This window comes from Equus quagga, chromosome 14, assembly GCF_021613505.1.
Source record: "Equus quagga isolate Etosha38 chromosome 14, UCLA_HA_Equagga_1.0, whole genome shotgun sequence".
Classification (NCBI taxonomy): domain Eukaryota; kingdom Metazoa; phylum Chordata; class Mammalia; order Perissodactyla; family Equidae; genus Equus; species Equus quagga.
Genome location: NC_060280.1, coordinates 18,256,237 through 18,400,415, shown reverse-complemented (window position 1 = coordinate 18,400,415; position 144,179 = coordinate 18,256,237). Strand labels below are relative to the sequence as shown.

The following is a 144,179-nucleotide window of genomic DNA, read 5'->3' as shown; positions in this document are numbered from 1 at the left end:
TGGCTTCTAGGGAAAAAAACGTATTTCAAATAACTGAGCACATCTTACCATCACCTTAATCTTTATTTAGGTTTAAATTTTCATCTTATTTAACAAGAACTTTAGAGCTCCTTCTAGTTCAACCCCTTTCATTTAATAAGTGAAGAAAACTAAGGCCTAGAGAATGAACTTATCCAAGGCAGTTAATTAGCTGCAGAACACAAGTCTCTTGATACCTGCTTCAGAATTCTTTCCATTGTACTAATTAACAGTGCAGTTACAACAACTTTAAAAAGTGAAAGTAAATAAACATGCCTAAGTTCCAGAGGCACCTAAATTTACATAGCTGATGGATTCTTTCAAGAGCTGCAGGTGAATTATACCTTGGGGAGTAAAACTGCAATTTTTTTTTTTTTGGCTAAGCAAGATTCACCCTGAGCTAACATCTGTTGCCAAGTTTTCCTCTTTTTGCTTGAGGAAGATTTGCCCTGAGCTAACATCTGTGCCAATCTTCTTCTATTTTGTATGTGGATTGCTGCCATAGCATGGCCACTGATGAGTGGTGTTATGTCCGCACCCAGGCTGCCGAAGCTGAGCACACCAAACTTAACCACTAGGCCATGGGGCCATGCCCTAAAATTGCATTTTTAAGGCAACAGGGGAGCTTATTAAAGAATTGCTGCTCTTGAAGTCTTTGAATGGCAAATAAAAGTTACTGCCTTATTAAAGTCTGGCTAAGGATTTTAAAGCTAATTTTCATGTTATATGAGTTGTATTTCACCTTAATACTTTACCTATTAAGCACCAATTCACTGCATACTTTTTGTATGATTAGAAAGTGGCTAAGTTCTACGAGTTCTTCCTAAAGAAGTCTTAGCTACAAGAGATTACAATACATGTATTTATGTATGTGTGGTACTAGGGCAAGATTGACACAGGAAACAATCCTAAGAAATCAAGGCAATTTCAACTACTTGAAACATAGGGATGAAAAGTGGGAAAAGTCCTTTTGGGCTGGATTTATCGGGAACTTTACTATTTTGTGCACAGGCAGGAAGGGTAGCTGTCATTTCAGGATGCTCTAAGAATTTCAGTCCTCAAATATTTCTTCCATTATGAAGTAGAATGCCACTCATTTCTTCTTTGAAGAGTTATTTTCTTTTGTGTGAAAGGGTTTGTCGATGGCTTCCCTCTAGTTCCAGTCAGACCCTCTAGTATTTGGAGTCTTAGGGAGTGCTGGCAGAAGGGCAACCGAAGGGCTTTGGAAGTCCAAAAGATAGGGAGTCTGATAGTGCTCAAGACTTACTTTGTTTGCTTTTGTTTTATTTAAGGAAGGCTGACTCTGAAGGGTAAGTAGGGTTTAATCATACAGGAAAAGAATCTTCTCTTTTGGGATTCAGTCATGGTAACTAGAGTAGGTTAGGGTAATACAGAAGTTGCTGTCTGGAACTAGACTTGCCTATCATCCAGCAGGCATCAGGTCCACTTAGTTCATTCTTACTAGCCAGGCAGTATCCGTAATTAGTCCTGATAGGTTGTAAAACAAGTGAGCAGTCAGCATCAAGAACTAAGTGGGATAGTGTTGGCTTTAAAGAGGTCTAGTAGCAGATAGCAGGGTCCCAGTCAACAGACCTGGGTTTAAATGCAGGAATCTAGACTCTCAGAGGAGGTGGTTAGGGGTAAAGGATTGGAAAGCAAGAGGTCTTACTTTCAAGAGGCTGACATCCCGGACAAATGACCTAATCATGGGCTCAGATTCAGTAACCACATAAGGCATCTAGTTAGCCGACTTGGGGGATCAGTCAGGCTTTGACATTACGACATTGTACGTTTTCATCAAACTAGATAGATTTTTCTGGGATGTGACGACAAAAAGTATTGCATGTATGAGCAATCATGATGAATCTTTTTGGAGAGTTAATTTTACTTGACAGTAATTTAATACCTATTTTTACACCAAAATAAGAAGTCATACTTTGAAGTACATGGCTAATTTTCGATGAATCTAGAGAAGTAAACAGAGGATTTCAAAGAAATGTCAATTTTAGCAGGGGGTTTTAGCTATACTCCGAAGTAACTGATGCTCTTAGAAAAGTCTGAAAGGCAATGAGTGCAAAAAGTACCGTCTTTGGAAAAGATCCATTTAACCTAAGTTCTGCTACTTATTATGTGACCTTGGGCAAATTCAAAAATTACCTAATCACATAAGATTGTCGTAAAGATTACTAACAACATATCAGCATTTAGTAAGGTACCTGACAGATAAATATGTACATAATAATGTGACAAAGGGGAAAAAATTTGGGCAAGAAACTCTATCTTGCTACCTCAGATTAGGTCAGGTCCTATGGCCTGGAGAGCTATTAAGCCTCTACAGAGAATAAAACTCAAGACTACAAGTGTGAGTGTGGAGTGAAGTTTAATTGGGATGTGGCTGGATGGGGCAGGGAACTAATATGTCACACATCTATTCTTATCATCCACATTAGAGGAGTTTTATATAGATACTCATTTAATCTCAGTAACAGCCCTTCAAAGAAGGCATAATTATAATCTTACAGATGAGATAACTGAGGTGCAGGACGGCTCAAATTGCCCAACGTTAAATAGCTAGTTAAGTAGTGAAGCAGGTACCGGAACCTAGTCATTCTACCACATTCTGCCTTAGTGTGGGGAGGCACTCCTATCCCCCAAAATGGGAGATAGGTTTGAATAAGGGAGATTAAATAAGTAATGGCTATCTACAGTAGCTCCTCACTACAGGAGCAACACAAAATGTTTAATACTGAGTTGGTCCTCTGTGTTGTGTGATGTGCCATGAAAAGAGAAGCCCAGACAGGAAAGTCAGCATTCTAATATTCATAATATTCTAAGAATAAATTGACAGCGGTTTCAAGTCTAATCATCTTCAAGTACAGTAAGGCTTCATTAATTTAGACAACAGTATATGAAATTTGCAACAATGTATTTAAGCAGTAAGAAACAAAAGAAAATATCTGAATCTTCTTCATACTTCCTCCCCTCACCTCCAGTAATTCAGCTCGAATCAAAGCTGTGACTTCTGCCTAACGGCCACACTGAATTCTAGTTACTAGAATAACTGAGCCCAAAACAGAAAGCGTAGCCTCCTACACACATGCAGAATATACAAATATACGCCACCAAGCCCTATTCCATTGTTGGTTCACCTTCACCAAAATTTTTTCCCTTATTGAGCATTAACTTTAGAAGGCCTTTTGCCAGATAAAAGAGAAACAGAGCTGGATAAGACCCTATGAGAGCTCATTTTAGTTAACACTGGGAATCACGAGACCAGCAAGCAGTTCACAGTTGAGACAGATACAAAAAATAGGGCCAAAATAGAAAGATAAAGAGAATGAAAGCACCAAAGATAAATTAAGTCAAAGTGTTGAAAAGCAAATAGGAGTTTGTCAGGAAGCAACGGAAAAGAATAGCCTTCTGAGGCGGAAAGCATGAAACAGTGTGATATGTTTAGGAAATAGCAAGAAGTTCCATGGGATTCGGGGGCTACAGAGTAGGCGTGGCTAGAAAGATCAGTAGTGATTAGATCCTGAAGAGATATGTTATGCTAAGGGACTGGGGCTTTATCTTGTGGATCAACATTTCCTGGTTATGACACGACCACAGAGCCCTTTGAAATTACAATGTGAAGAAGAAATACCAATAATAATGTCTACATTTCTGATACTTTAGCTTTCTTAAAATCTAAGAAGTATAAAAAATTTGAATCATTTTATTTCAAACCTCAGTACACCAGAGATGGAGTAAATCATTGTTTATTTTCGTCTTATATTTGGTTATTGAGACATGCAAAACCCTCCAGTTTTAATGAGAACAGTGTTTTTGTGTCTTTTTATCACATATCCGCTTAATATTAGGTGTAATGTTGCTAAGTCGGATCCGCATATGAGGTGCAGCATCAAGTCTTTTCCTATATTTCGTTTTTGTTGCAGCATAATATGAAAACCCTGTTTCACATAGGTGCATTGTAGCAAAAGGAAGAAGTACACGAACTGCACGCCTTGCAATGCTTGGGTACTCTTGAATTAGGCTACTCCAAAAATCATTTAGTGAAAGTTCACTGAAATTTTGTTTCACTTGAGAATCAGACGTTAAATCAATCAGGCTCTCATAGTCCCGTGCTACTAATGAGGCTGGCTTAACAGTTACTGTAAATGGATTTCTAACCCAAGCATTATTGTCATTTGTTACAGGAAAATATTTTAAGAGAGTAGAGCGCAAACCCCTTAGGTGCTGCACAATGGCACTGCAAATATCTTTATCAACTGTAGAATTAATTTCAGTCAAAAAGTCACTGAGGGTAGGAAAACAATCAAAATTTTCTTCTTCTACAGACGAAGCCCAAAATTCCAATTTTCTTAATAATGATGACATTTTATCAAATACTGTAAAAACTGTCACATTTTTTCCTTGCATTGACAGATTAACCTCATTTAATTTAGTAAAAATATCTGCAAGATATGCAAGTCTTAGCAGCCACGATGAATTTGTTAAACAATCAGATAGTCGAAAAGCAGAATCCATGAAAACCAATAGTTCACGACGAAGCTCAAAGAGTCTTACAAGAACTTTACCTCGGGAAAGCCACCTCACCTCTGTATTCAGAAGAAGTGCTGTGTGCTGGGCACCCATTTCTTCACATAAAATTTTTAGTAGTCTGGACTGATGTGGCCGAGCTTTAATATAATTGATGATTTGTACTGCCTGATCTAGCACATTTTTCAGAGTTGTAGGCATTATTTTAACTGCTAGTGCATGTCTATACAATAGGCAGTGACTACTGGTGCTTTCGGGAGCCACATATTTTATGAAGGTGACAGCCTCAGCAATTTTCCCATCCATTGCCCTAGAAGCATCACTACAAACATCAACACATTTTTCCCATTCAATTTCATGTCTCTGCATAAAACCATTGATGCAGTTGAAAATTTCTTCCCCAGTAGCATTACTTTGCAAAGATTCACATAAGAGTAGGTCTTCCTCAATAGACTTATTAAACCTGTAACGAACAAACACAAGCAGCACAGCAAGTCCTGAAACATCAGCTGATTCATCTAGTTGCAGTGAAAAACCATCACAAATTTTCAGTCTACAAACAAGCTCTTCTTCAATGTCAGCAGCTAGATCCTTAATACGGCGTGCAACGGTACTGTTCGATAGTTGTACTGCATCTATTTTTTTACTGTATTGTTCATCAAACATCCGCATCACGACATCCTTTGCACAAGGCTTGATAAGCAATTCTCCAATAGTATGAGCCTCTCCACTCAGGGCTATATGGTAACTTACATTGTACGATGCCTCTGTAGCACTTTCATTATCTGTATTGACAATTTTAGGTGTTGGGGGTTTATTATTTTCAGGTGAATCAAGATGTTGCTTAAAAAAGCTGATGTCTTTGTCTTTATATGCAGCATGTTTAGTTTCCAAATGTCTTCGAAGCTTACTAGGGGCCAAAGAGCTATTTGATAAAATTTTCTTACATAACACACACTGAGCGTGAGGTGCATCTCTATTTCCAAAGTAAGTAAATCCAAAAGACAAATAACTTTCATCATATTTTCTTCTTTTTGGTTTCTTACTAAATGTTATTTTGTTGGAACTGGACATAAATTTGACCCTGGAAAGCTCACCTTCTGATTTTTTAGAAACTGAAGGCTGCAATTGTTCATCTTCATCTTGTAATATTCCAACCTTTTGATCATTTGATTCAGACACAATTTGATAACAAAAAGATTCTACTTCTTGTTTAAGACTTCCTTGCTTCAGCAACAGATCCATAGGCAATGTATTTGTAGTACAAAACATGGTTAATTTAGAATAAACATTGAGTATCACAAATGTATTGAAATTTTAAGACAGGATACATAGAAGATGAGCAATCATCAAAGAGATGATACATAGCAACACATCAGTTAATTTGTAAATGCTGCCTAAGCATCAATGCGCAGATGGAACATCACACGTTCGTCTATCAGGTGATCTCTCATGCGACTTCCTGGTGTTCTCAGGTATGGCACACCTTTTCTTAAAGGTAGATTATCACATAAAAATAAAAGCTATAGAAATGAGTTTAGTAGTCTTAAACTTATATTTTAAAATAAACTATAAAGAAAAATTGTTAGCATTGATCTTTTTCTCAGAACACATTAACTTAAGAGAATATTAATATTCTATAAAACACAATTTGGGAACCATTAGGCTAAGAAATAATGAAGAACTGGTAAGTTGTATTTTCAAGAAAGGGACCTTGAGGAGTACGTCCTATGGCAGGGGTTGGCAAACTTTTTCTGTAAAGGGCCACACAGTCTATTGCAACTGCTCAACTCTGTAGTTGTAGTGTGGCAGCAGCCATAGATAATACGTAAAAGAATGGACACAGCTGTGTTCCAATAAACCTCTATCTACAAAAACAATACGGGCCATAATTACCAACCCCTACTCATGGTATATAGTATCTTGGAAATCTCTTAGCTTTCTAACGCCTACTGCCATTAGATACATTCATTGTTGATACTATTACACATGTCAAGGCTCCTTTCAGAGCTAGCAACTATTTTGATGAGCCATACTAAAAACAAACACAGCTCAAAGTTTTGCAAGACACGGAATTCGGTTGTATCTTAAATACTACATATTATCATTGAAAATAAACTGTAGATCAAAAGTTTGCTACTATTTCTCTGGAGTTAAAAGTACATAAATATTCATATTATCCAAATTAAGACTCATTCAAAGTAATATATATTTTACTGTTTATTCTGCATCCCATTACAGTATAGGCGAAGGCTTAACTAGAACCTAAAGAGAACATACATTCTCATTTTAATAGGTTTATTCCTCATACAAAAACAAAAAAGTCTAATTAAAAGGAAAGGTAATGCAAATTTTAGGACCTCTAAAGGCTACTAATAGGTTTATAAGTTAAGGCATACACATTTAGTGTCTGTCCATACATATCTACTTTCAATTTAAACTTTGATTTGGCTACAGAGTAAGGTTTGTATTTTCATGTTAGATCTTGAATCAAAACGGTTTTCCCATCAACAGCTGGTGGGTAAGATACCTGAAACGAGGAGTGCTCCCTTCTGCAATCACATTCTCCACCTTAGCAGCTTGAGATGCAGACTCTTCAAAAGAATAAAATTAAGGGATGGGGTGGAAGGGGAGTAACCAAAAGCCTAGAATGAGAAAAAGTAAAATTAGACACTGCAAAAGCAGAACTACAAACCTCTAAGATGACCTTTCATGACAATTTATTTTAGATCCAGGCAGTGCACATGATTCTTCACAGTAATGCACATCTTGGACTGAAATAGAAGATGCGTAGCATAGTAAAAATGCTACAATTTCCCCTTGTCTAATACACTGGTAATTTCATTGATTTGAGACGCTCCCTCCCCCACTGACTTCATAGAAATACTAAACCTAACTGTTCAAAGTACAGTCACATCTTAGTATCGCTAAAACTAAGCAGTGAAAGTATTCTAAAATGGAATTATACATGCCAGCGTTACACGAAACATGTCTTTTTGCTAGAACTATTTCCATCTCCTCAGGTTACTAATGTTTACGGAGTGAGCATGGTTTACTATGTGCCAGTGACTGCTGAATTCTTCATAGATTATCTCATTTAATCCTCAAAACAAACCTGAGAGTCCGGGACTATCAATAACCCCACTTTAGAGACCAACAGATAGACACAAAGAGGTTATGTCACCTGCTAAGTTACATCTTCTAAGGGAAGAACTAAGAACAGAACCCCAAATGTTCGACTGCATAGCCCACGTGCCAAGCTATCACTGGTGTGTTCCTTAACACTCTTAATTTCCCAAGCACTAAATATCCGGGAGGAGTTGGGCGGTGCAGAGAGAAATGGATTACGGTGGGTTACCACTGGCATCAGCAGACAGCCCTACTTCACCATTATTGGGAGCAAAAGAGCAGTAGATTCTCCTTCCACAATCTCGATTTGGATTGAGCCACAGAGAACTTCCTGGAGCTGCCGGTTGACCTAAGAGATTAGGACCCCTCTCCTTTGCTGCCAGAGGAGGACACAACGGAGTAGGAAGCAGGGCCTCGTCCCCACCTCTTTTAGAGGGGCGTCCTCGGATCTCTCGAGGACAAAGAGTCTGGAGTCCCTAGAGAGTAAAGTTTCCGTTCCACTCCCCGAAAACGGCTGGGGGAAGTGGGACCCTCATCTCGTCTCTGCTTCCACTTAAATTGACAGGTGACACAAGGCATCCACCCCCGCCCTCGGGTGGTTCCAGCTTTGAACAATACCCTCGAGGGCAGGAGGGCTGGGTGGCAGTGCAGTCCGGTCAGACAGCCCAGGCAGGAGGTGGGCACGGGCATCGCTGCCAACACGGCTATGCTTTCTCCAACGGTCCCCTCGATGTGCGGCCCGGGCCCGCTGTCCCTCAGCTCCTGGGCACAGGGGCGCGCTGCCCCCAAAGCGCCGCAGTCGGGGCTCACTCCCGTCGGCGGCCACCCTCGCCTCCACAACGCTTCTCTCGCGTCCCCGGGCCGTCGCCTCACCTCACTACCCCATGAACTCGTCTCGGCACCCAATCCTATCTTTCTCCTCCATCTCCATCGGTGACGGGGAGAGCGGGCTCCGCAGCGGCCCGGCTGCAGGGCAGGGCCGCGCTCCCGGCCGAGCCTGCGGCCGCCATTTTAAACAGCTCCGGCAGCGGCCATTTCAGAGCGCGCCACTCAGCCGCCGGGGCGACTCTGGTCCTCACCTTCACCGAGGCCTGAACGGGGTCAAGAGCCAGTCGTCGCGGACTGGAGGGGGGTGGGGGAAGGGGGAATGAAAAACAAAACAGAGGAAAGAAGGATTTGGGGACAGGGTGATGCTCTCGGCTCAGGGATCTCGCCTATGCCACCTCCATAAAGATCCGATTCGCAGCTGGCGCGGTCGCTCCTCTGAAGATAAATTTAGCACTCTGGGGCACCCGAACTTACTGTCTCCGCGAGCGACTCTGCCGCCGCCCAGTCAGCGCCAGAGTTGCTCCCCGCCACCAATCCGCGCTGAGCAGCAGGGCGGGACCAAAGGAAAGGACCAAGCTCGGTTGAGGTGCGGCCGAGCCTGGCCGCCGCGCTGGATTCGTGGGAGCAGGGAGGCTGGGTGGTGCCAACGTGAAGCGATTGTTTTCAAACTTTCCTCGGCCCGTGTCTGCCCGGGTGCTTGTGTAGAATGCAGATTCCTGGGTGCCACCAGATAGCGTCTGTGATCTTGTAGGGCTGCATTGGACTCCAGCATCTGCATGCGCTTAAGCACGGGCGCTTGCGCAGGCGGCGGCGGTTTGAGCGCGTTCGCTGCGCCTCGGCGGCTGGTGCTTTCGCGACCTCTTTGTTCCTCCAGCCGCACCCCAGGCCCAAGCCCCAGCCTCCTCCTTTCCTCGTTTTCCCACTGGAATCGGGGCAGAAAACGCCCACTCCCTTCTCCGTCCTGCTGGCGTGTCCGGGCTCCTTGCGGGCGGGGCGTGAGAGCGCTGCCCCCGCCGGGGCTATGGGTGACCCCGGACCCAGGAGGAGCCCGGGAGCGCCGCGTGGGAGGATGAGGGGTCGCGGCGTCTCCGCAGGGTCCGGGGGAAGGATGGGAGCCTCTGCCCCGAAGGAGCGCCCGGCCGCCTGCACAGTTTGCTATCTGCTGCACTCCAGTGTTTTAAGCCTGGTTCCCCCTCCCTTACTTTTGTTGATGAAAATAATCCATAACCAATCTATAAATGAAAATTTGGGTGAGTTTATTCTGAGCTTAAATTTTAGGATTATAACCCGGGAGAGTCTTTCCACAAAGGAACAGAGCACGCCAAATAAGTGGGGGTGCACAGAGTGGTTATATACGCTCAAAGAGGGTGTTTCACATGTGATTGAAATGTCCCTCCCACAATAGTCACAAGATTGCCCTGTCTGCACAGCGCTTGATGGACACAGCAGGTAGTGGGTCTGCTATCTTGGTGGGCGTAGCAGGAGGCAAGTCTATTGTCTTAAGCTGGGCGGTCACAGGTGAGCGCAGCAATCAGTTTCTAGCCTAAGGAAAGATACTTAATCCTAAAGGAGACACCAAGTTGGGAGGGGGAGGGAAGTTGTACCTTTATCTCAAGGGCCTTTTGCTCTTGCCGTGGGGAATCTCTAAAGCAGATATACAATGCATGTTCAGTGGCCTCGGTCAGGCCCTTTTGGAGAGACAAGGTCAGGCCAAATTAGGTTTACACAAAATGGCTTCCTCATATACTCCAATATATCCTATTACTTGCCATTTTTATTTGTCACTTTTAAAAACAACGCCGCAGAAGGAACGCTGCAGGCTGTGTATTTCCCAAATGTGAATTGCGTCCTGGAGACCTGGAGTCGGTTTTTCCGAACTGGCACCTTGAAATATATACACTTCTTGGGGGTAATTTGTTAAAGTACTAATAGCATTAAACAGTAGGTCCCATTGTTTGCAATATTTTGGCGTTTTTGAGGCCCCATGGAAATAGCTCAAAATGGAATCATTTTTTCAGGTACTGCACCAATGACAGGATTTGTAGTCAAAAGCAAGGGCAGCTTTTGTTTTTCTTAAGTATGCTTCTTTGATGTGTGAACAAATCTCTTAGGCGCTGAAAGAAACCTAACTCAACACAATTTTCAGGACTGCATAGACGATTTCTTAGGACTGATAATAGAAACCAACATTTGGTCTTGTTTTAAAGTCATTTCAACATCTTCAGATCTTTGCCGTGTAGTAGCCTATCCATGTGTCTTCGTTATTATTTTTACGTTATTCCTGTTGAATCAGGTTCATCTGAACTTCAACCGCAAAGGTGGAAATCATTTTTGGGGAAGGGGATGCAGTTTTGCTTGAAGAGCAAAGAATTTCATTTTGTAATTGCAAGGGTTGTCTAGCTTCATTGGAATCATAGCCCATATTTTCATATGTTTTGTATTTCAGAAAAAACTTTTACATTTGTGCTCCCAGTTGAATCTACACACATCTGGTCTACATCTTCATGAATTGGGAAAACCCACAACATTCAACTGATGGGAAGAATAGTGTTGAAACAAGTTCAACTAAAGTCAAGTCTAGGACTTAACTTAGGTCCTAAAAATCTGAAGGGTCTGGTAATTAAGGGGCATGAGACATAAGAACTTTTTCTGTAATCGCTTAGTCAATAAATTGTTACAGAATGTTGGTTGATGAGACAGATAAGAAAGTATATAGACAATGTAGAACTCAGACCATGAATGATAATAGCTAGCTAGCGTTTATTGAATATATAGTATGGGCCAGGGGCTGTTCTACACACTTTTTAATGTATTAGCTCATTTACTCTTCACAACAACCCTATCGGATGATAGTTCCTGTTTTACAGAGAAGGAAATTGAACACAGGTTGGTAAATAACTTACTCAAGTTCCCAAAGCTAGTTGGTGGCGGAGCCTAGATTAGGTACGATGCTGACTGGGGGAACTACAAGGCATGTGTGTCTGGGTGGGGTGTGTGTGTGTATGTGTGTGCGCATGTATGCGTGCAAACTTATATTAGGCAGAAAACTATTGTGAATAAGATTGCAATAATCTATTGGGTAAGCAGGTAGAGCCTCATCATTAGAAAGGAACTCGGTTTGTTAGCTGGGGCTCAAGTAAAATCATCAGGGGAAGCAGTGACAAGAATTTTGACTTGATAGCCTGAATCTGCAGCCTCAGTTGCTGTAAGAGGTCTGAGATGGCAATTCTGTTCACACTGGTTGCATGAGTTAGTTTGAGTTGCAGTTAGGTTTGCCAGAACAGAAGACAGGGAGCTCTGGAGCCAATACTGTAGGTCAGAGTGTCCCACCTTGCCCTTTATACTTCTCCGTCTCTCAATATACCTTGGCTGCCCTGGGAAGGGCGGGACTGCAGACGAAGCAGACCTTGAATAAGCTGACAGCTGAGGCCATCTGCTGATCATGCTACTGGTCCCTGAGCAGGGTGGCAAGTCCTTTCTTGAAGGATCTGAGTGGCACATCTCCATGTCTGCCATAATGTGTAACCTTTAGGTATATGATAATTGTGGTATGGTGTGATTTGTCAACTTTTAATATGTATGAAACATTTAAGAGAATTTCATGACCACATGCATGAGATTGATTTATTGCTATTAGGTTTACAAGAGTTACGTAAGTGCGTATAAAGATTTTACTGGCTAGATGTTAGATATATTACATTTGTAATAGTAGTTTAAAATATCTCAGAAAATTTGATTAGTTGAGTATGCAAACGATGTTAGATATTTAAGAAGTATTTAGTCTGTTAAGCTTGTGAATTAATTAAATTGTAGTCAGAGAATAAGTGAAAATGATCATCCATATTTTTATGCAAAGATTATGAGATTTATAAATAGACTAACAAGATTTATAGATTGAGCTTAAAGGCTTAAGAAATACAAGTTTAGGGGCCGGCCCCATTGCCGAGTGGTTAAGCATGCGAGCTCTGCTTCAGTGGCCCAGGACTTTGCTGGTTCGGATCCTGGGTGCGGACATGGCACTGCTCATCAGGCCATGTGGAGGTGGCGTCCCACATAGCACAACCAGAAGGACTTGCAACTAGAATATACAACTATGTACTGGGGGGCTTTGGGGAGGAGGAGGAGGAGGAGGAGGAGGAGGAGGAGGAGGAGGAGAAGAAGAAGAAGAAGAAGAAGAAGAAGGAGAAGAAGGAGAAGAAGGAGAAGAAAGAAGAAGAAAGAAGAAGAAAGAAGAAGAAAGAAGAAGAAAGAAGAAGAAGAAGAAAGAAGAAGAAGAAGAAGAAGAAGAAGAAGAAGAAGAAGAAAAAAGATTGGCAACAGATGTTAGCTGAGGTGCCAATCTTTAAAAAAAAAAAAAGAAATACAAGTTTACAACTTTAACATATTTTGCCTATTAATAAACAAACTAATCATGTCAATTATTAATGTTTTTTGTAGCTTTTATTCACTTCTAGGACTTTCACTATTCCCACTACATTCAATGATTCTCAAAAATATAACATGAGCCCTGACTTCCCACTTGAACATCAGTTCCACATTTTCAAGGCCGTAGACTATTTCAATATATACTAACAGCTTAGATTCAGCATGTTTAAAACTTTACTAATACTTTCCCAATACTTGTCCTTTCCCAACGACCTTATTTTTGTTAAAGATTTTATTATTCTTTTAATATCCCAAACTAGCAAACTTGAAGTCAATGGTTACTCTTGCCTCACCTTCATATTCCATATATACAGGCATAAGATTGTTACTTTCTTCTAATGTCTCTTAGGTTCATCCCGTTCCCTCCATCACACTTGCATGTTCTCTGGACCAGGCTCAAGAAATGTTCCCTCTAAATTATTGCCACAGTCTTGCTAGCTTCCAGTCTCTTTCCATTTAGTTGGTTTTGCGTACTAATCTTTCATATTTTGGAACCTTCAGTGACTCACTGCTTCTTCTACGTCATGGCTTAGAATCATAAAACTTTAGAGCTGAAGAAAATCTTTAGAAAATAAACAATGTAATCTCCCCTTTCCTCAGTTCTCTAGAAGAGAAGAACCAACTCCAGAGGTATTGCATGACTTTGATGTCACATTGATAATCGGTGACAAAACTGGAATAGATCACAAGGTGTATGGAGTGTGTCTGAGAATTCCTTTTTACCTACCACTGTACTGGAGATTAAACTGTTCATTTGGCAGATACAATGTAAATATTTGCTGATATGTAAATTAAGCCATCTTTGACTCTCTGTTAATAAATCCTCTTTCTGTTGCAAATGATAGAAATCCAATCCATGAGCAAAAAAGTTAATTTCTTGGCTTGCATTACTAAAAACTCCTTTGGTACAGGTGTAGATGGGTCCAGTGGCTCAAATGATGTTGTCAGGGCCCTGTTTGACTCTTTATGGCTTAATAGGCCCTCTCTGAATGGCAGTATGATGGCCTCTGGCATCCCAAAACTTACAGTGAAACAGAGCTCCCCCAAGAGCTTTGGGAGAAAGGTTCCCAGAAAGGTCTTTCCTTCAGTTTGGGTTATGCCTGTGAACCAAGCACACTGTCCAAGGAAAGAGTCCTCTCAGTGGTCAACTTGGGACACGTCCCTCCTGTAGTTTTGAGGACATGAATTTGTTCTGATTCACCCCCAGAATCTCATGGAATGGGTGAGGGGCAATCCTAGAAAGGAAGAGATTCTGGAAAAGGGGAAGATACCCACTAAATTTACTCTCCTTGCCCCTCATCTGATCAGCTACCAAAGAGTCCTTTATTGTTTTCTCTCTTTGTCCAACCTTTTCTCTCTAATTCCACTGCCGTCAATTTAGTTCAGGATCCTATTATTAATCTCCTGACGAATCTCCTGGCTACCTTCAATCTCTATCAAATTTATTCTGCACACAGATAAGCACTCTACACACATTGGAGTCATTCCCTTACTCAAAACTTATCCCTCTTACTGAGGTGATCACCTCCTTGGCTTGGCATTCAAGGTTCTCACTAAACTGGTTTTTATTTTTATTTATTTCAGCTTTACAGCGGTGGAGGTTCTCACTGGGAAGTGGGGCAAGTGAGGACTGGATTGTCTGGAGCTCCCTCTCTCCAGCTAGTGGTCATGTGACATGTAGGTTAGTTGTTCTGGCTCAAAGGCCTGAGTTTAGGGTATTCATTTTGTTGTTTTGTTTTTAATTTTAACTTTTATCTCAGCAATGCAAGCATAAAGTTTAAAAATTCAAGTAGCACTAAAAGGATTACAAGCAACAACAAAAGAAATTCCTTGGTCCTTTCTTCAGATGCAACCACTTGGAACATTTTATGCCATATTTTTTGGTATTTACCTTCATATTTCTTATTGAATATGTGTATAAAGCTATTTGCTCACACATGACATCATTGTTTCAACTCCAAATCTACTTAACCTAAAATATATAAAGCCCCCAGTTTATTGGCTCAATCCTTCAGTGTCCTGATCCCAAAATCCCGAGAGAAGAATATGGTCCCAAGTTATGTTTTTTCATCAGGTCACTTACCACTGACCGACCTTTGGGTGGGCTGTCCTTAAATGGAGTCCCTACTCTGAACTCTTGCCAGAGGTAGAACAAGATGGGTGGGTGCTCTACAGGGGTTCTAATAATGTGGTGTCTGATTGTAGCTGACATCACAGATTGATGCACTCAACTCAATTACAACTCCCATCTAGCAAATTTTATTGCTTGAGGCTGGAAACCTAGAGACTACATTTCCCAGAAGTCCTTACAGCTCAGATTCATAAAAACTAAGTTTTGTAAAACAGATATACCCTAGTGATATGGAAGTTAAAAGTGAACATTCTGAGGTGGAGGATGTATTTCTGCCACTTCTGTATTTTCCACTGGCAGATGCTGGTTTGTCTGAAACAGCTATAGCAGAGGTCCCAGTGTTCGCTCCCTAAATTTCACGGGTTATGAGAGACAGGGAGCAGGGCATCCATTTTGCGGATTCAGATTGTGACAGAGTCAGTGCTATGGAGATGGCTTCCTGATTCCCCAGTTCCATAAGTGTGGCAGAAGCATGGTGCCCATGATGGGCCAGTTCTGTAATAGTGTTCTGGAAGTTCCTGAAAGCGCAGCCTCAACTCTGTTCCACTATTCCTTCTAGTGGTTTTATAAATCCCTAATTCCTCCTAGTAAATCCCTTTCTGTTTAAATTAGCTGGAGTGAAATCTGTTATTTACAATTGAATGTGAACTCATGCACCTTTCAAAAGTATTCTTTAAATATTTGTTCAACATTTATTTGATGGGGGCACTGAGAAACTTAGTTTTCAGTCAATTAAAATTATAGACAGGTCCCTAAGCGGTGTCAGTATTTTGAAGCAATTTGGTGATATGTTTCATTTTTAAAAATAGTTTCTATTCTCTTTTCACTTTTCTTTTGCAATTTTTTGAAACCAGACATGTTCTTTGAAGACCTATTAAAAGGTGTGAAATTTGTATTCTAAACTTGATCACTGGTTCCTGGCCAACAGCAGTATCCACGAATTACCTGGTTTCAGATTTAGTCTGCTTGATGAATTTCATCTAATTGTTCCTGCATAAATACAACAGAGTTAGCTAGACTTGGGGAGGGCTATGAGGCACAGTGAGTACAGGACCGGGAGGAAGATTGGTTTCAAACTGTACCTCCACCATCTGCTACTTGCGCAGTCTTGGACACATCTCAATTTCCTCATCTGAAAAATAGGTTTAAAAACAATATACACTTATTGTTGAGTTTAAATGAAATCATACATGTAAAGCACTTGGTATAGGGCCTGGTATGCCATAAGCATCCAAAAATGTTAGATTGATACCATTGTTTTTTGTTTCCACTTCCCTGTACTGTATTTCAAACTGGCAAGTTTGTATTTCGCCACCCATGTAAGAATTTGCCTGTGGAAGCCTTCTTTGTTTCTATAGTTACTAATTATTCCAGTGATATTTCAGCATCCCTTATAGAATAATGGTTTGGGCAACTGCCCAGCTGCCCACCTTTTAATCCAGCTCTGGCTGTAGTTAAGGAAGGATCGTGGGAGCAGCATAAGCTGAAGGAGGGGGCAGTTCACTCAGAAAAGGACTATGGGATATTGCACTGGGTAACATCTCTAGTATAATCCTCTTTAATTTATAAAAGGCTTAAGTCACTTTGTCGCTTTAAATCGTGTCATAGCTTACAAATAAATGCCACATACTTCTTTTCTAGACACTGCAGTTGAGACCTGTTGGTCTAGAAAGAATGGATTATTCGGGCCCAAATTGAGAGGCTTGAACACGGCAAGTCAGATATGTTCTCACATTCTGGAGAGGCAGGAAGTATACTTATATGGAGAACTCAGGCTTCATGCATAAATAATAATTTACCTGGAACTTCGTGCTTTACAGAGCAGCGTCACAATCTCTCTTATTTAAACCTCGAGACAACCCACTTAGTTAAGCAGGGAGGTATTCTTATTACCGTTTTACAAATGAGGAATCTGAGGTTCAGAGAAGTTGGTGGAGTTACGCATGGTCACACGTACGGTCATTGGGAGAGGCAGTGCTTGTTTTCCTGATTCAGATCAGTGTCTTTTATGCATCCTTTTCTTTAGAAAGTTTTCAGAATTAGGAGAATGCACTTATAGAGTACTCCTGCTAGGTTATTGATCTTAGGCTAAATAAAATGATCTGAGCTGTCATTTGGAAAAGCACTATGTTCTTCCAGGGTTGTCCTCTTATAGAAGGTGAAAACTAATCTTCCTCTCTTACTTTCCTTGGAAGGTTCATGCTAAACTTTTAAAAGCCTTTCCTTTAAAAAGAATGCCAGACATAGGCAATTTTTAAAGCCAAAGTGAAGGTTTGCAAGTCATTTAAACACTCAGTTACTTCGGGAGAGACTGAAATGCCAGGGGATGGGGTTATTTATGGTGCTGTGGGGAGCGCCAGTATATATATTTATTCGTACCGGAGTGGAGTCCTGGCTCTGGATCATTTCCTGCCTTGTTTGAAAATGTGGACAAGTCATTTATTATGTCTGTACTTTGGAGTTATAGCCTTGCTTCAAAGGTGTGCTCTGTGAATAAATGAGCCTCTATTTGTAAATCCTGTTTGAATTTCTCTGATGAAAAGCCTATCAGTGTTGATAGTTGCGAAGGGTAAGGACACTGCTAATAAGAACAATGGTAACATCAGTGTCTTGAATTTATACCCAGTACCATTGCTCTGAGAAGCTTTGAGCTCTTCCCATGTGGCATGTATTCTTTAAAAACCCATAATTACAAACATTTCACAAGAAATTATTCTTATTATAATTTTTTAAGTGCAGAATTGAGCAAAAAAAAAGAATTATGATCTCATTTTATCTCTTCCCATCCCTCCCATTCTCCTCACTCACCAAAGGTAATCACAGTTAATAGTTTTTTATACGTACAGATACATATGTATGCATACAGATGTGTGTAATTTTTTGATATGCATATTTTATAAATTATTCTGCAGCATGTTTTGGCCTTATCAATATGCCTTGAAGATATTTTCACGTTGGCATGTTAAACTCTACCTTTCTTTTTAACAGTTGCAGAGTATTCTACTTGGTTTATTAAATCGTTCCTTTATGGAAAGATACTTAGATGCTAATATCTTTAATGCTTCAGCATTAGAAACAGTGCTACAATAATGTCCTTGTGTATACATCTTTGTGTGTCTATTTCTGTACTTCTGTAGGTTAGATTCCTGAGGAGGAATAACTGGCTTAAATTTCAAACCTTAAAGGGTCTGTGTTAAATTGTGCACCCAAAGGCCATACCAATTTTCACTTCCATAAATAGTGCATGAGCATTCTTATCTCCCGTATCTGTGCCAATATTGTTTTGTATATTATCAATCTTTCTAAATTTTGCAATTTTATAGATTAAAAACTGTCATTTTAATTTGCATTTTCTTATTATTAATGAGGTTAAGCATCTTTTTATAAGTTTATCAACCATTCATATTTACTCTTCCGTGAATTACATGTTCAGAGGCTTTTTCATTTTCCCTATTGGCTGGTTTTCTGTTTCTTAGGGTTTTGTAAAATTTCTTAAAATATTGTGATTATGAATGCTGTGTTAGGCATGTTTCTCCCAACTTACTGTTAATTTTTTTCCCCTAAGGAGAAATTTTTAATATTTATGAAATCAATCTTTTCGTTTATGGCTGCTGGGACTTGTGTCTTGCTTAAGAAGGAAATTCTTCCAGCATTTCTGCCCAAAGATTAGAAAAAAGTATTCTCTACTTTTTTTCTATTATTTTTGAAAGCACCAAGTGCTCTTTAATCCTTGTAGAGTGTGTTATTCTGAATAGCTGTGAAAAAGGAACCTACTTCAGTATTTTTCCAAATGTTTCAAATCATATGCTAGCTAGTTCATTTTCATCTCAATGGTTTCAGATGCCATCTTTCAAAAATATCAAACATTCATGTCTTGATTCTCTTTCTAGACAGAGCTATTTTCCTATTTCTGGTTTAATATTGCATTACTTTACTTTTACTATTTACACAACTTTATAATCTATCTTAATATCTGGTATAGAAAGTTCCCCCTCATTTTTTCCCCCATAAATTGCAGGGCTATATCTTGTGCATTTTTTCTTGTACAATAAACATTAGAATAAACTTTCAAATTCTATGAATAATAATGTTGGGATTTTGGTTGGGATTGGACTTAATTTATAGATTAAATGTAGGAGAGTTGGCATTTTTATAATATTGATTCTTTTCGTTCTCTAGCGTTGTGTGTTTTTCATTTGTTTAGGCCCATTATTTAGGTCTTCTTTTAGCATTTTCATTTTATTTACATAGTTTTATTTATCTAAATCTTAACATTTCTTACACAGTTAATTCCCTGATATTTTATAGTTATGGTTGTTATGAATGGGATTTTTTCATTCTAGTTTCTAATTGTTTGTTACTGATGAGAGAAGAGTTCTTTATTTATTTACTTGGGTGACTTATTTATTAAGTCTCTTCTCTCAGTGTCTCTTTTATTTTCCTTTTATTATGCAAAATTTCAAACATATAGAAAGTGAACAGAATGGTTATGAACTTCCAACTACCCATTTCCAAGCTTCAACAATTACACCAGTCTCTCATTTTCGTTTCTTCTATACACCCATCCACTTACCACTTTCCACTCCCAAACTTGATTGCTATTACTTTTTACAGTTATTTTTTAAGATAAAAAAAATAAAGTTTTTTATAATAATTACAAATTTGCATGAAGTTGTAAGAAAGAATACAGAGAGATCCCATGTATCCTTTGCTCACTTTTCCCCATTGGTAACATCTTGTAAAACTATAGGACAATATCCTAAGCAGGATATTGACATGGATGTAGTCAAGATAAAGAGCATTTCCATCACCACAAGGATCCCTCACGTTGCCCTTTGTGAGCCATATTCACTTCTTTCCTGATCCCACCCCTAGTTAACCCCTGGCAACCGCTTAATCTGTTCTCCATTTTTATAATTTTGTCATTTCGAGAATGTCATATAAATACAATCATACAAATGGAATCATACAGTAGGTAACTTTTTTGAGCTTGGATATTTTCATTTGGCATAATTCTCTGGAGATTCACCCAGATTGTGTATTGATCATTTGTTCTTTTTTATTGCTGAGCAGTATTCCCTGGTATGGATGTACCACAATTTGTTTAACCATTCACTCATTGAAGGACATCTGGGTAATTTCGGTTTTTTGCTGTTATGAATAAAGCTGTTACAAACATTTGTGTACAGGTTTTCATGTGAACATGGGTTTTCATTTCTGCAGGATAAGTGCCTAAATGTGCAACTGTATGTATGGTAGTTGCACATCTAGTTTTCAAAGAAACTGCCAAACTGTTTTCCGGTGTAGCTGTACCATTTTATATTCGCACCACCAATGTGTGAGTGATCCAGTTTTTTTGCATTCTCGTTAGCTTTTGGTGTTGTCTCAATTTGACATTTTAGCCATTCTGATAAATGCATAGTGATACCTCGTTGTGGTTTTAATTTGCATTTCCCCAGTTGTTAATGAAGTTGGACATCTTTGCATGTGCTTATTTGCCATCTGTATAGCCTCATTGATGAAATATCTTTTCATGTGTTTGTTCATTTTTTAATTCCTTTCTTTTTTTTTTTTTTTTTGAGGAAGATTAGCCCTGAGCTAACTGCTGCCAATCCTCCTCATTTTGCTGAGGAAGACTGGCCCTGAGCTAATATCCGTGCCCATCTTCCTCTGCTTTATATGTGGGATGCCTACCACAGCATGGCTTTGCCAAGCAGTGCCATGTCCGCACCCAGGATCTGAACCTGTGAACCCCAGGCTGCCGAAGCACAACGTGCGAACTTAACCACTGTGCCACTGGGCCGGCTCCAAATTTCCTTTTTTACAGTTGAGTTTTGAGAGTTTTTTTTTTTTTTTTTTTTTTATTAATGTTATGATGGATTACAAGCTTGTGAAATTTCAGTTGTACATTTTTGTTAGTCATGTTGTGGGTACACCACTTCCCCCTCCGTACCCTCCCCCCACCCCCCCTTTTCCCTGGTAACCACCGATCAGATCTCCTTCTCAATATACTAATTTCCACCTATGAGTGGAGTCATATAGAGTTCGTCTTTCTCTGACTGACTTATTTCGCTTAACATAATGCCCTCGAGGTCCATCCACATTGTTGTGAATGGGCCAATTTCGTCTTTTTTTATGGCTGAGTAGTATTCCATTGTGTATATATACCACATCTTCTTTATCCAATCATCAGTTTCTGGGCATGTAGGCTGGTTCCACGTCTTGGCTATTGTAAATAATGCTGCGATGAACATAGGGGTGCAACGGACTCTTGAGATATCTGATATCAGGTTCTTAGGATAGATACCCAGTAATGGGATGGCTGGGTCATAGGGTATTTCTATTTTTAACTTTTTGAGAAATCTCCATACTGTTTTCCATAGTGGCTGTACCAGTTTGCATTCCCACCAACAGTGTATGAGGGTTCCTCTTTCTCCACAACCTCTCCAACATTTGTTGTTCTTGGTTTTGGATGTTTTTGCCAATCTAACGGGGGTAAGGTGATATCTTAGTGTAGTTTTGATTTGCATTTCCCTGATGATTAGCGATGATGAACATCTTTTCATGTGTCTATTGGCCATATTCATATCTTCTTTTGAGAAATGTCTGTTCATGTCCTCTGCCCATTTTTTGATCGGGTTGTTTGTTTTTTTGTTGTTAAGCAGTGTGAGTTCTTTGTATATTATGGAGATTAACCCTTTGTCGGATAAGTGGCTTGTAAATATTTTTTCCCAATTAGTGAGCTGTTTTTTTGTTTCAATTCTGTTTTCCCTTGCCTTGAAGAAGCTCTTTAGTCTGATGAAGTCCCATTTGTTTATTCTTTCTATTGTTTCCCTCAACTGAGGAGTTACAGTGTCCGAAAAGATTCTTTTGAAACTGATGTCAAAGAGTGTACTGCCTATATTCTCTTCCAAAAGACTTATTGTCTCAGGCCTAATCTTTAGGTCTTTGATCCATTTTGAGTTTATTTTGGTGTGTGGTGAAAAAGAATGGTCGATTTTCAGTCTTTTGCATGTGGCTGTCCAGTTTTCCCAGCACCATTTGTTGAAGAGACTTTCTTTTCTCCATTGTAGGCCCTCTGCTCCTTTGTCGAAGATTAGCTGTCCATAGATGTGTGGTTTTATCTCTGGGCTTTCAATTCTGTTCCATTGATCTGTGGACCTGTTTTTGTACCGAGAGTTCTTTATATATTATGGATACTAGTACTTTGTCAAATAAGTGGTTTGCAAATATTTTCTCCCAGTTTGTAGCTTGTCTTTTCATCCTCTTCACATGGGCTTTCACAGAGCAAAATTTTTAATTTTGATGAAGTCCAATTTAACAAGTTTTCCTTTTACGGATCATGCCGTTGTGTTGCTAGGAACTGCTTACCCAGCCCCAGATCCTAAAGATTTTCTCCTACTTTTCCTAGAATTTTTATAGTTTTACATTTTATATTTAAGTCTATGATTCACTTTGAGTTAATTTTTTCATAAAATTGTGAGACTTCACTTCAGTTTCTTCTTTTGTCCCCCCATGTATGTCCAATTGCTCCAGTACCATTTGTTGAAAAGGATATCTTTCCTCCACTGAATTGCTTTTGATCCTTTGTCAAAAATCATTTGGGCAGGGGCTGGCTCCGTGGCCGAGTGGTTAAGTTCGCGCACTCCGCTGTGGCAGCCCAGGGTTGGGATCCTGGGCGCGGACATGGCACCGCTCGTCAGGCCACGTTGAGGCGGCGTCCCACATGCCACAACTAGAAAGACCTGCAACTAAGATATACAACTATGTATGGGGGGTTTGGGAAGATAAAGCAGAAAAAAAAAAAACAAGAAGAAGAAGATGGGCAGCAGTTGTTAGCTCAGGTGCCAATCTTGAAAAAAAAAATCATTTGGGCATATTTGCTGTGGGTCTTTTTCATTGATTGTGTCTATTCCTCCACCAATACCCTATAGTCTTGATTGCTGAAATTGGGCAGAAGGATTTCCTTCCGAATATCTTTCTTTTTCAAAATGGTTTTAGCTATTTGCCTTTTCATATAAATTTTACAATAATCTTGTCTATACCTGCAAAGATCTTGCTGGAATTTTGATAGGAATAGTCTTAAAACTGCGTATCAATTTGGGGAGAATTGCCATCTTTACTGTGATGAGTCTTCCAATTGATGACCGAGGCATGGCTCTCCGTTCACTTAGATCCTTTTGACTTCTTTCATCAGCATTTTGTAGTTTTCACCACAGAAGTCCTGTGAATGTTTTGTTAGATTTGCACCTAAATATTTCATTTATTTTTTTTCTTTGAGCGATTGTAAATAGTATTGTATTTTTAATTTTGATGTCCGTATAGTTATTGCTAGTAAAAAAGAGATAAAATTTATGGACCCCAAAGTGCAGTACTCTTTTTTATTGTTTAAACAAGAAAGGCTTTTTATTTAAATGCAAAACAAATAACATAAACACACATGCAGACCACAGTGAAAGACTTCACTAAGCTTTATGGATGGAAACTTCTAGTATCCAGGACACACTAGACAAAGCAGTGCGACTTATGACAAAGCAGTAATAAATGACTAGGGTTACTATTATGGTATTTCCAATAACTGAAATATTGAATGACCTTTTCAAGGAGATAGTACATAGGTTAAAATTTAGTATTTTTGTTTTCATAACTACCCAAACTATTAAGTCTTACACTTGAAATTCAAAGAATTGTTAGCTTAATAATTTATGAAACGCTGTGCTCTACTTGATTTTTAAATGTTAAACTAATCTTGTATTCCTGGGATAAATCTCACTTAGTCGTAAAGAAACACTGAATATAAACACCATCTGTGCGGATCATTTACCTATTGTGTCTCAGCTCCAAATCCACCTTCTGTTCTCTGGGATGCTGGGGCTAGTTCTCCACAAACTCTGTTTCCCAGACTCCTTTGTCAGCTTGCTTCCTGCTCGGTTCTGCCAATAAAGGTACTAGAGGGAGACCGGGAGGTGGGAGGAGGGGAGAGCCAACTTTCAGGTCCTGCTGTTCTTCTTAATGTTGCTCCCAGGGCCAGCACCACTTCACCCCCGCTGTGGCAGTTGGTTCCAGCCTCCAGCTTCTTTAAGCACTACTGGAACCAGGCCCACTGCACCCCTCAGAGATTACCAGCGGCAGTCAGGTCTTCTCAGAGGTTTGAGCCCTGGCTCTGTGGGGTCTCTATTCTGGGCTTCTTGGCACTGGCTACCTCATTCTCCTCTTTTTGTTTCTCCAACCCTAGAGGTGGTAGCTGCTTCCTGAGTTATTATTTCTAGGTGACCTCAGCATTTACTTTTTGCTTTTTCTGCCCTCTAACATTGGGATAACCAATTTCCCTATAATAAATTCCCTCTGCTGAAATACCTACTGTGGTTTCTTTTTCTGACTGGACTCTGACGTAATGAGGGTCAGCTGTAGGGCCAGCTCAGTACTACTCAGCTATGAACACGCTATAGTTATTCCTTCCGTTCCTCAAAGATAGAATTCTGGAATTGGTTTGTAGATGTCCTTAGCCTTGAATGAAGTGCTTGGTTCCTTGTCAATGGAAAATGAGATTATGGTAATCCATAGCATACAGTAGGATCACGATTAATTAAAGTATCATCTGTGATTGCTTGGAAAGAAGTACCTGTTGAAGTTTGCCTTTGAGACCAAGTGGATGTTGCACTTAACCATTATGATAGTAATGGTGACAAGGACTGTGGGTGGGACAATACCTTATGACTGCACTAGAAAAATGACAAAATGACAAACTCAAGGTGTTAAAGTCAATGCTCAAGTCACATTCAGACAATTGGAGGACTTTTATGGCAACCCTAAAACAGTTTCTTATTTCTTATAGCTGTAAGACCAACTTTATTAAAAATGCGACTGGGTGGGTTGCGGAATTACAATGGAAATTGAATTCACAGACTCACCAAATTATCTATGTGACAATCGGGGCACTGGGGACAAATGGCATTCTGAGACTTAGATTGGACTTGGATGAAGCTAAATGCCCAGGGGTCTCTCTGAGCAAGCAGAAGCAGCCCCTCTTTTTATGACTGAGAAGACTTGACCTTTCCTTCTTGAAGACTCTATAATCACCTAGTTTGAGGCAGTTTCTTTGCAAAGGGATGCTTATTCTCCTCAAAATCCATCCTCGCTGCCATTATTTCCTCTTCTAGACCTAACCAGAGTCAGATCTCAGCATGCTCAAGCAGGACACATGAAGATTCTCACCTGGGAAGAAATTGCTTATACTTCAAAATAAACGCAGGAATTGGATAATTTGTATTAGTAGAACCCTGGGAAATATGTGTGAGTGTGGATTCTAAGGATATTAGACCAAAAAGAAGAGAATATAGTTTTGTGTTATGATTAATATTTTGATATGGGTACATTTACCAGGTATTCTGGATCTAATGTTTTGGCTAAAGCTAGAAATGGCTCTATTAGCTTGCTTGGATGACTAAATTTTGGACTCAGTGATGACTTACATTCAATGAAGTTTGGTGTCTGAACTTCCCTAGCATAATATATGGAAAGATTCCAAGGGCTAAGTGGGTGAGGATTTTAGAATAGATTTTCGTATGTGACCTGCTGTGATACTTGACTTATAATAAGAAATATGTATTTGGTCGTCATCCTTGTTTCCGGTGCAGAGCTCCTAAAACCCTTGGAATTTCCTAAGTGATAAGAGCAATAAAGATGTTTCAGTATTTATAATAAACCCCTTTCAACCACACCTGAGTTTATGTTAATGAAGTGGTTTTTGGAAAGCATCTGAGGATGGGGCCTGGTTGCCAGGGGAATCAACCATGTGATTAGACCTTTGGAACTTTCAGTCCCACCCCAGACCTCTGGGGAGGGGAGATTGGGTTCAGTCACCCATGGCCAATGATTTCATCAATCCTGCCTATGTAATGAAACCTCCATAAAAAACCAAAAGGATGGGGTTCAGGAAGCTTCCAGGTGGGTGAATACATCCATGTACTGGGAAGGTGACAACTCCAATTCCCTGAGGACAGAAGCTCCTGTGCTTGGGACACTCTCAGGCCCGGTCCTATATATCACTTCATCTGACTGTTTGTCTGTATCCTTTATCAAATCCTTTATTATATAATAAACTGGTAAATGTGTTTCCCTGAGTTCTGTGAGCCTCTCTAGCAAATAATTGAATCCGAGGGGGAGGAGGCCATGGGAACCTCTGATTTGTAGCCAAGTTGGACAGAAGTTGTGGGTAACCTGGGGACCTACTACTTGTGATTGACATCTGAAGTGGGGGCAGTCTTGTGGGACTGAGCCCTTAACCTGTCGGAGCTGACGGTGTTTCCAGGTAGACAGTGTCAGAATTGAGTTAAGTTGTAGGACACCCAGCTAGTGTCGCAGAATTGCTTGGTGTGGGAAATGTCCCCCACCCCACGTTTGGTGTCAGAAGTCTTACCCTCTTACATCTCCCAAGAAGTCCCAGAGGAGACTTCCTTCCCTAAAGTATTAAGAAATACATTCGTGAGGAAGATACTAGAATCTGTGACAAGCTCTATGGTGTCTGTCCTCTGAGGCCCAAGACTGATAGTGGAAGATATTGGCATTGGGATGGACATAATACCACCTTTTATTCACCTTTTAATAATCTTCCTCTGGCTTTTTTTCTCTCACAAACACATATGTAGTCTTGCTTTCCTGGAACACACAGCTCATCTTACTTTCCTGAAATTGCTAAAGGAATTGAGAAGTGTTTGCATTCCAGATCGCTAATGTTTTCCCCACTGAGTGCTGTATGGCTCTGATGAGTCACTTTAGGGAGAGGTGGGCATTTCAAGATTGCTGAGGATATCAACAGATGAGGGCTTATGTGTTCTCAAACCCTAACTCCTAGTTACCAAAAATAAAAATGAGAAATGGGGGCAATTAGGTAAGAAACTAAGATAGTGTGTTATCGGGTAGGACTGTTAGCCATTTTTCCCGTTCTCCCAGGACTTATAACTGCATGAATGATGTGCTTTTTAAAATTTCAAATTAAGTCACCAGAATTGAGACAGAGAAAGCAGTTAAGAAACTACAATGTAGTTTACAATGCAGTTAAGAAACTATGTTGGATATTTTTGGAAAGTGAAGTCATTTCACTGATAATTTTATTAGAATGATTTTTGTGTTCTCAGAATTGGTGAAACAGTATCAATTCACTGAAATGCCTTACTTCTCCCCTGATTTAGTAATAATTTGTTTACTAGACTGAGAAGAAGTCACTTCTAAAACGAAAAGAAAATTTTTGATAGTCTGAAGGCGATTGTATCTTGTAGCAGATCCATTTATATCTAAATTTTTTTATCCAATACCAAGCTTTTCCTGGTCATAAATGCACCAAGCTTTGGTTAATACACTTAGTTCCTGCTGATTAAATAGATGACTAAATGCTTAACCATAATCGTCTGTGAGAATCTGAATGCTGGTCCTGAGGCTTTGCCTGTGCCTTGAAACCCTGACTCTCACTCCTTCCTCTTCTTTATAGCAGGGCAGGGCCCTGGCCTGGCCTCAGGATTCCTGGAGGAAGAAAGGGCCTGCCACAGTGTGCAGACTCATCTATGTTTGCCTACGGGGGGCAGTCAAACTGAAATCAGATGATTTTCCTTTCCTTTCATTAAAAGTTGTTTATTTGATCCACCCACTTTTGTTATGTTTGTATGGGGCCAGGCCAGCCAGCTCCATGTATGAATGGGTTGTATGGGAACCCTTTCATTTGCTTCCCCGAACCTGCTCTCAAATTGTCACTTTTCCAGAGTCTACTGATAGATCTTAGGGTGTGCCTGTTCTCTCAGGACTTTAGCCTCATGAAAGCTAGGAGGTGATTTACCCACACAGCAGATACAGTGAAGGGACTTCCCTGCTGTGATGGTCATCCTCCATTCCACTTTGGTTGCAGGACGCGATCAGAGTTCACTTTCCCACCCCTCTGTCTTCTTTTTACCCTAAAGGGTAGCAACCAACCACAGCAAACGTGAGAGTGAATACAGCACTGATTCTCCAAAATTCTGGTGTCAGGACCATTTTACACTTTTAAAAATTATTGAGGACCCCAAAGAGGTTTTGTTTGTGAGGGTTATATCTATTGATACCTCTTGTATTAGAAATTGAAATTAGAGAAGTTAAAAATATTTATTTATTTTAAAACAGCAATAATAAAACCATTACATGTTAATATAAGAAACACATTTTATGAAAAGTTACGTTTTTCAAAACAAAAAAATTAGAAGCATAGAATTGTTTTACACTTTTACAAATTTCTTTAATAGCTACTTAATGGAAGACAGTTGGATTTCCACATCTGCTACTACAGTCAATCTGTTACAATCTATTGTTTTGGCTGAAGTGTATGAAGAAAATCCAGCATCACACAGATATGTAATTGGAAAAGGGAGGAATATTTTAATAAGTTTTTCAGATAGATGTGGATAATCTTCTTTGATATTACACCAAAACTTGTCAAGTGCAAGTTTCTTAAAGAATAGTTCAAATGCGGGAATCTGAAACTGTAACAGTGAATGTTTTGTATTCTTTTACATAAAATCCAGTGGTCTGTTTTGGATCATGAACTTTTCAATTACCCATGCGTGATTTTGTAACATCATACTTTGTCATTTGGAAAATACTGGCTCACAGAATTATGCGGATCTTTGAAATGTTGATATCTTACATTATACAACCACAAAACATGACATTTATTAATGTTACCACTGATCTCATCAAGAAAATCTTAAGTTTTATTGAGACTATGTCAAGCTTATGGTGGCATATACAAGTTTTCCAAAATTCTCTTTCTCTTATTAAAAGCTAGAATGTTATCATTGCAACAAATCACACCAGCTATCTTCCTTGCAGTGACAGGCTCACTTCATTTATTTTTGAGAAAATATATGCTAGATGTCCAAGTCTGAATTACTATAGTTTGCCTATTGTTCTTTCAAGAAATAATGATGTTCCATGAAAAAAGCAGCTAATTCAGCTTGTAACTCAAACAATGTACAAATGTTTTTTCTCAAGACAACCATCATATTTTGATATTCAATATAAGTGCTTTACAATACTTCCAATTTTGTCACACAGAATATTAGAAAGACCCAAAGGTTGATATTTTAATAACATTAATAATTTTTACTGTGTTCTCAAGGGCATTCTTACATGAAACTGGCTCTTTTCCCCACTGTGAGTGCCTGGTGATGAAATACAATGACTACTAGTACCAGTTAGGTGCCTAAGGCATTGGCAGTTTTACCCATAGTTATTTTCGTTTCGTCAGTGCAAATGTCAACACAGTGAAAAAGGCAAATAACATCTTAGTAGAGTTTTTTTTATCGCATAGGCCTCACACAATGAGAACTGCTGGACCAGCACATGAGACAGTGACATGATCCTAAAATTTAAGTCTTTTAGTAGAATTACCTTGAGCATCCCCCAGCCTACTCTTCTTTATGTGCCTGCTGTGCTGAACTTGATTTTTTTCCTGCAATTCTTTTGGGGAAACCAGTCCAGTTACTTCCCTATCCTTTTCTGCCTGTGCTGGGTGCTCAACTCTGGCACTCATTGTCTTTTCAATCAGCTCGATCAGTAAGTCAAATATTTATATTTAGATATAAATTTTTAAGTATACATCGAGTTATATTTGTCTTGTCTGCTTCATACCTTCCAGAAATTCATCAACATTTCTTTGGTGGTGATAGCATTCTGCTCGATTTTTCTAGTACTGCTATTTGTTTGTTCTTTTTATATCTTTGTTATTTCAATGGCATTTTTGGAAGGTGAAGTGGAAAAAACTTTGATTCCATTTGTCAGTTTCTTAAATCCAGAGGTATTTGTTATATTCGGAAATAATAGAAATTTGGACTTCCCACTAATTTAGATGGATTTTTTTCCCCCAACTAGGTTGGTTTGAGGTTTTGGGTACTCAGGACTTGGGGATGTACTCTTCACCTTATGGTCAACTTTAGCCATGCTGCCTCCTCCAGAGTTCCTTTCAAGGGCAGACAGGTTACGCAAGCCAGAGATGTCATAGTGTATCAGCCTTTCTGGTTGGCTGAATCCCAGAGCAATGTTCTGTTTTTCCTCCAAACAATTTTTCATTGAATTTGGCAACAGGCCTTAGGCCTGGCTCTTAAGTTCCCATTTAAAAAATGTCTGTCCTTTTCGGTATGTTTTTATGACTTCATTTTTTTTATGGCCTGAAATTAAGATAAAAATATCTTTCTTTTGACCAAGTTCTAAATTAAACAAAGAAGATGGAAATCTTTGTGGGAGAGAGATTTTTTGGAAGGGGCGGGGGGTCATAGCATAAGAGGAGGCTATATATCATCCATTGCATAATGAAGAAGTCAAAATAATGTTATCATTCTGAATCTGTCACAATCAACTTTTTTTGCCTGTGACAATATTAGCAAGCTCTCAAGGTCTTCAAGACCAGGGAAGATTAGACTCTATATTATATTTATATTGGATGTTTTTTACATCAGCAGAGATAAAGTTCCCTGAGATTCCTTCCAAGGGTTGAATTTTATACAATAAGACAAAAATTCAGATGTCAGAGGGATTTTTCTTCTAGGAAGATTTTCAGAAAAGATATATTAATTTGGTTCCTGTTGATGGTGTCAGATTCACTTTCAGCACTTTGATACATCACACAGACATTTTTAAAAGTTCCCCTTTGGTACTAGAAAAGAAATTGTGTTGAAGTAAAAGTTCTTCTTGAGGTGATGCTGCTCAGCTAAGAATAAATTAGTAAGTCAAGACTTTTTGGTTGAATCTGGGTAAAACGTTTTTGCAGAACCTGACATTTCCATGAGACTTTTAATAGTTACAAATACATCAAGAATACGAGTGTTAATCATTCATTCATAATACAACCAACATGGTTAATAAGATGACGTCTTATTAACTAAAGACATCATCTTTAGTAATAACGACAGCACCATTTTCAAAGCTCTTCTCCAGGAGGCTGTGGAAGAGTAGATTATTGTTCAGTGAGTAGACCGGAGGGGCGATAGTAGAGATGGAGAGAATTATAGACTTTTGAGATATATTTTGCATATAGAGTGGATAGGACTTGCTGATGGATTTATGTAGGCAATGAGAGGGAGGACTCAAGGATAACTCTTAGATTTCTTTTTCCAGCTTGACTACCTGATAGTCTTTCCCAAGACAAGGGGGGGAAGTAACAGGTCTTTTTGTTTGTTTGTCTGCTTGTTTGGTTGCTTGGGGTGAAGAATAAATCAAGAGTTCTGTTTGGTCTTGTTAGTTTGAGGTGCCTATTTTAGACAACTTTTCAAGAAGGGAGGAGTGGTCAGACGGATCTAATGCTGTGTGACATCGACTAAGATGAGGGAACCAAGAAGTGACCACTGGATTGGCAATGCAAGGGTCATTGATAAATCTGAAAAGAGTGTATCTGGAAAGTGGTGGGGGCAGAAACATGATTGGAGTGGTTGGAGGAGAGATTCTGAGAGGAAGGAGTGGAAACAGTGTATATAAGTAACTCTATCAAGATATTTTCCTGTGGAAGGTTGAGAAGTAGTTGGTAATAGTTGGCGGAGGTTGTAAGAGAGAAGACAATTAGCATCCCTGGCCCCCACTAAATGCCAGTAGGGCTTCCTGGTCACTGTGACAACCAAAATGCACTCTCATTGATTTCTAAATTCTTCTTGGAAGGGAAAACCCCACCTTCTCCCCTTTCCAACCACAACATGTTTGTGTAAAAATGCAAATGATCCAGTAGGGAGGGAGACTGCAAGAGAGAAAAGGGGTAATTGCAGGAGTGAAGACTGAATGAATGCAAGAGGGGATGGGATCTAGATGAGGCAGGGCCTGTTGCCCTTTGGAACAGAAAGGAAACAAAGAGAATGTGTACTGAGTGGGTAGGTTGGTATTTTATTGGTGGAAAGATGAGCGAGACCTCTTAGTTGTGTTTTTTTTTTAAATGAGGTGTGAGGGAAGGTTATCTGCTGGGTGTAGGGCCAGAAGTATTGGGGTTATGGATCTGAAGAGGAAAAGAAGATGAGAAATAGTTGTTTTGGATGGTAGAAAGTGAACACGCTAGGGAAGTGTGGTCAGATTGAAAGAAGATTGAGTGTCCATTTGAGAGTCGATTGTTGTCTGTTTCTACACTTCAACTCTGAGCTCTGTGGATGCAGAAACTGTCTCTTTCGTTGTGCACCAGTGTACCTGCAGCACCTGGCATGGTACCCAGTGCCTAAGAGGTACTCAGTAAATATTCAATGATTTAACAATGCTTGACTCCCTGTTGAAAGTGTTATCCTAGAATATACCTGTTTACCAACTTTACCAGTATTCCATAGTCTTTGCCTTCCAGACATCCTTAACATTCATTCATCATTTCCTGTTCTGACACCTCTGGACCTTCTGGAGGTCTTGAGCTGATCTACTCATCCAAGTGGCATATCCTGGGTACCACCCCACCTATTCACCAACTTGCTGTCGATGCTTTTCTATGGCTTCCTTTGCAGACCTACTTGTAACCTACTTAGTTCCTTGTCATCTCCTCCTTTAAACTCACATATTCTCTGAAGAGCTCCCAGCTTTTTTGCATTCTTCTTCTCTCCCTATTTCCATCAGCGTACCTGCCCTCCTCTTGCCGGATATCAGCTTGTCCCTCTTCAGGGATTCCCGATATCCACAAATTATACTAGCACTTTACAACTTTTCATTTTTTATTACACATATCTTAGTGTATTGTAGAAAGAAATAAGAAAAAACAGATATAGCACCTTAATACTGAAGGTATCTTTCACAAACACCATCTGGTAGATTGCATTAATTGCAGCTTTTCACTCCCTCTTTCCCAGTAAGAAGATTATACGTCCCCTCCCCATTGACTTGGGGCTTGGCCATATGGCTTGCTTTGGCTAGTGTAGTGTGAGTGATATGACTTTTGCTATGTCTGAGCAGAAGTTTTACACGTGATTGTCTGATTTGGCTTGGCCATTTGAGTTTTTGCTCTTGGCCACGAGCATAGAAATCCCAAATGAGGGCTATTCCTCCTGCTTGGGTCCTGGAATGAGAAAAAATGTAGAGCAGACCCGATCCAACCCATAGCCTGACTCTCTGTGTGGTGAGAAAGAAGTGTTTATGTTTATAAGCCACTGAAATTGTATTTTTTGCTGTTTGTTACTGAAGCAAGAGCTAATACACATTCCTTCCTCCAAGAATTGACTTTCAGGCTCAATGCTCTCAGTCTCTACAACAGAGATGTCATGCATGGTGCCAGATCCTCCTCTTGTACGCATTGATTAGGGCATTCTTTCCCACTGAGCCCAGAAATGAGCTTAGATTTGACCTCAGAATCCTTTTGAATATAGATTTTGAATATGGTGTTTGCATATGGTGTTGAATATGGTGACTATGGTGTTCCAGGGCACTACTACGAATCAAGAAGAGAGGGCTGGGGAGATGAAATGTTTTGGGCCTGCTTCCACTACTCTATCCTGTCTCCTAAGTTTATTGACAACTTTTGCTTAGATGGGTCCTTCAAAGCAGGAATGTCCTTGGAAATACCAATCAGAGCTGCCTGGGCTCAGAGAACTCATTTTTCATTTTTAATGCTTATCCTATCATTAGCGTCTTGGAAACAATAATCCTAGATGAGAAGGAAACTCATACTCACAAAGGTGTGACTTGCTCAAGGTGACACACTAGAGCTACAACCTGGTCTGTCGTCTCTGATGCCCATAATCTTTCCATTACACGCAAGGAGTCCATTGCCTAGAGCCCTTGGCTTTCTTCTCTCTCTGGGCCCCACACTCTCCATTCCCTAGACTCCAGAGGGACTGAAACAAATGGATCCTTCAGATCCACGTTTCCCCCAAAGAGCCAAAATCCAAGTGTCTTCATGGATGGAGAAAAACATGATTTAAGTGTATCACAAAAGCGTTATTAGTGGGACTAGGAGAGCCACACAACTGGCTCAGGAGGCCTGTCCTCTGGCAAATGTATATACCTGGACTCCAACCACAGCAGCACCTGATGATTTATTGAGAAAACTGATGAGGAAAGCCAAATATCCTTAGCATGTCACTGAATGTCAACTTGTCCATTAAAAAAGCAGAGTGGAGGCTCCATCTAAACCTTGGGGGACAAGGTAACTAACATTTGCACTACTAGTTTTCCGGGTAATGGTAAAGGACTAAGTTTCACTGGGGTAGTGGTTTATGGTTTTACCTGTAAGGTGACTCATCCATGGCAGAGCCAGTCACCATAGTGGGGGTTAACCACATACAAAGAGAATTCCCTGCTAAGATATAGGGGTTTCACAAGGTGTCAGGCTAAATGTTCTTCTAAGCATTTACGGCTCTGTGATGAGGTTGCTATTGTCCCATTTTAAGTTTATCCTTCAACCGATGTCATTTTTTTAAAGCGGTTGTGATTTTGGTCTTGTCATTTCTGCCACTAGGCGGCTTCCAAATTGTCCATTCTTGGCAATGTTTAATGCCTTGTCTCCTGTCCTGCCGTCAGGGGCAGCTCATTTGAGCTGCCAGGAGGGCCTGCTTTATTGCTCAGCCAGCCAAGGCCTAAGCTGCTTTATGACATTTCAAAGTGAATCAATGATAGAAATTTCAATTTGTTTCAGAAGAGAGCTGTCAACAGCCCCAGAGCTCAGAAAATGAGTGGCCAGTTCTTTTGGAGGCACTGGTTTGAGAGTATATGGATGAAAGGCACCCTTATTGCTGTTTCAGCATGCATTTACTCTCTGAAACTCATCCTTATTCATATGTAGCTGCTGCTCCTGAAGAATGCTTGGGTAGGCTAACACTGACAACTAGAGTCCCTTCTTATCTACTTTGCTAAATGTAGTGATCATGGGTTGTTTTTGTCTGTCTCTTTGGGAGACTATCCCTCCTCCACTCTCAGTACCTATAGTTTGGATGGAGCTGATTTCAGACCTGTCTTTCAGGGCTGGGCATGTGACTCAGGCCTGCCCACTGAGAAACTTGGATTTGGTTTAGGGATGGGCATGTTAGCTGTATCAGCCAGGATCCTGGATAAGATGATGCTCTCAAAGGGGCCTATTAAATAACCTTTCCACAGATGTGTGGGCACAGTATAAGAAAACCATAAGAGATACTGTAGTCCCTGGGGCTACTCACTGTGGGGCATGGGTACTGCCCATATGTTGTAGAAGCAAGACTGAGGAGCCATTACTGGAACTCAAAAGAGAAAGATGTGTGGAGAGAGCTGAGGCAGGACCTGTGACTACTGGCCAAGAGACACAGCTAACCAGTGCAGACTCTTGCAAAGTGAACTGGAGGAAATGAACATCCTGACCTCATTCTTCTCTCTTCCTCCAGGCTCCTGCTGGTCTTTCCACTGACAATATCCAAAGGAAGGCGCAGGGGAAAGGAGGCACTGATGCACCCACACAGACCAACCTCTCAGCTACAGAGCCAATTCAGGCCAATTGAGAGTCAGTACTGGGACTTTTGATGGAGCAATGGGGTACTCTCTTCCCACTGGGATTACTGTGGAAAATAAGCCTGGAGCTACTGGTGGTCATCTTGTCATCACTCTGGAGAGAGGAAAGCAGAGCAAGGAGGAGGGGACAAATTCCTGATGATGCCATTTGAGCACTTGGATCCAGTTACACTTGAAGACTCTCCTTAGAATTTTCAGCTAGGGGCCAATAATTCCCCCTCTGTTTCAGCCAGTCAGGTTTCCCTCGCTTGCATCTGAAAGAGGCCTGACTAAGGCATGGTTTGCGCCGTTTGGCGCACTGCAGTACTCAGCTCACAGAGCCATTGAGATGATCACCTGCTAAACCCAGCAGTGGCTCCCACCCTATTTAGTTCACTAAATCTGGTCTCCTCAGTCTGTGCAGGTGCCAGACCCTCTCTTTCCATAACCCTGTCCAGCTGCAGCCTGTTCCTCAGCAGTCCTAATGAAGATGGCCAGGAAATCAGTGGCCCAGATGCACCATGGAGCAACATCTGGAATTTTATGAATTCAATGTTTTTGGGAGAGACAATATTTCAATATATGAGAGGAAAAATAACACAGGTCCCCTCTGGTAAGGGAAAAAAGGGCTGGAATGAATAAGACTGAAGTTAGATGATTTACTTGAGATATTAAATTGTGTGCAAAGTTGGTAAATGTTGGGCCACATCAAATAATTCCATGGGAGACTATTTTAACATAAGGATGGACCCAGTCCACCTACTCAGGCTTAGTAGTAACTGTTCTGAGAGGTACTTAGCCTCAAAGGACATTTGATAAGTCCTTGGTCAGCATCTTTGTTAAGTAGTGGGTCCTCCATTTACAGGGAGCCCTTTCCTCAGAATGTGTGTGTGTGATTGTGTGTGTGTGTGTGTAAAACAAAGTCGCCCTTGATATTCTACTTTTCACCAGCAGGAAAGAAAAGGGAAACAGTTTGTGGGCAGAGGGCGAGGAGGGTGAGGCCCCTTCAGAGCAGTCTTCTAGGGTGGTCCTCCCCTGACCCCCATCTCCTGCGTTCCCTCCATCCATACACAGCAGAGGGTGAAAATCCCATCTGTACACACAGAGCTGGGGGGCTGGGGCACAGTGTGGCAGAGTAGACAGAGCATAAATTTGGACCCAGGTTCTTCCATTCATTAGCTGTGCAACCTTAGCTTAGTCTGAGTTCCTGTTTCCTCCTTCATAAAATGAGGATAATAAATATCTTCCTTAGAGCACAGTTGTAAGGATTAAATGAGATCGAATAAACAAAGCTTCTAATGTACTGCTTGGCAAATGTCTTCATAAAAGGCCAAAGCAACATCAATGAGACAAATGTGAGCACGTCAGATGGCAGCACATCAAAGATTTAGTTTGAAGCCAGCACGATGCCTGGCACTCAACAGCAAATGCTTGCTCCTTTCTCCTTCCTGCTTTCCCTAGGAGTGTTTCGTCCCTCAAATAGAATCGTCTGCCAGCTGAGCAGGGATGCATGAAATGGTAGAAGCAATTACAGCTTTAGATTAGCCTCAGTTTGTCCCTTTGACCCAGGAACTCTATCTCTGAGAATTAGCCTAGGAAATAATCTAAAAGAAAGAAAAAGTCACTTGTGCTAAGATGTTTGCTACAGAATTATTTATAATTGTAAAAATCCATGAATATCCAATAATGAGGTCAGTTCAATTCTAATAATTAACTAAAGAGGTTATTCTACAGTCATTGAAATGATAATTTCAAAACTATACAGCAACATGGAAACTGTTTATGATTTAATGTTAAGCCAAAGATACATACAGAATTGTGTCAACACTATGACACAGCTTGTGTCCATATCCTGGGAACCCCTGGGAATCTCCATCCTCTAGATGCTTCATTTTTGACATCTTCCCACACTAGGTTTGTGTTTGGATGGGGAAACCTTTTATAACTAACCTTTTAGAATTTAGTTTATTTTTTGCCCAAGTGTGAATATTTATTATACATGAACCTTACCAAGACCAATAGAGAGAACACTAAAAGATAAAAACAACTTGATTTTTTGGAGTAATGGGAACTGTGATGAATTTTGATAGTGCATTTCAACTTCTGTTGATGGGCGCAATAAACATTAATGATAATTTAAATTAGAATTATGGAATGATCTTTCTGTCTCCACTTACAATAAACATTAACAAGAATTTAAATTAGAATTATAGAATAATCCTTCTCTCCCTGTTTTACTTTGCTTAGGAAAAGTGAATTATTGGATGTAAAGTGTTTAGAATAAGGCCTGACATAGAGTGAGTAATCAATAAATGAGATCTTGTAGCATCACCATTATTGCATGCGACGCACCATTCTTCCATGAATGAACTCCTATAATCCTCAGACAATGCAGTGAGGGAGGGGCTGTGATTATGCTAATTCTAGAGATGGGAGACAGGCATAGAGAAGTTAAATCCCTTGTCTAGGGTCCCATCACTAGTAAGTGGCGAAGCTGGAATCACCCTGGAGGCCAGGCCTAGAGTCTTGCTCTCACCATTCCACCATAGTGCACACTCATTAAGCAAAGCTGGTACCCGTAGGGCTTACGGAAATGAAAAACGAGTGGCCGGCTGAGCTTTTAGGGGAAGATCGTCTTCAGGTCCCCCGACCTCCAGGGAAGGGGATGATGAGGGCTGGAGAAGAGAAAGAGGGGCTGGCTCTGGCCCTTGTTTCTGGAGTGGAGAGAACGGAGAGATTGGGAGCTGGGGAACCCTGGGGGGACTCATTTGTTCACTGCTGGAGGCGCTAGAGGGAGAATGTCCATGACAGACATGTTGCTAAAGTCAGATGCGGAGTCTGGCGGACAAGGAAAAGGGTCTGGACCATATGGGGCCACTGTTAACTTCCGTAGTCTTAGAACTGAAAGGTTGTCTGAGATATCGTCTGGAACAACATACCTTCCCGCTACTCCACACACGCAGTTTAAAGGAATAGGGAACGAGGGCCTGAGATGGCAAGTGCCTTGCCTCCTGATGCCCCAATGGGTCTCTCCTCATAAGTAATCCCCAAATCCATAGACAGAAATGTTCCCAGACAGATGAGACTCTCTCCCCAGCGTCTGCGCCCTGTCAGGGCTCCGCCTGAGGCAGTGTTGCCTTCTCTCAGATTCCCTCACCCTCAGAGGCCTGGGAGCCTCCCCAACTCTGATCTCAGTGAGATAGATGGGGGATGGGCCTGGTGTAACCCCAGCAACGCCAGCATGAAATCAGAAGCTGAGCCCAGACCAGAGCTGTCCCAGGTGACAGGGGGACTCCAGAGATCAGGACCCAAGTTGGGGCCCCGATCAGGACCTGGAGGGCAAAGCAAGGCTGAGGGTCAGAAGCGGACAGGCACGATGGGAACAAATCCTCACCCTCTGCCTTTCCTGGGGGTGATCCTAGCTGAGGGGGTACCCCGGGGGCTGGGGCTGAATCATGGGTCCTCACCTGAGACCAAGTGGGAAGCCGGCAGTGCAGAAGCAAGTTGAGTCAGAAACATGTGAGAAGCTGAGGTCTAAAAAGGGAAGTGCAAAGGGTCACCAAAGCGAAGGGGCCAGAAGCAGCTACGGCAGCTGGGATATGGAGCCAGGAATCTGAGAACCAGGGAGGTGAGAGCAAAAATAGTATGTCCGGGGTAAACAGGATTGGCCTGGAACAGGTGCTGCTGTGGCTCACTCTGGTGGGCCAGTGGGCATGGTGGGATGCAGGCCTGCTAAATTTAAAGGGCCAGAACGGACACCAGTGTCTGGGAGACCTGGAATCTGTCACAGCCTAGGGGGCTGAGACGGTCTAGGCTGTTTGCCCTTGGCCTGGAGCTGGTGGGCCGGCATGAGTCTATGGGGCCGGGGAAGGCACTGTTGGAGATAAGGCCAAATCCTCACGGGTGATTTGAGTGCTGGGGCCTCGGCACTGTGGGGCCTGCATGCTCAGGCCTGTAGGAGAATGTAGGGCTGAGAGAGAGGCTGATGAGTCAGAAGTCCCAGTCCCAGATGTGGAGCAGATGCTACAGGCAGCTTTGGATTTCTTGTTAACAGATTTGACCACGCCTGGACTAGCTGTCAGGCTCAGGCCACTGGCCCCGTTCCGAGCTCACAGGAAGCCTAAGAACTTTCTCCTCTGTGAGTATTCCCTCTTTGAAATGTTTCCTAGCCCCACAGAACCACATTTGGGTGAGCGAATGTATTCTCAGAGCCAGGCTTTACAAGTTGATTTTATGACGCATCTAGGCAGGAGGTGAAACGCCCTGGTCATTAACTCGTTTCCCCTTGTGGGTGAATTCCGCCGTGAATCGTTCATCTGAGCCGTGGAACAGGCTTCTCCAGCACACACAGGCCTGTCTGTCAGTGTACGTTTGGCTGCTCAGATAAATCCTTGGCACCTCAGAGGATGTCCCTGGTTCACCTCTGAAGCCACGTGCTTTCTCTTGCAGGCAACTTCACTGACTGCTTCCTGGAACAGGCCAGGACACAGAGATGATGCTCTGCGGATAAGGCTGTGCTGTGTCAGGAGAGTCTTAGAACACACATCTGGTTGCTTAACCCCCTGCATACCGTGGGAGCCAGATGGCTTAATCTGCCCTTTGCGTGTGTCTGTCCTTTTAAATTCTAGCTTAATGGCCACATGCTTTAGGTCACTTCTGTCGTCCTAAAATAGGGCTCTGACCGTATCTCCGAAGGAGGGCCCCTGAAGCAATTGCAGTGGGGTGGCTGCCAAGGCTGGCCGAGTGAGACACAGGACTTGAAATAAATGCACAGTGTTTGCTTACGGATTCTTCTCCACCACATCATGGATGAGTCACATGACTTCTCACCCCAGATTCTGTTTTTACCCACCTTCCTACTCAGGGGTGGGGGTGGGAGGATTTTCTAAAGCTTAAAATATATCCCCAAATTATATTCTTTTGTCTTTTGAGTGTTAATGTCGAATAGGGATTCTTTCATTCTTTGACGCAATAGGGAATTATTTTTGACTTTTTCAGTTTCATTCTGCTTTAATTCATACTTGGTTGTGGAAGTGAGTCAGGAGGCTGGGGGTCAAGTCTCTGCTTTGCTCGTTAGTAACTAGGATTTCGGGCAAGCCAGTTCACCTATGGGAGCTTCAGTTTCCTTGTTGGCAAATGGGATGTGGGTCCCGGCGGGAGCGGCTTCCCCCTCTCTGTAGCCCTGGAGTCTGAACCCTGAGTCACCCTTCGCCTCCCAGGCTTGTTATGACAGCAAGTTACAAAACTCCTGGAAGAGCTTTGAAAACTAAAATGCTACATTCCCGAGGGTGGTAATTACTACTATACACCATGTGAAAAAAAAAAAAGTCAGTTTTTCCTCTCTTCAGCCTTCCTCACACTCCACCTCGCCGTGTCTGTGGGTAGGGCTTCTTCAGTATCCCAGGCAAACGCTTCACTCTGGCTTCCTGAGGCTGGACCCACTCCTTTGCTCCGTTCACAACACCTTTGGATCTGCGTTTTTTTTTAAGTGTGGTCTATAAGTTCACTTATTTTTTATTGTGGTAAAATATACATAACATAACAAAATTTATCATTTCCACCATTTTTAGGTGTACAGTTCAGCGTCACAAGTCTATTCACATTGTTGTGCTGCGATCATCATCGTCATCCATCTCCCGAACTCTTTTCATTTTCCCAAACTGAAACTTTGTTCTCACCAAACAATGGCTCCCCATTCCCGTTCCTCCAGCCCCTGGCGACCCCTTTTCTACTTTCCGACTCTGAGAGTGACTACTCCAGGTGCCCCATGTAAGTGGAATCTTCAATACTTGTCCTTTTGCGTCTGACTTTTTGTACGCAGCATAATGTCCTCAAGGTTCGTCATGTCTGCTGCTTTCCAGAGAGATAAAATTCCCAGAAATTTTAAGCAATAGATTAAAAAAAAAGACCCAAGATTTTTCTCCCAGAAACTATTGTAAATTAGGAAGAAAAGGCTGAATGGACATATCCACTTTTCAGTTTGTGCTGTTTGTAGCTGTAAAGTGACAGCTGTATACTTGCGGTTAACGTTCGCAGGTGCCGTTTGTTGGGCAATAGCCTTCCTCCCAAGTGTTTGTCTCTGATGATTTACCTGGGGATCGAAGAACTCCTGAGAAAGAACATTTAAACGTCATCCGCTAATGGGCTTCAGGCACATAATATCACAGCTGATAGTTTGGGGGGTTCTGACCGAAGCCAGGTTTCAGGAGGGCAGTCGGGTCCCTTAAGGAGAATTCCCTGAAAGGGAAAATGTAGGCTGGCATGGTGAGTCAGACCCAGCAGTGGGGCCTGAGCACCTGTGGGGAGCAGCGTCGAGACCCCTGAGCACCTGGGAGGAAGGGCCAGGTGTAAAAAGTAGACCTGTTTGACTAAACTCTGTAATGCTTTGGGACTCAAAGCAAACCTGCCTCGGGAAGTTACAGCGGGATGAAGGAGGCCATTGTCCTCTTCCCCGTGGCAGTGACTGTTGAGCGGAGCGGCACCATCGTGGGCATCAGGGTCTCAGCAATCTGGCGTCAGAGAGAGGGTCTCCATCCTGCTCAGCTAAGTCAGCGCAGTGACAGTGGCGGGTTAAGTCACTGTGATGATGAGAAGCAGGCAGGAATTCCAGATTTCAGGCCTGATGGACAGCACATTAGCAGCTCTGGTTTGCAGGGACAGAGGTCAGCAGCATGGGGAGGTCTGAGCGGATTCATACCTATGCGTAAGTCCCCCCCATCTCCCCCACTCTGCCCACCTCCCGCCCCCAAGACTCCTGGAAAGTCCTGGGGAAGAACATCGTAAGAGACTAGTTGTTGGCTGACCGGATCGGCGGCTGGGCCAATGGGATTCAGATCATAATGCGAATGCAACCCTACTTGTACCTGTTGGCTGGTGTGGGTCAGGAACCTTCATGTTACATATGTTTTGATTTGTTAATAACACAATTATGATGTGGTTTACTCTGGTGATTACCAATTTATTAATTTGATTTAATTTAAAATGTTTTAAGCAGAGCTACAAATTGTGAATATGTAGGGGCCATACACCTCTTATTTTGGGCTCGTTGATAAAACTCAGGGACTTTGAGAATAGATGAAATCGCCCTTATTGTAGTCTGTTTTTTGGATTTAGTCACGTTTTCAGAAAACAAAAAGACATTGACAAAACAGGAGGCAAGAGAGCCTTGAAACCTATGGGATACAACTTTTCGGTGTATAAGTTTGTCAAATTCGCCTCCACTTCTGAGCGGTTGCACTGTCAGCAGTTTCTACTTTTTCCATTGCTTTATCTATCAGCGTCCTAGACCGCTGGGCACAGAAAAGGATTTGGCTCAGAAGTGACGAATTTTTTTTTGAGCCATTCTGTGTTAGTTTCCTTCAGAAGAGTGGTTGTTTATTTCTCCATGTCCTGTGGGTTGGTTTTAACTACTCTTGATCCCAGAAGAAATCTTGAAATGGTTCCATTCAGTCCTACCCAAGTGTAGGTTCTGGAGAGTAGGACCTATTCAGATCCCCATCCTCCCTTTGGTGAGGCTTATGAAAGTCCTGAGCCATTGAAAATAGGATTTTTCTCGTAAGGTCGGTCTCTTGGACTAAGAAAATATCAAGGCATGGGTGGGTATTGTTCCTGTTGGACCGTGGGCGGCTACAGAGGCAACTTCTGGTGGGATGCCCTCACTTGAGGACAAGGAGTGCAGCAAAAGGGGCTCACCAGTACAGGCAACAAGTGTTGGCCAAGTTCTGGGCATGTGGCACCTTGGCACTGCCCAGCGACATGCTCGCTTGGGCCAGGTGGGGCAGTCTCCTGATGCTGACTCATCCTCAGTCCTGGAGGCCCACCTGACTTCCCTTCTCATGCCCTGTCCTCTCACCCATGGCACCTCGATCTTCCCCCTTGGGGTTGGGGAGTCTAGATCTTCATTTGTTTTCTTTTCACACTGTTTTTTCAACTGTTTATTACAGAAATCTTCAAGCATACAGAAAAGTTGAAAGAACAGAACCGTGACTTTTGCGTGCCCTTTATCTTAATTAAACTTGTTAACATTTTGCCATATTTACTTTAATAGAAAGTTTTATATATGAAACACTTCAAAGTAAATTGTAGACTTCATTCCTAAACACTTCAGTATCCTGTATGCATCTCCTAAGAATAAGATCCTTCTTCTACATAATAATACCATTCTCACACCTAAGAAAATTAATAATTTGCTGTCATCTCATTTAAATTACATATTTAAATTTTTCCAATTGTCCCCAACATGAATTTTTTAATTAACACTTTAGAACAAAGATCCAGAGTTCATGCATTGCATTTATGTTATGGTTTTTAATCTTTCTTATTCTAAAACAATCCCCCCACTATATGTATTTTTTAATATATTTACACTGGCATCTGAGGAGCCAGGCTAGTTGTCATGTGCAATGTCTCATTTTCTGATTTGTCTGATCACTTCCTCCTGGTGTCATTTAACTTTTTTTTTTTACATATAGTCTGGGTTTTTTTCTTCTATAAGCTGGAAATTAATTTTAAAGGCTTGATTATATTTGGTTATCAATTTTGGTAGGATGTTAACTTTTTTTGTTTGTTTGTTTTAACTTTTTTTTTATTAAGATTATGATAGATTACAACCTTGTGAGATTTCAGTTGTATATTATTGTTAGTCATGTTGTGGGTACACCCCTTCACCCTTTGTGCCCTCTCCCCACCCCCCCTTTTCCCTGGTAACCACTGATCAGTTCTCCTTGTCTATATGTTAACTTCCACCTATGAGTGGAGTCATATAGAGTTCGTCTTTCTCTGTCTGGCTTATTTCACTTAACATAATACCCTCGAGGTCCATCCATCTTGATGCGAATGGAACAATTTTGTCCTTTTTTATGGCTGAGTAGTATTCCATTGTGTATATATACCATATCTTCTTTATCCAATCATCAGTTTCTGGGCACTTAGGTTGGTTCCATGTCTTGGCTATTGTAAATAATGCTGCGATGAACATAGGGGTGCATGGGACTCTTGGAATTGCTGATTTCAGGTTCTTAGGATAGATACCCAGTAGTGGGATGGCTGGGTCATAAGGTATTTCTATTTTTAACTTTTTGAGAAATCTCCATACTGTTTTTCATAGTGGCTGCACTAGTTTGCATTCCCACCAACAGTGTATGAGGGTTCCTTTTTCTCCACAACCTCTCCAACATTTGTCACTCTTGGTTTTGGATATTTTTGCCAATCTAATGGGTGTAAGGTGATACCTTAGTGTAGTTTTGATTTGCATTTCCCTGATGATTAGCGATGATGAACATCTTTTCATGTGTCTATTGGCCATACTTATATCTTCTTTGGAGAAATGTCTGTTCATGTCCTCTGCCCATTTTTTGATCGGGTTGTTTGTTTTTTTGTTGTTAAGCTGTGTGAGTTCTTTGTATATTATGGAGATTAACCCTTTGTCACATAAGTGGCTTGTAAATATTTTTTCCCAATTAGTGGGCTGTTTTTTTGTTTCAATCCTGTTTTCCCTTGCCTTGAAGAAGCTCTTTAGTCTGATGAAGTCCCATTTGTTTATTCTGTCTATTGTTTCCCTCAACTGAGGAGTTATAGTGTCCGAAAAGATTCTTTTGAAACTGATGTCAAAGAGTGTGCTGCCGATATTCTCTTCTAGAAGACTTATTGTTTCAGGCCTAATCTTTAGGTCTTTGATCCATTTTGAGTTTATTTTGGTGTGTGGTGAAAAAGAATGGTCAATTTTCAATCTTTTGCATGTGGCTGTCCAGTTTTCCCAGCACCATTTGTTAAAGAGACTTTCTTTTCTCCAGTGTAGGCCCTCCGCTCCTTTGTCGAAGATTAGCTGTCCATAGATGTGTGGTTTTACCTCTGGGCTTTCAATTCTGTTCCATTTATCTGTGCACCTGTTTTTGTACCAGTACCATGCTGTTTTGATCACTGTAGCTTTGTAGTATGTTTTGAAATTGGGGATTGTGATGCCTCCAGCTTTGTTCTTCTTTCTCAGGATTGCTTTAGCAATTTGGGGTCTTTTCTTGCCCCATATGAATTTTAGGATTCTTTATTCAATTTCTGTAAAGAATGTCCTTGGGATTCTGATGGGGATAGCGTTGAATCTGTAGATTGCTTTAGGTAGTATGGACATTTTAACTATGTTTATTCTTCCAATCCATGTCCATGGAATGTCTTTCTATCTCTTTATGTCGTCGTCAATTTCTTTCAAGAAAGTCTTGTAGTTTTCATTGTATAAATCTTTCACTTCCTTGGTTAAATTTATCCCAAGGTATTTTATTCTTTTCGTTGCGATTGTGAATGGGATTGAGTTCTTGAGTTCTTTTTCTGTTACTTCATTGGCTAACTTTTTTTTTTTAATGGACAAACATCATGCCTTATTCCCTTAAGGGTTTGCCCTTTGAATTTTAACAATTTCTCTTTCTCCTTTTTTTCTCTCAAAAAGCTTGCCTTTAGCAAAGTGCATTTTTTCCCCACAGCCATTACTACTGAATGATTTCATCCACCCATTTTGAAGGCTTTCTCTTTGTATTCCAGATGTAAGAATCCTAATCTTCCCTGTGGTGATGTACCATTCTCACTGGGGAGAAACAGAGTACAAGGAAATGCAGAAAGGAAAGCACCTTGATTATGTTTTAAAGATTATGGCACTATGCCTTTAAAGAACATTGTCACCTGCTGTGGAGGATGAAGCTTTTGGAGCAGGTGAGAAGTAAGAGAAAGTAGAGGTCATGTCTCCAAAGGTCTTGCTCCGCAGAGCTGGAGGGACACACTCTGCAGAATCCTAGACTCTGTTCCTGGGTCTGTATCATGAGAAAACAGGGGATTCTTTTTCAATATCAGGTCCCAAGGATAAGGCTCATTTTGCAGCTACTCACATGATGCCGATCTTTGAGTTTAGTAGGAGGATAAATTGCCTAAGTGTGTAATTCCTCTTGATTCTGAATAGAGTCTTACAATAGTCTCTATCCTGTTGCAATGTTCCCAACAGTCTCGTGAAATCAGTAGGGAATGGATCATTGTTAGCATTTCATAGGGGAAAAAAACAAGTTTTGAACTTTTTCTTTCTTTTTTCAATTCAACAAATGTTTATTGAACCATTATTGTACATAGTTGCTGTATTAGGCTCTGGGAGTACCAAGTTGGCTTGAGCTCATGTGCTGCTCATAGTGGGGAAGAAGACACGTAAACAGATACTTTCGCTGTAAAATGGCAGAGATAAGTACTAGGTGTTAAGGGGTCAAAAAAGAACGGCATACCTTAGCCTTCCTGGAGGAAATGAGGCTGAGTTAAGACTTGAAGGATGAGCAAAGGCCAGATGCCATATGCTGAGAGAAGCCCTCTTGGCTTGTCCGCTGTGGTATTCCTAGCACATGGTAGACATTCAATACAGTGAATTTATAAAAGAAATCTCAGCAGAGGAAATGTTATGAGCCTAAAAAAGGCATGGGAAACTAAAAATAGTTCAGAATTGCCAGAACGTTAATCCTTACCCTTCATGGGGTCACAGACTGCTTCGAAAGACTAATGGAAGCCGTGGAACTTCTCTGCAGTAAAATAACAAACACTGTACCAAACTGGGTGGTTTAAGACAACAGGAGTTTATTGACTCACAGTTCTAGAGGCTAGAATCCTGAAATCAAGGTGTCTGGAGGGCCATGCTCTCTCTGAAACCCATAGGAGAGAATCCTTTCATGCCTCTCCCCGCTCCTGGTGGTTTGACAGCCATCTCGGCATTCTTGGCTTGCAGATGCATCTCTCCAATCCTCCACTGTTGCCTGGTGTTCTCTGTGTCTCTGTCTTCACGTGACTGTCTTCTTATAAGGGCACCGTCATGTAGGATTAGGGGCCAGCTGACTCCAGTATGACCTAGTCTTAATAACTCCATCTGTAATGACCCTATTTCCAAATAAGGTCACATTCTGAGGTCCAGGGGATGAGGACTTCAGCATACCTTTTTGAGGGGACAAATTCCACCCATAACAGGGAGGATATCATTTTTAGCTCAAGGAGAAAACAGAGGAACATTCTTTAGAGATTGAGGAGTGGGAGTTTGCTGCAGGCACCCAGAGACCCAAGTGAAATGGGTGGGAATGGGGTGGGGGTTCTGGTCAGAAGAGAAGTGGAAGGAGAGCTAATTGACGTTCGAGTGACAAGACCAATGGAGATGTGAGGCATGGGGGTTAGCCTGAGGAACCAAATGAGGCTCTGGTTTGAGGGCAGCCATGCGGACGTGACCTCGTGGTGGGGCAAAAACACAGTCTACAGTGGGGAACTCTGGGTAGAGAAGCATCCAACGGGATACTTCTGATTGTTGTTGCCAGCTCAGTTACCACTCATTCAGAGTGGTTTGCTCAAGAGTCACTTGCTTTTAGCAGATTCTCAGTTTCTCCATCATGACTGAATTTTCCTAAAAGCTGCCAAGATCACTGTTTTGACCTTTTAGTTATTTTCTTCTTGCTGCTTCTGGCAGGCAGGAAGGAGTTATAGTCTGAGAGCTACTTCTATGTTCATAACTTTTTGTTTTTCTTGAGGAAGATTAGCCCTGAGCTAACTACTGCCAGTCCTCCTCTTTTTTGCTGAGGAAGCCTGGCCCTGAGCTAACATCCGTGCCCATCCTCCTCTACTTTATACATGGGACACTTACCACACCATGGCGTGCCAAGCGGTGCCACGTCCGCACCCGGGATCTGAACCGTCTTAACTGCTGCGCCACTGGGCTGGCCCCTCTATGTTCATAACTTTTTAATTTTGTTTGGAATTTTGGAGGTTTCTTCTACTCCCAAAGAACCTAAAAGTAAATTCAATGAATACATTTATTGTTTGAGAAAATCCTATTTATTCCTTTCTTATTGCCCTTATGAATTCTGAAACAACAGCTTGCAAGGTAAAAGATGTTAAGTGAAAAGGCTATTACCATATTGTAAAAACATTTGGGATATGGGCCCTGTATTGTATGCCTTTCTAGAAAATTCTGTTCTCTGTGCAAGCAGCCAAGGGAACTAATGCTCTGGCTATTCCTCTGTGTTTCACTCGTTTGTACCCTTTATTGAATAATTTCTTAATTATAGCTCCAGCTGCTTTATGTCATATATGATCCATTTTCATGAAGGATTATACAAATATTCTCTGATAGATACAGTTTCCTAACAAGGAGCCCCTACCCTGAGGTACAAGCTTAAACGCCAGTGCAGGAAGAAGTGTTCACTAAGCACTGCTGGGTGGCAGTGAGAGAGACCATGCATCCGTTGAGCAGAGTGGTGAGTGGGATGGCACAGATTTGGAGTTAAGCTGGTTTCTTCTTTGTTATTGTAAAAATTCTGGTGTGATAATTTCAAAAATGGATACACATATTTCTATAGAGTTGTTTTCAAAAAACACATAGGAACGGATGATTGTATGTAAATGAGTTGCGGTTCACGTGCACGAATGCAAGGACTGGTGACTCAGGGAGGCTGACTGCCATGCGGAGCAGGGCTCCTCAGATTTGAACATCCATACGAGATGCCTGGGTGCTATGGAGTGAATGTTTGTGTTCCCCCAAAATTCACATGTGGAAATCCTACCCTGCAAGGCGATAGTATTAGGAGGTGATGCCTTTGGGAGTTGCTTAGGTCATGAGAGTGGAGCCCTCATGAATGGTATTAATGTCCCTATAAAAGAGACCCCATAGAGCTCCCTAACCCCTTTCAGCATGTGAGGACACAGAAGAAAGACGGCCGTCTTTGAACCAGGAAGCGGGCTCTCATCAGACACCAAATCTACTGGTGCCTTGATCTGGGCCTTCCCTGCCTCCAGAACTGTGAGAGATAAAGTTCTGTTGTGTATAAGCCACCCAGTCTATGGCATTTTGTTATAGCTGCCCGAATGCATTAAGACTCTGGGTATCTTTTTAAAATGCCAATTCCAATGCGGTCTTTCTGGGACGGGGCCTGAGGCTCAGCAATACTAACAAGCTCCCAGGTGAGTTGGTGGGGCTGGTCCAGAGACCACACTTGGAGGAGAAAGGACCTAGGGAGCCTCCATGAGGATATGCCTTGATGCCATTATGGTCCGGTCCTCAGCTTTGTAACCCCAGATTACTATAGTCTAAACCTTTCATCTGCAACTTTGAAGTCCAGAAGCTCTGAAAACCAAAGCGTTTTCATAACTCTCTTGGAGGCAAAACCTGAACTCACATGAAGGTGTTTATAATCCCTATTTCCTATTTTGTATGAATCTTCATATTTTCAGCATAGAACTATTGATAAACTTGATTATGGGAAGCTGCTTTAGACTCTGCTGGGGGTGTGATGTTGTGTGAGGTACATGACCGTATTCTAGAACATAAAAAATTCCGAATTCTGAAACACCGCTGACTCGCAGAGTTTGTGGACCTGTGGCCTTTGGGGGATGCTTGCCCTGTCCATAATCTTCCTTCTCCTTCTGGGCATGGTTCTCCATTTTGTGAAGCTAGGCCTGACCCTGTCCTCTCGCTCCCCACTCCCGCCACCTGTCATAGAGAATTTGATCCGGCTGGATGCCTGACCCAAATTGGGCCAATCAGATTCCTTTTGTGAGAGTTTAGAGTTGGGACTCACAGATGCTGTCTGTCTGGCTGCTGGCACTGAGGCAGGTGAGAAGTAGCCTTCTTCAGCTGCGCGTCTGCGAAGCTGAGAAAGCTGACCCGTGGAGAGAGAAAAATGAAGCAAGTGTGAGGAGAAAAACAGAAATGAGTGCCTTCGAGTGTGGGAAAGAGGGGGTGTCAGGAGCGTGAGGGCAGAGCAAGGGGGGAGGGCAGAGGCTTCCCTCTCCATTGCCTTCTGGCTTCTGGTCCTGTGTTAACTGCCCTTGAGTTCTGAGACACGCCACTGCCCCCTCACAAGAAATGCCTGCATCGTGTTACTGCTGGGTAAAGTGGGTTTCATCAAATTGCTGTCACTAAGACACTAAGATTACTTTTTTTGTGCAGTAACATTTTTTAGATTCTGGAGAATGGACATGCAAATCAAAATCCCAAGAGAATGCTGCTTTATTAATTTCCATTCAAGGTAACTGCCAATGGGACCAGAACACTCCTGCTCACAGGTCAGCCTGTCCTCTCCCGGTAGGAAAATCTATGTGGGAAGCCAAATTATAATGAGATAGCTGCTTGGGGAGTGCAGATAGCACCAGATAATGAGGGGATCTGAGCAGACTGTCTTCACGCTAGGATGGCTGGGGGCACTTTCTCCACTTTGAGAATTTGCCGAACCTGCCACATGGTGTACATCTGTGCGTGTGCTAGGGCACGCTTGGAAAATAGGCCAAGTCGCTATAACCAGTTCATCCATAAGCCAAGTCAGCTAATAAGCCGTTTACCTCAAATAAGGATTTGTGAAAACATTTCCTGTATGATGGAATGGTTCCCACAGCTTTCCGAGTATTTTCCTCTCCGGCGACTGTTGACTGTTTCATGATGTAGTGTTCTGTCCTCTCTTTTCCTTTTCTCTTCTCTTTCTCTCTCCTTGCTTCCTCTCTTCCTCCCCCCTCCTCTTCCTTCCTTCCCTCCTGCCTTTCCCGCTTCTTTCTTTCCTCCTTCTAGCCTTCCTTTCATCCTTCCTTGCCTTCCTCCCTTCGTCTCTGCCTTTGTCTCTTTCTCCCCCTCTCCCTCCTTCCTTCTTGCTCTTCTACCCCTATTTCAAAGGTATTTTTCCCCACTGGTGTGAGGTTGTCCACCTCCTCATCCACGCCGCCTGCCCCTTCATCTCCTAGATCCAAGACTGGAGGCTGGGTCTTCAGAGGTGAGCTAGTTAAGACCAGAAACAGAACTCAATGGAGAAAATGGGTCTAGTGAATCTAAACTAGAGTGTGAAGGGATGTTGGGGGGGGCTGAAGGCTGGGAGCCAGACACTCCAGGTGACTTGAAACACTGAGACCAAAGCAGCAGGAGCAGGACTGTCAACTTGAAACCAAACCAGGAGTCTGGAACGGGACAAGAGCCTCGACTGGAGGGAAAACAGGCTGGAAGCAAGTGAGGAGATAATGAGAGTCGTTCTGTATTTCCACACCCATTAACCATCTTATACTTTTCTTCTTCTTTAAAATGGTAGTATGTGTCTTTTGGAAATTTTCTTGCCGTGTTGAATTTGCGTAAATCTGGGGTTGCTCAACTCAGGGGGTGTCTTATTTATGATTCATCAACTGCATCCTTTTTTTCCCAGCTTCTCCTTCCTGCTGCTTGCCGTCTGCTTCACAGACATTTGTGTACTAGATTTCATTATTAAGCAAATTACCCCAAATCCTGTGTTTATTGCTCTGTGGTGAGGCATTTCTGTGTTGACAGGGAGAGTGAAAAGATGGGACATGTTCATCAGAAACATATTAAGCTCTATTGCACTTTGTAGTTTGTGACATTTAAGTGATGGAGCAACACTGGACTACAAATATGAAGCCACACATTATTTTTAAAGCTTTTTTTAACCAAATAAAGCCAGTTTTAACCAAATAAAGTTTGTTTCCATCATAAAAATGATATAGATTTGTCTTTGCTTCCTGTCGCTGCTATAAATAATGACTACAACTTAGTGGCTTAAGACAACACAAATTTATGACCTTCATTTCTGGAGGTCAGAGGTCCTGAAACCAAGATGTCAGCAAGGCTGCGCTTCTTCTGGAGGCTCCCCGGGAAAATCTGTTTTCTTGCCTTTTCCGGTTTCCAAGGGTCACCCACGTTCTTTGACTCCCTGTCCCTTCCTCTATCTTTAAAGCCAGCAGTGTAGCATCTTCAAATCTGTCTCTGACTACAAGCCCTGCTCTGTCATCACACCCCCTTCTTTCTCTGACCCTCCTCCCTTCCTCTTAGAAGGACCCTTGTGATTCCATTGGGCCAGATAATCCGGGAAAAGCTCTGTAGTCTTGCGGTCCTTAATTTAATCACATCTGAAAAGTCCCTTTCAGTGTGTGAGGGAACATATTCACAGGTTCTGGGCATTAGGATATGGATGTCTTTGGGGAGTCTGCAACAATACTCCTTTAGACTGTTTGGCCTACCGTAATACTCCTTCATCAGGGTATCAATAAAATACAGTTCACCAAAACAGAGAGAAGAAAAATATAATTCATGGTTCAACTACTGAAAGGTAAACATAATGCACATCTACTTTCATCTTTTTTTAAATGAACAATTTTTTTTCTGCTTTTTCTCCTCAAATACCCCAATATATAGTTATATATTTTTTCAGTTGTGGGTCCTTCTAGTTGTGGCATGTGGGGTGCTGCCTCAGTGTGGCCTAATGAATCGTGCCATGTCCATGCCCAGGATCTGAACCGGTGAAACCCTGGGCCCCCAAAGCGGAGTGCGTGAACTTAACTATTTGGCCACGGGGCCGGCTCCATAAATGAGCAATTTTTTACGTAGTTATAATCATACTGTGTATACAACTTGAAATTCTGGTTTTTCATGAAATATTATATCATAGTCTATTTTCCATGTTAGTGCATAATCTGAGCAAGCATTTTTGTTGACTATGTAATATTCCATTCAGGAGACATACCGTCTTTTATTTAAGCCTTTCCTTATTGTTTTGGAAACTAAGTTTTTTTTACTATTACAAACAACTCTGCAACAAGCATTTTTTCTCATAAGGATTTTTCTGTTTGTGTTTTGTTTTTCCTTAGGATAGATTCCCAGATGTGGAATTATCTCATCAAAGTCTTTTTACAGCAAATGTTTTTCAAAGGGCTTATACAACTTTTCAGAACCATCAGATATGTTAGTTACCATTTTACATTCTCATCAGCACCAAATAAAACAACAATCGCAATAATGTCTTTCCAATTGGGTAGGTGGAATAGATAATTTTCTTTTGTTTTAATTTGCATTCATTTATTTACAAGGGAGAGTAAATATTTTTTCATAAGCTTATTTGCTAGTTATAATCATATAATCATTCTTCTTTGAATCAGGCCTTTTACTTTTGGGGGTCAAAGTATTTTTTAAGTCAATTTGTCTAAGATCTATATATTTTAAAAAGTTTAACGTTTGTGATATTTGCTATAATTATTTTCTCGTCTCTTGTTTCTATACTTTTTTATGTCTAGATGTTTTAAATTTGTATATCCTATCCATCCTTTTTTCCCCCTTCTTTTTTGTTTCTTTAAGAATCCTCCTGTCCCTGTGGTTCACTACATAATACATTTAATATTCTTCTAGTTTTTCTTATGGTTTAGAAAACATCTCTTTAATCCATCTAGAATTTATGTTGGTATGAAATCCATGGAGAGGATCTGATTGCTTGCTTCAGTTTTACCCAGAAGAGAGGCCTGATTTGCTCTTCTGATTCTCCGCACCTGCCTTTTTCCTCTTCATTGAAAAGAAAGACAAGAGGTTAGCGGAGAGGTGTGAAATGCTATGTTGTTTCTCTAGTCACGGGGAGTAAGTTTCCCTTTTTCTGAATATGTCTAACTTTCTCCAAATATTCTCACCTTCTGATTAGTGTTAGCTAACACTGAGATAGAAGTAGCCTTGGATAAATTGGCTTAAAAATATCCTGGGAGTGCTCAAAAATGGGCAAATAGGAAAAAAAGGTCAAACTTTTCAGAAGTGTTGCAGACCATTCTATCAGATGTAAAACATGATACATTTGGAGAATATGAATTCTGGATGAATTGGTTTAGACAAATTATGCAAGAGCTGACAATCTTTCCTCTGGACAATAATTTAGCCCAGCACCGTCCAATGGAAATACAATATGAGCCACATATGCAATTTTAAGTTTTCTAGTAGCCACATTGAAAAAGTAAAAGGCAGCAGGTGAAGTTAATCCAAATAGTGCGTTTTATTTAACTCAACATATCCGAAATATCATTTCAACACATAATGTATGTTAAAATTATTGAGATAGTTTATGTTCTTTTTTATTTCATACTGAGTCTTTGAATTGCAGTGTTTATACTAAACTTACAGAGCATCACAGTGTGGATTAACCTTATTTCAGGTGCTCAGCAGCTCCATGTGGCTAGCGGCTGTCCTACGGATAGAGCAGCTGTGGACACAGTGACACATTTTGGCTGCTTGACTCCTTTTTCTCTACGTTCCAGGCTGAACAACCTTTAAAAATGGTCTTTTCTCAGGGCTTCATATAGTTGATTCGCTTTTGGGATTCTTTGGTTACAATCATTTTAAACGACTCTTTTGACAGAACTCTGATTCTGTCCAGTGTCCACGGCCACAGTTTACAGACGGCCTCCTGATCGCTGCTGCAAAGGGTCAATTAGCATATAGAAAAAAGAAGAAAAACAAAGAAATTATGGTGACACAGAAGGAATATGGAAATGGGGGTCAGATGATTTAGATTTGACTCTCAACCCATGTGACCAGGAGCAGGTCCTCTTGCTGCTTCATGCCTCAGTTTCCCCACCTGCGACATGGAGATAATGATAATATTTACCCCAATAGGTAGCTATTGAAGACAAAAATGATATAAGAAAGGATATGTGGGGGCTGGCCCTGTGGCCGAGTGGTTAAGTTCATGCGCTCGGCTTTGGCGGCCCAGGGTTTCGTCGGTTCGAATCCTGGGCGTGGACATGGCACCACTCATCAGGCCATGCTGAGGCAGCATCCCACATGCCACAACTAGAAGGACCCACAACTAAAATATACAACTATGTACTCGGGGGACTTGGGAGAAAAAAGCAGAAAAAAAAAAAAGAAGATTGGTAACAGTTGTTAGCTCAGGTGCAATCTTTAAAAAAAAAAGGATATGTAAAAAGTTGGCCAAGAGAGTAGAAATCCTCATCACAAGAAAAAAATTGAAACTATATATGCTGATGATGTTAATGACTTATTGTGATGATCAAAATGTATACAAATATCAAGTCACTATGTTGTATGCTTGAAACTAACATAAGGGTATATATCAATTATACCTTAATTTAAAAAAAAGAAAGAGGGCCAGCCTCGTGGCCTAGTGGTTAAGTTCAGAGTGCTCTGCTTTGGCAGCCTGGGTTTGGTTCCTGGACACAGACCTACACCACTCATCAGCGGCCATGCTGTGGTGGCAACCCACATACAAAATAGAGGAAGATTGGCACAGATGTTAGGTCAGGGTTAAATCTTCCTCAGCAAAAAAAAAAAAAAAAAAAAAAGAAAGAAAGAAAAGCAGATGGAGCCATGGTAATTAAAGAAGCAGAGTCAAGAAAGCTGACATCTAAGGTTGCAGTGGGAAAAGCTAAGAAACCAATCAATAAAAAAATAGATAAAGAATAAATAAATAAAAGATCTTCCCCCAAATAATGTACATCCATTCCATGGGACTGAACTGAGAAATGATAACACTGCTTGTGTTGAGTTCAGTTCATTTCATCACAAGGAGGAAAGTAACAGACCCCATTTCTCTGCCCTAAAACCATTTCTCTTAACCTACCTCCTCTAGTCATTCCCCACATTTCTATCAGAGGTCTTCCCATTATAAAAGAGCAACAAAATCTTTGTGATATCCCAACTGTGATCTATGTTTCTAAGGACAGTCTACGTCAAAGCCAAGCACTTTCCCAGCTGATAGTTGTAAAGTCCAGTTACGACAAAGGAGCAGTTTTTGGTGCACCCAGAGGGTGAACTAATGAGACTGCCAGAACATTCTGAAACTATGTAGAGAAAGAGATTGGTTCATCCATTTGAGGGAATAAGTACTGGGACACTTTGTTGTTAACAGATCTAGGTAATGCCTTAATATTTCCATTTTATTCTTATCAAAGATTACTTAAGAAATAACAGAGAAATGTGCAATGTAAGGGCCATCACAAGTCCAGGATAACAAATGTGGCGATTTTCTACCAAAAAAAAATAGCTTTATTACTTTTTCTAATTAAAAAAGTCATGAGGGGGCTGGCCCCATGGCTGAGTGGTTGAGTTCGCGTGCTCTGCTTCAGCGGCCCAGGGTTTTGCTGGTTTGGATCTTGGGTGTGGATCTAGCACTGTTCATCAAGCCATGCTGAGGCAGTGTCCTACATAGCACAACCAGAGGGACCTACAACTAGAATTTACAACTACATACTGGGGGGCTTTAGGGAGAAGAAGAAAAATATTGGCAACAGATGTTAGCTCAGGTGCCAATCTTAAAAAAAGAAAAAAACTAACGATATATGTTTATTATAGAAAAAGAAAAGAGGGGCTGGTCCCGTGGCCTAGTGGTTAAGTTTGGCATGCTCTGCTTCGGTGCAGACCTACACCACTTGTCAGCAGCCATGCTGGGGCAGTGACTCACACACAAAATAGAGGAAGAAGACTCCTAGAAGAAAATGGAGGCAGTACACTCTTTGAAATCAGTCTTAAAAGGCTCTTTTCGAATACCATGTCTACTGACAAGGGAAACAAAAGAAAAAATAAACAAGTGGGACTTCATCAGACTAAAGAGCTCCTGCAAGGCAAAGGAAACCAGGATCAAAACAGAAAGACAACCCACCAACTGGGAGAAAATATTTGTAAATCATGTATCTGACAATGGGTTAATCTCCAAAATATATAAAGAACTCACACAACTAACAACAAAAAAGCAAAAACCTGATCAAAAAATGGGCAGAGGATATGAACATTTTTCCAAAAAAGATATACAGATGGCCAACAGGCAAACGAAAAGATGTTCAACATTGCTAATCATCAGGGAAATGCAAATGAAAACTACACTAAGATACCACCTTACACCTGTTAAAATGGCTATAATCACCAAGAGAAAAAATAACAAATGTTGGAGAGGATGTGGAGAAAAGGGAACCCTCACACAATGCTGGTGGGAATGCAAACTGGTGCAGCCACTACGGAAAACAGTAGATTTTTCAAAAAATTAAAAATAGAAATACCATATGGCTCAACTAGCCCACTCCTGAGTATTTATCCAAAGAACTTGAAATCAACAATTCAAAGAGACTTATCCACTCCTATGTTCACTGCCGCATTATTCACAATAGCCAAGATGTAGAAGCAACCCAAGTGCCCACTGAATGATGACTGGATAAAGAAGCTGTGGTATATATACATATATACAATGGAATACTACTCAGCCATAAAAAAGACAAAAATCGTCCCATTTGCAACAACATGGATGGACCTTGAGGGTATTATGTTACATGAAATAAGCCAGGCAGAGAAAGACAAACACCATATGATTTCACCCATATATGGGAGATAAACACATGGACAAAGAGAACAGTTTAGTGGTTACCAAGGTGGAAGGGCGTTGGGGAGTGGGCACAAGAGGTGAAGGGGTGCAATTATATGTTGACTGACAAATAATAGTGTACAACTGAAATTTCACAATGTTATAAACTGTTATGACCTCAATAAAAAAAAAATAGAGGAAGATTGGCACAGATGTTAGTTCAGGGTGAATCTTTGCCACCAAAAAAATAAAAATAAATAAATTTTAAAAAAAGAAAAAAGAAAAGAGGCATTCAGAAGGAAAAAAGAAGAAAGTGAAAATCAATTGTAGCTTGTTACAGAAAGAGATCCATTAGTGACATTTAGGTAGCTCTTTCAGTATTGCAAATATACATTTATAAAAACAGATTCATACAGTATATGCTGTTTTACTTTGCCTTTTATAAATAACGTATCACAGATATATTTGTACTCAAAAATATGGCTTGACCTCCTGTTCTTTACGGCTGCACAGTGTTCCATGTATTTCCCATGCTTTATGTGACTAGCCTCCTACCGTGAGACGTTTAGGTCATTTGCAATCTTTCACTCTTACTAGTACACGAATGAGCATCCTATTCACACTTCTTTGCATAAGTATCTCATAATTTTCTAAGAGGAAATTTCTAAAGTAGGTCAAACTTTTGTAGACAGGGCTAGATTGTCCTTCAGAAAACTTATGCAATCGACATTCCTCATAGCAGGGATGACACTGTGCTCCGACATCTTCCCTGGCCCTGGGTGTTATCAATCCTTCCTAACCATATCCAATTTATTTTGAATCTTCCTAATTTTGCTTTTAATGTCCTAGAAGTCCCTTAACACTGATTGTCATATATGGAGAGGTTCAAAAGTTTGAGCAAACATATAAATTCTATAATTTAATTACGTACAGTGTATCTGTAAGTGACTCACGTATGTGACAGGGTCTAACCTGGTGTAGCAAACAGGATGGGCTTGGTTACACTGAAATAAGGAACAACGCAAAATCTGTTTCTCACTTGTGATTTATATGCAGCGCAGTTCAGCAGATGAGTTTAGCTCATACAGACAGCAAGTGACTCAGGCTGACAGAGATCCAATTTGAAAATTGCCTCTAGAATCACGTCGTCAGGTAGAAGGGGACCCAGCAAATCATGCTCTGCTTCTGGAAGCTTCCACCTCAACAGACACAAGGCACTTCTGCTCACGTTTCACTTCCCAAAGCCGAGCACAAGGACACACCAGCCTCCAGAGGCATGGGGCGTCTACCTGGCGGGAGGACGGGACTGCCTGTGAGCTTCCCTAATGACTAGCACAACTGGTAGAGCTAGTACCAGGTACATATTATTATCTAAATGCCACAGATAAGAAAGCTGAGAGTTTAAGAAATAGCTCAAGATCACGCAGCCAGTAAGTGCCAGTGCTGGGGTTGTAATTCAGGCCTGTAGGACTTAAAACACGTGTTCTTTGCACTACAATATCCTCTTGGGAGCATCTGCAGCATTTCCAAAAAGAAGTCTGGGGTTTGGGACTGTATTGGAAAAAAACCCAGTTTTGCCCTTCTGTGTTTTCCCTTTACTACTCACACAGAACACTTCACTTCTGGTCACCAAGCGTGTGGGTGTTTTTCCCCACACCAATAATTGTCTGCGACATCAGCTGGGCGTCCTACAATTTAGCTCAATTCTGACACTATCTACCTGGAGAGAGCATCAGATCCCAGAGGTTGGGCTCAGTCCCACAAGACTGCTCCCCATGTCAGATGCCAATCGCAAGCAGTAGGTCCCCAGGTCACCCACAACTTCTGTCCAACTTGGCTACAAATCAGTGGTTCCCATGACCTCCTCCCCCTTGGATTTGATTATTTGCTAGAACAGCTCATAGAACTCAGGGAAACACTGACTTACATTTACCAGTTTATTGTATGATAAAGGAAACAGATGAATAGCCAGATGAAGAGATGCATAGGGTGAGGTCTGGGAGGGTCCCGAGCGCAGGAGCTTCCGTCCCTGGAGTTGGGGTGTGTCACCTCCCGGTATGTGCACGTGTTCACCGACCTGGGAGCTCTCCGAATCCCATACTATTGGGCTTTTTGCGGAGGCTTCATCACGTAGACATGACCCATCACTAATTCCATTTTCAGCCCCTCTCCCTTCTCAAGAGAATGGTGGGGTGGGGCTGAAAATTCCAAGCTTCCAGTCATGGCTTGGTCTTTCTGGTGACCAGCCCCCGTCCACGAGCCCACCCAGAGTCACCTCATTAGAACAAAAGATGCTCCCAGTGCTCTTATCACTTGGGAAATTACAAGGGTTTTAGGAGCTCTGCGCCAGGAACCAGGGGCAGGGGCCAGCACAGATATTTTCTATTATCTCACAGGGACATACATCTACTTGAAGCCATGTGTCGGTGCGGGTCCCTCAGATTTTCTGGAGCTGTTCTCATGCTCCTTGCTTTCTCAGTCAGCACATCAAATGCATCACTGTGCCTGGTCCTTCGTAGGCCTTCCTGCTTCCCATTGACAAACTCTGCTCAGAGTCACTTCTATTGTGGCAATTGCTATACAAAAGTGCCCACTGTGCTGTCCTCCTCCTAGGCATACATTTTGGTCCATCAAATGATGGACCAAGTCTAAATATAGCAGTATCATTGCTTTGGGGATGTCTTCTGGCAGACATCCCATGCTGTAATCATGTTTCAGGACAAAAGAGGTCCAAAGAATGTTATTTTGGACAACATGGAGGTCTTGATAATTTACAAGCATCTTGTCTGTGCACATTTTATTTTTTGACAATGATATTCTAGGGGAAGATTTTGGATACAAGTAACACAACTCAACCAATCCTGGCTTAAGCATAAAAAGGGAATTTATTGGCTTATGCAACTAAAAAGTACAGGGATAGACAGAGCTTCAGGTGTAGTTTGATCCAGGGGCTCAACGCTAGGTCTAAATCTCACTCTCTTTCTTGACACTAGTTCTCCCTATTTTGGCTTCATCTTCAGACTCTATGTGGTGGCAAGAAGGTGTCTAACAGCATCAGCCTTTTGTCCTCCCGGATTTAAGTCCAATAGAAAAGATCACGTGTTTTTCTGTTAGCAGTCCCATAAAAGTTTTATTGCATTTCATCGGCTATGATTAGGTCAAAGTTTATCCCTTAAGCAATCACTATAGGCTGGGGACTGTGATGCTAAATTGGTCAGGCCTGAGTTAATGCCTGTCCCTGGAATTAGGGGTCTGTCATGTCTCCCTTTGCACATGGTCTTCATGAGAGTGAGGGTAGGGGTGGGTCCAGAGAGGAAAATCAGGGTGCAGGTGCCAGAAGAAAGTTACATGTATGCTGCATAGTAAAAACAACAGACACCCAGTATAGACAGTACTTCTAAATCATCTTCCCCGCTTTTTACCCCTTACAATAGTTTACAGCGTAAAAATGTTTTCACGTTAGAGAAGCTTAACTTGAAAGTTTACTGTAAGGATAAAGAAAAGTGTTCTTCAGAAGATAAACATTTATCCCACAATGACTATGAAACGTGAAAACTTTCCATTTTTCCTTAGCTGTAGAAAGCTATATTAATGTTCAATTACACAGTCTCTCTCTTCTCAAATTCTTACTACACTTATTTATTTTATCTTTTTTTTAAGTAACTTCCTTTTTTAGTTAAAATGACAAGAAGAAAATACATATTCTTGGAGAAAACTTGGAGAATAAAGAAAAGCCAGGGATAATCATTTGCTTTGTAATTTTCATTGCATTTATGCCATAAACTTCTTTCATGTGCAAAATTGGGATGACACCGTTTATGTTACATAACATTTTTCATTTAACAATATATTGTGAATATTTTGCCATACTTTTAGATATTATTATACATGGTTTTTTTTTTTTTTAAAGGTTTTATTTTTTTCCTTTTTCTCCCCAAAGCCTCCCGGTACATAGTTGTATATTCTCCGTTATAGGTCCTTCTAGTTGTGGCATGTGGGACGCTGCCTCAGTCTGGTTTGACGAGCAGTGCCATGTCCGCGCCCAGGATTTGAACCAATGAAACACTGGGCCGCCTGCAGCGGAGCGCGCGAACTTAACCACTCGGCCACGGGGCCAGCCCCATTATTATACATGGTTTTTAATGACTCCTTAGTATTCCTCCAATGGATGTAACACAATTTACTTACACGTCCCTACTTTTTTTTCCTGTTATATTAATATAGCAATGGACATCTTTGTGTACAGCTGTAGTTAATTCCTTGGGATACATTTTGGAAGTAGATTTGTTCCCCAGAAAGGCTGTACCATCATATACAATTTTTTTTTTCATAGCTGGTAGAGAGGAAAAAGAAATATCAGCAGTATATTGCCACTTTGCACAAGAACGCTAAGCTACAGTTGTATACATTGAGTAGTTTCCAGGAAAGCTCACCTTTGACAGTTGAGCTGTCCTTAAAATGTCACTTGGCAGTTTCAATTTTCCATTTTCTTTCTCATCTAATGGGCAAAGGGCATTTTTTCCCAGGTGACTATTGCTATCCTCTTTTGAAGTCATATCAGGCCATTAGTGCTATGTGACCAAGGTTTGGAAGGAGCACCCTACAAAGGCTGGGAAAATACTTAGGTTACAAGTCATAGCAGACTTCCTGGAGGAGGCAAGACTTGAGTGGGGAACTGTATATGGGTAGCATCAAGTAGGCAGAGGATGAGCAGATTTTAGGGGAAAAGACCATTTGGGGCAGCTTGCCATAAACCACTGCAGTAGAAAACCATTGGTACACAAAAGGAATAAAGCTAATAAAACTAAAAACCTGTCACCCTACAGAATTCATAGTGCCCCCTCCCCATCAGTGAACATAATGCACTTGACCAACAGGAGTGTACCCTACTCAAAGGCCTGTGTTTAGGGTCTTGCCAATATCAGGGGTGCACCTTCTCTGGGCTAGGCTGACCTACATTCTTTTTATAAAGGAATGAGATGGATATTTTAGGACATCAAGAGCTAGAGACTAGTCAAAGGAATAATCTTTGTTTCCTTTTATTCTCTATGGAAAGCACTGCTGAGCAACATTCAGACATGACCTGCATTGTTTCACAGCTCTTTACCAAAGGTGGGGTTGTTCTAGAAGTTTGAATAGTGTAGGACCCCCCAGCTGGAGTGGCCCGCCGGTCATAGTGGGTGAAGACAGAAGTCATTTGCCTGCAGCTCTTGGCCAAGTCCCGTGAGCACCATCCAGCTCTCTGGTTACCTCCCCTGGGGAAGAAATTGGAGTACTCCTCTGTTTGAGGTGGGCAGTCCCAGTGGGCAGGCTTTCCCTATCCTTAACAAGAATACTTAAAGTACAAGCGAATATAATTTCTGGACGCAGAGAGATTATTAGAGAAATGTTGCACCCACTTCATGTTCCATTTGTTGCGAGAAGTACAGTCTTCCGGAAGGGTGCACACAGACTTGGTGTGACTTAAGCACAAGGGTCAGTCACCATTGTCTAACCCCATTGGTTCCCCATGAGAAGGAAGGCTATATTATTAACTGTATGGGGAGTGTTAGTGGGTGTTTGGGCCCATTAAGCAGAACTCGTCCAGGGCCTTCCAGCACTTCTACATCAGGTTAAGCCAGTAACTGAAGAAACCCCGAATACTTTCCCTTGAATTATAAGGGCTCCAGAAAGATTGCTACTAGTGAGTCATTCAAGCTGTAGCCAAAAAGCAATTCCAGACAGGTGGAAGGGAGAGGTCTGGATCACTCCACTGTTTGAAGGTCCCCTGGGATGACTATCTAGCACGGGATCAACAACGGTGGCCCTCGGCCCTCTGCTCTGGACTTTTCATGATCCAGGTCTCAAGAGCCAACTTGACCCCAACGTGACCCCACCCTAAAGCTCTGGGTAAAGATGCCCTCTGGAGGCAAAAGTGAACACACATAGGCCTCAGACAGAGCAGCCTCGGAAATAGGTCCTTGTTTGTCTTCAAAGTCCACAAGCTTAGGGCGGGACCTCTGCGCTGTTTCGCAGCACCTGACCCCCAGTAGTTATCAATGTCTGCCAGGCGCATGAGCAGATGGAAGAACGAGGCTAGGCCTGGACCAGTTCCAGCTGCCTCCAGTCCTGCCTGCCCGGTCTTCATGTGGGCATGCAGTGCTGTACCTCAGCAAGGGAAGACGGTGTGACAGAGGACACTGCAGAGCACAGAGGCGACAAACTTGGGATTTGGAGTCAGACACGTCTGGGCACTAATCCCAGCTCTGCCGCTTGTGAGTTGTGTGACTTCAGAGGACTGACTTGATCTTCGAGCTTCCGTTTCCTCATATATAAAAAGGATGCAATAAAATTGTCCTCATTTGGCTCTCAGGAGAATAAAATAAGAGAATGGCTATAACGCGTTTAACCAAGGGGCACACAGTAAGTGCTCAACAAATGGGCCTGTGTGGGGGTCTATGCATCTGTAGATGTGACACTGTAGACCCAGAGGTAGCTTGGGAGGACCAGCACATGTCGCCCTTTCTAGAGGAGGCATCGTGGATTCTGGACCCTGCAGTGTCAGCCAGCGTAGCGCATTAGCACCCGGGATTATTCTGTTAAGGGTGTGGGCCATGAATCATGAGTGAAAGCCTCTGAGGTCACCGGTGTGGGGATGAGGTCAGGGCTAGCCTTGTGATTAAGTCACACAAGCCAGAAGCAGACCTGCTTGGTTCTCAGGATAAGAGCTTTGGCTGACTTCATGGAGGATGAGGGACGGAAGGGAGCTTCCGCTGGGTCTAGTCTGAGTCTCAAATTCGATGGGGCTTCCTTATCAGTCAAGGCATGTTTCTGCTCAGCAGGGATGGCCCTTCCCCGCCAAGTGCCTTTATGGGGCCATCACGACTGTTAAATTTGACTCAGGACAGATGCACCACTGGGCAAATTTTATTGGGAGTTGCACATGCCAGGAACTCCTACAGTCTGTCATCTGAGAAAGCCCTAGAACATTGAGACAGAGTCAAGCTCTGCCCTGGAAGCCTAGTGCGTGATGATCCTGTTTGTGAAATTTTAATTGCTCAGAATGACTGATGGTGCCGTGGGTGATTACTGAATTGCACCTTTGGTAATCAGTCATTCACTCAACATTTATTTCCTTTCTTTGCTTTTCTCCTAGGTGAAAACTGTGGCAGTGAGAGACCACATATTTGGGCCCACGATGTGCCAGGAGCATGGCACGCTTCTCTGCTGGCTCTTTCATCCTGTTTGCTTGCATACACAACAGTGTCCCCACATAGGAATCCCAGGCGGTTTGGTGGCTCTTTAACATTCCCCAGAGCTACCTTTTAAAGCAGTGAGGTGACTCGAGTTCCAGCAGAGAGGCTGGATTAAAATGCTGAGCATGAACACTTGAGAGAAGATGCACATTATGGTTGTTGTTTGGCATCTTTGCACATTAACTATTCTCACTATCAGAAAATGGAATATTTTGCTAGCAGTTACTGGAGGAGCCAAAGGTTTTAGCAACAGAATTGTTTTATATTTAAAAGCTACTGGATAAGTCACACTCTTTCTCCTGTAATCCATAACTATGGCCACTAGTGGAGCTCAGGAGAATGGAATCCCAGTGCCCCCTACACCAAGGGCACAGATCTCCCAGAGCTGCTCTCTGCAAGGAGTCAGGATGATGTGGTGAACGCTGAGCTGTGAGCTGGAGGTTGGGATGTTGGGGTTCAAAATTCTGGCTCTGCCACTTACCTGCCGGGTAGCTCTGTGAGGGCTGTGCTTGCTTGTCTGTAGAACAAGGGGCAGGCCCTAGAGTCACTCCAGTCCCAATATTCTAGGAGACTGGGCGAGCTTGGAGGGGCACTCAGAAATCTGGAGACAACGTAAGGACTGTTCAGATTAATGTGTCCTTGGTAACTCTGAGCAGGGGTCACAGATGTTTGGCGCTGGATAGAGAAATCTCAGAGCTATGGGATCCCACCCAAGTGCAAAGTCCCTAGAACCACTCAGTTGTCACTAGCAGTTAACGTGAAATTCTTTGGTGGATAATGTCATCATGTTAGTGGATAATGACTTTTATGAAACTAATGCTCTTTAAGATACATTTTCAAACTCTAGTCTCCTGTTATTTTTCATTATTAGTATTAGTAAAAAAATAATAGCATCCTCGATGTACCCAGTGCTTGTGATGTGCTATGCACTTTTTACGCTGTGCGAAGCATGACCTCATTAAACCCTCCTGATAACTCTATTATTGCCCCCATTTTACAGATGAGAAAACTAAGGCTCAGAGAGGTTCAGAGGCTTTTCCAAGGTCACATCATCAGTAAATGCATGCACCAGGATTTGAGTCTGACTCAGTCACTTCCAAGTCCACATCCTTCTTTTATGGCCAGAAATTCTAGTGTTCTGCATCACATACGATCAGCCACATTATAATCAACACACATTTGCGAAATGTCAGCTGTGAGCAGAAAGCAGGGGAGGAGAAATTGGATATAGTCCTTGCTTTTACGATCCTCAAATCCAGGAGACAGAGCTGTCTGTAAGTGATACAAGAGCATCAAACAATGAGTGGTTAGATTGCTAGAACCAGAGGGGCTCAGAGGCAGGAAAAATTACCAAGCACTCCGAAAAAGCTTTTTTGACAAATTGGGACTTCCCTTGCATCCTAAAGAACGGAGGTTGAAAAAAAGTCCGAGGAAAGCAGAGGAAGAGGAGAGATGCTGGAGCCGGGGAAGGATCAGAACAAAGGCCCGGCGATGGGGGTGCACTTGCCGTGTTCTGAGAACATTGGGTGGGCGCGGCCGCTTGATGCCAGCAGAGGGTTTGGGGAGCAAGAGAGTCATCTGGGGAGGAGCCTTCCGCTTGGCCACCAGGGAGGGACTCAGTCTCCTCTGTGCAGACAGTTCCTCTAAGCAGGTGGGCACATACTGGGCGTGTCTCCTTTGCAAAGCAAGAAACATGATATTAGATTGCTTCTCCCACATAAGAATAGTGACTGCAATAGAGAAATTTTACTAACAAAAAATAGTCACTTGGAGAACATGTATAAATCCTACCAAAGACTAACATTCCCTTGGCCACACTAAGGAGCGAACCAAGAGAGCTGCCTTTCATACTGCCTGTGTTAAGCGCCCATGCATTTACTGACAAGAAATGGGAGGAAACAAAAGCCACTAAGAAAGCTGTGTTGGGATGGTGGCATTATGGGTCATTTTTTTTTTCCTCTTTGAGGTTGACTTTAATGTTACCGTTAAATACTAACTGACATTTTTTTAACGAGGCCAGTCATGTTGGGAGGCTAAGGGAATTTCTGAATTGAATATTAACTAAGTTATTTACAATTTTTAGCGACCAGAAGTTATTGTAGATTTTTGAAAGTTTATTAGAGGAAAAATTTACAACAAATCAAGGGGGATGGCACACACCAGGCCCTGGCCTGGATTGCCTTTATGCTCTTTGGCTGTCAGGGAGCTCCTATTCATCCTCCAAAACCCAAGCAGGCTTCACCTTCTCTTCCAAGCCTTCCCATCCACTCTGCCCACGTCTACCCCACCCTGCAACAGAGTTTAACTGTTGGTAACTCTGTTTACCCATAGTACCTTACATCAGTAGGAAGCAGTAATTTGGAGTCATTTAGACAGTTTAGGAATCCTAGCTCCACTACTTATTAGCTGTGCAATTAAGTTAAGTAACTGAGCCTCAGTTTCCTCCTCTGTAAAATGGGGATAATAGCTTTTGCACCTATGAGGACTGAAATAAAATATGTAAAATGCTTAGACCAGTTTATGGCATTAAATATGTGCTCAGTAAAGGGTCCTTTCAGAATGATCTATCCATTTCTGTGACTGCATTTACCACATTGTATTTACTGCTTGCGTGGTTTTCTCTCCCATCAGCTAGAGCGCATGGGCAGCGTTTTTTGTTTTGTTTTGTTTTCATCTCTGGTACCCAGTACCAGGCACACGTCGGGCTCCTGGGTAAGTGTCCATCGAAGGAACTGCGTTGAGATTTGGGGTACCGGGCTCATACAGCTCTCCTCGGCCCGCAGCCCAGCCGGTTCTTCGCGCTCCCTTGCTGAGCTGAGCCCCCGGGGGCCCCGCCGTCCTCCCTAAGCCTGTCTGGCGCCTCCCTGACGGCTTCTGCCCCAGGCAGCAGGGCGGTGGTGCAGGCAGAGGGGCGGCGGGGCAGAGCAGGGATGACCTCCCCGCAGAGCATCGGGGCCACCGCGGGCCGGCGCGCCGGTTAATGCTTCCCCCCCCCCCCCGCGGGCCGCCCGCCACCCGGGGGTTGGCGGAGGGGCAGCGCATCTCCGGGTTGGGCAGCCACATAGGCCCCAAAGGCCGCCCGAGGGAGGGCGGACGAGGCCGGCGCTAGCTAGCCAGGGGCCCCGCACTGCAGCTCGGACGCGGGTGTTGAGGAACGTTCTGGAGCCCGCTGTTCGCCCGGGCAGGGCGGGCGCACTCCCTTGGGCGGCATCCAGATGTGACCGGGCCACTTGGGCCCCCGCTCCAGGGTTTCTGCAGTTTGTCCGAAGGCAGCAGAGGGGAGGGTGGGGACCCCGGGCCTGGATCGGCAGGCTGAGAGCCCAGTCTGGGGAATACGACGTTTTTTCTCTTTTGTCACTGCAGGGAGCCAGGGAGGCAGAGCTGTGGGGGCAGCTCGGGGAGACCGGAGACCGGTCCCCAGCGGGGCCGGGGAGGAGCCCTCGGGAGGCAGGTGAGGCTGGGCTTGAGGGGAGAAGGCAGTAATGAGGACCCAGAGGATTAGGGGGCCTGGGGATGCGGGTGGGAAGGCTGGAGGCCCAAGGCTGCGCTGCAGAGAGGAGGGAGCCGGGACTGCTCAATGGCGTCCTCTGGGAGGGTGGGAGAGGCCACAGAAGAAACAGGGCCGGGTCTGGGGAGAGGAGCAGGCAGGGAGCTGGAGGGGAGAGAAGAAGAGGAGGATGGGGGGGGGGGGGGGGGGGGGGGAGGGACGGGAAGGAGAGGGGGATGGGAGGGAGAGCAGAGAGGAGAAAGATGGACAGAAAGGGAAGTAGAGGGAGACACACACAGATCAACAGAAAGAGAGAGAGACAGACACACACACAGGTCAGCAGAGACAGAGCAGGAGCGAAGCCTGCAGGCCGAGAAGGAACGGGGTGGAGAGGGGACAGAGAAGGAGATGGGGGAGAGAAGGGGAAAGAGAGGAGAAAAGCGGGAGGAAAACCTAGAGAGAATCGGGAGGGAGACAGAGGGGAAGGGAAGCGAGGAAGAATGCTGCGAGAGGAGCAAAAAGGCCGCGGGGTGAAGCCGGAGCCAGAGGGAGCAGGAGGGAGAGCAGCGGGGAGGGAGGCGCTGGGCCGGAAGCCCCAAGAAGGAGGAGACTTTGAGGGGGCCAGTCCGGCGCTGGGAGAGCGCCTCTCTGATATTACCAAATAAAAAGGCTCGGCCAACAGGGCAAGCACATTCCTTGGTGCCCCTGCCACTGAGTCAGCACCGGGGCGGGGCCGGGCTCCGGGGCCTGAACGCTTCCTGGAGGGGCCAGGCCCCGGAGGAGAGGAGCTGGCTGTGGGAGGGGGAGGAGGGCAGGGGGAGGGGACCGATTTGCTGCCTGGGCGCTGGCTGAGGGTCACAGATGGAAGCGGATGGTGTTTGTTTATTCTTTTATTTGTTCAGCAAATATTTACTAAGCAACTTCAACGTGCTGGGCACTGCCCCAGGTTCCAGGGCCAGAGACAGAACCTCAGCCTCATAATGTGAGCAGTCCAGAGGGGACACAGACAAAACACACAGCCCAGCAGTATGACCGTGCACCTGTAGCTTAACTGCTCTGTGCCTCAGTTTCCTCATCTCTAAAATGGGGTTTATTAGGAGACCTACTGTATGGTGTTCTGGAGATTAAAATAAGAATCTCTATAAAGTACTAAGTTGGTACCTGGCACAAAGCGATGCTCTGAAAGGGTTTATCTGTCAGTGTTTGAGTGGCTGGGTCTGGAAGGAGAGGAAGCATTTGCCATGTAGGAGCAGAAAGGGAGGAACCTTCGAGGCAGAGGCCACAGAGGCCACAAGGAGGGGTGACTAGGATGATTGTGGGTTGAGAGGGGTGAGTATGTGGTACCATTCCTCTGGGAGAGGGACCTGCGAAATATTCCGATTCTTGGGCCTTTCTTTTTGACGGACTAGAGTTGGGTGTCTGGGCAGGGCCTGGGAATCTGCATTTTAACTTGCTCCCCCAGGCAGTTCTGATGCCGCGCTTCCCTCCACTCTAGTCCAGGGCCCCGTCCTAGTTCAGGCCTTATCGTGTTCAGAGTAATGAAGAGCTTTCTAATAGATCCAGCCCTGCTTTGGTCTCACCACCTGTCATCTGATGCTCCCTCAGAGGATGTCGCCTCTGGGAAGCCCTCCCTCACTGTTCAGGGCAGAATTAAGGGCTCACTTCCCCATTCCCACTGCACCTTGAACCTCCCTGTGTTCTAGCACTTAATGAAACGATCAGAGTTATTGGCAGATGTGTCTATGTCTCTCCCCATGCCTGTCCCCTACAAAAAGCTGAGTCCTTGAGGACAGAGGCAGGGCCTGTTTTATCTTGTACCCTCTGGCCTGACACATAGCAGGGGGTCTCGGGAAGACTTGTTCACCAAGTGGTTGGCTGGCTCTCTGGAAGATGCTGGTGAGAGACAATCTCCTTATATGCTCTTCTAGAGGGTCTCTGGGCTTTTCTTCCCTCTGTTTGCTTTTGTTCCTTAAGGCTCGCTTGGTAGCGAGATGACTTCCCGTAGAAATAAATTTCTGGGCAGAGTGCACAGCAGATTTCAGGCAGCTATACGTCATGTTGTCCTTGAATGCATCCCAAGTGCCTTGTGGGGTAATGTGTCCTGGAGAGAATCCCAAGCTTGTCTCTGCATTTCTGAGCACAGTGTGTTTTAGATGAAGGTGCTGGTAGGTAATCTCATTCCTTCTTTGCAGGCGAGGAACCTGGGGTCTGCAGCGACTGGGAGGAGCTGGGAAGAGGGACGTATAGGTTGATAGTGACGCCGAGGAGTGGGGACGGGAGGACCCGGCCTGGAATCCTGTTTGCCTGTTCCAAGATTCTAGTTGCTGAAGTCTAGGCTGCCTTGTTGTATATTTTTCCAGCTATGAGTCAACTCATTGCAGTTTCAGGGGTCCCATCCAAGAGAGGTCTTCAGCTGGCATCAGATGTGTTGGTTCCAATGGTGACGCATTTAAAATAATAATGATGATGCGAATGTTAGGGCTCTGGCCAGGCCCCGGGTAGACTGTCTCCTCACACATTGTTAATTAGTTCGCATAACAACCCTGTATAGTGGATAGTATTCTTCTTTCACCCCATTTGACCAATGAGGAAACAGATAACAGAAAAGCTAAGACACACGCCCGAGATCACACAGCTAGCAAGTAGCAGAGCTGGGTTTTGAACCCCTCCCTGTGTCTCTCCAGAAATGGAGCTCTTAACCACGTGCCTCCCAAACAATTTAATGCGTTTTCCCTCCATTTCACTGCACTAACGTTTCTTGAGGGTCTGCTGTTGACGTTGAAGAGAATGATTGCAAAAACCTTGAATGAGCATGGGAAATGCTGAGGATGGGATTTCCATGGAAAAGAGAGGGATGCTTAACAGACTGGGTGCTGTGGCTGTAATTGTCAGAAAATGTTTAAGAGTAGGAACAGATGGAAAAAAAATCTTATTAGAATAATTGTGGGTGAACTTTAGTTCTTTTTTTTTGTTTTTTATTCTCAAAAATATCCTTAACGTCATTGTTTCGTAGTCTTTATAAATACACCGCCACATAAAGTAACAGATGCCCTCTGGCTTGATTGTCATACCGAACATGGCCATGTGGTGTCCCTCTAGCTCAGTCTAAACCTCAGAGATGACTGACTTCCCCTAGTCTCCTCCTGGATGAGGGGCAGGCTGGTCTGATCTGAGATCCAAAGCCCGAGGGCCAGCTCCTAGGTGCTGGGGCTGCAAGGACGGTAAGGCTGGAGGAGGCAGAAAAACAACCACACTGTGTCAAATGTCAATAAGAGAAACATTGTCTAAAGAGGCCCTTTCCCCCAATTCTGTAGTTTTCTTGCCAATCTGGCATTTTTTTTTTTTTAAAGATTAACACCTAACAACTGCTGCCAATCTTCTCTCCCCACCCCACTTTCTTCTGCTCCCCAAAGCCCCCCAGTACTGGTTGTATATTCTGGTTGTGAGAGCCTCTGGTTGTGCTATGTGGGACACCACCTCAGCGTGGCCCGACGAGCGGTTCCCAGGATCCGAACCAGCAAAACCCTGGGCCACTGAAGCGGAGCACACAAACTTAACCACTGGGCCACGGGGCCGGCCCCTGCCAGTCTGGCTTTTAATCTACGTCCTGGGCAATTGTTTTTTTGGTTTGATGGCCGACATCAATCTCTTTAGGAGCATTTGGGTTTCCTGTAGGGGAGTGGTTCTCAAACTGGTGTGTGTCGCTGTCACCTGGAGGGCTTGGTAAGACAGTTTCTGATTCAGTAGGGGAGAGGGGCTGAAATGTGCATTTCTAACAAGTTCTCGGGTGATGCTGATGCTGCTGGTCCGGAGGGCACACTTCGAGAACCACCCAGGTAAAGGGATTACTTTCCTCACGTGTGTGATGGTGTACCCTCCCTCCATTTTAAAAGCTAAAAGCCAAAATCCAGACAGCCCAAGTCCTTCCACTGGGGGAGCCGTGACCTTGGCTCAGCCAATGGGGCTGATCTTGTCAGAGGCTGGGGCAAATGTTTTGAGGCTGAGTTGCATTGGGAGGTTGTCAGGGGCAACAGCAGCCTCCTGTTGATTGGGTGGTCCGTATCAGCGTGGTGCCTGGATTTCCGGTAGTTGGGCTCCCTTGGTTTTTACCACGTGTGGTCCGAGCCAGGTGTTCCAACCTCCCTGGATTCTGATCCTTCAATAGCCTTACAGTAAATCCCCTTCTGCTTAACTTAGCCAGAGTCCTTTCTGTTCCTTGCAGCCAAGATCTCTGACTCAGCCTCTCCTCTGTACTGCCTCCTGCTCCAGCAGCACAGAGGGAACCGAGTGAACTCGGCTCATGCTCAAGTTAGCAGAGCTAAGGACTGGAGGCCTGAGTTCCTGTCTCCCAGGTGAGGGCTCTTCCCTCCACATATGCAGCCTCCACCTCTGATCCACCACACAGCCCTGCTCAGAAAGGTGTTTGCAGTGGGATGTTAAATCTTTCTGAAATATGGTGGGGCATCCCAATATATGAAGCCAAACAGGAGGCAGTCAATTAAAGTTTGCAGCCCTAAAGTGCTACACTTCCATGACTCATGTTCCTCTTAAAAAAAAGTGCAGCCCTTTCAGCAATTGTAGGCAGTTTTAAAAATGGTAGAACTCACACTCTGTTTTTAGATACGTATTGTCAGCTTTTCACTTGTTTTAGAATTTCACACCTTGTTGCTATGGATAGTGACTTGCTATTATAAAGGTCCTGGTGGCTGGGGAGCAGAGGGTCCCAAAGAAAGATGCTCTTCTCTTCAAGTCGGTCCCTCCACTCTTCCCTGTACACCACCCCGCAGTCCCTAAGGAGGGGGCTGTGGAGGAAAAGGCGACATCTCAACAGCAAGGACGGACAGAGGTGCGGCCAGTTCACAGCCTTGGAGCGGGGCACGCACACAGAAGGGCTGTCTCTCCTCCTCTTGTACGAGCTCTTGGCTCCTGCATACCCCCAGAGTGCTAGAGTGGGAGGAAAATGAGCTGTGGTCTCACCTCTTCCAGGTAAGAGCTGCGCAACTTTGGGTTTTGCCTCTTTGGGTCTTTCGTTAGTTTCCTATTACTGCTGAAACAAAGTACCACAAACCCATGGCTTAAAACAACACAAGCTCATTGTCTTACAGTTTTGGAGGTCGAATTCTGAAACGGGTCTTGCAGGGCTAAAGTTAATGGCTGTGCACTTCTGGAGGCTCCAGGGGAGAAACCACTCCTTGCCTTTTCCAGCTTTTAGAGAATGCTCGAGTTCCTTGGCTCCTGGGCACATCACTCTGACCTCTGCTTCCAACATCACGTCTTTTTTGACTCTGACCCATCCTGTTAGAAGGACCCTTGTGATTATATCAGGGCCACCTGGATACCCCAGGATACTCTGCTCATCTGGATCCTTCGCTTGGTCACATCTGCAAAGTCCCTTTTGTCATGGGAGGTAACATATTCCTAGGTCCCAGGGATTAGGGCATGGGCACCTGTGGGGCGTTTACCATAATACTCGTTTACACTGTTCAGCCCACAGTAATACTCATTTACGAAGCGTTAATAAAATACAGTTCAAATAGCAGAAAAATATAACTTATGGTTCGACTACTAAAAGAAAGACATAATGAACACTACATATTTATAATCATGCTGTATATATCATTTGAAATCCTGGTTTTTCACTAAATATTATAATCTATTTTTTATGTTCATACATAGCCTGAGCAAACATTTTTATTGACTACATAATATTCCATCGAGTGGATGTACCATATTTTACTTAAGCCTTTCTTTATTTTTGGAAATTTAGGTTTTTAATTATATAATATAAATAACTCTGTAACGAATATTTTTGCTCATAAGTATTTTCGTGTTTGTGTTTGTAAGTTTTTCCTTGGGATAGATTCCCAGATGTGGAATTCCTGCATCAAAGACTTTTTATAGTAAACATTTTTCAAAAGGTTTATATGAATTTTCAAAACCACCAGACTCTGGGGATGTTAGCTCAGGGTGAATCTTTGTCAGCAAAAAAATAAAAATAGGTAAATTTAAAAAAAAGAAAAAAGAAAAGAGTTAGGCATTCAGAAGGAAAAAAGAAGAAAGTGAAAATCAATTGTAGCTTGTTACAGAAAGAGACCCATTAGTGACGTTTAGGTAGCTCTTTCAGTATTGCAAATATACATTTATAAAAACAGACTCTGGGGATTAGGATGTGGATGTCTGTGGAGGAGTCATTATTCTGCCAACCACAGGCGTCAAGTCCCTCTTCTGCAAAATGGGAATAATGGTCACTACTTCACAGGCAGCCGAGGAGATGAAAGGCACTCGTATCCCTGCGGAGGGCTTGATGAACAGCACCGACCTGTGCAGCGGCTGCTCGTTGCTCAACTGGGTGGGCCAGCTAGGGAGAGATGCACGTGCTCATGACTCAGTTGTACCACCCTATGCTCCCTATCCTTGTGGGTGTGTGTATGTGTGTGTGTGTGTGCATGCACAGGCATTAGGGTGGGGAGAATTTTCTATGTAGCAGCTCCTTTGCTTCAGAAAGGCCCAGCAAAGCTATGGACGAATGTCTAAAAGAGTGGTCCATAGCCCTCACTGTGCATCAGAAGAGTGGTTCATAACCCTCAGAATCACCTCACAAGCTTTTAAAAAGCGCAGGTTCCCTGAGTTCCACTCCCCAGAGGTTCTGTTTCAGAGTCCAGGCTGGAGCCCAAGCATCTTGTTTTGCCAAAGCTCTCTGGGTGATTCTGATATAGTGGAGACCGCCGACCTAGGCCAACGTATGGGCGTCCTGGGAAAAGATGCCACCTCTGCGGAAAGCTGGGATGGGCTGATGGCAAAGGCAAGAGGTTTTGGTTAGGTGTCCTCATATAAAAGCCTAAGGGCTGTTACCGCTCCCTGCCGCCCTGTGCTCTGGCCCCGGTCTTAGCCCAGACAGATTGTCCCGTGGGAGCTGGTGAAGGGGCTTTGGCCCTAACAGGACAGTCACGAGGGATTGCTTTGTGCCGCCAGACGCTCTTCCCTCAGGCCGTGGTGAGGGGGCCGTGCCTCCCAGCAGTGGTTTCTGGAGCCATCTGGGCTCTGCAGGGGATGCACATCCTTCGGTGTCGCCTTCTGTTTCCAACGGGAGGGGCGGGTGGCAGAGGGGGTACAGGCAGAATCCTCCCTGAGACATGCCCCCCCCATCTCCCAGGGAGGAGGGGGACCCATAAGCAGCCTCCTGGGGCAGCAGCCAGAGCTGTGAGTTAGTCTTAGTTGGGCACAAGTGAGTGAGGCAACGAGAGGACACCTTTTTCCAGAACGCTGTTACTAGGGTGAGCAGCTTCCTTTGACCTGGGGAAAGAGGCCTCCTGTTTTTTGATTTTGTTTCTAGACGTGAAGCAGTACCTTTAGCGGCTCCAAGTGCCATAGACTGCGTGGAATTTTAATCAAGGGATTTGAAGACAGACTCTGGGTTCTGTCCTGCAGACAATACTCCCTTCACCCACAAGCCCTACTCATTTTTACATAAGAACAAGGGAATATCTCTATTTAGTTTGTGTTGTGTGTCAGCCACTGTGCTCACCACTGACACTACTTACACGCATTTTCTTACTTATGCCTCACAACAACCCTGGGAAGCAGGTGTTATTATTTTCCCATTTTACAGATGAAGATAGAGCAACCTAGTTTAGTTACGTCATTTGCCCAGCATTACAAAGCTGATGAATGGCGGGGTCAGGATTCAAGTCCAGCCATCTGAATCCAGGTCTTGTTCTCCAACAGATGGGGTGTGGTGAAGACTGGTTGGAGGTGGGTGGGGCAGGAGTGCCCTTTCTCGGGGACCTGGAGGAACAGGTTGACACGCGCACAGTGCCGTGTCTGTCTCTGCCCTCCAGCCCTGCCTGGACTCAGCCCACCGCACCCAGCGTCAAGGAGACCTCTGGGGACCTTGGCCCGCGAGTGGGTGGGGCTAGAATTGCTACTTGGAGGCCTGATATTTCACATGTCTGGGGCAGCCCTGGGTCTTCAGAGCCCACCGAGTCGAAGGATCTCCTCCCTCTGCCACATGACTTGTCCCTTATCACTGAAATCCTCCTCCTCCCTTTCCTATTTACTCAGCACTCACCCCATCAAATTCTTCTGGGTGTGGACTTCCAGGCTGGCCTGGGAGTGCCACCCCGGAGTGAATCAGCCTGCAAGACTGGGACCTGATTCTCTGCCTGGTCCTCTCCAGGCTCCTTCCTTGGCGAGTTTGGTCCGATTTTCTGGATCCCCGGCCCTCGGCAGGGCATTACTGAATAGGCTTGCTGCCGATTGCTGGATTGGATGTGGCTGGCCCTGTGACCTTTAGTTCTTGGACGGCCCTGCTGACCCTTGCAGGTCTCTGTAGCTTGTGTTCCAGTCTCTGTCCTGCTGGGCTGCAGATTGTTTTCCCTTCCTTCTGTAGGGGAAGCTCTTTAGCTTTTATGCAGCTGCCGAACTGAAGCCAAGAGAACACTGGCTGCCGAGTGATTCTGCAGCATGAACTAACCCAACTCTTCTGTAATTTAGACATTTTGCCCTGCATTTTGCTCTCACCCTCCACGATTTCTTAGATGTGTGTAAAGGGGTGTCTGTGTGCGTGTCCAGATATGCTGTATGAATACAAAGCTCTGGCTCCTGGGGAGAGAAGAGCAGTAGCTTCTTTACTATCTCGATTTGGAATCTGCATACTAAAATCCACACTGTCCCCAGGGGGTGCTTGAATAGCTCTAATGAGCATTCCTGCAGGTCTCGAGGGACACCCACTAAATGGCCATAAATTAATTGGGAATTTGGATGTGGGGCTGTTTTGGACCAGATGTGTCCACTTCATAGTCACTCGCAGATCCTAGAAGTCTCCTTAGACTTTACAGATGAGGAAACCAAGGCCCAGAGAGGAGACCAGGCTGGGTTAACATTACCAGGGCCTGACTGCAGCTTCAGTACCACTTGCTGGTTCTGGAAGCCATTACCGGGGTGAGCATTCAGCACACAGACTGGCTGACTCAACAGAGACGTTGCCTCCAGCCATAGGTGTCCAGTGGGTTGCATTCTTGAAGGCCCAGCAGACAGAGAGCCCTTGCTTTGCTTCCCAGATCCACTGAGGGTGACTAGACTGGGAAATATGTGCTTATCCTTAGTCCACGGTTGCCTGGTACTTGTGAATGTGACCTTATTTGGAAACAGCGCCTTTGCAGACGTGGGCAAGTTAGAGGAGATTAGGATCCAATGTGATCCGCAGCCTTATAAGAAGTGGGAAACACCGTGTGAAGATGGACACACAGGGGGAACGCCATGTGATGACAGAGGCAGAGATCGGAGCGATGCAGTTGTAGCCAAGCGATGCCAAGGATTGCTGCCTGCCACCAAAGCTGGGGAGAGACAAGGAAGATTGATTCTACCCAGAGTCTCAGAGGAAGCGTATCCCTCCCACTCCTTGATTTTGGACTTCCAGCCTTCAGAACTGTGAGAGAATAAAATTCACTTGTTTTAAGCCACCCAGTTTGCGATCTTTTGTATGGCAGCCCTAGGAAGCCAATACAGGGCCCAGCATAGTGAGCGTCTCTCTGTATGTGCCTGACGCCGAGGCTCACGGCCCTTGTAAGTTGGGCTACCCCATCATGGCCTTGATGCAATTGGAGAGGGATGCTTTGTGTGGGCCTGGGGGAAGAAAGTTGGTGACAATGCCCTGTGTGAAGGTCGCCCTCTCCTCCTTTCCTCTTTTCATTTCCTTCCTCCCATCTCCCTCCCAATCTAAGCTCTAACCCATGGAGCCTGAGCTTTTGGAATCTTGAGGTTCAAGTGACGGAACGCAAGCTGACTGATGCGGTCACACTCACGGACTCTGCCTTCCAAAAGAGAGGCTTGTTGGTCCAGTTGTGTCTCCACTTGGGGGGGTATTTGACACTGGAAAGGGGCAGGTGGGGAGGCTGAGTCAGAGTGAGGGCTTCCAGTTTCCCTGCAGCTTCAGGGCGCTGAGCCCTGGCTATTAATATTAGCTCTCCTGGAACCAGCACTTTGCTTGCCAGCCCACCCCTCGCCTGGCCCTTCTGTGGTGAACACTGTTCCCCAACATTCCCAACCTGCCTCACCGCTTGTGTAAACTTTGTGATTTGGGAGGGAATGACCAACACCAAGATCCAGGTCTAAACTGGTCAGGTGGTCCCACCCCCTTGCTGCAGTGATTGGCACAGGTAGACCAGGTCTAAGCCAATCAGCACATGAGTCTCCCCTGACCACAGGGGACTTTTATTTTATAATTGAAGGAGTTCAGCCTTCTTTCTCTGGCTAGATATGAACAAGGAAGCACATACTCCTCAATGCTATTGGCAGCCATCCTGTGACCATGAGGAGAGCCAACTTTAGAATGATATTTTGGATAATAGAGGAAAGTCAGAAAGATGCTGGGTCTTTGATGACTTCAAGGAGCCACTGGATCAATCAACATCCTGAAATCTGTCCTATCTCTGGATTCCAATTAATGAGTCAATACAGCTCCTTCATTTTTCAAGCTAATTTGAGGGTTTTTTCTATTACTTATTGTGGTGATTTTAAAATAGAGCTTTTTTTCATACTCCTTGTTTAACAGGTAGAATCTAATTCCCCCACCCTTGAGTGTTGGCTTGACTTAGTGATTTGTTTCTAATGAATAAAGAATGTGGCAGAAGGGATGGTGAGTGACTTCTGAGATTGGGGCATAATGGTACTGTGGCTTCCCCCTTGTCTTCTCTATGGGATCACTGGTTCTGGGGGAAGTCAGCTGCCATGTTGTGAGGATGCTCAAGCAACTCTATGAGGAGGTCCATGTGGTGAGGAACTGAGGCCTTCTGCTAACAACCAGCACTAACTTGCCGGATATGTGAGTGAGCCATCTTGACAGTGGATTCTCCAGCTCCAGTCAAGCCTTCAGATGACTGCAGCCCCAGCCACATCTTGACTGCCACCTTGTGAGAGACTCTGACCACAACCGCTGAGCTAAGCCACACCTAAACTTGTAACCTCCAGAAACTGTGCAATAATAAATGTTTATTGTTTTAAGCCACTAAGTTTTGAGATAATTTGTTATACAGCAATAGATGACCGTTACACATATATCTGAAGGCGTGCTAAGTGATACCCTTGTTAGCTAGAATCATCAAATACCAGTAGTGAATCTAACACAGTTTATTTCACTGGGGCCACGTGTTCATTTCATTCTGGAGTCCCAGGGAAATGGCAAGACCACAGAGAAGACATGGCTGGGTCATGTGTCTCGGTCATATGTTTCCCTTGGCCAACCTGTGATGGATTTCACAGGGTCTTGCACAGTGTCATGGTTGTGGAGGCCCAACCTGGAGTGGGAGGAGAAGAATTAATTCCTGGGCACTGGAGAGTGGTATGGAAGCGGCTGGACCAGCTGAACCTGAATAGGGCGTTTAGTTGGGAATGACAGGTAACAAAAAAAATCTGAGTTTATATCAGTGTGGGTGGATAATAACAGATAATAACAGAAGAGGAGATCACCATGCCCACTCCGGTGCCTTGGTCCTCTGTAACTCTGGGTAAAAGAAGAAGGGAACCTCAGTGGAATGGGGCCTAAAAAGAAACCAAGTTATGCATAAGTGAAGTCCTATTTCTTGTGTACTTGGGCTGTGACCTTAGATTCATAGCCACTACCCATGTGATAGCAGTCGTGATAAAACCTTCCTTCCTCCTCTGCCCCACGACATACACGTAGTGAAATGAGTACGTCTCCAGGCGTCTTCCTCAAGCACCTCCCTTCCTTCGTGGGGGCCTGGAGACTCATGTGAGCGCCTCTGCCACCTACATCCTGCTCTCAATGCTGTTACACGTCCCCACTCCAAGGCTTGACGGCTGCTGTTTTACTGTGGTTCCTTAGATGGGGGCTAGCTGCGTTTGGCCCATAAAAACCTCTCCCCCGTGCTGATCTCACCCTTCCTGCCGTCACGGCTGATAAACTGGGCATTTTTGCACTGTTTCTGATGTTGCTGCCTTTCCTCTTAACCTCTGGTCATCTTGTTTCTCTGCTCAAATAATTGTTGAACTAGGGTAGGAGAAGTTTTCTTCCCCAACTATTATTTATTATTTTTCTATTATGCTCTAAAAGGAATGACCTTATTCTCATTTTGTAAAATAGCACAGGTAATATTTCAACTTTTGTTTTCCTCTTTCTTCATTGTTAGGCTCAGGGGCCGCTTCCTCCAAGAGCCTTTGCTGGTTCTCTCCTCCCTTCCTCACGCAGGCCAGTCTCCCATCACTTATTCATACCTCTGTGGTTTGCATACATTATATTGTATTAAAATGATCTGTTTTTGCATCTTTCTCTCTCAGAGAGCCTCTGGAGGCAGGTACTGGGTCTGATTTATTTCTGCATCCTCGGTTCCTAGTAGAAAGTAGGTGCTCAATAAATGTTTGATGAACTAAGGTTGAACATCCCATAGCCCATAATATCTGTATGCAGATTTGTAGAGGTTTTTCAACACTCAGAACCTGGGGGAAAAAGGCCTGTATTTTTATGGAGCTTTTGGCCGTACTGCAAGGGTTTATGAAACTAAAGGGATGGTTTTAGGAGCACTGGGTTTGACTTTCTGATATACGTATACATAGATCAGGATTAATTTAAACATACATGGAGGAAGATAACAATTTGCATTTTCTGTTAATAATTAAGATGGAGTTTGTACTCGTGTTCTGTCTCATATATTAGCTCAAAAATCTTGGTTCTTTAGTATAACAAGGAAAATTAGAAACTGGTCCAGCCTTCAAACGGCTGAATAGGCATGCATTTCTGTTTCTATTTAAGGTCTGTTTGCAGTCGTTACCCACCGATGGTTTCCTGCCTCTGCCAGGCCCAGACTTGGGGACATTTGGAGTGTGTTCCCTGTCGCTCAGGTCTGAGCTGAGCTCCTGCACAATGGACTGACTACACTCAAAATGTGTATGGAGCAGCGTGGGGTGTACCACCTGGGTATGCACACAGCATCGGGAGCTGTAGGCTGTGGCTGGGGTAGGTGGCTTTGGTTTAGGACTGGGGTATTTCACAAGGGCTCCCTGCCTGCTCTTGGAGGCCTCTGGCCCTGAGACATGATGGCCCCAGAGAAGCTCCTTGGGTCTTCTTTCCCTTCCCTACTCCTCCAGACTGGAGTGCTGCTCATCTGTAGGAAGATGACCATGGCTTTCTTCCCTCTCTGGCTCCTTCTCTTGTGCCCTGCTTTCCTAGGGGGTCCAGCAGTTATTCTGTTCTGGGAGTCAGGCCAGTATGGCCCCATGTCAGCCTGTCTCTTTTTACCTGGGCTCCAGATCAGCACATTGGCACCTATCCCTTGTCTGTCTGCAGTTCAGAAATGCTCTCCCTGGCCTGGTCTCAACTGTGCCTTTTGGTTCAGTAGGTCCTCCTTCCAACAGCCCCTTGCCTACTTCTCTAATAGGCACCGACTGCCGACCGCAGTCACCAATCTCCGAGCTCAGCTGTGGGACGTGATTCCTCCTCTCCAAACACGGGCTTGTCCAAGGTGGGCAAACGCCATTCCAGTTGTTGAAGAGCCATTCACATATGCTTACAAAACATCCTCCACTTCCACACAGGAAATGGGCTCCATAAAACCTTTGTTCATCCAGTGTGCCAGGGACCAGAACAAAAGGCTTAGAATTAACTATGATGGGACTATCTAATTCTTTGATTAAAAAGTACAGAGAAGGGGCCGGCCCCGTGGCACAGTGGTTGAGTGCGCACGTTCCACTTCAGCAGCCCGGGGCTCCCTGGTTCGGATACCGGGTGCGGACATGGCACCGCTTGGCAAGCCATGCTGTGGTTGGTGTCCCACATATAAAGTAGAGGAAGATGGGCATGGATGTTAGCTTAGGGCCAGTCTTCCCCCAGCAAAAAGAGGAGGATTGGCAGCAGATGTTAGCTCAGGGCTAATCTTCCTCCAAAAAAAAAAAAAGCACAGAGAAGCTGGTTATTTGGGCAATCAGGGTGGTTCTAAAATGGGTGAATAAACCACTTGACAGGAAATGAGCATTATCTGTGCAGAGGGAAGCCATGATGAGGGAGCGCTGCCAGCTAGTCATGCCGCCCTTGCTTCACCATCTTGGGAATCTATCGCAGACTGAGGAGGAGGTTGAGGGATGGCTGTGTGACAGTTGCTGCCACTTTAAGGTTTAATTTTGCAAGAGCCACCAGCTATTTCCTCCAGGAATTCATAGGCCATATGAGCACTTGCCACAAAGTGAATTTAGTGCCTGGATTATGGTTACCAGATTGGATTTTTTCTCAGATTTTTTAACTGAGAGAGAACAACTGGGACATGATCCAGTGTCATGGTACCCAAATTTTGCTGCATGTCAGAATAACAGGGGGAGTTAAAAAAATTCCCATGCCCTTGTTGCACCCAGACTGATGAAACCAGAATCTTTGCTGATGGGAGCCACCCAGGCATCAGTGTTTCTAAAAGCTTCCCGAGTGACTGAAAGCCACTGGTCTAGTCACTTACACTTCCCCATCAAAATCCTGAATTAAAATAAATTGGTACTAAACATACACAAAATGATAATTCAGAATTAACATTTAGAAAATATAACTCCCTAGGAACAAGGTAGAAAAGCTTTTGTGCTAGATTTCAATTGCTATTGATTATTTCTCTCAATAAACCTGGTTTTCTTTATTCTGTTTTAAGGAAAAACCCTGCACTTTCTCTCTCTTTTACTCTCAGTGCTAAGAAGTCTTAGGTTATTTCTGAGAAACTGACAAAATATTGAAAACTGAGAGGGAAATTCTCCCTTTGGAGCAGAGGTCAAATTGGAAAAGCACTTTCGGAATTTAAAGAAAATATTTTGAGTTGAAAGAGATGGCTAAGGTGATAAGAGATATGAAAACCCAAAGACTGAGGAGTGGATCAGAAACTGTTACGAAAAGGACACCAAAAACGTTTTACTAATTTAAAAAATCCTGAAATTAGAGTTTAACCATCTTTGGGTCATTCAGTTCGTTGCTGATTTTACACAATTGAGGCAAAACTGACCAGCTTAAAGCAATTCTGAAGTGTTGGCATTCAAAGAAGCCAGAGGCTGGTCCCAGCATTGAAGACCTGCCGTGAAGGACCAGAACCCCCACCCCTGTGTGAACTGAGGCGCATCCTGAATTCCCATTGCCTGTTATTTTTTAAAAATTTAATTTTTATTTTGAAAACGTATCACAGATACATAGTTTAAAAAGGCAAAGTGTACTAGGCAGATTATAACAAAAAGCAGCCGTTTTGTGCCCCGCCCCCACACTTGACGGCTGCTTCCCGGAGACACTGTTAACTCTGCTTTTTCCACTGGTATTAAATGTCTCCATATTTCTAAATAACATGCTTATACTGCTGTTTCTTAAACTTTCAATGTTAGACAGTCCCTGCTGACTTCCCATGATGGAAGAGAAATATACCTTTTAGTTCTGTTGTTCTTTTTCTCCCATCCCCCTCAAACTTCTTCATTATCCTCCCAACATAGTTATAGCATAATTTTTTAGTTAGATCAACATTTGATATTTACCTTCTTATGACCATTTAATTATATCACAGCTAGGCAAGAGGTAGCCTAGGAATACAGTTCCTTTCTTTCGTGTCATCTTGTTTTTCTTGGAGTTAATGACTGTCTTTTCTCCTAGTTGCTACGGATTTTTTTGTGGACTCATCCCCAGTCCCCACCCCCCACCCCAAACTCTTCCACAGAGCTGTAAAACTTCTCTCAGTAAGGTCAAGTAAGCACATCTGGGAATCGAGCAGTTCCATTTCTTTCCCTGGATACATCTCTTCCCCAGCCCTCTATTCTCCTGCTCCAGTTTGGACTGGTTGCTCTCTAGGCCTCAGGACCAGCTGAATCTTTATTGAACCCCCTTTTCTTCACTCCCATTTTGGGTCTTTGCTTCTAGAACTCAATATCTTCCACTCTCTTGTTTTACTCTCTTGTTTTGGTGGTGTATATCCTTCAGTTTCCTTTTCAGAAAGGGTGCACTGGCTAAATTTCTTGAGACCTTGCATTTCTGAAAAGGTGCGAAGACGGGGAGGGGAAGCTGGGCAGAGCCAGGGCACCAGGGGGTTGGGGAGCTGGAGGCCCAGAATCATCCCAAGGAGGCAGAAAGGCAGAGGGAGAGGGGAGTGTGTGAGGATCCAAGCCTCCCGCTCAGTGGCCCCATTGGAATTCACTTACAAAACACAAGCTGAAAGATCATCTTATTAAGAACTTGAAGACGGTGAGAGCAGAGCATTGAAGGAGGCCCTTCTGAGTGTGAGGTCCTGTGTGATTGCATATGCAACACGCCTCTGAAGCCAGCCCTGGTGGGAAACAGAATGGCTTATGGATTATGTCATGTTCTCTGACCGACTCTACCCATCCAGAAGAAAATGAAGAGACCTTTAACTCCCTCTCCCTAGCAAAATAAGTTCCAGATGGGTTCAAGATGTAAATGTAAAAAGTGGACAAAATAATACAAGAGTAAAATTTAGGAGAACATGCGTACAACCTAGTGGCTTGGGAGATCTTTAAACCAAGACAATAAACACTGTGCTTTGATGGAAAAGAAAGTCATATTAACTTGCATAAACTTTAGACTGGGAAAAATATTTCATAAGTGAAGCCAAAGGACAAATGATAGACTGGGAAAAAGTTGCAGCATATAAAACAGATAAAAGATTAATGTTTAAAATATTTAAATACCTCTACAAACTGACAAAGAAAGACATCCCAGTTGGAAAATAGACAAAGGCTATAAATAGACAGTTCATCTGAGAGGAAATCCCAAAACCACGAGAAAGGTGTTAGGGCAACGCAAACCAAAGGGCCCATGAGATCACCCTCTCACACACATGCTGGGAAAATTGGACAGAGGTGATACTTAGTGAGGTTTTTGCTGGGGAAGGGGCACTCATATTCCTGGTAGAAATGTGAACTATTACAGCATTTACAGAAAGGGGAAAAAACCATGCTCATGCTGGAGCCATTCCGTTTCTAGGGATTTATCCTGTAGAAATGAAAAGACCAGGAAATGAGATTATGTCTACAAATGTGTTTATTGCAGCATTTTTGTTGTGGCGACAAAGAAAAACAGCAACAAAACAAAGCTACAAATAAGAATAACAAAAGACAACCTAAGTATCCATCAATGCAGAGATGGTTGACCAAATTGTAACATATTCACAATTCCAATCATTATGCAGCCTAGAAAGGAGTTGCGTCTATAGCAATTGATCTAGAGAAATTCTCAGTTAGGTGAGAAAAGAATGATGTAGAGAAGTGTATGTAGTAAAATCACATTTTCTTTGTGCGTGCAAAATAATGCCTAAATCCCCAAATTATGTGTGTGTGTGTGCATATATAATTGCATGCATGTGATGGTAGAGAAAAGTAGGAAGGACACGCAGCAGTTTCTGAACCTTGGTTTTGCTGGGAGTCGGGGAGGAGGAGGTGAGTGGAAGGATAGGAGAAGGTGGTGGTAAGAAGAGGTGGGTCTGAACTCAGACTGGAACGTGGCTGACTGTGCAATGGAGAGAGGGGTTTGGTCTCTACGACCCTGTGGAAGCTCACTCCTGTGAGCCGGCCTTTGGCTGTTGCCTCCATTCCTGACGCTTGGGTTCCAGGATCAACAAGTTGTAGTGTAATTTAATATCAAAGATGTGGGAGTCCTAGAAGCAAATAAGCTGAAAAACTAAAGATACTTTTAGAGGAATCTGACTAATGTTGGATTTCTTCTCTGAAACGGTAAGTTCCAGAAGTCAGTGGTAGACTGTCTACAGAAATAGAAAACTTTCACCCCGTGCTCTAGATGGAATTTTGTGTGACCCTCCGCCCCCCATTCATATAGTGAAACCTGATGCCCAGTGTGATGGTATTAGGAGCTGGGGTCTCTGGAAGGTGATTAGGTCATGAGAGTGGAGACCTCATGAATGGGATTAGTGACCTTATAAAGAGATCCTAGAGGGTTCTGTCCCCACTTCCACCAGATGAGGTTAGATGAATAAGGAAGTGAGCCCTCACCAGACGTAGAACCTGCCAGACCTTGATCTTGGACTTGCAGCCTCTAGAACTGTAGGAAATAAATTTCTGTTGTTTATAAGCCACTCGGTCTGTGGTGTTTTGTTATGGCAGCTTGAATGAACTAAGGCCCCCCGCCACGTTGTCATCAATATGACAGAATTCTCTGATCTCCAAAGGCTGAGAAGAGGTACCACTCAAAAAAATCTCCAAATTCCATGAAAATGAATTAAAACACGAATGTAAGATGGGAATTTAGGTTTGGAAAGAAGCAGCAGCGAGCACTAAAACCGGTTGAAGATGGAAAAGGTTAATAAAAACTTCTGACCACTAATGAGAGAGGGTTTGATAGAAATAAGTGTAAATAATTGCTACCATGGCAACAAAATGGGATGCAAAAATGTACAACTTTAAATATTTATTTGTAATAGCATTTCTAGGTTGTAAAAGAACACAAGTGCATTGTAATTAGTTTTAAAATGCAGGAAAAATATAAAGAAGAAAATAAAACCCATAATCCCATCATCCGGAGGTAAGACTATTAATGTTTTTGTGAGTTTTTCTTTCTTTCTCTGTGCATTTCTCTGTATTTCAAAAAATGGGATTTTATTGCACGTACAGTTTAATATTCTATTTGTTTTACTTTATGTTTTGCATATTTGCTCAGTTCATTACATATTCTTTGCAAAGTTGACTTTTAGGAGCTTCACGATATTTCATTGTAAGGAGTACCATAAGTTATTTAATCATTTCTCATTTGATGACCTTTAGGTTGTTTCCAGTTTTTAAGTATATTTAAGAAAAAATTCTGCTACAAACTGCCTTATTAATTACTTTTAACTGCACAGCTGATCATTTTCTTTACGTAGATTCTGAGAAGTGGAATCACTCGGTCAAGAGATATAAAGTTTTTAAGCCTCTTGAGGCCTGGTGCCAAATAATTTTCAGAAAGTTAGTTCCAATTTCTCTCCCTCTAGCTGTGCATGAGAATGCTCATCTCACTGTGTCCTTCAACGTCAGGTAAGAAGTGAAAGCTCTGCCAATTTGATGGGTAAAAGGTGCCATTTCTTTAAAAAAATTTTTCTTTTTTAAAGTTATGTATAATTTGTTCTTTTAAAACCAATTATCTTAGTTTGGAAAATACTTAAAAGCATGGGGAAGAATATAATAGTAATCACATGTATATAACTGTTGAATATACAGAGAGTTTTCAGACATTTTTCATGGAGTCCTCTAAACAGCTTCATGGAGTGCAGCTGCTAGTGTCGTCCTCACTTTACAGTTATTCCCACTACAAGTCAGAGAGGTTAAGTGAGTTGCCCACATCACACAGCTGTGAGGGATGGTTCTGGGCACTTAGTCAGGTCTTTTGACATTTGATCTCAGCTTTCCCCGCTCCGCTAATTGCTTCTGGAGGGCTGGAGATGACAGAAGTGCACCAAAGACCTTCCTGGTCACTCAGAGCAGGGCACTCCTTGTTGGGTCCCAGGAGTCTTAGTGTGGAGTCTAGAAGCAATGGAAAGAAAACCTGGGACCCAGAGTCAGGAGCCCTGGGTCCCAGTCCCAGCTCGGCCATGGATTTGATGTGTGATGTGGAAGTCATGCCTCCTTTCTGAATCTCAGTGTCACAATTTTATGGATAACAGTTTTCACTGGGTGGCCTCACGGCCTGTGACCCTGGGAGGCAAACCTGCATTCTAAGGAGGCTGGTGGGGAGAGATGGGCGTGGGATGCCAGGGGGCTGACTGGCTGCCGAGCCTTTGGTATTCAGCCTGGCCTGATCCGCCTCTGCTATGGAACCCTGGTGACACGGTCTTCAGTCTGCCTTGAGCTGGGAGAGGCTGCTTCCTGGGCCGTTCAAGGGGACCAGGCCCTGGGAAGGACAAAGCCAACTGCCCCTCCATGCTGGGACCCTTAGCACAGGCCGGGGAGGGTCAACTTCAGGTGGTGCAGGGGCTCTAGCAGCCCGGCTAATTAACCACTCTGGGACCCTCCCAACTTTGTTTCCAACACAGAAATCTGGTAGGACATGGCTGGATCAAAAGAAGTTGGCCCCGGTGCGCGGCATGAGCACCCTCTGTGTTCATAAGCCTCTTCTGACTCATACAGAAGAGCCGGGTTTGGGAGATACAGGCTGGCCTTCCAAAGGCGCCTATTTGGGAAGATCCTGCTGACCTGTAGGTGCAGCCTCTCATGCTTTCCAGACCACGTTGTCCAGGAATCCATCGTTACCTCCACTTGTGGCTTCTCCCTGTGCTTGCTCCAAACACACAGCTTTGATTCTCCAGCCTCCTTTAAAATTCTGCTTTCTCGACCCCAGGTGCTGGCAGGCTCCAGCTCTGGCTCTGCATCCTCTTCACCCCGCAGACAAACTCCTGGTTTGGACTTCCCTCCTCCCTCTCCCGCTAGACTCCCTGGGAAGGACAGACGCGCTGGGTTGGAGAGAGAAGTAGAGAACAGCACACTGAGACGCCTCCTTCCACCTCTGCCTCTGCTCACGCCAGCTCCTGAGGATTTGGATTTCGTTTTAGTTTTCCCCTTGTGTTCGTAACTTTGATTTTAAAGAAACAAGTGTGGGATATACATCCACAGGGGACAGTCTTGGTGATGAAATGACCACTTAGGATGATCTTAGATATTACTTTTGGGGTTTTACTTAGACATGGCCTTATATAAGGACAAAGCATGGCAGCTGTTGGGGTTGGTGTGTTATTAAGGCGTATGAGGCTAGGGATCCAGGAATTCCTATAGCCTGGGACATGAAATTCCTCTGGGAACTGTATGCACAAGACAACACTCTGCAAACCTGTACTCATCAAACAAAATTTATTGAACACCTGTTGCATGTCAGGTGGTATTCTAGGTGCTGGCATACGGTAGTGAACAAAAGAGACAGGAATTCTTGCCCTCATGGAGTTTCCATGTGGTGGGAGTGAGGATAGGACACAAGGGGTTGGGGACAGCTAGGGGACCAGGAAGGTGGGTGAGGGGCTCAGTTTGTGTAATCCCGGAGGCAGACACTCTGCATTTCACAATCACGTGCATGCCCAGACTGGCTGGTTCTGCTGCAGTGTGAGGAAGATGGCTGCTGTTTTGTCATCTGAGATTGTCCATCATCATCACAACTGACGTCGCATGTGTACTATATGCCAGGTACTGGGCATTATCTTTGGGGGTATTATCGCCCCCATTTTACAGATGGAGAAACTGAGGCACAGCAAGGTTAAATAATATTCCCAATGTCACACAGCTAGAATGACCATCTGACTCTCAAGAGGTGCTCTGAAACACTACCTGTTACAGCTTCCACCCGTTTCTGGGGGGCGCTCAGCCCTGGAGCGATGCCGCGGCACCCATGCAGGAAGAGGGAGCCAAAGCCCAGCGAGGGGGATGGCAGGAAGCCGTTTACATCCCATTCAGAGTCCTAGGTAATCTACTCTCTTCTGCACCAAGGCTACCAAATAAAGACTGTTTATAAGGAGTTAGGAGAACTCTCTTACAGAAGCAGCTGGTGACAGTGGCCGGTTGCTAGGCGTTGCTAGGGCAACTTAGCTGGGAGTCTGGTAGTGAAGTAATTAAGCAGGGTATATAAATTACCTCAGCTGTTTTCCCCAGAATAGGCAGTTCCCTCCTTGAGAGGAGGCGACTAGTTTCCTTCTTTCCTCCTAAAGACAAAACAGATAAGCAACCTTTTGAAGATACACAGACATATATTGCGGTAGGGGTGGTGAGCTCCTTTTCATGTCCCACCGACCAGCTGGGGCTGGCCACGGTGAGACAGGGTGTTCAAGGGTGGATGTGGGCAGATACCAGCAAGGGCAGAGCATGACTACGGCCTCGGAGTGGCCTGGGAGTCAGGCAGAAGCCAAGACCAGAGCTGACAGAAACCAGGGGAGAATGGGCAAAATGGCAAGGAAAGACCCCCAAAACTAGCCACAGGAAACCAGGCCCACACACCAGGTATGAGGCGTCACCAGGATTTATACTGCGATGGAATGAACTGCTCAGGGCCGGAAAGGGCTTCTAAGCTTGTGACAGCAACCCTGCTACTCCAGTCTTACCAGCAACACTTACTGAGTAAGGCGTCAGGCCCTGTATTAAGAGGTTACATAGATTTAATGTGATCTTATTTAAGGTAGGTAGTATTATGCTCCCATTTCACAGAGGAGGAATCCAAGGATTGGTTACTTATCTTGTCCAGGCCCAAGCAGCTGGTCAACAGTGGCTTCTGGAATCAAACCCATTTCTGTCTAGCTCCAAAATGAAGGCCTTTATCCACTCTGCTAATTTGTGGTTACTGCACTCATGGAGGTTTCCATGTCCAGCTTGCTCTGAAAGCACTGAGGGACCTCTGACACTGCCTGTCCTGGCCAGAGTTGGCTTGGGACATGACATGGGCTGGGGTCTGCAGGTATGAGCACCCATGTGGCCAGCTGCACGTTTCTAGGGGGAGACCAGTGTACAGGCGTTAGGCAGGGCCAAGAGCATGCATACAGCTGATGAAAGAGGCTGCAGAACATGGTGAGTTCTGTGCGAGGCGAGGGTACTTGAAGGATGCACAGAGGAAGGAGGGAGTAAGTAATGAGTGGCCTGGGGCAAGCCTTTGACATTTCCCTTCAATTTCTCTTTTCCCTTCTCTAGCAAACTGTGCAGTTCCCGGAGATTTGGCCAGCTTGTTGAAGGCCTGAGCAAGCTTTTGATCCCCTCGTGCTCACTTTCCATTGGCTCTGGAGTCTTGCTGTAGAGGCTGTAGTCATCTTGGCTTTTGAATATTTGGGAGAAAAAAAATTTTTTTTCTATAAGTGTGGTGTTGAGAGTCAAGAGAAGTCACAGTGTGTGTTAGTTGTCTATAGCTGTGGAGTAGATCACCCCAAAAGTTAGCAGCTTAAAACAACAAACATCTGTTATCTCACTCAGTTTCTGAGAGTCAGGAATTCGGGAGTGGTTTAGCTGGTAGTTGTGGCTCAAGGTCTCTCAGGAGGTTGTAGTCACGATGTTGCTTGGGCTGTGGACTCATCCAAAGGCTTGTCTGAGGCTAGGGATCTACTTGCAGGACGGTTCACTCCCATGGCTGTTGGCAGGAGGCCTCAGTTTCTCTCTATGAGACTGTAGGAGTGGCCTCTTGCAATGGCAGCTGGTTTTCCCCAGAGTGAGTGAGTGGAGAGAGGGCAAGCAGTGCATTTTTTTGATCTAGACTCAGAAGTTATACACCATCACTTTACCCATATTCTGTTTGTCAGAAGCGAATCACTAAGTACAAGGGGAGGAGAATTAATCTACACTTCTCGAGTGGAAGCGTGTCGAAAAAGGTAGAACATATTTTTGGAAACCACCACACAGTGTAAAGAAAGACCTGGGTGAAAACAATTACATGGCCACACGCAGAGGTGGGGAGCGGGCAAAGATCCTCCAGAGCCGACTGCTGGTGCTAGGCAACACTCTTGTGCTCTGCACACAGGGGCCAGCATGCTTATGCTAGTCTCTGATGGCTGCTACCATCCAGATGACAATGATTCATTCCATTTCCTCTTTGTCTGGAGAAAAACCTCATTCTATGCAAGCCAAGCTGTTTATGGATCTTTCTATCTATTCACCCATTCATGTGGGACCCAGGGCCTGATAACAGCTATTCAAACTGCGGAATGTTAATTAGATGGAAAAATGTACACATCAGCTATCTCCATTTCAACTGAGAAATCTGGCCGAGGTACATAATTTGCTTCAATGTCATCTGTGTCAGGAGTTTGAAAGGGTGGCAATATATCACTGTGTTAGACAAAAGGCGTGGGATAAAAGGAGAAGGAACTATTCATGGCGACATGGGTTTCAGGATATTAATAAGTGCAAATATTTGCTTCTCTATGGAAGCATTAAAGCTGTCTTCTTATTTCCTGGTTCTCATGCCTAAAGTTATTTGCTCTTTACTACTGACATTGAAGTAGAATATTAGCTCATCTTTTGGCTCTGAAATGTAGCTTTTACAATGGGCAAGTGCAATGAACAGTCTCAGTGTTGACGATTGCCCCCTCTGTCTTGGCTGGGACTCAGGGAGTCTATAATGAGGAGGAGTCACTGAAAGCCAAGTGTGATATTAAGTAGGCTGCAGAGGGCGAGCTCCATGTTGTCTCCCCTTTGAACCTGCCTCCCCACTTCCTCTCTTCTCTTCCTCCATGGTAGGGTAGCTGACCCCATTGAATAAGTAGGTCTCTGGTGACCCTTTCTTCTTAGCATGGAGGGTCACTGGTCTTGCTTTCATGCACCTTGATCCTAAGGCTGTGTCAGTGGCTCCTTGGCATATAGCCCAGACACCTCTCACATGGGAGATGACATTGCCAAAGATGGCAGGACTGCTTCTCAAGTAGAAGAGGTGATGCAGGCTCCCTGTGGCAGGGACAGGAGAGCTGCCTCCAAATTTCTGGTGACTGACAGTGAGCAGGACATGCTCAGGGAGGGTGTATTTCCTATGACCAAACTGTGTGCTGTGTAGATTCCTCTCCCCTCATCAGCGAGGGGTAGAACTTCAACTACATACTTTTTCTAGGTCACAAATATTCCACAAAAGGGAGAACAGACACCTATTCCTTCATCTCTCTCTGTTTTCTCATGAGCCTCATTAATGGGGGAAATGTGAATTTATCTCATGGGCGGGAATTAGTTTGGAAGGAAACTAATCCTCGGGTGGTGAGATGTCTCATTTTAGACAGTCTGGAGGAGCATCCACTGCAGCCAAGAGGGGCCCACCTGCGTCTGTTTCTTCTACCCCCAGCATCACGGGAACAGACCCCATCTTCTCCCTCCCTGGGGACTCAGTGGCCCCTGTATAAACTTGACAAGAGAGGGAGCCACGAGCCCACGTTACTTCTCTGTAATTTCTGAAAGCCAGATCATCAGACATAATGGATGTGAAATTGCTTTCACACAGTGGGACCTTGATCAATATTTGCTGAATAAATGAATGAATAAACTCGAAGGTGGTACAGAAGTGCAGCGGTATGATTATAGCTATTTATTTCACTGTCAAAGCATGAAAGGGCCCGGGTTCTTTCAGAGAATGCCATCCTGTTCCTTCAGTTCCCACGCCAAAGCCAGGGAAAGCTCCTTTTTTTAAGTTTTAATTTTTGTCAGAATTATACGGGCACATAATATAAAGACTCAACTGGTTCTCCAAGGTTTGCTTAGAGAAGACGCAGTCTCTAGTCACCTTGTCCATTTCCCCTCCACAGAGGCCACCACTTTCACCTTTTCTGGGTGTATTTTGGTCTTTATCATCTCATCTACAACGATATATTTGTATTGCTGCTTCTTGATTTCTGGGGGTTTGTTTCTGGCATCACCTATTGACTTCCCACTATGGAAAATGTAGGCTCAGCTCCCCTTCTTTCCCTTGTCCCAGCACACACGCGCACCCTTCCATCTTCCCATCCTCCCAACATAATCAGAATTTTGCTGAGATCAACATTCCATGTTTACCATATTAGGACCATGCGTGCTATTCAGGTCTGAGTCGTTTATAGTAAACTTTGATTACTTTCCTTCCCTGAACAATCTTGTTTTCCCTGGAGTTAAGTAACTGCCTTTTGTTTGTGTGTGTGTTGGACAGTCCACATTCTTAACACCAGTTCAACCCCAAACTCTCCAAAGGTTGTCCACGTTTCCTTCATTCCCCGCAGAGAGTCTATCAACTCATCTTCTTGAAGGCATTCCCCTTGCCTCTCTCCTGTGCTGGGTCTTCTGTTTCCTGTAGTTCATTCTTCCTCTTTTCTGGCTTATGCTCTAATCTGGGTGAAGCAAATCATCAGTAGCTTCCTGAGACGTGGGGTGTGGGATGTAAACTTTTTGAGACCTTGCCCATCTGTATTTTTTTTCCTTCAGAATTTTGAATTCATTATTCCATTGTCTTCCAGCTTCCAGGGTTACTTTTGAGAAGTCTGAAACCATTCTAACTCCTAATTCTGTGTACCTGTAGCCTCTTCTCTCTGTGCGCTGTGTTTTGAAATTTCACATTAACATGCCTGGTTTGGTATTTTTATCTATTTCCCTGGGCACTCAGTGGCACTTTTGATCTGGAAACTCATGGCCTACAGATCTGGACAATCTTGAATTGGTGTTAAAGGTTTTTCTGTTTCTGGAGTTCCCATCACTTGGGTGTTGGACCTACTGAACTGGTTCTTTATCTTATCTTATTTTCTTCCTTTTCCATCTTTCTGGGAGATTTCCTAAATCCTTCAACCCTTCTATTGAGTTTCTCATTTCTGCTCTCACATTTTTAATTCCCTGGAGCTCTTTCTTGTTTTCTGAATTTCCCATGCTCCTTTTGTAGCATCCTATTCTTGTTTCATGGATGTAATGTACCCTTTTATATCTCTGAGGATATTGAGGTTATTTTTAATGTTGTCCTCCTTGGATAGCCTGTTTCCTTCAGGTTCCTCCCCTGTCCTCCTTGTTTCTTTTGGTGTCTGTCCTTCATGTTGGGGATTTTCTTGAGGTGCCTGGTAATCTTCGGATATCTGCTCATGTTTAGGAGCTGGGGACTAAAAAGCATGTGGGGAGGGGGGTGTATGTCAACAGGGACATTTTCTGTAAGGTAATCCAACTGTGCAATTTGTTGGGGAAAACCCTGATATCAATTTTTAAGAATACTTCCTCTTGGACCAACCAGATTCCTCTTATAGACTCTTCCACTCTCCTGTCTGGAAGGTAAAGCCCTGGTTGCTGAAATTCTGGGGTCCCAGTGCAGGAAGAAAGATGGGAGCCTGAACATTCTGTATACTGTGGTCACTCCATTTAATGTGGTATCTTGGCCTTCAACTGGCTCTGTTGTCCCTCAGTCCAGATGCCCCCTGTTGTGTCCTCTGCAGAAAATAAACATCTAGTCTTCTCTAGACTTGGGCAGGACAGTTGCCTGAAGGCACAGAGTTGTGGAAGGGATTTAGGATTCTAATTGCTTTTTAAATAATTCTCAACCAGTCTAACCTGTTTTACCCCATCACCTCAAGCCCAGAGGTACTAATTTCTGTGCCTTTTGTTATTGTGTTAATGCTCAGCTTTCTCCACTGTCAGTTTAGGCTTTGGCGTCCTCAGCTCTGCCCAGTCCGTGGCCACTCATCCATTGCTTATTGCTTCTCCAAGTCTTGTTGCTGTGGTCTCTTCTCTACTTTTCCTGTCCTTGCGGTTCTTCTTGTTTCTCACGAGGCCTCTGGCCCTGGGCTGCAGACCGTGCTCTCCCATGGCTGCCTTCTCACTTTTCCCGGGCTCAGCTCTCCAGTGTCGCTCACAGCAGAGACATCTGGGCCAGGCCAGAGCACATTTAACTTCTCTGCATGGAGAATTTCTCTCAATCCCAGCAGGACTATCCATAGAGCAATCAAGAGCCACTCTGGGTGCAAAAGCCAGAAAAAAATCAGAGATTAAACAGAGGAAGGAGAGACGACTTCTGCCACAGGACTGAGGGAGGCCATCTAGGAGGAGGTGGCATTCGGCCAGTTGTTGAGGAGATCATTTGTATTTCAGGTCAATTGAACTCAATTTCACATGCTCCACGTATGAGAAGGCATTGGGTTACGGTAGGGTGTGACTGCAGCATAGAGGTTTAAGCAGAGGATTCTAGACAATGCCTGGATTTGAATCCTGGATCCTCATTACTGACTGTAATTTGCTTAGATTCTATAATCTTTACCTTTCCAATTTACAAAATGGAGGTAATAACAGTACCTTTCTCAGGAGTTGTTGGGAGAATTAATTAAATACAAATGTGCATGTATAGTAATTAAGTAACCACAGCACAATATGTATGTAGAGTGGATTGGTACACAGACTGTTCCAGAAGGCCCGGCTTTGAGTCCCGGCTCTGCTGCTGAGTGTGAACTTGGGTAAATTACTTAACCTTTCTGGTCTCGATTTCCTCATCTGTACACTGGGCAAAATGTATTGTGGGGATTAAATGATGGAAAATGTGTAAAGAACTTAACATCAATAACACTTCTTAAGAGGAATATAAAAAATGAGGAGCACAGCCCTTGAACCAGCCTGCTGGGTGTGAACCCCATGTGTGCCAATCACAGCCAGGTGTCCTTGGTTCAATTCCAAAAACTTTCTTTGCCTCAGTTTCCTCAATTTTAAAATAGACATGATAATAGTACCCGCTGTGTAGGGTTGTTGTGTGGATAAAAATGAGTCAATACATGTAAAACAGTTAGTACTTGTCTCTGTTGGCTCATTACTGTCCCAGGTCCAGCTGTTTTTCATTCATTTGCTTTTTCCCTAGTGTATTTCACCCATGGAAGACTCTGTCCCCGGTGTGCCTCACAGGTGACATAGCTAGGATGTCCTGGAGACATGAATTGGACCCAGGTCTGCCTGGCTTCAAAGTCTGAGCACCTTACTTTGTCACAGGCCACTCCATCGGCTTGTGGGAAACTGAGGAGGAAGAGTGACTTCTGCGGCCATCTTGGAGGAGGTGGTGGTTCAGGTGTTGCTGCTCCTGACCTGCTCTTCCAGCACTTGCATCAGGAAGAGGCCTTGGAGAGACCTGCTTCCGCCAGAGGCAGGGGCTTCTGGACTCTCCGAGGAGCTGGGGAGGGAAGCCAGGCTCTTCCGTGGCTGTCGCCTGGCAGGCCTGGCAGTGACAGGTGTGTAGCTCAGAGCCCAGACTGATGGTAGTGAGGACAGAGGCTCCAGTCGTCACTCAGTGGCCTGATAATTGGATATTTCTATAATGACAAATTACAGCTGTTTCTCTTGTCATCAGTGTAGGACATTTCTGAAGTGGTGATTTCCCAGGAGGGGCGGTGGTGGTTATCCAGTCAGACCATGGAGATGCCAGGTGGAAGGGACGTGAAGCATGGCTGAGAGGAGCTGTGTTTCCGTACCACTGGCTGCTGGGTATTCAGCCCTGGTGTTGGACGTAGAGACATCAGCCTCCTGTCATAATATTATCACTGTTAATCCCATACAAGTGTCATGTTGAGATGGGCTTGGAGCCCTGCTGTTTGTTATTTGGCTCCAACTCTACTGTTTTTAATTTGACAAAGGACATTGTAAGACGTAAACTGCAATGGAGGGTGCAGTCTCTCTTAGCTTGAAAAATGCTTAGTGTTCAAAGTGAAGAATAATCTTGGAAATTTGTTCTCAGACCATTGGCCTGTTACCTGAGCCCTGAGGTTCAGATTGGGGTAAGAAAGCTCCAGAATGTCTGCTTTGGCCTCCAGGAACTCAAATCTCTGCTGCTTCCCCAAACCTAACTCTCACTGACAGAAGTGCTGGAAGATAGGCTCAAATCATCCTCGTCCAAGGGCTTCTGGGGTTCCAGAGAAGGAAGGCAAGCACATGGGTAGAGAGTAGCACGTGTCAGTTAACCTTTGAGCTGAGCCTCATTTCCTCATCTGTAAGATGGAGTTGTGAGGATTTATGAGTTAATTCAGGCACAGCACCCAGAGCAGCGCTTGGCACACGGCATGGGCTGCCCGTGAGTGACCCCTATGAAGGGGATGTGTTTCAGAGCTCTCAGACTTCGAGCCCTTTCTGGCCTGAGAAATACCATGGAGATAAAGATGCAAACCTCTCCAAAGGGCCCAAGCACTCCCCCTATGTTTTAGTTTTTCCTGGGAAGGTCTCCCTCCGTGCTCCATCCCAGCAACCCCTGCCTTCCCCAGTCCGGCTCAGGTGCTTGCGGGGAAAACCTTCTGCCTGCAGGTCAGACCCACCCAGTCACTGACCTGGTTCTGACTCGGGCCATCCATTCATCCAACAACAGGACTGAGCACCAATGCCAGGGTTGGGTACATGGAGGTGAACGGAACGAGGCCCTTGCCCCCAGGAGCTCACAGTGTGATGGGGGAAGCGGGCCTGGAAAAGATCATAGCCACACATTTTGATATCTCTGAGGTGGATGAAGGGACAGGGTGCCAGAGGAGAACCAAGAAACTGCCCTGAGGCTGCAAGGGCCAGCTGTCCACCCGGTGGCGCGGTAACTATCTTTCATCCAGGAGTGACCCCGCGACTAGTTCTCACAAGGAATGGGGGGGAATGAGGTGTTCTGCTTCTGTCCAGGGATTTTAAGAAGCGGGTATGCCTCTTCTACTCCCCCTTACCCCTTCCATCAGCTGGATGCAGAAGACTCTGAGGCCCTGGGGGTTACAGAACCAAAAGATAAATCCCTAAATTCCATGGGAGGGAAAGCTGCTCGCTGACCAGAACACCCACGCTAGACTATCCTGGAATGAGAAATACACTCCGATTGGGTTAAGTCACTGAGATTTAGGAATGTATTTGTTATCTAGGATTATTCTAATGGACACAGATGTCTAATCCAACTGTGGCTTCAGGGAAGGACTCTGGGAAGAAGTAACACCCAGGTCACAGGTGCTAGCTGGATTTGGTTGCTAGCCAAGCGTGGTGCGGGGATGGTGGTGTGGAGACGAGGTGTGGGTGGAGGGAGATGGGGAAAGCTGGGAGGATATTTCAGGGAAAGAGAACAGAACAAATGAAGTATGGAGCGTATGTACGTGTGTGTGTGTGACAAAAGGCAGTTTAGTGCAGCTGGAGTATAAAGAGTGGGGCTGAGGGCAGTAAATGAGTTTGCAGAAACTTGCAGAGGACCATGCAGGACCTTGTGTGTCAAAGAGTTTCAATGACTCCTGTAGACAATGGGAGAAGCCCAATGGAGTGGACTAAAATGGGCAATACGACCAGATCTGTGATTTATAAAGATCACTTCTCTGGAAGTGTGATGAGTGGACTGGAGAATGTGAGACTAGAGATAGGGAGACCAGAGAGCAGTTAGGCAGTGACTGGTCCAAAGTCCAGAGGAGGACTGATGTTGGCTTGCCTGCCCTGTGGTGATAGAGGCAGAAAGACTTGGCGATTGGTGGGTTGGGGCAGAAGGAAGCACTAGAGATGGCACCTGTGTTTGTAAAGCCATCAATAACTTCTACTCATACTACCACTGGATAGGAAGGGAAAATTATGATGAACTTTTCTGTGATAGGCTAGCCCTCATTTTTCTTTTTTTTAAAGTTAACCCTCTATAGCACCGACTAGTTGCCAGACACTTTTCTAAGCCCTTAAAATATAATAACTCATTAATCTTAACAATAACTCCATGAGGAACAATGATTAGCCCCATTTTACAGGTGAGGAAACTGAGGCACAAAAGGTTAAGAGACTTGCCTAAGCTTACACAGCTAGTAAGTGACGGAGTCCGGATTTGGACCCAGGAAGTCTGGCTCCCAGTCCACACGCTTAGCCACTGTGCTGATTCCTGTTTTGTATGTAGTGCAGTGTCCCAGTTAGAGTCTTTCTCTGGACCCAAGGGCCCGTGTAAAGCTTCCTGGACACTGATGCCAGCCTGGACTGAACCTGAATGTTTAGTGATCCCAGTCTGCACACTGAGGTCAGTAACTGGGAGCCGGTAACCAATTAACTCTGGATTCAGACTCAAGTCTGTCTGACTCCAAAACCACATCCTTTCGCCATTCTCGGTGAATTCTCCGGTATCTTCAGAGGTCTACACTCGATCCTCACGCCTCCAGGATCAACCCAGAGCATCCCCTACTCCTCCTCGGCAATGCAGAGTAAGACCAGGAACCCCAAGGCTGTCCTCCAGCCCAGGCTTCATTCTTGGGGACACCCTCGTTCTCCTGGTGTGAAGCAGGAAGGCAGCAGGGCGCAGACTGGCTATCCAGGGGAGCCCAGCTGGCCGAGCCGCCGCTCACAGACTTTGACTCATTTCGTTATTAATTCCTCAGGAACACAGAACAATCCTAACAAGACACAAAAATCAATGGGTGAGGAAAAGACAGAGCAACCTTCGGAGCAGAATGTGAGCGAGGAGAGTGGCTTTTAAAAGGCCTCCACAGACTATTTGCCGTGCAGCCTGTGAAGTGGACAATAAATGAGTTTCATACATTGATTCCTGTATTTTTTTCCAAGTTGGAAAGAGGAGAGAGGTAATATGTTAGGGTGAGAGGCCTGGTAGGCTAAGCAATGCCAAGATAATTATTGTTCAGTTAGAAGCCTAAGTGATTTTTTTACTTTTCAGAGGCCCAGAGAGCAACTGGGGGCTGAAACGGGTTTCCAAGTGATGGAGTGAGCAATAAATGTCAATTAGCAGTAAAGGCGTCAGTCTGGGGAGCAGGGTGGGGCGGGGGAAGCATCAGGAACCCCGGAACACGGAACACAGCAGTGCCTGCCCTCCTGTCTCCTTTGTGCCGGGCAATGAGGAGATAGGCTGAACGACAGGGAGGGAGACAGCCCTGCTGAGGGACGGGATGTGGCGGCAGAGGCCCTGGGCGCATGGCCTGTCTGTGGGAGGGCCTCATGGCAAGCCTGAGTCTAGGCTGCCAAGTTCAGTGCCAAGACACATGGCAGCCATTCCTGAGACCAGCCCCCCGTCTGGCAGAACAGGCTGGGCTGGGATCACCACCCTGACGTTCCTGCTGGGGGCCCAAGTAAGTCAAAGGGTTTGCCAGGGGCTGGGCACCTTGGGGCCTTGGAGCAAGTTATAGAACCCAGAGAACTTACAGGGCCCCCCAGGCCCTTGTGACCTGCCTGCCACCCCCCACCTTGCTGGCCTCATTTCAGTTGTGCTTCCGTCTCTCACTGCGACACAGACGTGCTGCCTCCTTGCTGTGTCTCTAGCATGGCGGCACTCTCTGCTTAGAGTGTTCGCTGCATTTCCTTCGCCGCGATTGCTCCTCGCCAGAATGTTTCTATAGGTTGAAATCTTGCCTCCTTCACTTCTTCACTCAAACACACCTCCTCAGTGCAGCCTACCCCAATCACCCTATTCAAAATGAAAACTAACCCCCCAGTCTACTTCTTCTTTTCTTCTATATCACCTACTAATATAGCACTCTCTAATAGCTATATAATTTGCTTATTTATTATATGTATGTTTACTGCTTGTCTTCTCTCCACTGGAACGTAAGCTCCATTAGGTCAGGGGTTGTCATCTGTTTTGTTCAGTGATGTATTCCCACCTTCTGGAAAAGTGCATGGCACGTGAAAGGCAATGGATAAATGTTGGCTGAATGAATGCGTGAGATAGAACCGTCTTCAGAGTCGAACATTCCAACCTGCTTCTTCACAGGTGGAAGACTGAGACCCAGTGTGGAGGTGTGAGTCACCCAAGGCCAGTCAGCAAATGAGGGACCGAGCTGAGACCAGACCGCCATGTCTTTGAACCCAACGCAGTGTTCTTTCTACAGTTGGGTGGAGGGCAGAGGTAACCCTCGCGATTGACGGCTGGATGCCTGCCTACCTGTTGCAGGCCTTCTACTTCCGTCTTCACCTGCGTACCAGCCCGGCAACCTGTCAGATTCCCTTCTTCTCCTCACTGTCCTCTGGCTAATTGCTGTTGGCCTTCAGCCCTCAGCTTTCTTGTTACTGCCTCTGGAACATTCTCCCTGATGTTCAGGACTAGACCGTCCTCCTTGCTGCTCCCAAAGCTCCCGCATGTCCCCACCTTACACTCAGGAAACAGACCGGAATCACCTGATTCATGGCCCGTCTTCTCTGCTCCGATGCAGGGGTGCTACCTGAGGACAAACTGGGTCTGTCGAGTTCATTGCTGTTTCCCCAGGGTCTAGAATCATGGAAGACATTAAGAAGTGTTTGATGAATGAATACTGAAGTTATTTTGCCTCTCTGTGCCCTAGCTTCTTCATCAATACATGAGGGCCGACAGTATCTCCTCTGCAGGGCTGTCAAGAGGACTCTGCCTGGCATGTAAGATTTGTTCAGTTACCAGCCTCGCATCAGTCCTGTGAGGTGGGCTCTGCGTTCTTTCAGGTGATGGTCGGACAGGTGTGGCCACAGAGGGTCATGGGAGAGACACGAGAAAGCAAAGTTTACTATGCTTACAGGTCCTAGAGAGGGAGTCACCATGTGCCACTAAGGGTCACAAAACAGGTTTTGGTCAGGTGGCAGAAGACACGAGTGAGGGGAAAGCATTAGGCCGGAGCCTTTATTGGGGTTTCTGTGGCAAAGACGAGGTGGGGTAGAGGAAACAGTGTAGGATTGGCTAGTTTGAATCATTTCGGCAGGCTCTAAGCTGGAGGGGTGGTCCCTAGTTACTGATGCCTGGCCCTGGGATGTTGGGTGCAAGGGCCGGTGAAATAGAGGAGTGAAGGCCCTGGATTGGCTAGTTTGCATATCAAAGCCTTGCTCCCCGCTGAGTCCTCTGTTATCTCTAAGAATTGGCTTGTCCTGAGGAGCAGTCTCTCCCCAGGCAGGAAAGTTTTTTAAGAAGGACAAAACAAAATAAAACACAATACATCGATCTGACTGTCCCTGTTTTTAGTGGAGAATCGAAGTCCTCTAAAGGTTAAGTGATGTGTCCAAGGCCGTATAGTTGGTAGGTGTCAGGACTTGAACTCAGGTCCATCTGGTGCCCAAACATGAGCTCCTCCCAGCTCGCATCACCCCCAGCCGGTGAGGGGGGCTTGTTTGCTCCTCTGGCTTTAACGCTCTGCGCTGGCAATTTTCTGGTTAGTTTGGGGTCAAATGCTGGCCAAACTTAGGGAAAGTTTGTAGGCCTTAAATTAAAGATGTCGTGAGCTCTGGTGTTTCCCCCGACCCCACTCCATCCCCAAAAGCCTCTCGGACTTTCCTGCGTGTGCGCCTGGTCACCACCTGGATGAGAGCAGTGCCTTGGCCATGATTTCCCGCAGAGCCCTTGCATGTCCCTGGAAGTCCCGGGAGAGCTTCCTCTTTACCCCCACAGGTGCCCAGTCCCAGCCCTGGCAGCTGAGTGGGCCTCTGATGTTTACCCTCCTCAACCATTTAGTGCAGAGGCTTCAAGAGGACAGCAACCTATATTTTCTCCTCCTGTCCGTTAAAATGGCGAGAAACATTGATGAATTTTTATTTCTTTTTCTTAAGATTGCCATTTTAACCCTTTCCAGTGGCACTAAGTATATGCACAGTGCTGGGTAATGATCACCAATATCTATTTCCAGAACTTTTTCATCATCCCCAAGGGAGACTCTGTACCCATTAAACAATAACTCCCCACTCACCCCTCTCTACCAGCCCCTGGTAACCACTATCCTCCTTTCTGTGTCTATGAATTTGCCTATTGTAGGTACCTCATGTAAGTGGAATCACAATGTTTATGCTTTTGTGGCTGGCTTCTTTGATTTAGCATGCTCTTTCCAAGGTTCATCCACATTGTACCGTGTGTCAGAATTTCATTTCTTTTTAGGGCTGAATAATATTCCATTGTATGAATATACCATATTTTGTTTTTCCATTCATACATCGATGGACACTTGGGCTTTTTCCACTTTTTGGCTATTGTGAATAATGCTGCTATGAACACAGCTGTACAAGTAGCTGTTTCAATCCTTGCTTTCGATCCTTTTGGGTATGCACCTAGGAGTGGAATTACTAGATCAAATGGCAACTCAATGTTTAACTTTTTGAGGAACCACCAAACTATTTTCCACAGTGGCTGTGCTATTTTGCATTCCTACCAGCAAAACGTGCGGATTCCAACTTCTCCACATCATCCCCAACCCTTGTTATTTTCCATTTTATTGATGCTGGCCATCCTAATGGGTGTGAAGTAGTGTCTCTTTGTGGTTCTGATTTGCATTTCCCTAATGACTGATGATGATGAGCATCCTTTCACGTGCTTTTTGGCCATAGGTATGTCTTCTCTGGAGAAATGTTTGTTCAGACCGCAGCCTCCTGGTCCCTGGATGCAGGGATGGGATAGAGGGAGTACCCTGCTCTCTGTCTTCACTTGCCTGGGGCAGCCGGGCCTGCGAAGACACTGGCTCAGAGGCTGGGATTTGGTGTTTTCAGGTCTGGAGCTGGAAGGGGCTACTAGGTGCTGTGGGGTCTTCAGGATGAACTAAGTCATGGTCCACAGAGGAGAGGAGAGGCTCTGATGCCAGAGTCTTTGTACAAAGGCAACATGTCCAGGGCCGGAATTGAGGTGGGGTGGGGGTGGTTGCAAGGGATGAGGTCAGAGAGCAGGCAGGTTAGTGATAAGTAAGGTCAGTTATGGTCCACACAGCCGTTATGGGCTGGCAGGGAACTGCTGTGTGCATGGGTGGGTAGTCTGCATCACTGGGAGAGGGCAAAGTGTCTGCCAACTCCGCCATCCTGCCCCCAGGCCAACCCTAGGCTTCATCCCCTCTGCGCTCCTGCCTCGTGTTTCCTGGAGACTGGGCCAGTCCAACAGCTCTGTTCTCACATCTCCACCCCACAATCCATACCAGGGTGCTGATGCCCCACAGCAGGTGGGTTCGTGTGTGCATGCATGTATATGTGACGCCCTGGAGTGGGAGGAACAGGGAGGAGTGTGGATCCGAGACAGGAGACAGGATTATTGGTGTTGATGTTCCACTTTCACTTGATAGAGTTGGTGTGTTTCTGAGCCCAGGCTCTGAGTTCTGCTTCTTCATGGCCCAGTGGAAAGAGCACTGGACAAAGAGTCAAGACATATGAGATTTCGTCTTGGGTCTCCCTCTAATTGAGTGAGAAGGGGAGGTAAAGGGAAAGGAGAGGCTCCCACACTTGAGCAGGAGAGGCTCTCTCTCTTTCCTCTAGGGGCGGGAAGAACAGGGGACCTGTGTCCCGTGTCTGTTCTGCAGAGCATCATGATAGCTACTGTACGCCTTGCCTACGCCCTCATGGGTTAGTCAGTCTGCCTTAAAGGTATCAACAAACGTCCTTTATTTAGGGATTTGTAAAGACAACAAACAGATTAGCTAGGCCATTGCATTTCATTTACTCAAGCAGTTAACCTAATCATAATTGTGCTTATATCAGCCACACACAATATGAGGCTCCACTTCAGAGAGATCCGTGTGCTACCTGCCAGCCCCCGGTCCCCAGGATGACATTGACCTCTTTAGACACAAGCAACTTAAGCACCATCCACTTCCCCTGTCGCCTGCCTTGTCCTGATTCTGCATATTCTGCTAAACCATTTCTGCTTCCCACGCCAGTTCACGACCTGCACAGCTCCACACTTGCTGTTTCCTTGTTTCAGAGCAGACACATCATTCGCCAAGGCTCTCAGGCAGTCCTGCTTCAGGGAATCAGAACTTAGCCTTCAAATTACTGAGTTTTTGCGGCTGTGTTTCTGGGTTTCTAGCTGTATCTGGTCCTGTGTGCTACTGCAGAGATGGATGTAGTAGGGAAGGGGTGGGGGTTTGCTCTTTTCCCATGTGAAGCGATAATGGCTGCTCAACATGCACTGTCAGCTCAGGGCTCACGTGGGCCCCAGAGCCAAGCCCAGCAGACCAAGAGCCAGCATCGACTGTGGTCAATGCAGGCCCACTTCATCTTACTGTTTTTTCAGGGTGACCCCCACTGCCCCAGGGCCTGGGTAGCCAAGTCAATCGGGTGGGACTGGACAGGCAGATACTCCAATTTGTCTCCCTGCTCTTAGACACTCAGACCAAGAGTGGGTGTTGGGTTGAGGGCCCTCAGACTTTAATCTAGCTCTGTCACTTTATCATTTTCTGTCATATTGTATTATTTTCTTTTATGTCATTCCATTTTATTTTACGGCCCTGGTTGTTTTTTGCAGCCTGCCTCCTGCCTGGCTCTCTGCAGTTATTCTTGATCACAGCTACTGTCCCAGGGAGGTCCCCTCTCCAGGGGAGTCTAGAAGAAAGGGGAGCACATGTCAGGGGCTGGGGAAGCCAGCAGAAACCTTCTTCATCTGTTAATGTATTATTAGAGTCCACGTAGCAATGTATATAAAGCAAGTCCCACGGTAGGAAAATTAGAATAAATTATTGCCTGCAATTTCCTGTCTGGTTCTTATTTTGTAGACTGGAGACTCACAATGGGAATGGCCTGGTATTATTATGCCAACATCAGTATCGGAGGTCCCACAAATTCCTCACGAATCCTACAATGTCAGAGCCACACGGAGCCTTAGAGACCAGCCAGGTGAGCACCACGTAACATGGATGGGGCTCAGGGACCCAGAAAGGCCTGAGGCCACTCGGTGAAGAGGGCCATCCTCTGGGTGATGAGATTGGCTCAGCTTCAGCATACTGAGGCACGGATTTTAACAGATGTGAAAGATTGTTTTAAGGCAACCAAAGTCTGTTATTACTTCTTGAGAATCCCCGTCAGAGCAGCTGGCCTGCGTCCTCTCTCCACGCAGTTCCGTGTTGTGCATTTCCGGCCCAGTCTGGGGCTCTTTGTGTTCTTTGATTCCTTTGGCAGTGGAAGGCTGCTCCGAGCTGCTGAGAGCTGTGATGTGAACAGGGAGTGCCCAGGGCCTGGGCAAGCCAGTTACCCGGTGGGTCCCTCAGACTTGTCCTCTGATATACGGGAATGGTAATCCCTGACCTGCCTCTGTCACATGGTGACAGGTGGAGGCAAAAGGGCTCTGTGAATGGAAAGGCCTCGTTTGCAAGAAGAAAGCCAGAGCCTGAGAGAGTTTAGTGCTGAAAGGAAAGTCTTCTAAGATGGCCAGCTCCCCTCTTGAAGCCGTCTGCCAAAGTCTCACCGTCCCCAGGGACGTCCCCAGGGTCCCCAGGGACCTCACCTTCTGAGCCCAGAGCCCACACTCCACCAGGAGAGAAGTCGTCCTTTACCACGCTGGCCAAGTGACTCTCATCTGCCCGAAACTGCGTGTTCTCCTGTGCCTGCACATTTTCTTCTTACTCCATCACCAGTGACTGCATCTATAGCCTTGTGTTAGTTATTTACTGGTGTGTAACAAATCACCCCAAAACTTAGTGTCTTAAAGCAACAGCAATCATTCTTTTCCCTCTCGTGATTTCTCTGGGACAGAAATTCTGGGGCAGCGTGGCTGGATGGTTCTGGCTCAGGATCCCTCATGTGGCTGTGGTCAGACGTCACCTGGGCTGCACCCACCTGAAGGCTCGACTGGGCCTGGAGCATCTGCCCTCAAGGTACTTCACTCACATGGCCGCAGGTTGGTGCCGGCCTCGGCAGGGCCTCAGTTCCTCTCCACGGGGCAGCATGAGTGTTCTCATATCATGGCAGTGGCTTCCCTCAGAGCTAAGAGCTGAGTCCAAGGAAGCAGCTGCGAGGCCTCTTATGATCTAGCCTCATTTTCTCTGATTGTCCTAGTCACATGGGCCAGCCCTCAGGCAGGGCGGGAGGAGACTACCCCAGGGCAAGGACACCAGGAGGCAGGGATCCTTGGAAATTGGCTACTTCAGTCTCCCTTCTAGCTCCTGATGATTCATATTTCCCACATGAAAATACACTCACCCCTTTCCAAGGCCCCCAAAAGTCTCGTCACATTATAGCATGAACTTGAAATCTTGGGCCCTGTCATCTAACCAGGTCTGGGTTCAGATGAGGCTCCTTGGGTGAATTTCTCAAATACAGCTCCTCGTGTGCAGTTCCTGTGGATCTCCAGGCCTGTGAACTAAAGAAATATATTACCATCCGTCTACCTAATATACAATGATGGGAACGGCAAAGGATAGCCATTATAGGTCCTCTCATAACAATAAAAAAAAGGGAAAATGGGAGGAACACAGGGGTCCTTAGGAATTCTAAAATTCTGCTGGGCACATGGGCTGTTTCTGGATTAGAACTCAGCCCTCCTGCTTGGCGATGGTTCTCCATGGCTCTTGGCTCCACCCTCTGGGCTCAGAAGCGGAAGCCCTCTGAGCCATCCTTTCTTTTCCACAAGAGATGGTCATCGTTTGCAGCTAAGTCGTTTTCTCAGCCTGCTTTCTTATTTGGATATCCAAAGACCTATTTTCATTTTGTATGGCCTCTGCACCTTTTAGTCCAAACAAGCAGTGTTTCAGACAATGCAATCGTCTTAAAATCATTGTGAGTTTTCTATGAGTCTTATTGGAATTTGCACAATTAGATAAAAGTCACAACCACAAATATTAATGAGAAACCCCTTCCTACCTTGAATTTCTATAAGGCTATAAGGCTGCTGTGGGACACCATGCTTAACATTACCAGAAGCCCTATTGTTTATTGGTGGGGATCTATGAAGGACTTTTTTATTTGTTTGAATCATTGCCTTACATATTTCCAAGGTCTTAGTAAAGGACTTTATACTCACTTCCTCAGGTAGACCATATTTTCCTGACAGTACCCTAGATTTGATCTTTTCCTCGAGATAGTTTTGAAATTTTAGCATCATTTCCTGTCTGCAGAGTCTAGGAACAAGACACTTTTATTTTCAAACCTAGCAAGACCTGGCTCCTTTGTGCTCACTGGTTCTTTCTTTAACCTGTCTTCTCTTTTCTCATTTTATTATAGGCAACCAGAAGAAGCCCGGGGGCACCTTTGACATTCTGCCTGGAAATCTCCTTTGCTAGATCATCCAATTCATTCAGCACGTTTTCCATTTTCCATTTTGCCACAGAAGGCAGTGTTGCTAAAATTTCCCTCACTGTATGTGATGGGCTGAATGCATGTGTTGACGCCCCACCATCAGGATGACTGTGTTTGGAGACAGGGCCTGTGCAGAGGGGATAAAGGTTAAATGAGGTCGTAAGGGTGGGGCCCTAATCTGTAAGACTGGTGCCCTTATAAGCAGAGGAAGAGACACCAGAGCTCTCTCTCGTCCATTCGAGGACACAGTACGAAGGTGGCCATCTGCAAGCCAGGAGGAGAACTCTCACCAGGAGCTGATCTTGGACTGGCCTCTTGATCTTGGACTTCCCAGCCTCCAGAATTGTGAGAAATAAATTTCTGTTGCTTAAGCCTCCCAGTCTGTGGTGTTTTGTTGTGGCAGCCGGAGCAGACTAACACAGTATACAACAAAGATCCCTTTCCTCCACCTTCCAGTATCATCTTCCTTACTTTCCTTTAAGCCTTCGGGGACAACCTCCTTGAGGACCATCAGATTCCACAGTTTCTTCAAGACGCTTCTAACTTCTGCCCTCAAAGCCACTGCTCCATTTTTAGTTTTTTTTGTTACAGCATCACTGCCCTTCCAGGTACCAAAATCTATTAGTTATCTATTGCTGCTAATATAGATCAAATACTCCAAAACTTACTGGCTAAAGCAATAATAGCCACTTATTATCTCCCGCAGTTTCTGTGGGTTGGGAATGCAGGTCAGCTTGGCTGAGGGCTTCTGGCTCAGAGTCTCCCATGAGGCTGCTGTCAGACCGTGTCTGGGTCCTCTGCTTGACTCTGTTTCTGGGACCAGGACTAAGAAGACTTGACCAGCTAGGGTCTGGAGCAGTCAGGGCCCCTCAGGCATCTTTCTCTATTGGTCTCTCTGCTTCATTTCTCCAGCATGGCACCTTCAGGGTAGCCAGACTTTTTATATGTTAGCAAGAAGGGCTCCCAAGGTATGTGTTCCAAGAGAGAGCCTGGCAGAAGCTGTATGCTTTTTATGACCGAATCTTGGAAGTCACATAGCATCATGTCCGCCACACTAGGTGAGAGTAGTCACGAGCCCAGACCAGATTCCACGGGAGGCAACAGAGACCCCACCTCTTGGTGGGAGGGGTGAAACTCACATTGTAGCAAGAGCATGTGGGAGAGTGATATACTTACATACATATATATTGATGTGGTCATTTTTGGAAAATATAATCTGACATAAGCACCCAGCACACAGTGGGTCTTTCATGGACGTTTGTTGCTCATTTAGTTAGTTTATTGACCTTGTGGCTTAGTAATCATAATCATAATAATATGGTAATGATAATAAAAGTAATGATAATAAATAAATAAAAAGATAAAAAAGTAATGATAATAAAGCTACAATAACAACTAATTAAGTATTTATTACTCTGTGAGGGACATCTTTTAAAATTTCCTTTTTGATTGAAGTGTAACTTTTATTCAGTAAAGTCCACAAAGCTTGAGAGTACAGCTCAATGAATTTTTTTTTTTTTTAAAGATTTTATTTTTTTCCTTTTTTCCCCAAAGCCCCCCGGTACATAGTTGTATATTCTTCGTTGTGGGTCCTTCTAGTTGTGGCATGTGGGACGCTGCCTCAGCGTGGCCTGATGAGCAGTGCCATGTCCGCGCCCAGGATTCGAACCAACGAAACACTGGGCCGCCAGCAGCCAAGTGCGCGAACTTAACCACTCGACCACGGGGCCAGCCCCTCAATGAATTTTTATATACGTTTGCAGACATGCACCAAACCTAGAACTAGGTGTAGAAAGTGTCCACACACCGTGAGGCTCCCTTAACCCTTCATGGTGAGTGCGCCTCCCCCTCCTGTAAGCATGTTTGGGTTCCTGTCACCAGGGATTAGTTTAGCCCGTTCTTGAACTTCACATAAGCGAATCGTAGCATCTGTACTCTTTTTGTCTAGCTTCTCTGCTATGCAAAGCCCTTTTATATGCATTATCTCAATTCTCACAACAATCTTGCGAGATAAAGAAGAATTCGCGTGCTAGTTATATGCTGGCCAAGTGTGTTTTGTTTAGCCTGTACGATGTTTTAAAATGTTTTGTTTGACTACTTGCAGCTTTAGAAGTTGAATGCCGTCCCTTGCTATTTTATACCCTGGAGAAGTCATTTATATTCCTTGCCTGGCACCTGTAGGCACTGAGTTTGCAAACTCTAAGGGGAGCATTTTTATTGTCTCCAGTCCCTGAGAAAACAGGTTCACCAATGGTTTAAAAACATCTGTATAAAACCTCACATCAAGCTGGTGGCAGCAGTGGGATCTGACCACAGGCCTGTCTTCCTCCAGCACCCGCATGTTAGGATCAGAGAAGACAAGTTTGTCCTCAAATTCTATTGTTTTTAACTCTGAAATGCCCTTGTCTGCAGCCTCACTACCTCTGCCTTAGCCCACAGGCAGGGCTGGTCTTGGTCCCAGCCTCCTCCCGGCCCTGGCCAGCTCTGATGCTCGCCAAAATGATCCCTGAACTCCCATCTGGTCATCCCAGTCTCAAACACATCCCGTGTTTCTTTCTTCCATGTGCTTGCTTGCGCTGGTTCTTCCTGCCTGAAGTGCCCACCCTTACTTGGCCACCCTTAAGGCTCAGCCAAAGATGCTACTTTCTCCTTGTTGCTCGCACCTCCCCTGGCTTCTCTTCCTTCTCAGTACACCAACTCAGTGTTTAAAATTTGCAATGTAATTAATTACCAAATAGTCGGTCAGATTGACCCACAGTGACTTTTAGGAATATGACCAAAATATTAGTCCCATAAAAGGTTAAAAAAGGAAGCTAATTTCATTCATTTGATCTCTGCTAAATGCATCACTAACTTTTTATTGATTCTTAAGAAAGAGAGATGAGAGGACTCTGTGCTACCCCCACTGGGTGCCAAATGAACAAGCAGTCGGAAGTTTATTGCTTCCAGACATCCCACTTGCTTTCCAGATACCCCGTTGCGTTTCAATTCTACCGCATCAATGCTTGCTGAGCAGCCCTGGGCTCGACCATACAGGCTGGGTGTCTGGGAGGAATAAAAAGGAGGCTGCAGCCCTGGGCTGGAGGAGTTTGGGACCTAGTTGAGGGTGTATGTGGAGACAGTGGCAGGTGAAGTGGCAGCTGGTTGTAGGGGGCCCTGTGTATATTACTGGTGTTCGGGGTTCTGGATCCCAGCCCTATCTCTTCTCTTTGTGGGATCTTGGGCTGGTTATTGACTTCTTAGGCGTCAGTTTCCTTATCTGAAAAATGTTTACATCATGTAACTTTACGAGTTTTTGGACCTGGGGCAAATATAATTGCCCTTGATGGGATTTTGCTTTTCTTCCATGTTTTAAAAATGGGCTCAGAAGTTTCAGATGCAAAATTATATTTTATTAGAGCAGTATCCAGACAACAAAATAATGGAAGCTATCTTTTATGGGACATTTGCCATGTGCCAGCCCTGTGCTAGGTAGGCCTATCACACACATTGCCTTCTTTATTCTCACCGCCACCACTGCTGACTCCCCTGGACAGATGAGGGGAGTAAAGCTCAGAGAGGTGAAGTGATCTGCTTGATGTCACATGGTTGGTGAGTTACTGAAATCTGCAAATAATTGGTAAAATAAAGGGCTTCCTGTCTAGTTCATTTTTCTGCTCAGCATCTCCCCCCCATTTCTTCACCTGTTGACAAATCTGGCCTATTGGGCTAAAGGCAAAATCGCTCATAGCATGCCATGCCACTGTCCTCAGGATTGGTCCAGGAGTGTTCATATGGTCTGGGCTGGGCGACCCAGAGTCCTTCCCTGGGATTTTCCAAATTGGAGCCTGAGAGAGAGTTCTCTTCTGTCTTGGATCACAGCTTTAGAAAGGTTGGGGGTTGTAGCTGGCCATGTTCCCCCTCATAACTTGGAGGAAAAGAGCAGAGGTGGGGAGAGTAGAGAGAGCGTGAGAGCTGATGGCCCCTGGGCCCCTGGTCCAGCTCCTGTGCTGGACCCTGTCATGTGCTGCCCCTGTTCTCTTTAGGGATTGTGTTAGTCAGCTCTCACTGCCACAACAAAACACCATAGACTGGGTGGCTTACACAACAGAAATTTATTTTCTCACAATTCTAGAGACTGGAAAGTCCAAGGTCAAGCTGCCAGCATGCTCGCATTCTGGTGAGGCCTCTCCTTGGCTTGCGGACGGCTGCCTTCTCGCTGTGTCCTCATGCGGTGGAGAGAGAGAGCTTGGTGTCTCTTCCTCTTCTTATTAGGGCATTAGTCCTACTGGACTAAGGCCCCACTCTTCTGACCTCATTCAGTCTTTATCCCCTCCTCATAGGCCCCATTCTAAATACAGCCACATTGGGGGTTAGGGCTTCAATATATGAAGGGGGGTGGGGATACACACTTTAAGTCCGTAGCAGGAATGAAGGACTATTTACCTCAAGCTGCTGGGAGCTGCTGGCAGAAGGCCCTGAGCTGCCCGGCTCCTCCAGGGAACGCCTCAGCTGAAGACAGCTGCCCTGCTGGTTGTCAGTGCCTGGCCTCCTAGTCTCAACTCAGAACAATGATAAACATTTAGGAATAAAGGCTTGGCACCCTCGCCCCAGCACGGAGGGCTCATCCCAGCTTCAGAACTCCCCCAGCCCATGCTGCAGGATTGCATCTCAAGACCCCCCTACACCCAGTCCTGCTCCCTTGCCTTCCCTTCCACAGCTCTCCCTAACAAACTTCCTCCATGCTAATACCTACCTAAGAGTCCACCTCCTGGGGAACCCAGCCCGCAGCAGCCCTTCTGGTTCCTGAACGTGCCTGCTTCTTCATCTTCTACTTCAACTCTGTGAACTACTCCAGTAACGTGTCCTTAGTTTTTGCTTAAAGCTCTATACAATCAGAGCTTTAAATCGGTGATAAACATCACCCCAAAACCCACCATCAGTGATCTCAGTTGCCTGAAGCACTGACGTGGGTGATTCCTAGAGGGATGGACAGAAGCCACTGCAAACTTCTGCCTGCACCTGCTGAAGCTCACCTGCCTGCCACTGTCTGAGGAGCAGTAATGGCTTCTGTTTCTCTTCCTCCTTCCAGATCTCACGAGAATGCCTCTTACTGGTGGAATCAAAACCATCAAAACTGCTGGCAAGGGAATCTGGGAAATGTAGTCTTGGTTTCCAGCTCCTGGTGATACAGGAAGAGCTCAGAAGGGCTGGCATAGCACTGAGTGCTAACAGTCAACATCCAGCACAAAATGCACTTGGAAATTCCCGAAAACATACAAACAAAAAAGCCCTGTGAGGAGTTAAGGAGCTAATACTTGTGAATTTTCTATGACAAGGAAAATGTGCCCTGCAAACACAAGATGCCCTATAGCTGGAGAGGGTTCGGAATCACGGACAGGATGGTTCAGTGAGTCAATTTATTCTTTCTTAAAAAAATCCAGATAATTGACTAAATTTATTTTTTGCTTTAATTTTATGATTAATTCTTTCAAAACTCATTTTGAGTGAGTGAATGTATTTATGTGCGTTTATCCACCAGTACCTGCATGCTGTGTGATGGATTTGTGTACACTTTCATGTTTTCTCTGTCTGTGTATGTGAGTTCATGAATGAGGAAGGCTGTGTGTGTGTTTGTCTGTGTGCATCTTGTATGTTGGAGTGTCTCTACACCACTGCACGTATTTGTGAATCTCTGTTCATGTCTGTGAGTCTTTCTGCGTTTTAGTAAGGGTGTGGGAACTAGCCTTTCTCAGCACGTTGGATAAGCACCACCATTGAGCTTCTTTTCTCTCCTTTCTCTTGGCCACACTATCTGCTTTCTCGACCCTGGAGTGGCTCTTTGGCACCAGGGAGCAAAGCGTCACAATTTGTCATTATAGAGAGAAATCGAAGAAGCTGGACTACAGAGAGGGTCTTTGACTGAGCTTGGTAGAGCTTTCCAAAGAGGGAGCTCTTATAGCACACTTGTGTCACTAAAGGGAGGTGGAGCTGGGCTCGGTGTCAGTGTGTGTGTGTGTGTGTGTGTGTGTGTGTGTGTGTGAGTAAACCTGGGCTCAGGCTGGGGCACGTGCTAATGCAATCTATTCCTGCAGCGCCTTCAGAATCCAGACCAGATCCCTCAGCTCCCTCCTGATTCCTTTTGCTCTCTCTCCCACTTCAGTTCTATATCCCAAACATCTCTCTTTGTGTCTAGAATGATCTCCCCACCCCACGGCCTTGGCCTGGTGGCATCTCTCTAGGACGGTAGCAGCCTCTTCAGCATCACCTCCTACCTTCAAATCTATTCTTTCACTTTGAGAAAATTCATATTTTCTGCATATAAACTGAAACCCTATTTTATTTTTCCATTCCTCATTGGGTGTAGAAATTAGTCCAGAAGTCAAGTGATTTCCACAAGGAACCCCGTTTTTGCATTACTGCATTGAGCAGAAACTTGCCATTCCTGTCTTAGAATTAGATAAGCCGCTAATTGAGGAGGGGCATGTCAACCTGAGTTGAGTCTTGACACGGTGATTAGAGCCCTAATTACAAGGAGGAGAGGCATCAAGACTCCTAATCTGGTCTTATCCCTGTCACACTCCTGGGTGCAGTTGCCTTGGGGAAGGCGCTGAACATTCTGGGCTGCAAGATGGCTCTTCAGACCTGGGGCTGAACCACGCCTGTGGGAGGACAGGTCTCCCCATGAGAGATTTTTTCCTGCTTGGGACTGGCCTTGGCTTTTTCAACTTCACAAATGAATCTGGAGAGGACAGGAATTCCTCCTCCCAGAGCTGTGGGAAGTCACCTTGCTTTGGAGGCAGCTTCTAAATCATTCAGAAAAGCAGTTGCCTCCCACCATCCCAGCAGGGGCCTGGCTTCTTCCTTCCCTCCTTTCCTCCCTTTGTCCCCTTCACTTAGTTATGAATTAGCTCCATGAGGTTTATCTGTCTAACGTGATCTTCACTGTATCTCTGGTGCCGAGAGCCTGGAACAGAATTGACATTCGGTATTTTGTCATTGTATGAAGATGCCAGGTACAGCACTGATACTGTGAAACAAAGATGAGTCAGACAGAGATCCTGCCCTTGAGGAGGATGGAGACAAGGAAAGCAACATTTACAACGCAGCAAGGCAAGGGCAGCGTGAGAGGTGAGCACAACGCCATAAGGGAACCTAGAGTTGTAGAATCGGACTCCTTGGCAGTCTGCAAATGTTTCTTGCTAGAGCAGATGACCAAGCCAAGTCTTAAAGGATGGAGGAGTTTTCTTCGGGGAAAGGCTTTCCAGGTAGAGCGAGCAGCTTGGGCAAAGGCGTGAAGGAAGCACCACGTGCTGCGGCGTGTTCAGGGCATTGTAAAATGTTCAGAGAGGATGGAGCATAGGGTGAGGAGGCAAGTGGCAGGCTTTAAGGCTAGAGGGTCTGGTCCTGGGGGCAGGGCTGCTGTACCGGCTGTTGGCTTTATTACGAGGGGTCCCTGCTAAGAGAGGACGGGCTGAAATACAGGTCTGGCTCCACTTGGCGAGCACATGCTTGCAGCTACATCCTCCCAGAGGAGGTTCTATTTCTGTTTCACACAAAGGCTCTTACGGGCTAGCAGTTTTGCTGTCGAGCGTCTTGCAGATCTTGCACCTTTGTCTAGGGCAGTGGTTCTCAAACTTCATGCATCAGAATCACCTGGAGGGTTTGTTAAAATAGAGATTGCTTGGCCCCACCCTTAGGGTTTCTGATTCAGTAAGTCAGGGGTGAGGCCTGAGAATCTGCATTTCTTATACATTCCCATAGTGCTGCTGCTGCTCGGGAACCACACTCTGAGAATCACTGATCTGGGGAACAGGAAGGGTTGGGCAGGGTTAGGTAGGAGTAGCAGAGCCAGGGCCCCAGGTAAGAAGGCTCTGTTTTCTGGGATTAGGCTTTCCCACATCCCTAATCGAGGCAGCCGACTATACCAAGGATGGTGGATCCACAATATTCCCCACCTGCCAGGTGAGGTTTAATGGCTCTAGTCATTCAAGTTGGCGTTCTATCCAACTGTCCGCTGTTTAGGGAGGTTTTGCCCACTAATGATTTAAGGAGCGGTTATAACATTACAAGAAGCTCACCCTAGAGCTTTAAATAGTGATCTCCCAAATGATTTAAATATTTGTTTATACTTTATTAACTACTCCCCGGAGAAGCCGGGACCAGAGAAACCTAAAGCCACCAAGTAAAAGATGAGTCATACCCGGTGATAAATCTTCTTTGAAAACTCTTTTATTAGTTCAATAAACACTTGACTTTAAAATTATAATGCATGTGTCAGTGTGTGTGTGTGTGTGTTTGGAGAGGAGGAGGGGCCAGGAAGGACATGGAACCTCAGAGTATCAAGCCCTCATGCACATTAGTAAATGTTTGCTGAGCAAAGATGTGATGAGTGGACCCAGCATGGTGATGGAGGAGCCTGGGACAGTCTGAGTGAGGGACTCAGGGCTGACAGGATGCTGTCAGGTGATATCCGGCTCTGGGCTAGCATCTGGAATCTTGGCTTGTGAAGCCAGAACTTCCTGGAGCCCAGTCCTCTTTTGTGGCCACTGAGCATCCTAAGAAGATGTCCTTGTGCACAGAGAGAGAATGGCTGTACACTTCCTCCCCTTGGGGGCTCAGGCTCAGCCTGTTCTTGGGTTCGGGACTGGAGCTGGGAGGTGGTGGTGGGGTAAAGGAAGCTCATCTCCATTCTCTGGTTGGAATATAGTCTCCAGGATAAACCAGCTTTGAGGTAGGGGTGGGGAGAGTGGGTGCTGGGAAGAACATCCGACCTGATTATCTTCTACTTCTTTCTTTGTTTATTTTTTTTTTGGTGAGTAAGATTGGCCGCGAGCTAACATCTGTTGCTGATCTTCCTCTTTTTTTTTTCCTCCTCCCCAAAGCCCCCCAGTACATAGTTGTATGTTCTAGTTGTAGGTCCTTCTAGTTCCTCTATGTGGGATGCTGCCACATAGCATGTGGTGCTAGGTCTGTGCCCAGGATACGAACCTGTGAACCTGGGCCACTGAAGTGGAGTGCATGAACTTAACCACTCGGCCATGGGGCCGGCTTCATCCTCTGCTTATTTCTATCTCAGCCCTAGCCCTTCTTGCGAGCTAGGGCTGCACAGGTGAGGTAAGATCACTATTATTCACTGATTTAGGTTGCCCATTAGGGAACCTCATGCTGGCTGAAGGGCTGCCATCCCCAACCAGCTCAACTGTTTCCAAACTGAGCCTGTCAGCAGTGTTATTGGGAGGAGGGAAGCCTTGTCAAAGGCAGCCGGATTCTGCCTCTAGATGTCAAGGAGAAAAGAAGAGGGGATGATGGGGAGCAGAGTCCACCCAGAGGCTGCAACCAAGATCAGGTTGTTCCTAATTAAGACAGCTCCAGGCAGCACATTTCCATAATGCCCCATTAAAGAGGGCCTGACTCATGAGTTATTGTGGGGGATGGGATTCTTTGAGTCAGCAGTGTTCCGTGTCTGAGGCTCCTCAGATCAGAAAGCCAATCCATTTCAATCACCCAGGCTTTCTGAGCACCTGAGATGTGCCGGGCCCTGTGCCAGATGCTGTGCCCAGCCTAGAGAGGGACACAGCACCGGATACAGCTTTAGTCTCTGCCACCCAGGGCAAAAGCCTTAGCTGGACCCTGACCTTGGAAGAGGAAGAGGGATTCAGGAGTGCTCCTGTGGGTGTGGGGCATTCCCCGGGGGCTTGGTCCTTCCCGTGAAGACCAGGAGGTAGGGTGGGACAGATGGAAGCCTACTGGATCTGGAGATAGAAGGTCTGAGTCTCATTCATTTAGCAAAACTTTGTTGTCTCATGGCAACCTCTGCAAAATAGGGGGTGCTCTGCAAGATAGAGAGGTGGAGGGTAGATAGCCTCGTGACAGTTCCTCACAAGACTGCTTGTCTTCACCACGGCTTTGGGAGGCTGACAGGGTCTTCTGTAAAAAGGCAGGTCAGATCGTGGAGAAGCCGTGCCTGTGTGGCCTGTGTGGCTAAGTGCAAGGTCCTTATGCTGCCACGGCAGAGCCGCCCCTCTACGCCACGCATTGGAGAGCTTGCTGAAACAGGTACATGCTTAGAAAAACATATCACATTGGAAACCTTGCTGAAAAAGATACTTAGAAAAATGTATCGCAGTAAAAATGATTCAGCAAGAGTCAGGAAACTCGGCTAGACCCATAACTATTAAATGAACTAGAACGATAATTAATAATCTAATAATCTAACTCAAAAGCTCCCAGGTGTGGGTGCTTTTACAGGAGAGTTCTAGGAAATCTTCAAAAATCAGATAATCCCTCTTAAACTAATTCAGATAACACAGAAAGACAGAAAGCTACCACTTTTGAGCTATTTAACAAAAAATGGACAAGGATAACGCAAGAAATAGATTATAAAGTAATCTCTCTTATTAACATAGATGCAAAAATCCTAGGTAACCCAGTCGTACTAAGAAAAATAATACAGCCAAGTAGGGCTTATCTCTGGAATTCAAAGACTGTTCAATATTAGAGAATATGTTGGTGTAACGCACCTTATAACAAATTAAAAGAAAAGTCATTGATTTTTTAACGCAGAAAAATCATTCTATAAATTTATGTATCATTTATTATATTATATATAATGTAGTATATATTGTTTATAATATATTATTGATATATTATTCTTATTTATTATTAAAATTATTAGAAAATTAGAAATAGAAGAAAATTGTCAAGGTCGTATATGAAGTATAAGACCCAAATGCACATGGAGAGTAGGCCTACGATAATTTTGAAGAAGCAGGTTTAGGGTTCTTCCCCAGACATCCAGACTTTTTATAAAAACTGTGCTATTGGGAGAAGGATAGAAAAATAGACCAACAGGAGAGCTCAGGAACAGCCCGGTGTACACATAGAGTCTTGAAATATGGCAGATGTGGCATTATAAATTGGTGAAGATAGGAGAGATCATCATTAAAATAATTAGTTTTTTATATGGAAAAATAAAATTATATCCCCGTCTTTCACCAAAAACAAAAATATATTCCAGGTAGGCTAAAGATATAAATGGAAAACATGACTTTAAAACTTTTGGAAGAAAATATAAGAGAATATCTTTATGGCTTTATGGTTAGGAAAGAATTACCTAAGTAAGTTAGAGAAAGCAAAATCAGAAAAAGATAGATGATATTGACCACCTTAAAACTGAAAACCACACCATAAATCAAATGAAATGACAAGACCTAGATTGAGAGAACATTTTTTTCAGTCCAAGAAGAATTAGCATTCAGTATTTCTAAAGGACTCATTTAAATCAGTAAGAAAAAGAAAAAGCCAGAAAATCAGGAAAAAAAAAATATGAGCAGACAACTTACAGATGAAGAAACTCAAATGACCAATAAACATATAGAAAGATGCTCATGCTCATCTTCATCGGCAAAAGTTATAAAGCAAATCACTTCAAGTTCTGGAGAGAATGTGGAGAAGTAGGAACGCATACACAAATCTGTGGGAGGGCAGATTCTTCCAGCTCCTTTGGGGAGAAATTGACAGACTGTAAGCTGAAGATGCGTGTCATGTCAGCCATTGTTCTGGCAGGAAACAGGTGGCACACACAAATTTGATAATTTGAGGAGAGTGTAATAATGAGACTATTTAGAAAATGATGGACAAGGTGCAGGAAAGGCACAAGGAGAGGTGCGATCCCAGAAACTAGTGTTAGTGGGGCCTTACCACCCCTCAGCCTGAAGGGGGAAGCTGAGGGGCATTCTTGGAATCTGGAGACAGATGGCTGTGGGGAGGACGCAGTGCGTGACCTCTAACGGAGGGACCTAGCCAGCCCCATGCAATCCACAGGGACGGATTTGGGGAAATAAATCCCCGGGCCTCACTTTCCTACCCGGTCCAGTTTCCCGTTGGTTCTCTTTAATGGCCAAACACAATGGGAAGCACAGGCAAGGGAGCATGCTGACAAGTCCACATAATTCAGCTTCCTGGGATCCAGAACAGGAAGGAAAGGAGTGGAGGGTGATATCTGGAGTGGTGAATAGAAGATAATTACTCACCTTGATGCCCTTTGACCAATTCTTCCACTCCTAAGGAGATGCCCTTGAGAAATTCAGATGCTTATGCCCAAGGGGGTGTATGCACAGTTGTTCAGCACAGCACAGTTAAGAATAGAGAAAAAGCAGAAACAACCAAATTGTCCCTCATTAGGTTGTTCTACTGTTGTATCAACCGTGGTTTCTTCATAAAATGAAATGCCATAATGCAATTAAAGTAAGTGAGCTAGATATACATGTGTCAATATCTCTAAATCTCAAAAAGATAATGCTAAGTGGGAAAATACTACCAAAAGATACATACAATATAATAGTACTTATGTAAAAATTATTCAAGCCTGTAGCAAATTGAGTAAGTTTGTAGTAACAGTACAAAAATGTGGCTAGGAAGGAAGCACTCAACTTCAAGACAATGGTAACCTCTGGGGATGGGGGAAGCGAAAGAGATGGGATACTTTAGCTGTATTTGTATTTTGTTTTTTCGTTTTTAATTCAAACCAAGAAATATGGCAAAATGCTAACTCCTACTTAATCTCAGTGGTAGGTATGTGAGTGGGTTATTTACCATTTCGTCTAATTTTATGTATGTTTGAAATATCTCATAGTTAAACATTTGCAAACAATAATGAGGCAAAGTGTGAATGATTTTAGAAATATTTAGAATGTAAAAAAAGAGCTAAACGCCACTTACCTGGAGCAGAATTTGACAACCTTCTCCTAGGAAGGGCAAGACAGTAAATTTTTGGCTTTGTGGGATGGACAGTCTCTCACAACTTCTCGACACTGCTGTTGTTGCTCGAAAGCAGCCATAGGCAAGATACAGACAGATGGATGTGACTGTGTTTTAACAAAGGTTTATTTACAAATCAGGTGTCCAGTGGGATTTGACCCATCGGCCCTGGTTTGCTGACCGCTGATGCAGCGAATCTGTTTGTCAAGGATGCTTCTTTTCCCAAGAATGTACTTTAAGTAAGTCTCTGTGGTACAGCTGTGCTCTCAGCCTGCAGCACTGTACACTAACTGATCGCATTTTTGCTGTTCACACTCTCTTCACCACCAGTTAAGAGATAGTGGCTGAAGAGCGGGCACTTATCTGTCGCCATTTTTGTTTTGCTGTGGACATCAGAGCTCTTTCCAGACTTCTCATTAGCCTGTTTGTACGCTTTGGAAGAGCTGGAAGAGCTGCCACCCTCGAGTTATTGCTAACAAGCCAAGCAGAATGAACAAAATGAGGAAGCAGAGATTTTTGAAACATGCAGGCATTGCGAGTAGGCTGTTGTGACTTGGAAATCTGATATATGACTGGGATTGTCTAATTGGTTTCACTTTATGGGTTTAAACGGAAAGACGGCTTAGAGCAGTGGATAGGGACGTGGACTCGGGGCTAAAGACAGCACCTGTCTCAAAGGCAACCAGAACCTGCTTCAGTTATCTATTGTAGCATGCGAAGCACTCCAGAATGGTGGCTAAAAACGGGAAGAATCAGGAGTGACAATAGCAAGAAGGAGGAGTAGGTGGTCCCAGCCCTTGTCCTCCCACAGAAACACTGATTTAACAACCATCCATGGACGAAAACCCCTTTATAAGCGCTCCAGAATCCAGTGAGAGGTTACAGCATCCCCGTGGAGCACAGAAACAAGAAAAGACACACTAAAAAGGATAAGAAGAAAAGTGTCACTTTAGCACAGCTCTGAGAGAGAACCCCTAGAGACACAAGTTTTCCCAGGGGTGAAAGAGAGAAAAATCCTCCCCACAGACCCCAGCAGCCTGCGGACATCCAGAAAAAGCCCACAGCTAACATCCAATTCAACGGTGAAAGACTGAAAGCGTTTCCTCTAAGATGTGGAACAAGGCAAGAATGCCCACGCTCACCACTTCTATTCAGTATAGTTCTGGAAGTCCTAACACGAGCAGCTAGGCAGGAAAAGAAATAAAAGGCATCCAAATCAGAAAGGAAGAAGTACAATTATCTTGTATGCAGATGACATGATTTCACATGTAGAAAACTCTAAAGACTCCACAAAACACCCTGTTAGAACTAATAAACCAATTCAATAAAGTTGCAGGATACAAAATTAGCCTACAAAATTCAGTTGTGTTCCCGTAAACCAACAGGAATTATCTGAAAAAGAAATTAAGAGAACAATTCCATTTACTATAGCATCAGAAAGAATAAAATGCTTTGAATAAACTTAACCACAGAGGTGACACACTTGTTCACTGAAAACTATAAGATACTGAAGAAAGAAATTAGAGACAAAGAAATGGAAAGACAACTTATGTTCATGGACTGAAAGAATTAATATTGTTAAAATGCCCACAAAACCGAAAGTACTCTACAGATTCAATGTAGTCCCTATCAAAGTCTCGTTGTTATTTTTTTACAGAAATAGAAATAACGACCCTAAAATTCATATGGAACCACAAAAGACTGTGAATACCCAAAGCAGTTCTGCAAGATGAACAAAGTTGGAGGCATTATACTTCCTGATTTCAAAATACGTCACAAAACTACAGTAATCAAAACATATAGACATATAGACCAATGGAACAGAATAGAGAGCTGAGAAGTAAACTCATGAATACATGGTCAACTGATCTTTGACAAAGATGCCAAGATACGCAATGGGGAAAGGATAGTCTCTTCAATAAGTGATATTGGGAAAACTGGATATTCACATGCAAAAGAATGAAATTGGCCTTTTATCTTACATTGTAAACAAAAATTAACTCAAAATGGATTAAAGAACTAAACATAACACTTGAAACTATAAAACTCCTAGAAAAAAACAAGGGAGAAATCTTCTTTACATTGGTCTGGGCAGTGATTTTTTAGAGATGACCCCAAAAGCACAGGCCACAAGAGCCAAAATAGACAAATAGGACTACATCAAACAAAAACCTTCTGCATGATGAAGAAAACAGTCAACAAAATGGAGAGGCAACATATGGAATGGGAGAAAATATTTGCAAACTATATAGATGATAAAAGGGTAATATCCAAAACATATAGGGAACCCCTACAGCTCAATAGCCCAAAACCAAATAACCCAATTAAAAAATAGGCAAAGGAACTGAATAGACATTTCTCCAAAAAAGACACACAGATGGCCAACAGGTCCGTGAAAAGATGCTCAACATCACTCTCAGGGAAATGCAAATCAGGACCACAATGAGACATCACCTCACACTTATCAGGATGGGATGGCTAATATATATAAAAAAGCTAAGTGCTGGCAAAGATGCGGAGAAAGGGAATGCTTGTACACTTTTGGTGGGAACGTAAATTGGTGCAGCTACTATGGAAAACAGTGTGGAGGTTCCTCAAAAAATTAAAAGTAGAACTACCATGTGATCCAGCCATCCCACTTCAGAGTATATGACCAAAGGATTTGAAATCAGGATCTTGAAGAGATAGCTACACTCCCATGTTCATGGCAGCATTATTCTCAATAGCTAAGATGTGGACGCAACCTAAATGTCTATTGACAGATGAATATTTTTAAAAATGTGGTGTATACATACAATAGAATATTAGTTAGCCTTAAAAAAGAAGGAAATCCTGCCATTTGTGACAACATGGATGAAACTAAAGGACATTATGCTAAGTGAAATAAGGCAGACACTGAAGGATAAATACTACGTGATACCACTTCTATGAGGAATCTAAAATAGTCAAACTCATAGGAGCAGAGAGTAGAATGGTGGTTGCCAGGGGCTGGAGGAGGGGCACCCGGGGAGGTATTAGTCAAAGGGCACAAAGTTTCAGCTACGCAAGATGACTAAGTCCTTGAGATCTACTACACAGCGTAGGGCCTACAGTGAGTAACACTGTGTTGTATGGTACTCAAACATGTGTCAAGAAAGTGATCTCATGTTAAGTGTTCTTATCACACGCACATAATAATAATGACGAGGAGGAACCTTTTGCAAGTGATGGGTATGTTTATAGCGTGGATCGTGGTGATGGTTTCATGGATGTATACTTATCTCCAAACCCGTCAACTTGAAATATGTACAGCTTTTTGTACCTTAATTATACCTCAATAAAGTGGTTTAAAAAAACAACAATCTTTTATTTTGCTCTGGAATCTGGGAGTAGACAGGGTTCAGCTGGGCAGTCCTTTCCCAGGCCCTCCTGGTGGTGGTGGGGGCTGGGGTCATGGTCAAGTCTTCTTATCCTGGGGCGGGGCTGGGAACACTCAAGCAGCCGGATCTGAAACAAGAGGGGCCCTTCAGGCATCTTGCTCTCTCTCCCTCTCTCTCTCTCTCTCTGTCTCTCCCTGTGGGCTGTCCACATGGTGGCCTCGGGGTAGCTGACCTTCTTGCTGGCTAAAGGGGCCAGAGTTTCCCAAGAGAAACTGGCAAAGCTGCAGGACCTTTTCTCACGCAGGCTCTGAAGTCACGGGGTGTCCCTACTGCTACATTCAGCTCCGCTCCCTGCGGCCGTCAGTCACAAAGGCCGTGCTAACGAACACAGTTAATATACATAAAGTTCTTCAAGCCAGTGCTTGGTGCAGAGTAAGTGCTATGTGTGTTTGTAAAAAACTTAGTAATTACAATACACAGAGATTCCTGAATTTCCTAGAAGGGGACTTTAGTACTTATAAACAGACCCATGACCCTCCAACTGGAACCTTCCCGTTGCCACAGACTCCATCTGCTGTGGCTGTGCATGTCTTTCTCTTTGCTGCCCTTTCCTCTTCCCTTCCTCACAGATACACCAATAATCTGTGTCTCCATAGCTACAGACCGTCAAAGATTTGGACCTCGGACCTTCCTTGAACTCACTCTTTCCATTATTCAGCAATCGTTGGAGAGTCAAGATGGAGAGTCAAGATGGAACCTGCGTCTTCTGCCAGCATCTGTGAGACTGTGGCAGGCCCACTTGTTAGCTTGCAGATAGGGGAAATCTCAGACCCTTCAGAGTTCCTGACATCATGCAGTGGGATTTGCATTATTTGGTAAGGACCCACACGATGAATGTGCGTGCGTGCGTGTGTGCGCGTATGGTAGGGCTGGGGAGTGGTGTGGGACTCAGAGGAAGGACAATGGATATGGCACATGGATGTGTGTATATGTTTAGTGAGGAGGCCAACAGAGGAGGCACCATAGGACAAATGACCTCTGAGCTGGGTCTCAAAAGGTGAGTAAGAGCTTTCCTGGCAGACTCTGTATGGAAGAGCATTTCTGCAGAGGAACAGAATGTGCAAAGGCCCAGAGGAATGTTTGGGGAATGTGGGCAGTTTGATAAGAGCAACAAAGACGCAGCTCCAGGAAACCTGTCCAGAATTCCCAAGTTGCCCCCACTCAGGAGGTCTCTGCCAACATCACACAGTGCCACAGAACTTTGAAGTCAAATGGAACTGAGTTTGAATGTCAGCCCTGGCACTTGGGGCCTCTGTGACATTAGATAAGCCATTAAATTTCTCTGAACTATAATTTCCTCATCTGTAAAATGGCATAATAATTATCTTCCTCACAGAAGTAGATAGAGACCAAAAGAAACGACGTTATCAGAAAGCACTTGGCACTGTGCCTGGCATGTCAAGGGTGCTTGAAAATAGTGATTATTGCGCTCCTTACAGGGCTGCTCACAGGAGGGGTGGGGTATGTGTGTGTGTGTGCATGAATACAAACACATAACAGGGAGTTATACACGGCACTTCCTTTCCCTCCTACTGCCTAATACCCTCTCCTTGACACTAAAATGGCTTGCATCACAGGGCATAACAGGAGGTAAATTAATACAGAATAAAGGCAAACCTGGGCCCCAACTATATCTCTGCCACTTACCCGCCATGTGATTCTGGCAAATTACATCACGTCTCTAAACCTCCATTTTATTATCTGTAAAATGGGAGATATTAAGACCTAATGCACAGGGTTGATATGAGGGTTAAAGGGGATGATAAATCTAAAGTGCCTGGCATAATTTTTAGGAGCTTGAGAACTAGCACTGTGACGTGAAATTGCTTGTACGGCATAAACACCGTGTGATGCAAGCGGTTATTTTATTAAGGCAAAATTCATGGTTCCAAAGATTAATGGTTACTTCAAGCCAAGGTTTCGTTTTTCCGCAGACTCTGTCCTTGGGGACGGAGTGGTGTAAGAGCGGCACCGTTGTTTCCCGTACTGTCTGTGACGTTGTTGCTCGAAGCCACAAAGCAGCCCACCCAATGTCAAATAAAACGCCCTATGGTTGTGTTTTGATGTCCCAGGGGAAAGAACGTGTTTGTAATTGTGTGACATGTGATGGAACATGAAACAAGGACAGTAGGGTAAACAAGTTATGTTAAATGTGAAACAGACATAATGATTCTAAAACAGCTTAAAATTTGAAATTTGAAATTTTTCTGTAGAAACCACAAAGAAAATTGTGAGCGCCATCTTGTGGAGGGATTGCTTTAAAAACATCGTATTAGAGAACACACCTTCCCTGACGCAGAACCTCTGAAAAGGCAGATAGCACCCATCCGTCCGTCCACGCATCCATGCATGCATCCGTGCATCCATTCATCCATCCATCCACTTTCCCATCCATCTATCCATTCATCCTTCATCATTTGTTCATTTGTTGAATGCTTTCTATGCTTTGGTCCAAGAGATGCCAGGACCCTACTTGGAAGGAGCCCACAGAGAGTTATGGTAGATACAGGCAAACCGGCAGCACTGAGGACCTTGATGGAGAGCCCTTAATCCAGTTCTTGTTGTTGAGGTGGAGGAGAAAAGCAGGGAAGGCTTCCTGTTGGAAGTGGCACCTAAGCTGAGATCTGAAGGATCAGTAAGAGGGTGCTAGACTAAAGAGGATATCTCTTAGGGTGGAGAGAAGAGGAGAGCCCTAAATCCCTGATTGGGGCTACTTTTTCTGTCATGTGCACTGTCAGCCTTCCAGTCCCCGCCTTAGTAGTGACGACAAACTGAAGGGTGCCCAGCTGATGGTGGTCAGTGTGGTGAGGGGACACTTAAAAAAACTGGGAAGGGCTGTGAAATGAAGTGCCTGCTAAGTGGACAGATTCTATTACATAAGATTAATGCTAGTTATTAATATTAGAAGGTATTAATAGTTACCATTATTTTGGGTTTTTCATTTAACAGGATTCGTTATACCCACATCAGCAGAGCTGTGTTAGTGTGGGCCATTGGCCAAGACGTGGGAATAGCCTCATTATGTGTGGCTGGACACCTAATGGTGTTCTGCATCCACAGAGGAATAATAGAGGAATCCACCTCTATTACCTGTTACAGGTTGTTAATTGATAAGTGTATTACAGGAAAAAAGGCCCCGCAGCAAACTAGGTAGATTGGCCCTGCTTGGCCCACATCTGAAGGATGGATGAACATCTGAAGGATGGATGGCCCTTTAGTAATCACCCTCCGTTCCCTTTGCAGCCTCCTGGAATTAATGCTGAGTAGAACTGACATTTGCCTCAGCAATGCACACAGTATCTTCAGCAGGCCTGAACGGGGCCTGCTATGTTCAGAGTGAGCGCTCTCCAGTTCAGCTCAGTCCCCACCATTCCTGATCGTCTCTTGACTTTGAATTGTGTCCATTATCTTGTGCAGCACCTTTGCACTACTGTTCTCCTTATGATAGAGAAGTATTTCTCTATCCCCACCTCTTTAGTAACACTGATGAAAGAAGGACCAAAAAGGGGTTGTGTGTTTCACGAAAAATTGCGGAAAGCGTATTTCTTGGTGGGGTTAAAAATATTCATATGCATTTAATATATAAACCAAGTACGTCTGTGTTGTAGGGCTTGTCCATTTCTTTCATTCACATTATTTTCTTGGAGTTGTGAATGTTTGCTTCAGGATAAGCAGGAGCAGCCCTGGCATGTCCCAGAGCAGGCATTGTTGATCTTGATTGTCACCCTTCCCTAGGGACGTCCCCTCCCTGGACCCCAGCACTGTCCACGAGCAGGCTGGCCACATTTAAAGAGTCACGGATGGGACTTAAGGGTAAAACCTTAACATTTCAACAGTTTCTTCTGGTGGATCCTTGCTTCCCTTTCTTCGGTTTAACTCAGATTAGAAGTAATGTGATGTTTTATTGGGATGGCCTTAGTGTTTCATTGTCTACAGTCAATTATGTCTAAAATAATTTGTCTTCTCTGTGGCCAGCAATCGATCTGTGAGTTCACTAGTCTGGCTCCAGCACTCACCCAACTTCACAGCTGGGGTAGATGGATTTTCAGCTTCGTGCTGTCCTCCTCAGGCTCCTTCCTCTAGTCCTGTCTTCAGTGGTGGAGGTGGGAGGAGATGAGGAAACCATGCGGATGACCATTAAAGGCTGTCCTGCTCCTTGGGTGGACCTAACACTTACCCAGATCTGATGCTGGGCTTCTTTGTCCATCAGACCAAATGCCAGCCTTTGAAGCCTTGCCTCCAGGACCTTCCAGAACTTTCTGATGCTGTCAGATAGACAGTTTTCCCACTCAAGCTGTGGCCCGCTCAGCATTCTTCAGGGGATTATGAACAAGGAGGCCATAAAAAAGTAAAGAAATTAGTCTGATCAATTAAAGATATTTGCCACGCCCACTGGCCAATAGGAGGCAAACTCTACTGTCCTTGAGAAATCAATTACGTCATGTTCAGAAAATAATAGTGCTTCAAGCTTAAGTGATATAGGGACCCCTTTTAAAGGAAAAATGCTGGCAAATTATTTTATCATCGTTAACTTAAAAATGTGCAGATATTATCTTAAACATAATCTCCTTAAAACCAAAGCAAATATATAAATTTAAGTATAAACAACACTGTGCAAACATCAACATTCAGATAAACTTTTACAAATTTACAGAATATAAACAAACCCACAAAGCTAACAAAATTCCTCTTTTCTAAATAGCCTCTATTGTAATATCATGGCACCTGTGTTTCCACGGGCTGTGGGGAGGTTGTTTGTGCTTCACTTGGCAACGATCACATCTCCTGTGTTGAAGTCCATCCTCCTTTCTAGTTAGCCTGGGGTGGTTAGAGCAGCTCCACTCGGCCCGAAGGTGTGCTAAACACAAACCCACATGTGGACGTAGAGATTCTGTGGTCTGAGCTGGTCAGCCAGTGGATCCACAAGACACAGCGATTATTTTTAGATTTTCATCCAAATGAAAACACAAAATTAAAAAACAATGTCAAAAACTTGCGAACCCAGAGAAAATATCCCAAGACCTGACTTTGGGAAACATTAGCATAAAAAGCCTGCTGGCATGACTCTCTCTCTTGTATGGGCAATGGGGAAAGGACTAGAGGCTTAACCTGGCGGAGGGTGCCCGAGTCAGTGCCTATCAGCTTTCATCTCTGTCTCCTCCAGGCTGGTCTGTTCTCAGATTTACAAGGGAAACTGAGGCAGCTCAACTACTCATTTGAGTTCTGACCCTCCAATATCCTTCTGAATCTGGCTTTGTTCTCCGGTATACCTCTCTGACGGGGACTGCTTGCCGTCTGGCCTAGCGCTGGGCATAAGAATTGGGGGTTTATGTAGTGGAATCTGTGACTCATTGTTCAGAAACATAGATTGCAAAACCCAGCCCGAAAATTCTTCATGCCAATTCTGTGTTTGAATGTGTATGTTTATCATCAGGAGGGACCCCGAGAACCGCATAGATTCTGGTTGTAAAGGATCTTCCAGAGTAAGGAAGGCGCTCTGACCAAGGAAATGTGCAGGCAACTACCAGGAACCCCTGAGCTTGGTTGCCTTTTACAAGATGGGCAGATAAAAAGAACACGGACTGCTCTGTGGCTGGCAGTGGCAAGCCCCAAACCCAGTAAAGCATTCTGAGTTGTTACTGAACATGTTGTTTTCAGCCTCCAAACACTGATCCACGTGGAGGGAACTGATAACATCTGATCCGTGGGTTCTGTCCCCAAAGTCCTATTGACAAGCTGGTTCCTCTGCAGCTCACCCTCCAAGGTCTTTGTCCTGTCTCTCAGCCATGATCGCAGCCCAGGGTGGACTGTCTTGCTTCCTGGAGCCAGGTGCGCACAGCCCTGCCTGCCCCAAGAGTTCGGGCACCAGACCTCGAGGGGCTTCAAGCTCCTCTCCAGGTGCTCCCACCAAACTCATTTGAACTGACAACTCACTTTTCACAGTTTAACCTTTCCTGCAAACTCAATACTCTCAATCGGGTTGGACAGCTTCGATTTCTGTAAAGTAATCTCAGATACATTTTAGAATGAAGTGGGATGTGAACAAATGATTGATCACATGCAATAACGTACGTGTGGTAGTTAGAGGTCAGTTCTGGAATGAGACAGGCCTGAGTTTTAACTTGGTCTTGTCGGTTAGGAGCTGTATGACCTTAGACAAAGGACTCTATCTCTGTAGGACTTCGTTTCCTTGTCTGTAAAATGGGGATCATAATAATATCTATTTCCTAATGTTGAGAGGACTAAATGAGATAGCACAGTGTCTGGCACATAATAGGCATTCGGTCAGTTGGAACATTGTCATTATTATTAATCGAGCATTCACACATGCAGGCTTTTGGGCTAGGCACAAGGGACACCAAATTCTCCATCCTCAAGTAGCTCATTACGGATCAGGAGCCACTCAGAGTGGGATTAACACTCAGATTGATTTGATGCCAAATCCACTGAATTTGGGGCCAGAGCAAAGCGAATTCTCCCCCGTCACCCGACTCTCCTTAGGGTGGATTAATTCTAGAAACTTTGTTCTAGAATTAGGCTGCATGTTGAGGCTGAGAGTGTCTAGGTGGGAAGATGGGAGGACGGCAAGCTCAGTTTCCACAATTTCATAGCCCTGACTTAATTGGGAAAGTCTCAGAATGGTGGCAGACGAGGCCCCTCCCCCCTTGTTGGAAGATGACACTGAAGACACAGCGAAGGAGCTGTGTCCCACCAGTGGCTCCTGCGCAAGGAAGTTACAAGGAACCTCAGGCCATCTTTCCTTCCGAACGGCTGCAAACATACGTCTCAAGCAGAATTTATAAGGATATCATTTTACTCTTTGTCTCCTCATTTCTGAGTCAGTACACAAACAGCTCATTTTCTGGAGCTTCAGGGAAGCCCAGATTGACAGGTTAGCCAGGAAGTAATGTGCCTTCTTTCTGGGATGGCTGTCCATAATGCATTCAAATCCAGATAAAAATATGATGAAATTTGTTCAAAATCTATCAATTGGGCCATTTTCTCAATGACAAACAGATGGCTCCTTTGAGTTATTCAGAGAGAGAATTTTTTTCCTTTTGTTCATCTCAGTTTTTATGGTTTAAAAGAATTAGTGTTTAATCCCAATTCCGAAATTGTTAATTAGTTTGTATTTGCTTCATTAAATCTGTTAAATAGATTTTTATCACTTCAGCTACATCTCCCTGGCAGCATCTGGTGTCAAGTTTGCAGAAATAATGTTGGTTTCACAGCCAAAAATCAGAGGTTAAACCTCCAGGACTACAGATGTGACAGCATTAAAGGGAAATTCATCACCCCAAATGCTTTCATTCCCATGTATTTTAGAATCAGCTCAAACACGCACCAATGTGTTCTTTCCCCATCTCTTCTCCAGGGGCACTGTGGCTGCGTTTCTCTTTGATTCATGTGTGTGGTTGTTGCTGATGAGAGCTTCTGGGGAGACCTCAGCACCCCCTAGCCATAGCCTTGGAAAATAACAGAGGATCTTCTTGCTCAACCCCTTTTCTGTTGCTGTCAGGGGCTTCCATCCCCAGCCAGGGCTATACAAGACCAAGGCCATCCATCAATTCAGTTGATAAAGGGGTTGTGTGGGAGGAGCTGTGTCTGCACCTACAGGTAGGGGCGTAATAGAGCAGAATCACAAAGCAAGACAGCGCCTGTTGCAAATGAGCAGTTTTGAACTTGAATCAGTGCATTTGGGGAAATAATTAAGTGAAAATTAGCAAATAATACTAAAGACTGTGGGTATCTGAGTACTAAGGAAAGGCTGTTGGACAGTAGCCAATTTAGGTATCTGTGGTAGGCTGAACAATGGCCTCCAAAGATATCCACATTCCAATCCCCAGAACCTGCAAATGTGACCTTATATGGCAAAAGCGGCTTTGCAGACGTGATTAAGTTAATCCTTTTGTGATGGGGAGAGTATCCTGGAGTCTTTGGGTGGGCGCTAAATGTAATTTCGAGTGTCCTCATAGGAGAGAGGCGGAGGGAGATTAGATGGAAGAGGAGGAGGTGAGGTGATGATGGAGCAGAGATTAGAGTGATGCCCTTTGAAAATGGAGGAAGGAGCCATTGGCCAAGGAATTCAGACAGGCACCAGCGGCTGAAGAAGACAAGGATGCATTCTCCTCTCAAAGCCTCCAGAGGGGACCAGCCCTGCCCACAGCTGACTGTAGTCCAGGGAAACTGACTTTGGACTTCTGACTGCCAGACCTGTAAAAGAATAAATTTGTGTTGTTTTAAGCCACCATTTTTGTGGTAATTTGTTACAGCAGCCATAGGAAACTAACACGAGCATGTTTTCCTTGCCTAAGGCCAGGGAGTTCCAGTCCAGCAGACGGAGGTATTTTACAGGGGCAATGAGGACTGGCAGGGGCCAGCGCAGTGCATGCACTTCCTCAGGAAGGTCCTCCTCGGCACAGGGATGGGCAGCTGCAGCTGGCAGCAGAAACAGAAACAGCAGCTGTGAAGCTCTGTGCCCTTGGGGAAGAACCTTCCTGAACATCATGGACAGTAGGCAATAGCAGACAGGGAGACTGAGAATTCTTGGCAATTGGCACATTTGCATAAATGTTAGGAAAAGACCAGATAAGCATGGAGAGCGTAGGTCAGAGGAGGTTAGAGAGGAGGGGTGACTGGGAAAAGGATCAGGCAGGGATAAGGCCAGGGTGCCACCCTAAGCACACCTGCTGGTCGGAGATGGATTGGCTGTGAATAGCCAAGCCTCAATGGTCTTGCCCTTCAAGTGCTTCTCTGGAAGGTGGGAGGGGATCTGAATGTGCAGATCTCTGGATCCACCGTCCCCATTTTATTCACAATAACTCTGAGTTTATGTGTTGGACACTTGGGACTTCCAGGTAGGATTTCATTTAAGAAAATATTCCACTGGTAGAAAAAGATTTTTTCATAACTTTCAATTATGATATAATTTTAAATGTACAGAAAATTCCAATAGGAAAAGGGCTCCCATATATCCTTCATCCAGATGCACCGAAAGCTAGCATTTTGCCCCATCTGCATGATCATTTGTTTTGTCTTTCTAAATATAAACGTATCTGAATCATTTGAAAGTAAGTAGGCATTATATTTTTTTACCCCTAAATATGTCAGTGTATATTCTATAAGAACAAGGACATTTTGTAATTTGTACTACAGTACAATTATCAAAATTGGGAACTTTAATACTGACAAAACACTGGCATCCAATCCATAGTCCAAATTCAAATGTTGCCAATTGTCTTTATAGCTATTTTTTTCCTGGTCCAGGATTTGGTGCAGGTTCGCGCATTACGTTTAATTGCTATGTCTCTCCAGTCTTCTTTAATTTGGACTATTTCCTCAGCTTTTGTCTTTCATGGCCTTGACATTTTTGAAGAGTACATGTCAGTTATATTTTGTAAATTACCCCTCAATTTGAGTTGGTATAATGTTGACTCACGACAGGATTCAGATCATACTTTTTTAGCTTGAGTACCACGGAAGTGATGCTGTGTCCTTCTCAGAACATTGTACTGGAAGGGACGTGATGTTGCTTTGCCCCATTATTGGTGATGGTAACCTTGATCCCTTAGTTAACGTGGTGTCCTTCAGGTTTCTCCACTGTAAGTTCTCATTTTCTCCTTTGTAATTAAGTAATTTGTGGAAAGACACTTTAAAACTATGTAAATATCCTGTTCCTTATCAAACTATCACCCACTAGTTTTAGCATCCGTTGATAATTCTTACTTGAATCTATTATTTCTATGATGATTGCAAAATGGTGATTTTTCTAACTTCATCATTTCTTCTACGTTAATTAATTGACATAATTCCCTAAGAAAACTCTTTCCCTTATCTCCTATTTATTTATTCACTTATTTAATTATGTCAGTATGCACTCATAGATCTTGTTTTATTCAATGGGTTATAAGTCATTTTCATCACTGTTTGTTTTGATGCTCACATTAACCCAGACTTGGCCAATGGGAACCCCCTCAAGTTGGCTCCTATGTTCCTATAATTCTTTAAGCACTTCTTTGTTTTCTGTGACAAGATATTTTAGGTCCTTCTTGCCTCAACCTTAGAATCAGTCATTTCTCCAAGGAACCCTGGTTCCTTATATTATTATAAGGAATATTATTTAGAAGATCTGGGTAGTAGGTGTGTTCATTGTTACTGGCATATAATTGCTTCTAAGCCCTTTCAGTTTAGAGATCTGAAAACACGCACACACACACACACACACACATCTGTGTCTCTATATATCCTTACCTCTAATTCCAAACCTGACTCCCACCACTTCAATCTATGTATTCATTTGCTCAATCCTATTTTTCACAGAAAGTGAAAGTTTTGGAATTGCTAACCCACGTCACTGCAAGAGCCAAGCCTGTAAGCAGAATTCTGCATTTACAGTTCTTTTTGTCTTTAGATTGAAGGTACATGGTCAGAGTACTGGGCTCAAATGTTTCTTGGGTTTGCTCTCTTGTTTTTTCCCCTTCACTATGGTTATGCTACTCTTTTAAATTATGGCTAGGTGCATTTTTTTATGTTTATATTCCATTTTAAAGTTTTAAAACTGACATCCAAATTGATTTGACATAAATGTTTAAAAAAAGTATTTAAGACATTAACGTGATTCCAGACTCCAAGCCGTATAAAAAGCTACTCTTTCTGGGTATCACTCTCTTATCCACCTGGTCCCCCCTCCCCGCCGTGGGTAACCATTCTCATTGGTTTCTGGTTTATCTTTTCTCAATTTTCTTTTGCAATTAAGTAAGCAAAAACACATAATTTTCTTATTTCATCTTCCCACACAAAAGATAGAATGCTATGCATGCCCTTTTGTGATCTGTTTTTCACTTAAAAGATACTGGAAATCTTCATAGAGACCATCCCTGCTCTCTCTTCCCACTACACGGTGCTCCACTGTGTGGATAGAACTTAGTTTCTTCAACGTGTCTCCTATGTATGAACATTCAGGTTGTTTCCAATATTTTGCAATTACAAACAATGCTGCAACAGGTAAACTTGTGCATATATCACTTTGTGTTGTTGCAGGTGTATTTTCAGTGTGAATTCCTAGAAACGGATTTCCGGAACAAAAGGTCAATGCATGTATAGTTTGTTAAACACCATCAAATTCCACTCCATAAGGCTGTACCATTTTGCATCCCTATGAGCCATGTACAAGAGTGCCTGTTTCTCCCCAGCCTTGCCAACACAGTGTGGGGCCAAGTTTTTAAGGTTTTGCTAATTTGATAGGTGATAAATAGTATTTTAGTGTAGTTTTAACTTGCATTTCTCTTTTTACGAGTAGAACAACTTCTCATAAGTTAAAGGACCATTTTATATCTTTTTTTGGTTAAATTGTTCATGAGTTTTGCTCATTGTTATATCAGGTGCTTGGCCCCTGTTTCCTCAGTTTTTGAGAGTTCCTTATATATTGTGGATATTAGATCTTTCACTTGATACACATTGCAAATATTTTTTTGAGAAAACACTTACTACCACGATATTAGATGGCTATTAGCTAGCTGTAAATATGTACGCTTGTGTTGACTGTCAATCAACTCTGTGCTCTGTGTGTGTATGTGGGGGGGGGGGAGTGATTATAAACCTCAAATATCCTTGATTTAGCCTAGATTAAAATGAAAGTTAAATAGCCTTTTCAAGAAATGGTATTGGAGAAATTGGACATCCATAGGCAAAATGTGAAACGACTAAAGTCTCACAGTTTATAGAAAAATTAACTCAAAGTGGAAAAAAATCAACTCAAATGTAGAACATAAACCTATAAAACTTTTAGAAAGAAACAGGAGGAAATCTTCAGGATCTGGGGCTAGGCAACGAGTTCTCAAACTTGACACCAAAAGCACAATTTGCAAACGGATAAATTAGACTTCATCAAAATTATAAACTCTTGCTCTGTGAAAGCTTATGTAAAGAGGAGGAAAAAAGCAGCTATAGAGTAGGAAAAGATATTTGCAAACCACAAAAAAATCTGATAAAGTTCTAGTCTCTAGGATATATAAAGAACTGTCAAAACTCAACAGCAGAAAACCAAACAATCCAATTAGAAAATGGGCAGAAGATATACAGTGCCAAAATAATGGTACCACCACTCTGGAAAACAGTTTGACAGTATCTTAAAAATAAAATTCGACTATTGTACAACCTAGCAATCACACTCGTGCATGTTTATCCCTGAGAAATGAAGACTTATGTTCACACCAAAGTCAGTGCACAAATGTTTATAGTGGCTTTATTTGTAATAGCCCCGAACTAGAATCAGCCCAGATGTCCTAACAGGTGAATGGCTCAACAGACTGTGGTTCGTCCGTATTGTGGAATACTAGTCAGCAGTGAAGGAAACAGATTATGGATCCATTCAACAACTTGGATGAATCTGCAAGCAATTGTGCTGAGTGAAAAAAGCCAGTCCCTGAATCATACTGTATGGTTGCATCTACATAACATTTCTGAAATGAGAACATTTTAGAAACGGGGTTAGATTAGTGGTTTCCAGGGGTTAGGCCTGGGGGAAGGGAGGAGTTACGGAGGGGAGGTGAGAGTGGCTGCAAAAAGGCACATGAGGGACCCTTGTGTTGTTGGAACTGTTCAATGTCTTGATCTGGTGGTGGACACATGATCCTACACAGGTGGTGAACCGCATGGAACTTAACACGCATGCACACACATGTATGCACATGCACTCACATCCACACACGTAAATGAGTGCACTAAAACTGGGGAACGCTGAATTAGACAGGCCAATTGGATCAACGTCAATATGCTGCTTGCGATATGGTGCTACAGTTTTGCAAAACAAAACAAAAAGTTTTGTTACCCCTGGAGGAAACTGGGCAAAATGCACAAGAGAGCTCTGTGTTATTTCTACAATTGAATGTGATTCCACAATTATCTTAATAAAAATTTTAATTAAAGCCAAACCCATAGGTTTTTAGCAAAAACCTTAAGAGAGACTGTAAAGAGCCTTCCATCCTCCTGCTTTGAGAATAGAGAGCCCTGGGTAATCATTTAATCTTTGTTTGGACCCATGATTCTCAACGGGAGCAATCGCACTTCCAAGGGAGGGAGAATTGGTTCTTGGGGGCAAAAACTCTTAGATACCACAATGGTGGTTCTCCACAGAACACAGTACAAAATATACATATATACACACACACATACATATATGTATGCATGTATATATGTATACATATGCATGTGTATATATGTGTGTGTGTGTGTGTGTGTGTGTGTATACGGCATACCTGTGGTGTTAAAATTGCATAAGGGTGATGTTACTAAGGAAAAAAACGGTCTAAAAGCATTCCTTAGGGGGACGATAATGAAGAAAAAGGTTTGAAACCACTGGTTTAGATGAGCGATTCTCAACTGGAGTCAGTACCGCTTTTTCTGGGTGCATCTGAAGATGAGTGGGAGTGTTTTTGGTGCCACACTGACTGGGAGGGTGTCCCTGATATTTAATGGACAGGACCAAGAATGTTAATTATCCTACAATGCATGGGACATCTTCCACAATGAGAATGTTCTTACCCCAAATGACAGTGGCACCCTGTTGAGAAATACTGGCTTAGCAAATATTTATGTACTCAGTACCCTAGAATTTAAATTAAATCTTGTCAACATACAGTTGAATTTCTAAGCCTGTTTATTAAGATGCACAGAGTTTCCTTCAATATCAAAAATTTTATTGTTGAAGTGGCATAGTAGTTAAATTCAAGCACTCTGCTTTGGTGGCCTGGGGTTCACAGGTTTGGATCCTGGGCGTGGACCTAGCATCGCTTGTGAAGCCACACTGGAGGCATCTCACATAAAGTAGAGGAAGACTGCTACAGATGTTAGCTCAGCAACAATCTTCCTCAAGCACAAAGAGGAAGATTGGCAACAGATGTTAGCTCAGGGCCCATCTTCCTCACCAAAACAAAAAAACAAAAAAATTTTCTTGTTAACTTCCAAGGATTTTTAAGCTTGAGATTCTGGAATTTTGTTATAGGAAACACATAATTATTAGAATGTCCTCATTCTAATAAAGAATACTTATTATTTTGTGTGTGTGTGTGTCTTTTTTTCCTTGCTTAAAATTGTAAACCATCTCTGCCACAGAAGGTTGTTCTTACAGTAGTCCCCCCTTATCCTCTGTTTCGCTTTCCGCAGTTACAGTTACCTGTGGTTAACTGTGATCCGGAAGCAGTTGATCCTCCTCCTGACGTACTGTCAGAAGGTCAGTGGTAGACGAAGGCTATGTCACAACGCCTACGTCCTTCACCTTACTCTGTCTCCTCACGTAGCCATTTTATCATCTCACTCCATCACAAGATGAAGAAGGGCGGGGACTGTGCAATAAGATATTGCGGAGAGATCAAGTTCACGTGACTTTTATTACAGTATGTTGGTATAATTGCTCTAATTTATTATTAGTTTTAATCTCTTACTGTGCCTAATTTATAAATTAAACTTTGTCGGAAGTATGTATGTATAGGAAAAAACACAGTATATACCGTATGGGATTTGGTACTGTCCGTGGTTTAAGGCATCCGCTGGGGGTCTTGGAATGTACCCCCCGTGGATAAGGAGGGACTACAGCTTTCACCTTACTGAACGTTAGCCCTTGTGACAGCTAACTTGTTAACCATGATTTCAGTGATATAGTGCTAATTAATTAGTATAAAACGACACTATAGACTATTTTTAAAGAGACCATAGTTATAAATATACCTCATTTAAAACCTTATTTTACAAGCAAAATATAGTGAATCTGATAACCTTGAAAACATAATAGAGAATCTCTTTTTTTGTGCAATTTCTTGGTAATTTTTCAACTCTGATCTTTTTTTGTGTGTGTTTATAAAGTCTTGAGATAAAGGAACCGTTTCCAGAGGGAACAATCCAGATGGCTTTTGCAGTCAGCATCTTGGTATCTGAATCGAGAGGGAAGTGTTCCTTTTAAAACGGGTCACCAACACCATACTTCCTAAAGCAATCTATAGATTCAACGCAATCCCTATCAAAGTTCCAACAACATTTTTTTGCAGAAATAGAACAAAGAGTCCCAAAATTTATATGGAACAACAAAAGACCCAGAATAGCCAAAGGATTCCTGAGAAAAAAGAACAAGGCTGGAGGTATCACACTCCCCGATTTCAAATTATACTACAAAGCCATAGTAACCAAAACAGCACGGTACTGGCACAAAAACAGACACACAGATCAATGGAACAAAATTGAGAGCCCAGAAGTAAATGCACGCGTTTATGGACAACTAATATTCGACAAGGGAGCCAAGAGCATACGATGGAGAAAGGAGAGTCTCTTCAATAAATGGTGTTGGGAAAACTGGACAGCCACACGCAAAAGAATGAAAGTAGACCATTCCCTTACACCATGCACAAAAATCAACTCAAAATGGATTAAAGACTTAAATGCAAGACCCGAAACCATGAGACTTCTAGAAGAAAACATAGGCAGTACGCTCTATGACATTGGTCTGAGCAGCATATTTTCAAGTCCCATGTCTGACCGGGTAAAGGAAACAAAAGAAAAAATGAACAAATGAGACTACATCAAACTAAAAAGCTTCTGCACAGCAAAGGAAACCATCAACAAAACGAAAAGACAACCTAACAATTGGGAGAAGATATTTGCAAACCACATATCAGATAAGGGGTTAATATCCGAATTATATAAAGAACTCATACAGCTCAACAACAAAAAAGCCAACAATCCAATTAGAAAATGGGCAAAAGATCTGAACAAAGATTTCTCCAAAGAAGACATACAGATGGCCAACAGGCATGTGAAAAGATGCTCAACATCACTAGCTATCAGGGAAATGCAAATCAAAACTACAATGAGATATCACCTCACTCCGGTCAGAATGGCTATAATTAACAAGACAGGAAACAACAAATGTTGGAGAGGGTGTGGAGAGAAGGGAACCCTTGTTCACTGCTGGTGGGAGTGCAAACTGGTGCAGCCACTATGGAAAGCAGTTTGGAGTATCCTCAGAAAATTAAGGATAGATCTACCATATGATCCAGCTATTCCACTGCTGGGTATTTATCCAAAGAACTTGAAAACACAAAGGCATAAAGATACTTGCACCCCTATGTTCATTGCAGGATTATACACAATAGCCAAGACTTGGAAGCAACCTAGGTGCCCATCGAGGGACGAATGGATAAAGAAGATGTGGTATTTGTACACGATGGACTACTACTCAGCCCTAAGAAATGATGAAATCCGGCCATTTGTGACAACATGGATGGAACTTGAGGGTGTTATGCTGAGTGAAATAAGTCAGAGGGAGAAAGTCAAATGCCATATGATCTCACTCATAAGTAGAAGATAAAAATGACAAAAAAAGAAATCACATAGCATTGGAGATTGGACTGGTGGCTACCGTTGGGGGAGGGGGTAGGGCAAAAGGGGTGATTAGGGTCACATGTGAGGGGATGCACTATAATTAGTGTTCGGGTGGTGAACATGATGTAATGTATACAGAATTTGAAATATGATGTACATCCGAAAAAAATAAAAATTAAAAAATAAAATAAAATAAAATGGGTCACAAACAAAACTGCTCCTGTTTGGCCATCCATTCTTTATGCGACATGCTGTGTGCAGACCTCCATTGTGACAGCACCGCCTGTGGTGCAGATGTGGGTGGCCTGGGATGGAATCCTGGACAGGGAGGCAGGACAGGCATGGCATATACAGACCTGTTGTAGAGACAAAGCGGAAGAAAGATGGATTGTGCAGAAATTGGATTGTAGAGACATGGACTTTACTGACAGGAGTTACAAACGAATATTATGCAGTATGGATTATTTAGATGTGGGTTGTGTAGTGTAGACACTGGCCCTGAAGGCTTAGGTTATGTGGACTCAGCCTGTAACAAACTCTTCAGTCCTGGCCTTGGGGCGGGTTGTACAGCATGAGCCCAGTGACAGTGGCCAGGTCATGTGCCAGGGAGGGACCTCGATGTCTGCACACCGCGTCACGGCAGGAGGTTAGCTTTGAGCACTGGCTTTGGAGCTTTCCTTCCAGTGCCACCCCCACCCCCAAGAGACTTGGGAAATCACTTCTTTCTGTCTTTTCATTGGTGCTCGGAACAGAGAAAACGCTCCTGGCACTGCCGCCAGTAGGATCCACTGACTAACTCATTCAATAAGCATTTACCAAGGTGTCTACGCCCTGCAAGGCTGACCCGGAGGTAGCCGTGCCGTAAGGACCTCAGAGGCTGGTAGGGGAGACAGGTGCACACAAGTTCTCTGACACTGGGCAGGAAGAACTGAGAGCTATGGTGAAAGCCCAGGATGGAGCCCAGAGGAGGGTACAATTCATCCCTGGGGGGCCGGGGATGGCTTGACGAAGGAGAGGCATTTGAGGTTGTCCTTGAAGGATAAACAGGATGATGAGCGGTAAGATAGGGAAAGGTATTCTAAGAAGAAAGGGCCAGAAAAAGCCAAGGCATGGAGGCCTGAAAGCCTCTGGCCTGCTGGGGAGCAGAGGTGAGCAGATGAGCGTCGATACAACGCGGGGAGTAGGGCATGCCATGGAACTGAAGCTGGACAGGTGAGCGAGGACAGCCTCATTGTGATCCTGACTAGGGGGCTCTAAAAGGTTCTGGAGCAAGTTCTGGGGGCTATAGACCTAGTAAATTTGCCTGTCTGGGGAGGTTTATTTTCCACTCACTTTGGTATCTGATGTCTCCCTATTTGCTCTCCCACATATCGGTGCCTCGGTTGAAACTAAGGCAAGAAGATTCTCACTCTAAAAGCCTATTACACTCACATTTCTAAGGGACTGGGGATTCATGGGGAGAAGGGAGGGAGCCACGGAGAGAAAGATGCATGTATAAGGAGATACACGGAGAGAGAGAGAGAGAAAGAGGAAAACGGAGAGAGAGGGGGAGCCAGACTCAGATGGGAAGACTCTCAAGGATGGACAGGGGAAAGGCTGGACTTCAGCTGGTCTTAGAGGCCACCAGAGGTCAGTCTTGGGTCCTTCAAGAGGAAGGCAGGAGGCGTTTGCTAAGTACTGGTTCTCACCTGAGGACCGTTCCAAGGAATTTATTCCACTTTAATATACTACAGAGTTAGCAGCTTTGAAATTCTTTACTGCCAAGGGTCCCTTAAAACCAATGAAGCGGGAGTCTCAGGAATGACCCATATGTCAGGCCTGCTGGTTTATTACTCTCAGGGCCACCGTAAAGGCAAGTTTAATCGCCTGGTGATTCTGGGCTTGTGGGAACCAGATGTAGGAACCCATCCCTCAGGCCCGGGAGTCCGCCTGAACTCGGGAGGGAGGGCGTCTGGGGCTGGGCCCGGCTGAGGAGCCTCAGGCCTGGGCTTTAACTCTGGTGCCCAGGTTACTGGCTTTCTGTTATGGAGACTGGCTTTGTGATCAGCTGTCAGGAGAACAGGGTGCTGCCGGTATAGCTGTTTCTGTACAAAGCTGCCCAGTGCCTGCATCCCTCAGGCTCAGTGAGGGGGTTGGTTATAAGCTGTCCCCACTCTGGGACCTGGGGGCTTCTCAGCAGAGGGCAGGCTTTGAGACTTGAGGGACAGGTGTTCTGGGTCTCTGTCTTGGCCAACTTCATGCCCACAGGGGACAGGGAGCCAAGGCTCTCATCTCTTTTGTTTCTTTCGTTTGAGTTACACAGTCTGGTCCAGGGAAGCTAGACCAGCAGGTTGGGGGCAATATCCTTTGAGATGTCCTCATTTTTATTTGCGGTGGCTGTCTGGTCCCTGGGGTACACGAATCCTTGCGAGGCCAGGGGCCCCGGCATGACCTGCCATCAGGGAAGGGGGCCAATGAGGGCAGGCAGCTGCCAGCACACCTGTGGGAGCCAGGGCCACTCAAGCCGGGAGACAGGCAGGGGCTTCCTTTTGCTCCATGTCCCCTTCCTTAAATGAGCCTTTGCTAAGTATTGGCAGCACAGATCATCATCATTGTCACCATCATCATCGCTAACTGTAGCCCTGGCACTGTCCCAAAAATTATTTCAAATAATCTTTACAACACCCGATGAGGTAGGCACTCTTATGGTACCATTTATAGAAAAAAAATCGAGGCCTACAGACAGAGGTTAAGCAACTGTACAAAGGCACACAGCTGCACTCAGAGCCACCGCATAGACGGAGATGACGTTGCAGCCCTTGAAGTTCTCACACTTCAGTGGAGCACAAGCCTCTGACATGGACCAGAGTCACAAATGAAGGCCTGGGAGCTGAGTAGGGAAGGCTGGGGAGGATTAGTCAAAGCAGGCAGGAGAGTGTTGGGGGGAACACTTATTCCCCACTTTTGATGTTTCCTTCCACACGGAGGACAAGTTAGTACAGCCCTCCGGGCTTCTTCCTTGTCTGGTGTGTTCGGGACAAGGAAACGGGCATGTGA

The 144,179-nt window shown here is 44.1% G+C and overlaps 2 protein-coding genes and 1 long non-coding RNA gene across 11 annotated transcripts; 1 reads left to right on the top strand and 2 right to left on the bottom strand.

Annotated features, from left to right (window-relative positions):
- Positions 1 to 3,760: 3,760 nt before the first annotated feature.
- ZBED5 (zinc finger BED-type containing 5) lies at positions 3,761 to 8,971 on the bottom strand. The gene has a single exon (XM_046685816.1). It carries the CDS (start codon positions 5,827 to 5,829, stop codon positions 3,826 to 3,828), a length of 2,004 nt encoding a protein of 667 aa, XP_046541772.1. The 5' UTR covers positions 5,830 to 8,971; the 3' UTR covers positions 3,761 to 3,825.
- Positions 8,972 to 38,841: 29,870 nt separating this feature from the next.
- Positions 38,842 to 108,938, top strand: LOC124225762 (uncharacterized). 9 transcript variants are annotated; one of them, XR_006885089.1, is made up of 6 exons: positions 38,848 to 39,125; positions 39,552 to 39,635; positions 41,068 to 41,266; positions 106,095 to 106,215; positions 107,071 to 107,192; positions 108,538 to 108,938. XR_006885089.1 is itself a non-coding variant. In XM_046638415.1 (5 exons), the coding sequence occupies exons 1-5, from the start codon at positions 39,440 to 39,442 to the stop codon at positions 108,594 to 108,596; spliced, it is 609 nt and encodes a 202-aa protein (XP_046494371.1). In that variant the 5' UTR covers positions 39,249 to 39,439; the 3' UTR covers positions 108,597 to 108,938. The 9 variants fall into 9 exon arrangements, 4 of the variants coding, with proteins under 4 accessions (XP_046494371.1, XP_046494370.1, XP_046494368.1 ...); XR_006885092.1 differs by lacking the exon at positions 41,068 to 41,266 and having other exon boundaries at positions 38,842 to 39,125; XM_046638415.1 differs by lacking the exons at positions 38,848 to 39,125; positions 41,068 to 41,266 and adding an exon at positions 68,202 to 68,289 and having other exon boundaries at positions 39,249 to 39,635; positions 107,071 to 107,215.
- A 3,777-nt stretch (positions 108,939 to 112,715) lies between these two features.
- On the bottom strand, positions 112,716 to 113,631 carry LOC124225357 (uncharacterized). The gene is made up of 3 exons (XR_006885070.1): positions 113,348 to 113,631; positions 113,038 to 113,153; positions 112,716 to 112,942 (listed from the first exon to the last, which is right to left on the bottom strand). It is a non-coding gene; the product is annotated as an uncharacterized LOC124225357 (long non-coding RNA).
- Between the last annotated feature and the right edge of the window lie 30,548 nt (positions 113,632 to 144,179).

Bases quoted from the DNA above. Each gene is read 5' to 3' on its own strand.
- LOC124225762 (XM_046638412.1), top strand. From the start codon at position 39,440: ATGCTCAGGCCTGTAGGAGAATGTAGGGCTGAGAGAGAGGCTGATGAG. The intron at 39,636-41,067 runs GTGAGTATTCCC...CACCATTTTTAG, and splicing joins GCCTAAGAACTTTCTCCTCT to GTGTACAGTTCAGCGTCACA. The intron at 106,216-107,070 runs GTGAGCACCACG...TCTCTGGGACAG, and splicing joins GAGCCTTAGAGACCAGCCAG to AAATTCTGGGGCAGCGTGGC.
- ZBED5 (XM_046685816.1), bottom strand. From the start codon at position 5,829: ATGTTTTGTACTACAAATACATTGCCTATGGATCTGTTGCTGAAGCAA.